General features: G+C 44.1%; 3 protein-coding genes and 4 long non-coding RNA genes across 56 annotated transcripts; 4 read left to right on the top strand and 3 right to left on the bottom strand.

Moving 5' to 3' along the window:
• Positions 1–12,553: 12,553 nt before the first annotated feature.
• LOC112652280 (uncharacterized) lies at positions 12,554–16,161 on the top strand. The gene is made up of 3 exons (XR_003131331.3): positions 12,554–13,580; positions 14,024–14,146; positions 15,599–16,161. It is a non-coding gene; the product is annotated as an uncharacterized LOC112652280 (long non-coding RNA).
• Positions 16,162–23,778: 7,617 nt separating this feature from the next.
• Positions 23,779–28,823, top strand: LOC125752351 (uncharacterized). The gene is made up of 3 exons (XR_007401652.1): positions 23,779–23,931; positions 24,015–24,056; positions 24,457–28,823. It is a non-coding gene; the product is annotated as an uncharacterized LOC125752351 (long non-coding RNA).
• Positions 28,824–37,827: 9,004 nt separating this feature from the next.
• Positions 37,828–80,961, bottom strand: LOC118355031 (ral guanine nucleotide dissociation stimulator-like). Of its 50 annotated transcripts, none has more exons than XM_049092887.1 (14): positions 80,771–80,961; positions 80,177–80,284; positions 76,549–76,733; positions 76,017–76,210; positions 75,582–75,868; positions 74,589–74,804; positions 74,129–74,232; positions 73,559–73,628; positions 72,728–72,799; positions 72,455–72,610; positions 72,232–72,306; positions 71,653–71,685; positions 54,711–54,832; positions 37,828–38,052 (listed from the first exon to the last, which is right to left on the bottom strand). In XM_049092887.1, the coding sequence occupies exons 1-14, from the start codon at positions 80,906–80,908 to the stop codon at positions 37,974–37,976; spliced, it is 1,839 nt and encodes a 612-aa protein (XP_048948844.1). In that variant the 5' UTR covers positions 80,909–80,961; the 3' UTR covers positions 37,828–37,973. The 50 variants fall into 50 exon arrangements, with proteins under 50 accessions (XP_048948844.1, XP_048948855.1, XP_048948843.1 ...); XM_049092898.1 differs by having other exon boundaries at positions 54,711–54,796; XM_049092886.1 differs by lacking the exon at positions 54,711–54,832 and adding an exon at positions 38,242–38,363.
• On the bottom strand, positions 40,208–48,011 carry LOC118354211 (ral guanine nucleotide dissociation stimulator-like). The gene is made up of 8 exons (XM_049092922.1): positions 47,827–48,011; positions 47,233–47,340; positions 43,613–43,797; positions 43,081–43,274; positions 42,646–42,932; positions 41,652–41,867; positions 41,192–41,295; positions 40,208–40,691 (listed from the first exon to the last, which is right to left on the bottom strand). Exons 1-8 carry the CDS (start codon positions 47,962–47,964, stop codon positions 40,598–40,600), a joined length of 1,326 nt encoding a protein of 441 aa, XP_048948879.1. The 5' UTR covers positions 47,965–48,011; the 3' UTR covers positions 40,208–40,597.
• Positions 43,619–54,297, top strand: LOC112640741 (uncharacterized). The gene is made up of 4 exons (XR_007401651.1): positions 43,619–44,164; positions 52,051–52,180; positions 52,729–52,826; positions 52,940–54,297. It is a non-coding gene; the product is annotated as an uncharacterized LOC112640741 (long non-coding RNA).
• Positions 56,677–64,483, bottom strand: LOC118355030 (ral guanine nucleotide dissociation stimulator-like). Its single transcript, XM_049092923.1, has 8 exons — positions 64,296–64,483; positions 63,702–63,809; positions 60,081–60,265; positions 59,549–59,742; positions 59,114–59,400; positions 58,121–58,336; positions 57,661–57,764; positions 56,677–57,160 (listed from the first exon to the last, which is right to left on the bottom strand). Exons 1-8 carry the CDS (start codon positions 64,431–64,433, stop codon positions 57,067–57,069), a joined length of 1,326 nt encoding a protein of 441 aa, XP_048948880.1. The 5' UTR covers positions 64,434–64,483; the 3' UTR covers positions 56,677–57,066.
• Positions 60,087–70,758, top strand: LOC118355155 (uncharacterized). The gene is made up of 4 exons (XR_004817030.2): positions 60,087–60,632; positions 68,521–68,650; positions 69,197–69,294; positions 69,407–70,758. It is a non-coding gene; the product is annotated as an uncharacterized LOC118355155 (long non-coding RNA).
• Positions 80,962–127,484: the final 46,523 nt, after the last annotated feature.

Genomic DNA, 127,484 nt, shown 5'->3' with positions numbered 1-127,484 from the left:
TAAAACAATAACCATCTATCAACTCACAATTCCGAGGATTGGCAATTTGGGCAAAGATCAAGTAAGCTGTTCTTCCTCTGATCTCATATGAGCTTACTCACCTAGACAATTTACTGGTAGTTGTCAATTGCTAAATAATCTGTACTGACTTCACTCCATATTTGGCCATTGACAAGCTTCAATCAGGATGCCTCAGTTCTCCACATATTCTAGCTCAGATTTATTCACATGGTGGCAGGGGTTCAAGAGTGTGAGGCCAGAGGCCAAGGGTGTGAGCCCTAGAGGCTGGGGTCAAAACTCATAAAATATCGCTTCCCCTGCATTCTCTTAATCCAAGCAAGTCTTCTCAAATTCAAAGAATATGAAAGTATACACTAGCACTTCATGAAAGGAAGCAACGAAGAGTTTATGACCATTTGTAATCCTCTGTGGATCCAATCTATCCTTTCCAGATTTACATCTGGAAGCAAACTCTGCACACCAGTTACTAGTGATTTGCTAAGACTAAAAATTGTCCCCTCCCCACACTCACACACACATACAAACTTCATTCACATTTGACGTCTTACCCATATCACATATTTCAATTCAAATGGCACCTACACTCCAAAACTTTCTTTAATTCCTCAGGGCAGAATTATTAGTCATTACATTTTCAGACATCTCAGACTTTTTAAAAAATATCTGGACTTGATGCACAAATTATGTTTTATAATATAAAAGGGTAGCTATATACATGTGTATTTCCCATAGGTTTGAAAGATTTTTCATGTTAAGATTTTACTTTTCTTTGAATGAGGGGAAACAATAAGTACAAAGTGTCTAGCACACAGCAGGTTTTACTAATTTTGGCAAATGCATAAACACTCTTTTCAATATAAGACTCTCTCCAGCAATCCTTGATACATTCTCTTCCTGCCTCACAACCTGCTGAAAGCTATTTTACAATGTTTTCAGGCCAAATCCCGCTCACTGGTCCTCACTGCTGCTCCTTTACAGGGAGATTATTCAAATGAGTATCTTAAAAAAATGTTTCAGTTCATTCCAATTTGGATGAATGTGGTTTTAGCATCTTCTGATGCTAAAGAGATTCAGTGGCTAGGCCTTAAAATCACTTCTTCCCCACAGGGTTTACCTTGTGTGTAGCATAGAGTACACATAACCTGTGACCATGTGTATTGGTGTTCTTAGTTTAGGTTAGTTAAGCAAATATTATGAAAGGATAGTTATGTTCATCTAAAAAGGATACAATTTGGAAAAGCTTCCCATAAAGCCGTTAAACATCAAATCTATTTTCTTCAAGAGTATCCTCCCTCTCCATTATGTAGTCCTAAAACATTCACTTTAGAGCATAACATACGTAGGTTAAAAGAATCCCACACCTGCAGGGTTGAAAGAATCTTAAAAGTCGTGTACATTTTCTATATAAATGCATCCAAAGTAATCTGTGCCTATTGCTAGAGTGCCTACTATGGGCAAGGCACTTTACCAGATGTATTGAAGATACAGCAGTAAATAAGCAATAGTAAAAATGCCTAAGAGCGTATAGATTTAATTTCAACCATACGATGTATACACAATCACTATGATAAAGTGTAGGCAGTGGTGTGAGCTATAATAAAAGCACAAATATTGCAACATAGATTTAGAGGAAAGAGACAGCTTTATGGTAGAGGTAGAATTTGAGCTGGGACATGAAAGAAGGTGGATTTGGGTTTGTACATATAAGGGTGTTGCAAAGGAGACTCTACAAGGAAAGAAATGAGTCTTTAATAGGTAAGAAGACAGTAGTAGGCGAAGATACTATAGAAACATTTTCACAGAAAAATATCATTGAATATATTCTTTTTTAAAAGATTACTTATTTATTTATTCATGAGAAACACAAAGAGGGAGAGAGAAAGAGAGAGAGAGAGAGGCAGAGACACAGGCAGAGGGAGAAGCAGGCTCCATGCAGGGAGCCCGACGTGGGACTCGATCCCGGGTCTCCAGGATCACACCCTGGGCCGAAGGTGGCACTAAACCTCTAAGCCACCTGAGCTGCCTGACTATATTCTTGAATATAACTTTTTAAAGGAATAAGCCCTTCTTATTTTGAAGGATAATTTAATGAAGACTATTCTAATAATGATTTTCATATTCAAGACTATATGCTCATAACTAAATTCTCCTCATACCCACCCAGTCTGCTTTTCCCTGTGGCCCGCAGTCTCTAATTGCAGCAGCAGGGAGTTAAGGTAGAAGCAAATTAGTTTTATGTGTGGTGTAGGAAAGTAGTCCAGTTTCATTCCTTTGCATGCCATTGTCCAGTTATCCCCACACCATTAGTTGAAGAGACAATTTTTTTCCCTTGGATAGTCTTTCCTGCTTTGTTGAAGATTGGTTGGCCATACAGCTTTGGGTCCATTTCTGGGAGTTCTCTTCATTCCACTGATCTATGTGTCTGCTTTTGTACCAGTACCCTACTGTCTTGATGATCACAGCTTTGTAATTTAGCTTGAAGTCTGGAATCCTGCTGCCTCAGCTTTGGTTTTCTTTTTCAGGATTGCTTTGGCTAGTTGGGATCTTTTGTGGGTCCCTACAAATTTTAGGATTATTTTTTCTAGTCCTGTGAAAAATGCTGGTGGTAGTTTGATGAGGATTGCAGAGAATGTGTAGATTATTTTGGGTAGCATAGACATTTTAACAATATTTGTTCTTCTAATCTGTGGGCATGGAAAGTTTTTCCATTTCTTTGTGTCCTCTTCAGTTTCTTTCATAAGTGTTCTATAGTTTTCAGAGTATAGATTTTTTACCTCTTTGATTAGATTTATGTCTAAGTGTCTTATTGTTTTTGGTGCAGTTGTAAATGGGATCTATTTCTTGATTTCTTTTTCTGCTGCCAAATTATTGGTGTATAGAAATACCACAGATTTCTGTATATTGATTTTATATCCTGTAACTTTGCTGGATTCCTATATTCTAGAAATTTTTGAGCGGAGTCTTTTGTATTTTCTACATAGAGTATTGTGTCATCTGCAAAGAGTGACTTCTTCCTGGATGATTTGGATAGGTTTTATTTATTTTGTTGTTGTTGTCTGAATGCTGTGGCTAGGACTTCCAGTACTGTAGTAAATAGTGATGGTGGGCATCCCTGTCTTGTTCCTGACTGTAGAGAAAAAATCTCAGTTTTTCCCTGCTAAAGATGATGTAAGCTGTGGGTCTTTCATTTGTGGTTTTTATGATGTTGAGATATGTTCCATCTATACCTACTGTTTTGAGGGTTTTTATCAAGAATGGATGTTGCATTTTTGTCAAATACCTTTTTTTTTTACAGCTATTGAGAGGATCATGTCACTTTGTTTAAATAGACAATTTCCCCTGTGGATAACTATGAAAGAATTCCATATGGTCATACACAAACTCTTACCTTCCTTCCTCTGTAAATACAGTGATCATCTAAAAGCTTCACATCCTCTCCAGTTTCCAAACTTCCATTAGCTTCCCATTCCCATAGACTGGAAATAGCCAGTCTTTTATTTTTTTAAGATTTTATTTATTCCCGAGAGATACAGAGAGAGAGGCAGAGACACAGGCAGAGGGAGAAGCAGGCTCCCTGCAGGGAGCCCGATGTGGGACTTGATCCTAGTACCCCGGGGTCACAACCTGGGCCGAAGGCAGACACTCAACCGCTGAGCGCCCAGGTGTCCCAAAACATACATCTTTGATGTGGCTCAAAAGGCTCAGGTCTCCACTGACTACTACAGCTTCATGAAAGTTACACAAACAAGGAACAGCTATAATGATGAAAAATAGGTATACTTCAGTTTTCTGAATGAGAAAGTTGATGAATAGTTAATGGGAGGCCATAACTCAGGAGTCTTAAGGTTGCAGCCTGAGTAAAAAATTAGCATCCGATAATAGAGCAAGTTGGGCATTTGAGATCATTTATTTGTCCTGAAGTTTCACTGTACGAATTCGTGCTCCTTTGTTTACTCTCTTATTCATTCATTCTGTGATTCATTAATGTATGTATTTGTTTACTTACACTATTTAATTTGGATGCTTGATATTTAATTAATCATAATCATTTATCAAGTACTCAATTGTGCAAAATACCATTTAAATATAATAAAGATAAAAATAGCAGAGATGATAACTCTTCTTTCGTGTAATTACAGAATGAATCTAAGGCAACATCTGAAAATTATTTGGAAGTATAACAATCACATATCTCTACTAAAAAAGGTCAAATCAGAAAATATCTTCATGGCAAGAAGGTCTTTTTATAGGTAGTTGAAAAGGGTTTTGATCAATGCCGAACATGTTTAAGGTGCCTTACATGTATTGAGTCCTCACAACAACCCTTAGGACAGGCTCAGTAATCATCACCATGTCCCGTACCTACAGCTACTATGTGGTAGAGATAGGGTTTGAACCCAGGCAAAGTTTGCTATGATGAGTTTATCTGGGCTTTGATCAGATTATTGAGTTGGTATGAAAAACCTTAGAGGGAAAAGGGAATTCCAGTTGGAGAATAGAAAGAGCAGAAACAAACGGGAAGGGGATATGCCTCACTGGACTGAGGCCGATAGAATTTAGGGACTGCGATGGTGAAATGAACCAAGTGTGGGCATTTGGGATATAATCTGGAGGCAGATGGAGCCACTGAGAGCTGTGCGTGAGGGAGTAGAACTATGAAAGCAGTGTTTGATGAAGGATAATCTTGCCTGGTATGGGTTATTTACTTGACAGGACATAGGAGGAGCTCTCAGGGATTGATTAATCAATCATGCAATGATGTCAGAGCTATGGAAGTCAAACCTGAGTAGCGAAGAAAGTTCGAATAAGCAGATCCAAGTGATCCTGGCACTTCTGGATTCTCTTTAAACCCTAAAGTATTGAAATCACCAATGAAAACCATCTCTTTCTGTGGCCGCACTCTCCATTCCTTCTGGTCTGCATGTGCAACTGGCCTTTCTGAGATCATGCTTCGATTTCATGAGATTTCCAGTCTGGTATTCACTCCATTACCCACCTCCACCCTCAGTCTATTGCTTTCTATTTTATTCACTTAATTTTTAAAAATCTTGAATTTGTAAGGTCCATCTTTTTGCTTGCATAGCTCCAGAGGCCTGTCGGTTTAGCCCTGATGTTTCTGGTGAGAGTACGTGATAGCTGGTGCTATAAACTTCCCGTTGCTTCTTATCAAGAGGCACTAATGCTTGAGGTCTCTCTTACACATGAGGCGAATATTAGGTGGTGGGATCACTTTCGAGCATCCTGATCCACCCATTCATTGCACAGTTTCCCATTATCTTTTCATATAATAATCTTAGCAGCCATGGATAGCTGCTGCTTAGGTCCATTATTTCATTAGGGTTTGAAAAATGGTGACGTTTTATTTTTATTACTCTGCCATGAAAACAAAACCTGAAGGAAAGTGGGAAAATATGGTAGGAGAGGACTGCGTACTGTGTTCTTGCATTCTCAGTCTCTGTCCTGCTTCACCCTGTAGGTAGGGTTGGGCTGGCAAGTCATCTTTAGCTTGGGAGAGGCCAAGGGAACATTCACACCAGTTAATGAATGTCGTCCCTGCCATAATAAATATCATACCGGCGAACACAAAGGAAGAAGTGGCAAATTTCACTTGCTGGTTTATAGTTAGAAGCAGCTGGAAAAAAGGGACGGGGTGGGAGTGTGCGTGTGTGCACACACGGTGATAAAACTAAAGAATGAGAGTAGGCAAAGAATGGAGTCTTCATTAATTGTATAATCTTGTGTGTAAGTTTTCTTTTTTCCTCATGGGCAGTGAGATGAAGGTATTAGGAAGAGAATATGAAAGCTTCGTGTTGCAGGAAGATCACATTGCTAGCAGCATGAAGGATGGAGCAGAGGAGAAGGTCTGAAGGCAGACCACTGTGGTCCTCATGACTGAAGCCAAAGTGCAACACGATGAAGGTGGGAACGTGTAGCTGCAATGGGAACTACTTGCATACGCCTCTGGTTTGGTACTTGTGAAACTGCACCATGATTCCTAGTTCATCTGCGTTGAGTTGCAATAGACACCAAGTCTAGGGGTGGGGACCCCATTTGCCCCAGGGGCAGGCAAGAAACGTAGATCATTTTAAAATGCCAATGAAACCAACTATTAATTCATCTGCTTTTTATTCTCCCCGGGTATCCGCAATCCTAAACAACGTTAGATTAAAATATTCCTCCCCAGGGGGAAAAAAATTCCGTGGGTCTGAGTTCTAATTCACTCGTTTCCTTTCATTCCTTTTAACTAATCAGTTTGCATTTAGTCTCTTTAAGGCATTTTAAGGAAAACTTAATTCAAAATGGATGAAAGATATAAATGTGAGACAGGAAACCATCAAAATCCTGGAGGAGAACACAGGCAACAACCTCTTTGACTTCAGATATTGCTACTTTTTACCAAACACATCTCTCAAGGCAAGGGAAACAAAGAAAAAATGAACTATTGTAACTTCATCAAGATAAAAGCTTCTTCACACCGAAGGAAGCAGTTAACAAAACTAAAAGGCATCCTACGGGATGGGAGAAGATATTTGCAAATGACAGAGCTGCAAAGGGTTAGTATCCAAGATCTACAAAGAACTTATCAAACTCAACACCCAAAAAACACATAATCCAGTTAAGAAATGGGCAGAAGACAGGAGTAGACATTTTTCCAAAGATGACATGCAGACGGTCAACGGACACATGATAGATGCTCCATGTCCCTCATCAGCAGAGAAATACAGGTCACAACCAGGATGAGATACCACCTCACACCTGTCAGAATGACAAAAGTGAGCAACACAGCAACCAACTCCTGAAATCAATATCACACTAAATATTAAGTAACTAGAATTTAAATAAAAATTTGAAGGAGAGAAAAATATAAGCAGAGCGGTAAGCACTGGTTATGGAGAGGAGTAAAATAATTGGAAAGCCTCAGGGCTATTAGGAATATATCCTTTTCTTAGGATATCTTAGCACCTTTGATACAAATGCCTCTATTGGCTTAACTGTTTTTATAAGCTTCTTATAACCGTCATACCTTCACTGTCAATGGGAATTAAAGTTAAGTTAAAAAAAAAAAAAAAGCAGATGCAAATGGAATTCCAGTTCAGTCATTCACTACCTACTGGTGTTTTATTCTGGAATTCATTTTCCCTTGGCTACAGAGGGGGGATCTGCATTACCTAGCAGATAATACATAGCAGTTTATAAAGCACAACTAGATATTTCTCTATTAGTAGCAGAAAATGAGTTCAAGTAGGTTGGCAGCAATAATTGTGTACCCGGAGGAAGATAGGAGTGTAGGGATGGAGAATCAAGTATTCTTAAAAAGACGTGAAGAATGGGAAGCTTCATACCCCATTACACGTTCTCAGGCACAGCCTGTTGAGGTGTCATCTATTTGTCACATCAAACTCCTGCAGAAACCCCATTAGCCTGTGTGAACCAGTTAGAGGCTGGCTCTGCAACTGGCATGACAATATCTCTTCTCATCACATGCTATGTGAGTATCCCAACCTTGCTTTCCCTTCCTGTGAAGACCACCAGCAAGTGGACCCAGCCCCGTCCAGCTGCTACATGTATCATTTATATCGTGTATCTCCAGGGCCAGAAAAATACATGCCCAGTGCCTCAAGGGTTCCAAGGTCCATGACCACACTGCTCAGATTTGTATTTACTGGCAACATTCCTGTGTCCTTGATAATAACAGAAATACAATCGCCTCTACATGAGTTAAGTGACCGTACAAGTCCCATGCTTTCTGAGCTCCCAATTAGGAAATAACCTAAATAATTACGGATTGGCTTTGAATCTTTTCATTTAAATCACTTTTTGTTGCAGAAGTGATCCTCAGTGGCCATATCAATTGTAAATATCAAATATCACAAATATCCTCCTCTTATTTGGGAAGAGGAGGCCCCCTGGAGTGTTTCGCTGGATTCAGATCAATTGTATCCCACCAGTACATCTATTTCAAAAGTGCTGCAGTGTTCAGATATAGGCTGGCAGGTTGTGCATAGAGGCCTTTGCTTCATTGTGTTAGAAGCTCTGTGTCTTCCTTGCTGGGGGCTTGTACATTTGCTTTGGCCAGCGAGATTCTTTTTATTATTATTATTTTATTATTTTATTTTATTTTATTTTATTTTATTATTTTATTTTATTTATTTTATTTACTTAATTTAATTTAATTTAATTTAATTTAATTTAATTTTTTTATTTTTTTGGCCAGCGATTCTTGACATCACAGGCTAAACGCAGGCATGCCTTTGATCCTAAAACAATGCACCTGCTAACGCCACTGGATTTGGTTGTGTAAAGGAGTTGTTCCACACGTCTGCTTTTCATCCTCTGGTTGACTTTGCTACATTATCTGCGGTCACCTTTAGGTCGTCGGACCACACTTTTTTCTTTATTCCTAGCTCTGCATAACATAAGAGCTCACCAGGCCTGAGTTTTCACCAACACCACCATCTAGTGCCAAAAGCAACCAGTGGAAGCTGTTGGGTAGAACCTCGCTCTCCTGCACCCTGACTCCCTGGGCTCCGTGACAAGCTGCTTGAACAGCAGTGCAGTTCCTGTGCTCTCCTGTGAGCTAACGTGGCTAGTTCCCAAATGTGACTTTGAGTGTTATTCCCAGACAACCATAGCAACTTAATTTTCATTAAATTTTTCTTCAGATTGTTAAAACTAAATATAAAGCTAAATCTTACTATTTAAAGGGTGATGTGTAGATACATAAGAATGCCGGCGTGTGTATTATTATTTTGCATCTCTGATGAATTCGAGGTGCTAATTAACTGAGCTAATTTAAGTGCCCCTTTCATTTTAGACTTCGTTCCTGTGTTTTTGTTTGTTTTTGAAAGAAGTCCTAGGAATCTGTTTCCCGTCTAGGCAAGTATGATAGACTATGACTGACACACCTTCTTGTGAGTGAGGATCTTGCTTTAGCTCCAACACTCTTACAATTTCAGCTACTTACATAGATATATGTAGATGGGCAAGGACGATCAGTTGTATCTATGGGCCTCCTGCGTATATTGAAAGGTATGCTTAATTTGCCATAATTTTCTTTTTTTAAAATCAAATACCATAAAAGTCTTTATATAGTTGTCACTTTGTTCCTTTACCATAAGCACACAATAAACCCTGAATCCTTCAGCTGTGAACTCAAGTACTTTGGTTTTCTTAGTTTCTATGGCATGGTTTGGAAGGCATATGAAGGACCACATTGCTCTAATAAATCCATAACCACTTATTTTGGTCCTGGAATTTTGACGCTGGAAATTTGTTCTTATTTCGTTTAACTTTATTGGTTATTCTTTTCTCTTTAAATGTATAAATAGTTCTTGAGTAAATAAAGGGAACTAAGTTGTTTACAATAAAGCATGAAGAAGCTGGGTCCATTTTCTTACTCAATGGAAGGAGGTATTTAGAATGTTGGACATGGGTTATAGTGGTTGATGGCTGACATGGAGAAATAGATCAAAAGGCCCTAAAGGACTCTCGATCTATTCTACAGTGTTTCCTAGGGCCAGTCTGATTTCAACTCCCCATCATTTTTCTATAAGCGAGTACCTATCACTTGCACCCTATGATAACACCTAGGTCTACATTCAGGGTAAAAAAATATATGTATATCCCAATTACAGAGTTTGCTCTCCGCTATTTTTAGCCTTCCCCATGTAATCTCCAGTTCACCCCGTGAAGATTTAATAGATTTTTCAGTAAATTTATCATCTTAAAGTTGGGCACAACCATGTCCTGCATTGCCCTCGTTTCATTTCAGAATATATTTATAGCTTGGATCATGGTGCCAGAGGGTCCTGAACAACACGGCCTGGGTCAGCCAAGAGCACTTCTTGGACATTTGTCGCCAATGTTCAACTGTGAACACAAGGAGTCAGCAAACTATTTTTATGACTCCAAGTGACTACACAGCCTAGGCTGTTCCATTTCCAAGAAACGATTTATATAATCTGTAGCAGGGTGAAAAGAACAAAATAAAGCATAATATTTTTTCCAGCGTTTCCATCTTTCATTGTCAGACAATTTTGCTTGCTTGCGATTCTATAATATCTCTGTTAGCAGAGAGAAGCATCCCCCCCCCCCTTTCATGTACCAAATAATAAAGAAAAAGTTGTAACTGGACTTTGACTTGGTTATTTTGGAAATCAAGGAAGCGGGAAAATCACTAAAAAGGAAAGAACAGTGACTGGGCCATGTCCTTTGTCCTTGCCCAGGCTTGTGTAATTGTTTAAAAGGTAACTCCTTGCCAGAAGTCTGAAAAAACAGATTAATATTTGGTCATTCTTAATGTTACTGCAAACAGAAAATAAAGGGACTTGGCTGAAAGGTTCTTCAAACTGATATCTGTTACTTGGATAAGTGACCTTTCCAGTCATCCTTTATTAAAAATTAATGTGAACCCTCATCAGGATAAGCAAGTCTGCTCTGATTTGGGGGAAAAAGATCCTAAAACAAGCAAATAAGTCAATATGTTAAGTAAGTATATTTATTGAGCATTTCTTTCAACACCTCTATTTTCTTTCAGTATTTTCACCCAAACAAATTGTACGCTACTCCATTTCAAAAATGTACATGGCTTCCTTATATTTCCAGAGCACGATCAGTTTCATTTCTTGGGATTTGATAATTAGTAATTTTTCTACAGAGTATTTTTGAGGATGTTTATGATCACTCATAAGACAAAATCACTTGCTTTTTTTTTTTTTTCCCTCAGGAAATCTGTGAAATTTTCTTCTTTCAGATTTGCACACGTTGGAGAAATTAAAGTCCAAATAGCCGCAGACATAGTATTAATCTCTACATTATTGGCTTTATATGTTAATTTTTCTCTAAGTGCGGATGGTAGCACTGTCAGCCAAGGAGAATCACAGAGCTGACATTTTCCAGGTTCTGAGATTGACAGTCTGGGTTGAATGATCACTTGGGCATCTCCGCATAGAGACCTCACGTATGCTTCTCTTTTAGTGTCTTCTCTGTTGCTTCGTGATTGAAGTCGTCCTCTGGCAAGACACAGCAGCTTATGTCCCAGTGTGTCCCCTTCTCCTTTCTCAGCTCCCACACTTGCCATTTTTATAGATCTTACGCTGTAGCCAAACGGGATTGATCATCATTTCACAATATAACCCCAGGTTTTCAAACTGTAGCACTGCTTACACTCTTTTACCATCTGGAGTTTCCTTCTGCCCTCACAAATGGGTAACTGTTCCTTGAAAATTGCCTCAAATTTTTCTCCCAGTTTCCTGATTGGCAAAGGCCTAACCTGCCCCTAATGCAAATGCCCCCAGAATCCGGTTTGTCGTCTATGATGATTACAGATTCATAATGCTTTATATTAATAGGCTTGTATGTGCTCATTCCCCTCCTGATTTGTGATATTTCTAAAATTCTAGAGTTTTGAATTCTAGAGTTGGGCTTCTTTATCAGCGCTGCATCCATGTAGCACCTACTATGTGTGTGTGTCTTTATGTGTGTGTGTATATACATGTTTATATATATATTTATATTTGATATATTAAAACAGTTACATTGAAATGAAAAATGGGAAAGATGGAACTCAGAAAATGAATATCACTAAGAGGAAATGAAAATAAAAGCAGAGACCACAACCTATACATCACTACCACGTAGTGGATCTGGTTCACAGCATCAGAAATTAAAGTCTGGAGGAAATCTAAGGTTTAAATTTAGACAAGTTCAGTACACATCTATTGAGTATCTACTATAACTTTCCACACTTTTTATATTCATAGAAATATCCGTAAATGTATACATATGATGCTTATGTCTTGTACTTTTGCTAAACTGGAATCACATATATGCATTGTTTGCCATTTGCTTTTCTATTTTGGCAATTTAAGGAATATCTCCTCACATCAGTAAATAAAGAGGTAATTGTTCTTCCTAATGACCCTATGATATTTCATAATTTGAGGTATATCATAAGTCATTGATGAACAGTTAGATCTCTTGTTAAATGTAAAGCTAATATGAATATCTTGGTGTGTATATAACAATATTCTCAAACTCTATCTCTTTGGAACAGCTTCTTAGATGTGGGATTTCTGGTCAATAGGTTTACCCAGTCACAATTTTAATTTACCAGGCTAAATTAATCTCTATGGAGACTGTAGTTGTGCTTAATTGTATCTGTTTCCTCGATATTTACCCATATTTGAGATTACTAATAGTTTGCATTTTATTTCTAATCTCCTGGCAAATATAGTAACAGATAATTTCATTTTGTCCATCTTGTCTTCAAAGATACAGCAGAGGTAAGAGAAGGTGCTTACTTTGTTGTTGTTGTTTTTTCATATATCACAGAATAAAAGCCTAAGTCTGTGTACATGATTTTTATGAAATTGGAGGCTTATTTACCTAATTTAGACAACAATCTTTTGAAATATCTTTGTTTCTGTCCCAACTATTCTGCTCTAACCAGCCAAGGGGTATAAGAAAATAAAATAAGTGATAAAATGTAATGTCCGAGATGTAATCTACGTCTGAAATACACACATATATGTATTTGCAATGCATGTATTTTGCATGACTGTATTTTGTAAAACTGCATGTTCATTTTCAGATGTTATAATTTTTAAATTATATATATAGACAGTGTCAGCAATATAAATATTCAGTGTTGTTTTAACAGCGGTATACATTTAGACAGCACTTTCATTTTATCTCCAGTATTTATGCACAAACACATTAAAAGTAGACAACTATGTTATATATCACTCATATTCTCCATTTAATTTTATTTTAATCTGTCTTCTGTGCTTTCCATCTCAGAGTCAATAACTCTTTCCTCCCGCCTCACATGCCCTGTCAACTTTCTTGTATCTGAGTAATTTTAAATGAAATCCTATTTATCACTGCGTGCTTGGTTTCTTGTACCCCTGTTGACACCAAGATTATTAGACTTTATTTCGTATGTATAAAATAAGAAAAAAAATCCTTGTACCACTACCCATTAAAATCAGCATCATACCTCTATTATCTTTTGTTCTTTAAGAAGTATCTAACAAAAACTCCTAAAACTGTTGGTCCTGTTCTTTCCTGCTACCGCTGATAGACCTTAGATTTTAGACTTATTTTTATATTACGTGAATATGGGCAGGATAAAGTCTATGAAAAGAATCAAGGTTGTATCTGGGGATGATAGCAAGCCATCATCATGGGCCCCCAGAGTTGCTGGTACTGGTGATGATCCAGGGCATAGAATCCCTGGTTGCATCGATGCAATTTTAAAATTACAGTTAGGGCTAACACATGACAAATCCAGGCAAACAATGAGTTTTTTTATAAACACGGTGTTGAGTAACCTCTTCAATAACATATTTTCCTTAAATTGTTTCTGTTTTCTCTCCTTTGGATCACATACATATTTTAAGCTACCAAACTTCATCGGCAATGAATCAAGTAGGATTTCATTTTCCTCTAATAACCAGGAACGTTTAGGACCACTGTCTTCCTTGCGTGTTCGGAATCCTCAGCGTCACGAGTACCTGAGTCCCTAAGGTTTGGTCAATGAAGACACAACACCAGAGGTGAGTTTTAACAGTATATAATACAAGTGCTTCAGGAGCTCACTACTTTCAACCCAGCACCTGAACTGAGAAGACTCAAGTGCCTGTTCACAGAGATGCCAGAAACAAAGGCTCAGCCTTCCTCTAGATTCCATTACTTTGGCTTCATCTAGTTCCCATTGACCACAATCTATCTAATGAGAACATTTAACAACCAGGCATATTCATAAAAAAAGAACTTATTTCCCTAAATCGGAAGCTTCCAGATGTAAACATTTCCAGGCTTAATTCTTCATAACCTCACAGACACCCCATTTTCTTCCTTCCTTCCCCTTTCCTTCCTCTCCTTTCTTCTTTTTTTCTTTCCTTCTTCCTTCCTCTCTTCCTCCCCCCTCCACTTCATTCTCTCTCTTTTTCTTCTTTTTTCTTCCCTCTTTTATAAAATTGGCTTCCTTGTTTTGCAGGAAAGCTAGTGCCTGAGTTGTTAGACGCCCTTCTGTGGTTTTTTGTTTTGTTATTACATGGTTCGTGGAGCAGAGAAAAGAGAAGTCTGAAAATAAAAGAATCTTAGAAGACCTTGTTTCAAGGTATGTAACTGCATATGGATTGTAAAATGAAGCCTAAAAAAATATTTCTGGTAAATTTGTCTTTTGCTCAGATTGGTAGTGGGGGTGGGGAGTTCCCTTGCTAAACTTCAAGATTTATTCTCCACTCATGACATTCTAAACATTACACAGACTTTACTAATGATGCTATCCCTACCTATCAGAATTTTATATTCCTAGGCAATGAATTGTAAAAGCCGGTACAAAAAAATAATCATTTCAGGGACAAGAGAGAGAGAAAGGGCAGTAATAATGCATTACAGGGAGGCCAGGGTAAATAAAACCTTGGTATTATTTTATATTATAGGATGATAGAAATGGGAGAGTGAGAGAGGAAGTCAGGGAAATGTAGAAAGCACTAGAAAAAAAATTGTTGAGAAAAGAGAGGAACTTCCACAACAGAGGAAGTGAGAATGGGAAAATGGAAAAAAAAAAAAAAAAAAAAAAGCAAAACACAATCGTTTAAGGAGAATAAGAAGAGTAGAAAAAAAAAAAAAAAGCAAAGGTCAAAAGTGAAGGAAAAATACCAGAAAAATAAATGGTAGGAAGAGTTAGAAAGGGAAAACAGGAAGGAGGAAAGAAGGAAGGAACAGATAAAATATTAAATTCAGCAAACCAAAGATGCTTTAATCAGATAGGAATGAAAAGAATGATACAACATCCAATCCTTTTTATTTGAATTTGTATCAGAAACGAATGACTAGTATACTTAAATTCATTTCACATGGGAAAAATAAACAAAGTGCAAATCATTCAAATACTTTTTATGAGGAATAAAATTTACTTTCAGCTTTTATGATTTTCCCAGTGTTTCAGTTGTGTGTGTGTGTGTGTGTGTGTGTGTGTGTGTGTATTTACAGATTCAAGGCTGCTTCCACCAGTAATTTTCAATTATATCTTTATATTTAACAAAATGATTATTTAATTGGACTTTTCTCAAGGATTTAACACAGAAGAAGGCATAGATTAATATTCATTTCAATTCTACAATTTGAGGTTTTGAAGAGAGGGACCTGCCTGATTTGAAACAATTAAACGATTAATTAAGTTTTCCCAATAGAGTGAAACCTCTGCTATTAAAATTAAAATTTGTTTTATCGGGGAATAGCTGTCTGTAACCTCTGTAATATTAATAGCCAAATGCAAAAGGAAATAATGAATGAAAATAGCCCACAGGAGAAATAGAAACCGTTTGTATCAGGAGAGGCTGAGATTTAGAACTTAAATTATTTCGCAAATACAATATAAGACAGCCGTATGACGACAGAAACAAAGCAAGTGTCAGTGGTCAGAGAAAGTGTTGCAGAGGTTTTTATGATTAGTGATAGGACGCATTGAAGTTTTTTGTTCTTATGTAATTAACACTTGCTAACGACTTAGGATCAATGTGATTAATGGACCGTTCTCTCTGCAAATTTGTTTTCTGTGCTGCAGGAAGAAATGCCAAGCCACAGTGGTGGAAAAAAAATAATAATAATTAAGGCAAGAACAATGACTCTACGAAGAAAAAAAGCAAAATCTGTCAAAATAGCTCTACAGCAAGTCCAAGAGGAGCCCAGCTCTCTTTCTGGATGTTGCCTCTGATGAGAAACAAGGGAGAAAAGCTTTACCAGTACTCACTGGAGATTTTCATTTATTTTAACAGCAGCACTTCCAAGATCAGTGATTTGTAAAATGTGCCCAGAGCTGAGCCCTTAGGAGCACTTCCAAAGAACAACCTATCTGTTCCCCTTTGCCAACTCTGTATTTATTATTGAATATACACAATACATTCATGCCTCTGGCCTCTGGACAGATTTTTGGGCTTTTTTTGGTTTGTTTCTTTTTCCATTACAAAGGATCCCCGTTATCCTGTCTTAGCATCGGAAAGCATGAGGCAGGTAAACATACACACACAAACACAGAAGCATACATAAACTCCAGGAATAAAGTAAAACCAGATGGACTCCCCCTGGTGCTAACCCAGGAGGTGATGCCCGTGGAACGGTGCTGGTCTGCCATCGGGGTTGATGAGCAAATGGATGGAAATCTGAATTTCCCAGACACCTGGGTCCTCTATGAATTAGTGAGTATGGGTTGAGATAAGGAGACATGGTTGCCCAAATCCTCTGCCAGCTACAAGGACCAGCTGCGGCAACCACAGCACACAGTTGCCTGTTCCCAGAGGGGAAAGGCTGTTGAGGCTCAAAATGAAGATTTCTGAAATCAGAGATGCAGTTTCTGTTTTCTTCTTCCCTTTTAGTCCCTCAGATACTTGTAGGAAATGAGTTGATGCTTACGGGTCCTGCACAGATCATGTCACCGAAGCCCGGGGGTAACTTGGCCCATTTTCTCTTTTCTCTACATGTACTGTGATCACCAGGCTTCTAGAATTCCATCACCTCCAAGGAAATTTGTAAAATGAGGCAAACTATTGATTTGAGTAAATCATATTTTCATAGATGTTCAAAAATAAATAAATAAATAAATAAATAAAAAAAAAAAAAAAAAAAAAAAACTCTGAGCCAAAGAAAGCCACTGGGAAGTGTAGCCTGGTAGGGTGGCCTGCTGTACTGCCCTCCCCCTGAGAGTGGGCCTTCATCCAAGACCAGAGGCCGTCAGGAGAAAAGAAAGAGGGGAAGCCCCGCACAGGCCTTTGGTACCAGTTCTGAAACCAGGGCCCGATGCAGTGCCTATGCCATGTATTAGGGGCTATGGTGTCTCCCCAAAATTCATGACTTGAGGTGTTGATACAGGAGAGCCTGGTTCTCATCTCAGGAGTTGAAGAATGAATGTCACCCACACACGGGACTGAGCAAAGGGTTAGAAGTTTATTAAGCAAAGATGCATAGAGAGCTCTCAGGAGTGAGGGGGTCCCTACATGTTGCCCCTGAGGGCCTGTAGGGTTGGGCTTCTATTGGAAGCCAACCAGGGAACCTCCATCCTTGCAACAGCACCTATTGTTTCACCATTGAGGGAGGACTGGTGATAGGGTCGGTGATGGGGTCTGGTTATGCTTCGTGGGTCACAGGCGACTGTCATAAAAAGGCGCCCTCCCCGCCCACACCCGGGGCAGGTGGCCTGGCTTGCTGCCTTATGTCTGGGCTCCTTACACCTCAGCATCTGGGGGATTTTTGTGAGCCTGCTTCCGTGGCCCCCTTCCTGGCCCAGCCTGCCCACCTGTCCCCAGCTCAGGGCTCAGCTCAGTGTCTCAGGATGTGGACAAGTCTTTAAGGAGGAAACTAAGTTAAAATGATGTCATCGGGGTTGGGTGTGGGGGGATTGTGGATGGAAAATCATCGACAGGAAATCTCTGAGCTAAGGAGATGCATGGCCCAACCACCCTGAAGGATTCCTGTGAGCTCGGGCCCGGCCACCGAAGCCACCTGTGGGTGATGGGGTTGAGGGACCCGTCGGGTCTTCAGGGCTGCCTGGTGGCCCCGCTGCAGCATTGAGGCTGCACCAGCTCCGCGGGACGCATTCCTGCTAAACCTGGACCAGGTGTCCCTTCTCTCCACAGCCTCCGCACCCTGGGTCCCCCGCAGGTGTCCAGGCCTGAGCCCCGGGGACAGGTGCCTCCTGGCCTGAGGCCCGGGGACAGGTGGCTCCTCCAGGCCTGAGCCCAGGGGACAGGTGCCTCCTCCACCCCTGAGCCCTGGGGACAGGTGCCTCCCCCCTCCCTCCCTCCCTGCTCCCTCCTTCCCTTCCTTCCTTCCTTCTTCCCTCCTTTCCTCCCTTCCCTTCTTTCCTTCCTTCTATCCTTCCTTCCTCCTCCTTCCTCCCTCCCCCTTTCTTCCTATCTTCCTCCTTTCTTCTTCCCTCCTTTCCTCCCTCCCTTCCTCCTATCCTTCCTTCCTTCCTTCCTCCTTCTTCCTCCCTCCCTCCCTTCCTTCCTCCCTCCCTTCCTTCCCTTCCTTCCTTCTCCTTCCTTCCTCCTTCCTTCCTTCACTATAAAACTCTGAATGTAGGGGCTTACCTTGGGCACATCTAGTGTGGCACTTACTCTGTGACATTGCCTGTGCCAGAAAGCTTAATGTGCATTCTAAAATCTAATCTCATAGCTTGGATCAATGGGCAGGCCTTGAATTCAGACTCACCTCAGTTCCGGTGTAGGTTTTGCTTCTCCCTGTCTATATGAGTCTGAGGCTATGATGTAACATTTCTGGGTCTCAGTTTCCTCATCAATAAAACATGCTCTACAGTATAGCTTTGAGAGTTATATGAGATGATGTATAGAAAATGCTTGGTAGAGTGTTTGGCACATAGTAAGACAAAATATATTAATTGTGATGATGAGCATGATGAAGATAAAAAAAAGGATGTGTTGATGCCTCTATTCAATAGTATAAATATTGAAGGTCAGAAGAGTGTGTAATTGGTCCACGGTCACACGGCTGGTAGGTTATGTTATTGGAATTTTAACCTAAGTGTGCAAGCTTAACCACTTTGTTATAGTGCCTCTTAACTCATGGCTATTGTACCTCCACTATGTACAGCAATGATGTTAGCTCTGGAATTACAAAATAAATAATGATATGAGTCTCCAAACTAAAGGAACTTCTATCTCGTGACTTATCCCCCTAAATACTTTTGCCACTGATGTCGAGATGCAGGTTACACTTTCCTTCTTACACTAAGTGGGCACAATTATTTTTTAAGAAAGCTGTACAATCATATTTTCATTTTACATCACTTATTTATTTCTGCTTTTATGGGAGGGTATGCCCTAGGGGTATCATGTGAATTGATTCTAGACTAAGCACCACGTTTAATAGTATTGGGTTTCCTTTTAGGCTTTCAGAGTTCCATAGCATATTTCTTTTGTTTTCACAGGATGGCTTATTTACTTGATATCCTCAGGATCCATTTGGTGGTATGAGCCAATAAATGCTTGATGATTATATACTCTACTTAGAAGAGCCAGACAGCTGTCTGAAGAGAATATGAAAGAAGAAGCTTTCCTATTATTAAATATTAAAACCATAAAAATTCCAGCAATATGGCAACAAATGAATTAAAGGAAGGCAACTGAGAATTAAAACTGCAAGCCTGCCATTAACCCACCCCGGGAGAGATTGCAGTATTCTCAGCACGCTGAACAAGGAGACTCAATGCAATTGCTTCATTCTCAAGGCACAGTGAGTTAAGAGGAGCTCTGACCCAAAGTTATAAAAATGACTGTTTTGTTTTATTTTTTCCTTCTTTAGCAAAGTATAAGAAAAAGCACAACTTTGTATGCTTCCATTCCATTACTTTTGTAAGCTGAAATATAAGAATTATTTTGAGTAGAATAATACTTTTGGTACCAATTTGATAGTGCTCTAAAAGGATCTTTAGTTTACTAGCAAATTTAGTCTCACATGCATAGTAAACTATCAAGTTCAGGACTGAATAGGTTTTTAGATAATTTAGTAAATAGAAAAGGAACAGACTGTTCTTCAGTTATTTTAATGACATTCGAAGAAACTGGGAAAATGTCGGGCCTAGATATTCTAGGCACTGTGTCTTTGGGAAGATTACTACATCATTTTCTTTATCATTTAAATGAGTGTAGTGAAATGAAAGTGTCATTTATAAATAAAAGTTCTCTTAAAGGTGTTAGAATTTAAATAAAGCAAAGGCAAATTCCAGTAACTTTATTATTAGTAATAATCAGTTTGCAGATCTCCACCATATATCATGCCTCACCAGTATATCAAGACCCAGAGGGAGAGAACCACTTGACATTAATACTTACACAGTTAACAATTAGGTGTCCTGACAGATGCCTCAATTGGGTGCAGTGCAGGCACCAAAGTGGTGCAGTCATTACAAAGATGCAAAGATACTCAGTGGAGGCCTTTTTTTTTTTTTAAAGATTTTATTTATTTATTCATGAGAGACACAGAGAGAGAGAGAGAGAGAGAGGCAGAGGGAGAAGCAAGCTCCATGCAGGGAGCCCGACATGGGACTCGATCCCGGGTCTCAAGGATCACACTCTAGGTTGAAGGCAGGCGCTAAACTGCTGAGCCACCCAGGCTGCCCTTTTAAAGCACAAAACTTTTAAAGTGAATTCATTTGCTTTGATTTATAACACCTGAGTCTTGATCAAAGCTATGAAGTGTTATTATTATTTTTTTTTAAGGAATAGATATTCCTTAAAAAGAGTCACTATACGGATGGACCCTGTAATGAGCCAGAAATTGAACATATGTCAGTGATGAAAGAGAAAAATGTAATCAATTAATTTTAGGTCCTGGAGAAGTTAAGATGTTTTTGGAGTTGGCTTGTTGTAAAAAAGAAGAAATTGTAAAGAATTGAGAAGAATTGTAAAAGAAGAAATTGTAAAGGAAATTGTAAAGGAAAATTGTAAAGTGGAGATCTGAAGTGATATACTTTAAACCAAGATTTTTAGGAGTTTTCCAGCGTCTGGTATTGAAAAAAGCCTGAGATAAGCTGTGGATATGACTAGCAGAGATGAGGTGGAAGACAAGTCATTGAAGAAGTCAAAGAATGGATTGCTTGGGTTTCTGGCCTGGCACGGAAGGAGCTTGGAAGTTGTCATCCCATTCCGTTCCATTGCATTCCACTCATTTCAGTTTGGTGACTAAAAACCAACAACCTTTCTTTGATTGGTCAAAGTTGAGGTCACAGGGCAAACTGCTGCCTGCAAAAATGGAGACACAGACAGGCAGACACAGAGAAATCGTAACTTATGGGACCACAGAGCCACTAGTGGAAGTCTTCGAGGGAACCAGTACTGGGGTATGAAAACTGGATCTGTACTTGATGAATTGGTGGAAGCTCAGTGTGGAAAAATCTGAGTTAAAATACAAAAATAAAAACAAACAAACAAATAAAAAACACCAGTTGGATCCAGTCTTAGGGCAAAATACCTATACTTTTGTGAGTTTTACCTCTGAGACTCTACCAGATTCTCACAGTGAAGACTGGAGAAAAATCCCCTCATACTTCCAACAGGGGAAAAAGAAAATAGCCACAGTATTCTATTCTTCAGCAGGACTTCCTTCAGGAGAATCTACTTCACTTGAGCCTGACCTGCTGGGGTTTTATCTGAGCCACACTGACCTGGGAGAAGGTCAATTCCCAACTCCATCCCCCTATAACCATCTTGTCCCCCTGTAGGGGGGCAGGGCACAGAAATCTAACAGGTGAAGTTTACAATCCAAAGACACAGATTCACTAAAAGACTGAGATTTATTCATAGGAATACTTCCCCTCCCCACAACACCTCAGCATCAGGTTACTAAAGGCTTATGGATTGCAATTCTTTTTACTCAGTATGTCATTTTTGGCTTTCAACAAGAAAATTACAAGGCACACTAAAATGGCAAAAACACAAACAAAACAAAACAAAACAAAAAAACCAACACGGTTTGAAGAGATAGAGCAAACATCAAAACCAGAGTCAGATAAGGCAGGAATGTTGGAATCATCAGACTAACAAGATAACTATGATTAATATGCCAAGGGCTCTAGTAGAAAAAGGAGACAACAACAAGCACAGATGGGATGGAAGCAGAGATGGAAATTCTGAGAAAGACTCAATAGGAAATGTTAGAGAGAAAATAAACTGTAACAGAAGTCAATAATATCTGGCCAAATACCTTTGAGGAAAGAATCTCAAAACTTGAGGATGTATCAATAGAAACTTCCAAAACTGAAAGGCAAGGGGAAAAAAAGAATGAAAAAAATATATCAATATCCAAGAACTGTAGAACCATTCTCAAAGATGCCGTTGCATACATGTAACAACAGAAATACCAGAAGGAGAAAAAAGAGAAGGAACAGAAGAAATATTTGAAGCAGTCATGTCTGAGAGTTTCCTCAGTGTCGGATGCCAAACCACAGACCCAGGAAGGCTAGAGAACATCCAAAAAACAGCTCTCTCCAGGTATATCATATTCAAACTGCAAAAGCTCAAAAACAAAGAAAAAATCTTGAAAGAAGTCAGAGGATGAAAACCATCCAGGAGCAAAGATAAGAATTGTATCAACTTCTCAGAAACCATGCAAATGAGAGGAGGGTGGGTGGAGCGAAAATTTTAATTTTAAGGGGAAATTTTTAAGTGTTGAGAGAAAAAAAAGAACAAAAACACCGATCTAGAATTCTATAGCCTGTGAGATTATCCTTTATAAGTGAAGGAGAAATAAAGACTTTATCAAACCAAAAAAAAAAAAGATCAGATCATGTATTGCCAGTTGATCTTTCTGGCAAGGAATCTTAAAAGAAGTTCTTTAGAGAACAGGAAAATGATAGAGGGCAGCAGCTCAGATCTACCTATGGAGTGGAAAAGCATTAGGGAAAGAATTAGTGAAGGTAAATTAAAAACTTATTTTTTCTTATTCTTAACTAAGTAAAAATAGGTCGTTCAAAATAATCATAGCATCAATGCATTTGATGATTACATTGATTTGAGAGGAAGCAATAATGTAAGGGACAGGAGGAAGGAAATTAGGAAAACTTGGTTATTATAAGGAATGTGCACTGTGACCGGGTATAGTATTTTTTGAAAGTGGATTTGGATTAGTTGTAAATGTGTATAAGAAACTCTAGGGCAACCACTAAAAAAAGCTGGTAAAAGAAGTATAATTGATACACTAGGAGCTGATGGGCCTGGATATTAGAAGTGTCATCCGCATGAATATTGAAATGGCCAAGAGCAAAGACAGAAGTTATGGCGGGAAAATAGGCTTGAGCCAGAAACTTAAATATTCAACAGATGAAAGGAAAGAATCCTGAAATCTGTAGAAGTTACAAAAAGGATGGTAAGTGGTATGATTTGATGAAAGAGACTCACATCTGGGATATTTTAGGAAGGAGGGGATGAACACAATCTGATGCAGCAAATAAAGAAGTGAGACCTTTGTGTTGTAGACCGTAGGGCACAACTGAGTATATGACTAAGTTCGTATTTTAGGAAGTAGAAGCTGAGGGATCCCTGGCTGGCGCAGCGGTTTGGCGCCTGTCTTTGGCCCAGGGCGCGATCCTGGAGACCCGGGATCGAATCCCACGTCGGGTTCCCGGTGCATGGAGCCTGCTTCTCCCTCTGCCTATGTCTCTGCCTCTCTCTCTCTCTCTCTCTCTCTGTGAATGAATTTAAAAAAAAATCTTAAAAAAAAAAAAGGAAGTAGAAGCTGGGAAAGGAGAAGCACTTGGGTTGGGTCTCTGGTTACACATGAAGCATTAAAATCCCAGCCAGGATCATTGTCAGTTTTTGACCAAGGTGACCGAGGAAATGGCAACTGAAGCAGGAAAAAGCAGGGCGTGGATTTTGAAAAGGATTTGGGGCAAGGATGAAGAATTCAATTTTGAGCAATTGAATGTTAGATTCCTGCGGGACAGAGAAGTGAATGTGAAGAAGAGGGAGGAATTCCGGGTGACTCCTCGCTTCTTGTACTGCGTAACCTGGTAAAGGGTAGTTTCCAAGACTGTGATCGGGAACACCTAGGAATGATCAAGTTTAGTGCTAAATGTAATAAGCTCATTTTAAGAAAGGTGAAGCCTAGGTGGGTACCTGTGAGCAAAATATTCTGTATCAGGTAGGTTTAGGTTCAGAAGAGTAGAGCAGAAATGCCCCCAGCATTGTGATGTCAGTAAGATAGAGCCCTCCCTCTCTCTGATGGTCAGGAGACCGGAAGGTAGGGCTCCAGTCTGAGGCCACACGTGGTCAACCTGGATACGCCTCAATTAGGAACTGCTGTCCAGCTTTCAATTGTTGGAATTTAATTTAATTTCAATCTTGGGAAGACAAAAAGCAAACTTGCAGACTTCTCCGTGACAGTTGGGTATGTTAGGCACAGATTAGTTAATTGGACATAAATCTTTTCTAGATTTCTAAGGTGAAGTTACTTTCATTTTCATTTTACAGACGAAGGGAAAGACTCAGAGAAGCTAAGTAGCCTGCTCCAAGGTCAGTCAGTTAGCAAATGGCAGAAATCAGTTTTCCAAACCATGATCTCTGCTCTTTCTTTGTCATCTTCTTCCATTCGTGGATTTCCAACATTGTGTGTGGGGTTTTGGGAGAAGGTTTTTTTTTTCTTGTTTTGTTTTCATTTTTGTTTTGTTTTGTTTTGTTTCTTAAATGTGAGAAAGTTGAATGAGTATGGCTAAGACATTGGGTATAGAAGAACGCAAATTATTGCAGGAGCCTATAGAATTCATGGGTGAAGAGTAGGGATGGCACTGATTAATTATATAACTTGGGCTAGATTATCTATTAGGGATGTTTCTTTATTGGAACTTCTGGTGCATCTTTTTGGTGTGTGTGTTCTTTTTTTTTTTTTTTTAAATTTTTTATTTATTTATGATAGGCACACAGTGAGAGAGAGAGGCAGAGACATAGGCAGAGGGAGAAGCGGGCTCCATGCACCGGGAACCCGACGTGGGATTCGATCCCGGGTCTCCAGGATCACGCCCTGGGCCAAAGGCAGGCGCCAAACCGCTGCGCCACCCAGGGATCCCTGGTGTGTGTGTTCTAATGGAATTAGAGAAAGACAAAGTTTACATTTCCGAGGCAAGTGTCTATGGATGTATGTGTATGTATCCATTGCTTAGATGATGTATCATTTCACCTAGGTCTTTTAAGTTTGAAAAGGTTGAAACATCCATAAACTCACAACTGTAATGTGAATTTAGAAAAATAGAAGCTCTTTTTCTTCCTTGGAACTGACAACGCCTAGACTCATTTTATTTATTTATTTATTTATTTATTTATTTATTTATTTATTTAATGACAGTCTACTGTGGTTTTATTTTATTTATTTTATTTTTTAAAAAAGATTTTATTTATCATGAGAGAGAGAGAGAGAGAGAAAGAGAGAGAGAGGCAGAGACACAGGCAGAGGGAGAAGCAGGCTCCATGCAGGGAGCCCAACATGGGACTCGATCGTGGGTCTCCAGGATCACCCCTGGGCTGAAGGCTGTGCTAAACCTCTGAGCCACCCAGGGATTCCCCCCACCCCCCGATTTATATTTATGGTGAGAGACTGGTAAAGTAATAACCTTCTACTGGCTTCTATTAAAAAGAAAACCACTGACCCAAAATGGCATCACTCAGGTTAAAGCGGCAAGTCAGTCCAAGACTAAATACTGAACTTAGATGGATTTCAACCCACCAGGAGCCTAACCTTTAGCCTTCAGTCAGGAATTTTCTGATCAATGCCAGTAAGGTAATCTGTCACATGGGTCCTCTTCATCAGTCAAAGGAAGTTGAGATAATCCCCAAATGAAGGTGACCTCACCTAAAATAATCCTTTTTTTCTGTTTATACTTCCTTGTCCTGCCTCTGAAATCCTTTCCCTTTCTGTAGCTCCCCTCTGTGAACTTTATGGGGTGCTGCCCCATTCAGGGGTTGATGAATAAGGCCAATTAGAGCTTTACCATTTACTTGGTCCAATATTTGTTATTCAACACTAGATAAGTACTATTTCCATACGTCTAAAAGTTACATTTTTTTCCCCCACATAGCCTAAAAGACTGAAACTCTAAAGTACTGATAAAAGCTTAATTTATCATGCATTGTCTCTATTCTGCTAAAACAACACACACTGATCTCAGGGATGAATCTGTTGGAATTTGTAATGCTTTTTCACACATCTACAAACAAGTGTCGGCATATGTCAGACTTCATGAAATGGCCATATTCTTACAATAGCTGCCTATTATGCAGTATCTTATAAGAAGGAAAACGATTTTTGGACATGAAAGTTGTGAATGTATGTAGGCTACGCTTTAAGGTTAATAGAAAAGCTAGAAAAAAGAATTATCTATGAAATTAAAATAATTTATTATCTGTATTAACATCATCAGCATCACTTAAGAAGTTGTCATCTAGGAAGTACCCAAGAGAAGAATTAGTTCAGAGTGACTGGAGATATCTGAGAAAACAACAACCAAGTTATTTTGCATTTGTTAGAAACCAAGAAAATTCTAACTTTTTTAAGGCAAAGGTATTCATTCGTCCATTCTTAATCCATTCATTTACCCATTCTTTAATTTATACAACACTTGATTAATTGCCTCCTTTATACCACATACTGGGGCTGTGTGATAATGGCTTTTAACCAAGGATAAATGCCCACCCACTTAGTGGGCATTCAGAAATCTGATTTATTTGGTTGGGGCCACGGATGCACACTTCACATAAAGAAAAACCATTCCACCAAAGAGGCTGTAATAGCACGGACACTGAGAAACATTATATTTCAGAAATGCTGTGTGTACGGTCTCTTAACTACAAGAGACTCGTAGATTGATGGAAGCGTCAGATAGACCGGAACATGTTATCCTAGATGGCAAGTGCTTGTAGGCAGCCGCTCATTGGCTGTTACAGAATGGCCCAGCCGAGAGGCAAGGGGGCATGGAAGCCATCTCAGGCTGCTAAACCATGAACTGGAAGGAGTCAGCCAGGAAGAGAAGAGAGGCGACAAGTGTTCCAGGAGGAAGAGCTGGGGTGGCCGTGGCAAGGAAGCGTGAGAGAGGACGATGGTGTGTCCTGTCAAGTAAAAGTGAATGGTTGACTTCTCATAGGTAAATGCAGAAATGGGATGAAAAGGCCTGGAGACAAAGTCTAGGTCACATTGGAGATGGGGAGGCGACCTAAGAGGCGGTAGCAGTAATCTGGTGAGTAACTAGCCAGGCCTCACCTCAAACAGTGGCGGAGAGGAAGGAGTGAGGGGGCAACTCGAGAAAACATGGTAGCTTTCTTTGCCTGATACCTACACAGGTTTGCCTCAATACCCACAAGTGGAGTGTTCCGTGAAACCTTTTGCAAACTGAAATGGCATAAAATGAAGAAGTAATTATCATTAATTTACATGGAAAAATTGTTGAGTGTTCCCAGACCCGAACAACCTCTCAGGCTCTTCTGATCCTCAGGACACATCTCACTAATGGATGCAGAATAGGTGGAGATGGAGCACAGATGCTCACAGTCACAGCTCAGAGCTCCTGCAGCTTGATGCTGACATGCTGAGTTGTAGCTCCTGAGAAGGAGCTTGGCTGGGCCCCTCTCGCTGCTCCAGACTGTGTGCTTCCCCTATGACAGCTCACTGCAAAACAGACGCCGGCTGCTCTTTAAATTTTCACCTTTTTTGGATTTCTTTTGGTTAGCGAAAACAGGTACTAATAACCCAAGTCTTCCAGAAAAGCAAAGTGGCTTAATAGAAACTTATGAAAAGCAGGGGTACCTGTGTGTCAACATACAACCAAATATCCCAAAGCAAATACCCCAAGTATCCTTTTTTGAGGCCACCAGGAAGGCCTATTCATCCTGAATGTATGTCTTACTATTTCTTGTTGTCTGAAACACCTTTAACACCAAAAGAGTAAATTCATTCCAGCAGGTCTGTTTGGAATGGAAATCTATTGATTTGGATAAAGACAATATATCAAGTTTAGCTATAAGAAATAGCAAGTATTAAGTCAGCGAATTTAGGGGAGCATGTACAGATCACCACAACCTTAGAGAAAATCAGGGTGGGATAAAAAGAAGACTGTAGAATGTTTGCATTTTTATGGTTCCAAGAGTGAGATAAGCCCAGATGAAAGTAGTAATTTGAACACATGAAAGAGTAGATCCTATTGAGCCTGAACTGCCCATGATTATGCTTATAGTGACTCCAAACCCAGGTGAAGAATATTATGGCGAAAAATATATATTTACATATGTATATAAGTTAATTCAACATAAAATATAGAAAATCTACATTGAAAGATTTGGGGTTTTTTTGTTTCTTTGTTTTTGTTTTAGTCATAAAAGAATAAGATCATTTTAGGATGGTCTACAGTTGGGTCAGTGAAACTGTATGGAATCTACATTTTGGGGAACTTCTTGGGACCTCAGACTTGCCTACTGAGGTGATAATCATTTGAGTGCTTTAAGAATCCATGTTGGGATATCTAATTGGCCCCATATTGTCAGGGAACAGAGGAAAAATCTAAAATATATGATGTACGTGATTCAACCATTTAAATGCAATTACCTTTGGAGGAGGCAAGAAATTGAATTTATACTCAAATGTAAATTATTAATATCAGAATCTTTTTTGAGGATGTATTTTGATAATGGAAGAGAAATGCCCAGGTTTTGTTGTTGATGTTATTTTTTCTTAAAATGAATTTAAAAAAAATAAGGAAAGACAGAATGGGATTCTGAATCTAATCTTCATCTGTAACATTATTATTATTCTTAGATTACTGAATGTGAGACAGAAATCTTAAATTGTTAGACAAAACATTGATAGTAAGTTTTATCTTAGAAGATTTGCTTGACTGCACTGATGGATATTTACCCCAAAGATACGGATGCAACGAAATGCTGGGACACCTGCACCCCGATGTTCACAGCAGCAATGTCCACAATAGCCAAACTGTGGAAGGAGCCTCGGTGTCCATAGAAAGATGAACGGATAAAGAAGCTGTGGTTTATGTATACAATGGAATATTCCTCAGCCATTAGAAAGGACGGATACCCACCATTTGCTTCGACGTGGATGGAACTGGCGGGTATTATGCTGAGTGAAATAAGTCAATCGGAGAAGGACAAACATTATATGGTCTCATTCATTTGGGGAATATAAATAATAGTGAAAGGGAATAAAGGGGAAGGGAGAAGAAATGGGTAGGAGATATCAGAAAGGGAGACAGACCATGAAAGACTCCTAACTCTGGGAAACGAACTAGGGGTGGTGGAAGGGGAGGCAGGTGGGGGGTGGGGGTGAATGGGTGATGGGCACTGAGGGGGGCACTTGACAGGATGAACACTGGGTGTTATTCTGTATGTTGGCAAATTGAACACCAATAAAAAATAAATTTATTATTAAAAACAAAAAGATTTGTTTGAGATGTAAAATGTAGCAGTGACATGAAGATAACAGTGAATATTTGGATATGATTTGTTTTCTTTTATATTATTTGTAACATCAGATGACTTTTAATAAGTAAAAATAGACATTTTATAATGTTTTATTAAAATTATTTTAATACCATTGAGAATTACAAAAATGATGATTGAATCTATGTCTTGCTAAATCATAGATTATGCAATATATATTATGTATTTCATATTCACATGAAAAGATTTTCAAAAGAGGCCCTTCCTTCCTTCCTCCCTTCCTCTCTTTTTTTTTAAGATTTATTTATGTATTCATGATAGACACAGAGAGAGAGAGAAAAGCAGAGACACAGGCAGAGGGAGAAGCAGGCTCCATGCAGGAGCCTGATGTGGGACTCGATCCCAGGACTCCAGGATCACGCCCTGGGCCAAAGGCAGGCGCTAAACCACTGACCCACCCAGGGATCCCCTTCCTGCCTCTGTTTGAGAGAAATAACACACGTGCAAGTTGGGGGAGGGGAAGAGGGAGAGAATCTTCCAGCACTCTCCCCACCGAGCATAGAGCCCAGAGTGGAGCTCTGTGTTAGGACTCATGAGATCATGACCTTACCCCAAACCACAAGTTGGTAGCTTGACCGACTAAGCCCCCCAGGTGCTCCCTACAGAAGTATTTCCTATGAGAATTCAGACAGTACCTCTAGCTCATCTTTTCCCTTTCAAAATAGACTTATATTTGGAACCATTGTAAATCCTAAATAAAAAATAAATAAATTAAAATTAAAATTAAAATTAAAATTAAAAAAATGTTGGTTCTTTTTATACGTGGGTCATCACGGCAGTCATTCCCACATATCAACTGAAATAAATGTCAAGGCTACAGATGAACCATTTGGTAAATTTGTGTTTGGCTAAAACAGTTTTATAGTTTTGCCTTTTGCACTCTTTAACTCAAAAACCTTTCAACCTATTCCTTGTTTTCCGTGGTTTCTCAACCATGTTGTTGGAATAACTTCTGTAACCTCCTCTGAAAGTATTCTGGGCCTTTCAGATATGCTGAACTGCTAAACTTTATGATCTCTTCTGGGGACCTGGGCCTGAATACATAAGTTTATTTTAAATGTCTGGGTACTCTTGTTATTATTTTTCTTATTGAGGCTGAATTACCTTTTATGATGTTTGGTTTAGCATTTTCCTTTTTTTTTTTAAATCAGTCTCTTGGGTTAAGAATTCCAAGGATGGTAATCCCTGGTTGGCTCAGCGGTTTGGTGCCTTCCTTTGGTCCAGGGCATGGTCCTGGAGTCCTGCGATTTAGTCCTCGTCAGGCTCCCAGCATGGACCCTGCTTCTCCCTCTGCCTGTGTCTCTGCCTCTCTCTCTCTCTCTCTCTCTCTCATGAATAAATAAATAAAATCTTAAAAAAAAAAGAATTCCAAGGATGGATGGGCCTGCCTTCTTTGTACCAAAATAGTACAATATTTACATTATTTAAAAGAAAAAAAAAAGTATCTTGAGCCTCTGCAATGGGCTCTATGCTCAGTGTGGTGTCTGCTTGAGATTCTCTTTCTCTCCCTCTCTTCCTCCTCTTGCTTGCACATGCACGCGTGTTCTCTCTCTTTCTCTCTCTAAGATAAATAAATAAATTAAAAAATATATATGTTGAATTTTCTTCTCATTATTATAAAATGATTCATAGCTGAAAATACTAGTGCCAAGTCAAGACTCTATTAATCCCTGGTACATTGTTGCTTTTTGCATCATGGACCACATGATCCTCCCACATCCCAGTAGCTGGAGGCTGCAGAGGTTCTCTCTGCCCTGTGCTCTTCAGAAAGCTCACTGAACAGCCACATTTATGTCAGCTAACCCCAGCTTTCTCTCTCTCATTTGTTTAACATATTTCTGGTGTCCTCTTCCTTCTTATCAGAAAGCACCGATCCCTGTTTGTAGCCCAGTCATTGTCTAGGAGCTGGAATAGTTGAGCCAGAGACCATCTCTTCCAAGACCTCCTGGGTTCAGCTCTGAATAGAGTGCCTTAAATACCCTCCAAGAGACCTTATCCTCCAGAAATGTCACCCTCAAGGACACCTGCATTAGAAACCACTTCTCTGTTCAGGCCTATGGGAGGGTGGAGACATTTGGCAAGGAGGAAGCCAGATTAAAGAGGCTCTTGGCTCATGACTAACCTGGGAGTTGACTTGGTCCCCAGGACTCCTCTCATCTGCCCCTGGGTCTGAACATCAAAGGTGTGTCAGGCTGCCAACAGCTGGCAGCTGATTTGTGCCCAGAACATGTTCCTCTCCTCGGTCCCTCTACACTTGCACAAATACACACACACTTCAGACACACTCACACACGCTTAAAAACACAGACACACACACAAGGAGGTGGCAGAGGTTCCCGCTCAGCTGAGATCACAGTGTGCCTGCTTCCAGTGGCCTCCCCAGGTTGCCTTGTTGTCCTCTGAGGTCTCCTGCCACATAAGCAGAAACCGGAGAAGAGGCCAGCTGACCCGACAGCTCGTGAAATCTCTCACTCTGGACTCTCCAGAGCCCAGAGCCTCAAAGTAGGACAACAGCAAGAGGACATCTTGTTCTCTCAACCGTCTCCAGTAAAGTGAGCGGTTGTGGAATGCAGGTGCCTGGTCACCAGAGTTCCAAATCAGTTGCAGGCCTGTCACCAAGGAAGTGACATCACTTTTTCAAGATACTGGGACCTGGGCCCCTTCCTCCAGTCAGCCCTATCCAGAGCCCCTTCTGGCAGATGAATGCTTACCCCATGCCATCCCCTTAGCTTTACATCATGTGCCAAGAAATGCCATAGACACAACCCACTGAACATGCAATGAGGTCTACCCGTGAGGACACGGAGCTGAATTCAGACCTTTATTTCTGAGTTTTCTCAGTGCTATGTCATACCTAACCCACTGGGTCTCTCAAATAGTTCACAGTTTCCCAACCTGCACTGTGGAGATCAGCCTGGAATCTCCTAGAATCTACTTCTAGGCACATCACCAGGGGTCTATGCATGATATTTATAAGGCGTGTGGGCTGGTACCCAGTGTATCTGAAGCACAGATATACGGATGGAAGATTGACCAGGGGTGGGATGAGCCATGGAGCACCGCTTGGCAGAGGCCTGGGCTCCAGCAATGGAATATCACAATAGCAGGTTCCTCTGGCCTCATTTCGATGGGCGCACCACGATGTGGTGGTAACGCTCCAGGAGCCAGACAGGGTCTGAGGCTAGGACTTCCAGTACTATGTTGACTAGCAGTGGTGAGAGTGGACATCCCTGTCTCATTCCTGGTCTTAGGGAAAGGCTCCCAGTGCTTCCCCATTGAGAATGATATTTGCTGTGGGCTTGGTAGATGGCTCTTAAGAGTTAAGGAGTGTCCCCACCGTCCCTACACTCTGAAGAGTTTTCATCAGGAATGGAGGCGGTATTTTGTCAAATGCTTTCTCTGCATCTATGGAGAAGATCCATGGTTCTTGTTTTTTCTCTTGCTGATATGACCAATCACATTGATTGCTTTAGAGTGTTGAACCAGCCTTGCATCCCGGGCATAAATCCCACTTGGTCATGGTGAACAATCCTCTTAATGTCGCATTGGATCCTATTGGCTAGTATCTTGTTGAGAATGTTTCCGTCCATGTTCATCAGGGATATGGGTCTATAATTCTCCTTTCTGCTGGGTTCGTTGTCTAGTTTTGGAATCAAGGCGATGCTGGCCTCAGAGAACGAGTTTGGAAGTACCCGTCTCTTTCTATCATTCCGAACGGCTTTAGTAGAATAGGTATGGTTTCTCCTTTCACGTTTGACAGAATTCCCAGGAAGCCCTCTGGCCTTGGACTTTGTGTCTTGGGAGGTTTTGATGACGGCTTCAATTTCCTCCTGGTTATTGGCCTGTCAGGTTTTCTATTTCTTTCTGTTCCAGTTTTGGTCGTTTGTGGTTTCCCAGAAATGCGTCTATTTCTTCTATATTGTCTAATTTATTGGTGTATTGCTGCTCATGATATGTTTTTAAAATGGTTTGTGTTTCCTTGGTGTTGGTGGTCATCTCTCCTTTGTCATTCATGATTTCATTAATTCGTTTTCTCTCTTCTTTTTAATAAGGCTGGCTCATGGTTTATCTATGTTCTTAATTTTTTCAAAGAACCAACTCCTTGTTTTGTTGATCTGTTCCACAGGTCTTCTGGTCTCTATTTCATTAAGTTCTGGTCGAATCTTTATTAACACTCTTCTTCTGCTGGGTGTAGTTTCTATTTGCTTTTTTGTCTCCAGCTCCTTTCCATGCAAGGTTAGCTTTTGTACTTGAGTGCTTTCCAGTTTTTGGATGGATGCTTGCATTGCGATGTATTTGCCCCTCAGGCTGCTTTTGCTGTATCCCAAAGATTGTGACCGGTTGTATCTTCATTCTCATTGGCTTCCGTGAATCTTTTTAGTTCTTCTCCAATTTCCTGCTTGAGCCTTCCATCTTTCAGCAGGATGGTCCTTAACCTCCCCGTGTTTGAAATCCTTCCAAACTTCTTCTTGTGATTTAGTTCTAATTTCAAAGCATTATGGTGCCAATAGGCAGGACGATCCCAATCTTTTGGTATCGGTTCAGGCCTGATTTGTGACCCAGTATGTGGTCTATTCTGGAGAAAGTTCCATGCGCAGTTGAGAAAAATGTGTATTCAGTTAGTCTGATGTAAATTTCTGCAAATATCTGTGAAATCCATCTCGTCCGGTCTATCATTTAAAGCTCTGGTTTCTTTGGAGATGTTGTGCTTACAAGATCTGTGGATCGTAGAAAGCGCTACATTCAAGTCAAGAGTAAGTGTATCGTTATCTCAGTATGTCTTAACTTTGTTACTAACTGGCTTGATATACTTGGCAGCACTCACTTCGCATAAATATTGATGATTGTTAGGTCTTCTTGTTGGGTCGATCTTTTAAGATGCTAGGAGTGTTCCCTCATCCCCTACAGTCTTGGGGTTAAACTTTAGTTTATTTGTCAAATGCTTTCTCTGCATCTATTGAGAGGATCCTATGGTTTTTGTTTTTTCTCTTGCTGATATTCTCCACCTTTCACTTTAGAGCTGTAGGTGTCCTTATGTCTAAAATGAGTCTTGGGATCCCTGGGTGGCTCAGTGGTTTAGCGCCTGCCTTTGGCACAGGGAGCGAACCTGGAGTCCTGGGATCCAGGCCCACGTCGGGCTCCTGGCCTGGAGCCTGCTTCCCTCTCCTCTTCCTCCCTCCCTCTCTATTATAAATAAATAAATAAGTAAATAAATAAATAAATAAATAAATAAATCTTAAAAAAATAAATAAAAATAAAATGAGCCTCTTGTAGACAGCAAATAGATGGGTCCTGCTTTTTTATCCAGTCTGAAACCCTGCGCCTTTTGATGGGGTCATTAAGTCCATTCATGTTCAGAGTTACTATTGAAAGATATGAATTTAGTGTCATCATGATACCTATGCAGTCCTTGTTTTTGTGAGTTATTCCTTGGACCTCCTCTTTCTATTACAGAGTCCCTCTTAGTATTTCTTCCAGAGCTGGCTTGGTGGTCATGTATTCTTTCAGTTTCTGCCTATCTTGGAAGCTCCTGATCTCTCCTTCTATTCTGAATGAGAGCCTTGCTGGATAAAGGGTTCTCAGCTGCATGTTCTTCTCATTTAGGACCCTGAATTCATCCTGCCAGCCCTTTCTGGCCTGTCAGGTCTCTATGGAGAGGTCTGCTGTCAATCTAATATTTCTCCCCATAAAAGTCAGAGATTTCTTGTCTCTTGCAGCTTTAAGGATCTTCTCTTTATCTTTGGTATTTACAAGTTTCACTATTAAATGTCAAGGTGTTGAGTGGTTTTTGTTGGTTTTAGGGGAGATCTCTCTATTTCCGGGATCTGAATGCTGGAAGTTAGGAAAATGCTCAGCTATGATTTGTTCAAATACAGTGTCTGGACCTCTGTCCCTTTCGGCACCCTCGGGAACACCAATTAAACATGGATTTTTCCTTTTGAGGCTGTCATTTATTTCCCTTAACCTATCCTCATGACCTTTTAATTGTTTTTCTCTTTCTTCCTTAGTTTTCCTCTTTGCCATCAACTTGTCTTCTATGTCACTCACTCGTTCTTCTACCTTGTTAACCCTTGTCAGGACCTCTAGTTTGGATTGCATCTAATTTAATTGATTTTTAATTTTGGCCTGATTAGATTTAAATTCTGCAGTCAGGAAGTCTCTTGAATCCTTTACGCTTTTTTCTAGAGCTGCCAGTAGCTTTATAATAGTGCTTCTGACGTGGCTTTCTGACCTTGAACTGTAATACAAATCCTGTAACTCTGGGAGAGAGGACTGTTTCTATGTCTCTCTTTTGAGGTGAGTTTTTCTTTGTAGTCATTTTGCTCAGTGCAGAGTGGCCAGAAAAAAGTTGTACTGGGAAAAGGAGAAAAAGAGAGAGAGAGAAAAAAAAAAAAAGAATTAGAAAAACACAGAAAAAAATGGAGGGAAGGAAACAGAAAACAAAAACAATGGGGAGTGTCCTCTGATTCTCTATACTGTAAATCTGTCTACTCCCCCTGGAGCTTTCCAGTGCTGCTTGGTCAATAACTGGCTTTTCTGCTGTCCCTCTAGGTGGTCTTCTGGGGGACGGGCCTGCTGTGCTGGTTCTCAGGTGTGAACACCTAGAGGAGCTGCCCAGCCTCCTGCCTGGTGCAGGCTCAGTGAGAGCTGTTCATCCTGTGAGGCCCTTGCTCCATCCCAGGCACATGGTGACACCTGGAGGAACCACAGTGGCGGCGACCAGCTCCCCAGCCCTGGAGTCAGCTCTTGCACTACCTACTGTAGCTCCCAGTCTGCAGGGGCCTGGATGCTCTGGGGAGGGGGCCGCTGACCTGCATGTCTCGGGCCCCTGGGGCAGGAGCATCCTCGCTGTCCTGGGCCCTCCGGCCTCCATCTGCCCTGGGGATGCCGGATCCTGGGCTGTGTCCCCTACGCCCTGGGCTCCGGGCCTACGCTGCTGGAATCTGCTCCCGGGGCCCTGGGGCGCATGCTGCAGCCCCTCAGGCATCTTGGCCGGGGTGTGTGGGCTCCCCCCGGGTGCTGGTGCTGTGTTAGTGCCCCTGGGAGCCTGAGGGCCTCCCCGCCCTCCTGGGATCATGCTCCAGCTCCATGCGGCTCCTGCTCCTTCGTGGGGGCTCTCCTATCCTGGAGGTCATCACCCTGGGGCTTAGCCTGGCTCTTTGGCGGACTCTCTCCCATTGATACTTTTTTATTTCTTTACTTTTTCCCCATCTTCCTACCTAGATAGAAAAATGAACTCTTCTCCCTGCAGCCTTCCAGCTGCTCTCTCTTAAATCTTAGGCCCAATTCGGAGGTTTTCAGGATGATGTGAAAGTTATCCAGGGAAGTTGGGGGGGACAGGTGACCTGGGGACCCTCCTCTTCTCCCCCCTTCCCCTCCCCCATTCGTAGTGATTATTGATAGGAATGTATTTATTGCCGTCTGAACTCTCAGGTCATCAGCTTGGTGGCATTCCCCTCACGGGAATCCCTGAAGGCTCCTCTCCTTCATCGTCTTCAAAGCTCCAGTTGGAAAGGTTCACGTGCCCCCATGACATAGCCGAAGTACAAGACCTAAGGGGTCAGGCTCAATTAGCGATTCCAGACAGACGGTATAAGTGTGTTCAGTGAGCCTGAGTGTGCAAGCTAGTGAACATCTGGGACCACGGACATCAGAACAACAAAGACCAAACAGTCACCTTGTCCAGCAAGAAGAGTATGGGGGTTTCTCCAACCAAACCATTATTCTGGCAAGCGGGAACCAATGTCTGACCCATCAGGTTCCAGGAGGGCAGAGCGGCCACTAGACCCCAAACCAAGAAGCCAGGGCCTTCAGGGAATGTCTGCCTTCGAGAGAACTGCCCAGGGAGGCAGGAGATCCTAGCTCAGGGGTCAGCACAGGAGTTCATGGAACCTGGCCCAGGTGTGGCCTTCATGTACACAAATATCTCTCCCCCTCATGCACACCAAGAAGGAAAAGGACGTCAGAGATCACTGTCAAGGACCCAGGAGGATTCCAGGCTTGGTCAGGGGTGAAGTTGGAACCCGAGAGCGAGACTGAGGATGGAAGCCGTGCCTGCCCTGAGGTCATCCACTAATGATCTTCCCCTGGCCTCATGCCGTCCATGTGCAGCACAGGGTCTCTTTACGTGTGTGCCCACTTTGGTGTTGATGCAATTGCAGAGGTTGACCTAGACGACTCCACGCTCCGAATAATGGGAATGGCAAACCCGAAACCCAAGCCAAAAGAATCCACATCAGAAGAAGTGGCAAGACAAAGTCCTCCTTCCTTGAAAGTGTACAAAGGGAGCCCCTGTCCTGGGCAGGAGAGGGTCCTGGCGGGCGGTCCCCTTCAGGACCCCCAGGTCAGGGGTGTTGCTGTTCCTGGGGAAGTCCCTGCACCCTCTGAATATCAGCAGCTCTGAGGGGTGTCTCTGCTGTCTGCCCAAGTTCCTGACACTGTCCTCTGGGGAAGGGGGCCTGGGGATGCACTTCAGGAGCTGGGAGGAGGCTGGATCCTCTACTTCTTCCCACATACAGGAGCTGGGGACTCTGTAAGATTTCTCCTATAAAATGAGCACAAGAGGGTCGCCTGGTGGCTCAGTGTCGGGGCCTCTGCCTCTGTCTCAGATCCTGACCCTGGAGCCCTGGGTTTCAGGCCCATGACCGACCCCCCACACGGAGCCCGCCTCTGTCTGTCCCTCGTCAATAAAGAAAACAATATCTGGATGGAAAAGATAGAAAATGACTATGAGACCTTTTGATTCTCTTAGATTCCAACAGGAAGCAAAAGACCCAAACGACTCCTGGACAGTAAAGCGGCTTTAATATCACAACATTGAAATCTTCCATTTATGAGTTAAGACCATGACATATCGTCCTCCCAATAGAAGAGGCGGGAGGAAGTGGTGTCGCACAGACGGGCCCCGTCCCCTTGAGGCCCCTGCACCTCGGCTCAGGCCTGAGGGTGACTGCGGCCGGCTCCTCCTGTCTGGTGGCCGGCTCGGGGCTCCAGCTGGCAGGACAGGGTGTAGCTGAGGACAGAGGGACACGTGTGAGTTGAGCAGGAGCTTCAGGTCCGGAGTCTCCCCTGGGATTTCCAAGGAGCTGGAGCCTGGAGCCCCAGCAGCAGGGCTGGAGGCCGCCCCGGGAGCCAAAGGAGAAGGATCCCTGAGGGGCCCCTGAGCAGGCCGCCCTCCCGCCCTCAGCCCTGGGGGCCTCACCTCTCCTCCTCGCTGAGCCACGTCCCAGACTGGAACCAGGCCCGGAACGGCTGCTCGGGCTCGATGCGGTACCGATCCGCGGCCACCTGGAGCAGCAGGATCTCGGTCAGGACTCGGTACTCCTGGGCCCGGAGAGAGGACGGGGGCATGAGGAGCCTGGGGGCGGCGAGGCCTTCGGGGGCTGCGCCCGGGGACAGGGGCCCGGGGCTGGTCTCTGACACGTGGCGACCCCCCATCCTGCACACTCCTCCCGTCCCAGCTGGTTCTCAGAGGGGAGCCCACCCGGCCCCGCCCTGGCCAGGTGTCCCTGATGGCCGCGCCTCTGGCCTGGCCAACTGCGGGGACTTTCCCTTTCTCAGGGAACCGTCCCCGACAATGTGACAATGAGGGGATGGAGGCCCGGCGTGGTGCTCCCGGGGACCCCTCTGACAGCCCCAGCCTCCCCCTCCGTGCGGGAGCTCAGAGAGAGCCTCACCTTGTTCTTCTTCCGGTGGTTGACCTCATTGCCCTGGAAAGCAGACAAGCACAGTCCATCGGGGAGAGGCCTCGGGTGCTACTGGGTGCCGCTACCCACCCCCACTCACGCCCTAGGGCCAGGCACACAGGGGCCAGGACCCCCCGGTGACAGGCCTGCGATCCAGGCCAGGCCCCGGGTCCAGGGAAAGGAGACCTGGCGGGGAGGGAGCGGATCTGGCGTCCCGGAGCACAGGAGGGGAGGCCAAAGCCTCAGGTGGGCAGGAGATGCGAGGCTCGCTAAGGGCCGCTCAGGCCGGGGACCCTGACGTCACTCGGCCCCCACAGGCTGAGGCCCACCCAGCCTGACCTCGGCCGCTTGGCATTCGGGCCGCAGACTCGATCTCGGGACCCGTGACCTAGGTGCAGCCTCCCTCACTCCTCCCAGCCCTGGGCCCTGGACCCGCGCTCCCAGGGCAGCGGGGAGCCTTTCAGGAGGGGAGACTTGCCAAGGACGGAGAGCTCGGGGCTCGGCTCAGGGGCCCTGTGCTCCCCCACATCAGGACTCCGGCCCCCCGTCCCAGCCCCGGGCCCACGCACCTCCAGGTACTCCTCCATGGCAGTATCCAGCATGAAGAGCTCGGTGAGGAAGGAGCCCAGGAAGGGGACGACACCCTGTGTCGGGGCGGGGAAGGAATGAGGCCCTGCTCTCGGGTCCCCGGGGTCCCTCCCTGGGACAGGTCAGCACCCCGGCCCGCCCGCCCCAGCTCCCACGTGGTGCACACCAGGACCCTTGGGGCCTCCCCTGGGCTCCCCCCCTCACCCTCCCACAACACCAGAGTCCTCCTAAGCACGTCAAGGGCGAGCTGTAGGACATCGGGGTGTAGGTGCTCCGGGCCCTGCCACCACTGACACATTGTTTCCAGCTGTATAGACCCTCCTCCGGGTCACCTCGAAAGAAGGGTTGTCGAAGCTGTGGCTACGGGAGGCAGAGCTGGAGTTGGACGGCCCCACCTGCCTTGATTTGGGGCCTTCCAGCTCTCCGGGGAGAACCCTCTCCTCTGGGCTCGAGGCCACGGATCCGGGGCTCGCTCACCTGCTGCTGCTGCCGCCTCTTCCATGCTGTCTGCATGTTGATCCCCAGGGCTCCAAGCTTAGCCGGCCGGTCCTGTAGGGCCAAGGACAAGTTCCTCAAGACCGTGATCACCTCGGGCCACTACTCCCACCAAACTTTCTTTTTTCTTTTCTTTTTATGTATATATTTATTTCTAATGCTGTTCATTTTGCCAACATATAGAATAACACCCAGTGCTCATGCCATCAGGTGCCCCTCCCAGTGCCCGTCACCCAGGCGCCCCCACACCCCGCCCACCTCCCCTTCCACCACCCATCTTTGACCTCACACCCTGGACATCGACCAGAAGCAGAGGGTAGCCGCGACGTCCTCCTTCAGCCTCCCGTGAGGGATTCCAGAACAACCTCAGCTCCAGCATTCACTCCCTGTGTGACCTGGAGCTTGCAGCCTGGCCTCCCTGAGCCTGGTTCCTCACTGGGAAAGGGGCGAATTCCAGCTCCCTCCCTCGGTCTCCCGAGGACCCAGGGTCCTATTCCTACCATCCCCGTTGGGGCCCTCATCCCATTCAAACCCCTCGCTGGGCGCAGGCCTGTCCTCTGGGCTCTCCAGTTCGGGAGAGGCCCCCATCGGGACCGGCTGGCGACAGGGAGCGCGAGGGTCCAGCTCAGGGATCCTGGTTGAGCAGCAGCTGCTTTTCCACCCCTGGTGGATTTTCACCCCAGGCTGCGTCCACGTTCATGCCAAAGGCTTCACTCGCCGAAGGAATGCTCCGGGCCAGTCCCTAATTCAGTCACGTAGGACACCGTTGCTCCCACGCCGCCTCTCTTTCTATCCCAACACCTCCCATACTACCTTGAGAAGCAGGTTCCTGCTCTGGGGATTGTCCTGGGAGCACAGTTTTTCAAATGCTTGAATCTTCTTCCTGAGGAGAGAGAAAGAAGGCAGGACGGATGTTGGAACACTAGGGTCGGGTTGAGGGCAGACCCTGTGATCTGAGACCTCGAAGGAGTTCAACTGCTGGATCAGGGTTTCCTTGGGTTCCTCTGAGCACTCAGGTCGTTGAAGGACACGGGAGGGAGCTCTTTGGAGGGTCATCCGGTGCATCCGATGCCCTATTAATTGACCAGCTCTGCTTTGGTCAGTTTTGGTTTCAATTGCGAAGAGACTCTAGTTGCTGTCATGTTCGCATCCAAAACCTTGTACCTCAGCTCAGCCCAGACTCCCCAAATGGGGACCTTTGGAGGCATGGTGGCCTCTTGGCCAGGAAGCCTGAGAAAATCCCCTGCCCGCCTGCCCACCCACATCCTGTTGTCATGGATTCCTGCCTCCTAGGAAGTCCAGGGTGACCGAGGAAGCCAGAAAGGACAGGCCTATGGGACATCTCTCATCGTTCATGGTCCTTCTGGAGCAAGGACCCCTCACCTGGAAACTTTGGCCCATGTGTTCTTCAGGCGGTGAATTGAGACACTCTGCAGAGCCGAGAGGATGGCGTGCAGGGAGGAGTAGTTCCGTAAGGTTCGGCAGGCCTGGGGAGGAAGAGCATGAGCTGTCAGGTGGCCAGCAGGAGCCCTGTGTGCTGGAGAGCTGCACTCTGCTCAGTGTCAGTCTCCTCTCCTGCATGAGACGGATGTGCAGGGGCCTACAGAAGGGCGCATGGAGGACCCCCCGAGGAGCCCTGCTGGGGAGAGGCGGCATTTCCCTTCCCTCCAAGGAAAGAGTCATGTGGGAACTGAGCATCCCAACATCAGGCCATGCAAGGGATGGGCAGCATGTTCCCGGGAAGAAGAACTCAGAGCAGAGACTTCAGCCTTGAGGAATGATCAAGGGAAGAGCAGTTGCCAGGCTCAGAAGAGCAGGTCAGCCGGGCCTCCCGTAGGCTGACCTTGGCCACCTTGATCCAGTGCTCCACCACCTCCGCCCTGTCCCGGGCCGTCATGCGTGCGTTGCCAAGGCAGGTGGTGATGACGCAGTTGGCCACGTTGTTGAACTGGGTGACGGTGGCACTGACTGTGCATGTCCGGTGCTCATATCCAGGCTCATTTCTCTTGGACCAGATGGAGCCCAGGCACTGTTGGGGCTGCACCTTCTTGAAAAGATCCTAGAGAATAGGGGGACGCTCGCTCACACAGCCATTGCACATGCAGGATTCATGTCCTACATAGGGGTCCCCTGTCAGAGCCGGGGCTCAGCCAGCACAGAAAGTGGCCTGACCCAGTTAGAGTCCCTGGACTGCCCTCCATTGCTCTTCCCTGAGGGAGCCCAGTGCAGGATGAACGAGGAGCAGGTACTGCCAGGGGGTGGTAGGGGGGCAGGAGGGCCTCTGTACCCTGATCATCCCCACTAACTTCAAGTTACAGGTGGCAGTTTAAGGGGGATCCTCAGGGGGCATCTTCCCCTCCCAGTGTTCATGCCCTGGCCCTCCTCCCCTCTCAGCAGCACATTCTCACAGAGTAGGGGACAGCCACACATTTGTCTGCCTCCCTGAACTTCGGTTTCCATTAGATGCCTAATAAGTGTGGGGTGCTCGGCCTCCAAGGCAGGTGCGTGGTGAGTCGTGGGCTCGGCCGCACACAGTGAGTTGCCCCCGCTGCCCGCCCAGGACCAGGGCCTGCCCCTTTACGTATCAGTTCTGGCTCATGTAATCGACACAGGGACTCTGGGTCAGTCCATCCCATGGTCTAGCTCCACAGTCTGCAGCTGGACAGTGAGAGCAAGGGTTTGAGGAACTGGACAGGGTGAGGTGGTTGGTAAGGGATGGAGCTGAGATCTGGACCCCGACCACACAAGTGCGCATCAGGGAAAGGCAGGACTGGGGCAGATGACAGCAGGAAGCAAGCCTGCCCCTGCCCCCCCGGCCTGGGCGCCCCGCTGCTCACCGCGTCTATGGAGGTCAACTGCTCTGCCACCAGCTTGGGAGGGAAGGCCATGAGCCCAGGCTGCTCCTCATGCCGCTGGTGCGCGGGGGTTCCCCAGTGGCAGGTGGCCTCTGGGGCTGGAGGTGGCTCCGTCTTTGTGCTTAGGGAAGGAGTGTCAGGCCCCACGAAGGCTGGTGGTGGAACTGACTGCAGTTCAGGACCCGGTACACGTGAGGAAGGCACCAGCTCTTGTTTCAGGTCTGGAGGAGCCGACGGAGGAGACGCCGGAAGGAGCCGTGGAGCTGGCACTGGGACAGGATAAGGAGAAATGTTTGTCCACAGGGCTGACTTGCCCCATGTCCTTCCAGAAACAGGGCAGAGTCCATGGCCGATAGAGAAACACGCAGCCCCTGAACCCCATCCCAGATAGTCTGCCCAGCTTGCAATCCCCCTTACCCTCTGACTCTGCGTCTGCCTCCGTGAGCTGCAGAAGTTGCCGTGGCATCACGATAATGGGGGCATGGCAATACAGGGCATACAGGTTTGCCTGCACCCAGGACTCCTGTACATCGAAGCAGGCCCGGTGCAGGGACGGCCAGGTGTCCTGCAGATTGCGGTCAGGCCAGGTCCCCGAGATGGGAGAGAGGGTGCTGGGGAGAGTCAGGTGCGGAGCCGCATCAGAGCATGGCCTTTCATGCCATGTGGTACTCGCATAGCACCATTCTTTGTGTAGGGGTCCCCGAGAATGTCCTCAGCATGACTTCCAACCCCCCTGTCGCTGGCCTTGCAGTAGATGACCTGGTCATCCAGAAAACCTGTCTGAGTCTGGTGTTTCTACTTCTTCTCTCTTCTCAATGGCCAAGGGCCTCCTCTACTGCATCCTCCACGCACACCGGATTTGGGGCTTAGGTTTGTGGCAGATTGGTGAGTGGTCTGCTCGCCAAAGCTTCTGTTCTTGGCCCCAGTGGTGTATGGGGTGGTCACTCACCTAGAGAATTGCTGGCCCAGGACTCGTTGGGCTGTGGTGAACACTTGGTAGAGACAAGAAAGGACTGGGTTGATGATGAGGCTTCTGTCCTGGAAGGATGGCACCAAGGACTGTAGAAAATCATCCATTCTCCCTTCTCTGAGCGTCAGCATGGTCCTGGCCTCACTCACGGATAGGGTTGATTGCTTTTCACACCAGAGACACAAGGAGGGGCACTGTAGTCAGCCTCCAAACCGGGAACCACTGGGAAGATCAAGGTCTGGCGCCCCGCCCACAGACTCCCAACCCCTCAGAAAGTTGCACAGGACAAGGGACTCGAGTGCCCACACAGAAAAAGGTTCGAGGCTTCAAAGTACCACTGGTTTTAGAGAAGACATGGTAAAGCATTGGCCACTTCAACACGTTCTGTTAGCCGAGCAACAACAGCATTCCTCTCAACTACTAGCTCTTACGAAGACCAGGATGCCACAGAGTCTTCAGTTACATCCCAACTGCCACGAGAACACAGAGGCCTAGACCCTCAAATGCTGTTCAAGTTCATATACATTGCGGGTGAGAAGAGACCAGAGCGTGGGCTGCATGGGGTTTCCCTTAAGCGGATGTGGCTTCGGCTGTCCCTGACCTAGGAGGAAGGCTCAAGGGAAAATTCCCTTCTCCTGCAGGGCCCAAGGGTGTCAGTTTTTTCTAGAGTAGGCTCTGGGCATGCCCTGATCCTCTCTGCGTGTGGATTGACCATGAATGGGGGCCTGCTCTCACTGCAGGCCTTTAATGGATGTGGTTGGTGGCCTGATCCCCTTCTGCTTGTCAGGGGAGATGGAGGAGTTGAACTCTTGGATGAGCACCTCATCCAAGCGTTCCTGGGTGGATCATTCCAAAAAGAGCCAGCTACTGGTGCCAGGAGGCATCAGAGGCCTTCCCCCTCATCTGGGGTTCCAGGTTATGGCAGGTCTAGCAACCCAAACAGTCTGTGGGGACACATAAGGTGCTCCTTGCAGGACCGCAGAGATGGCAAGAGAATGGCATTAGGTCAAAGGCCAGGGCCTTGAGAGTCTGAATGCCTGTGGCAGACGGCCCCATTGATGGAGGCCTACGAAGATCTATCAGGATACAGCTCATGAGCTGTTGGGCCTACAATGATCTGATGTGTTCTGAGAGACGACATGTTATTGAGAAACATATAGGGAGAAACTATGTAAACATTCGATATGAAAACATATAGGATGACTTCATCCCGCCCTTGCTTTTGTGTTAAATCACCCTCCTTAGTGTGATGATTTGGAAGGGCTCAGAGAAGGTCGGCAGGGACGGTGGAGCTGGCTTCTCCAAAGCATATCTGGGACTAGTAGGTGAAATAATAAAAACAGAAGACAGAAGATACTCTACATAGAAAACCCAAAAGCCTCCACCTCAAGATTGCTAGAACTCATACAGCAATTTGGTAGCGTGGCAGGGTACAAAATCAATGCCCAGAAATCAGTGGCATTTCTCTACACTACCAATGAGACTGAAGAAAGTGAACTTAAGGAGTCAATCCCATTTGCAATTGCACCCAAAAGCATAAGATACCTAGGAATAAACCTAACTAAAGAGGTAAAGGATCTATACCCTAAAAACTACAGAACGCATCTGAAGGAAATAGAGGACGACACAAAGAGATGGAAAAATATTCCATGCTCATGGATTGGCAGAATTGATATTGTGAAAATGTCCATGTTACCCAGGGCAATGTACACGTTTAATGCAATCCCTATCAAAATACCGTGGCCTTTCTTCAGAGAGTTAGAACAAATTATTTTAAGGTTTGTGTGCAATCCGAAAAGACAGGGGAATCGCCAGGGGAATTTTAAAAAAGAAAACCATATCTGGGGGCATCACAATGCCAGATTTCAGGGTGTACTACAAAGCTGTGGTCATCAAGACAGTGTGGTCCTGGCACAAAAACAGACACATAGATCAATGGAACAGAATAGAGAACCCAGAAGTGGACCCTGAACTTTATGGTCAACTAATATTCGATAAGGGGGAAAGACGATCCACTGGAAGAAAGACAGTCTCTTCAATAAATGGTGCTGGGAAAATTGGACATCCACATGCAGAAGAATGAAACTAGACCACTCTCTTGCAGCAGACACAAAATTGAACTCAAAATGGATGAAAGATCTAAATGTGAGACAAGATTCCATCAAAATCCTAGAGGAGAACACAGGCAACACCCTTTTTGAACTCGGCCACAGTAACTTCTTGCAAGATACATCCACGAAGGCCAAAGAAACAAAAGCAAACGTGAACTATTGGGACTTCATCAAGATAAGAAGCTTTTGCACAGCAAAGGATACAGTCAACAATACTCAAAGACAACCTACAGAGTGGGAGAAGAGATTTGCAAATGACGTATCAGATCAAGGGCTAGTTTCCTAGATCTATAAAGAACTTATTCAACTCAACAGCAAAGAAACAAACAATCCAATCATGAAATGGGCAAAAGACATGAAGAGAAATCTCACAGAGGAAGACACAGACGTGGCCAACACGCACATGAGAAAATGCTCTGCATCACTTGCCATCAGGGAAATACAAATCAAAGCCACAATGAGATACCACCTCGCCCCAGTGAGAATGGGGAAAATTCACAAAGCAGGAAACCACAAATGTTGGAGAGGATGTGGAGAAAAGGGAACCCTCTTACACTGTTGGTGGGAATGTGACCTGGTGCCGCCACTCTGGAAAAGTGTGTGGAGGTTCCTCAAAGAGTTAAAAACAGACCTGCCCTACGACCCTGCAATTGCAGTGTTGGGGATTTACCCCAAAGATACAGATGCAGTGAGACGCCTGGACACTTGCACCCTAATGTTCACAGCAACAATGTCCACAATAGCCAAACTGTGGAAGGAGCCTCAGTGTCCATCGAAAGATGAACGGATAAAGAAGCTGTGGTTTATGTATACAATGGAATATTCCTCAGCCATTAGAAATGACAAATACCCATCATTTGCTTCGACGTGGATGGAACTGGAGGGTATTATGCTGAGTGAAGTAAGTCAGTCGGAGAAGGACAAAGAGTGTATGTTCTCATCCATTTGGGGAATATAAATAATAGTGAAAGGGAATATAAGGGAAGGGAGAAGAAATGTGTGGGAAATATCAGAAAGGGAGACAGAACACGAAGACTCCTAACTCTGGGAAAAGAGCTAGGGGTGGTGGAAGGGGAGGAGGGCAGGCAGGGGGTGTGGGTGAGTGGGTGACGGTCACTGAGGGGGGCACTCGACGGATGAGCACTGGGTGTTATTCTGTATGTTGGCAAACTGAACACCAATAAAAACAACTTTATTATAAAAAAAAAACAGAAGTAGAATGCAAAGATACTCATGGCTTTGGGAAAACAAAACAAAACAAAGCCCTCCAATTCCTCAAAACATGAACTATATCCTGCACCACTCCAACACAGGTGAAGAGTGTCCTCCCACATCCCACGTAGCTGGAGGCTAGGCGTAGAGGTTCAGATCTCTCTGCGGTTGGGCCTGTGGGACACTCATGTGGACACACTAGGGGAGGGCCCCAGCTTTCTCTCCTCATTTGTGTGGGGGCCATATTTCTGGGGTGAGCCCTCTTCCGTTTCTTACCTCAGAGCAGCACCGATCCCTGTTTGTCGGGAGCACCAGATCATTGTCTAGGGAGCTGGAATAGTTGAAGCCAGAGACCATCTCTTCCAAGACCTCCTGGGTGCAGCTCTGCAAATAGAGTGCCCCGTAAATACAGGGCCAAGAGACCTTAGGGTCCTCCCGCGACATCACCCCCAGGGGACACCTGCATTAGAAACCACGTTCTCCTGTTCAGGCCAGAGGGGCAGCTGTGGAGACATCTGGCAAGGAGGAAGCCAGATGAAAGAGGCTCTTGGGCTCATGACTCCCATACTGGGAGTTGAGCTTGGTCCCCAGGACTCCCCTTCTCATCTGCCTGCTATGGCCTGGGGTCTGAACATCAAAGGTGTGTCAGGCTGCCAACAGCTGGCAGCTGGTTTGTGCCCAGAAGGGCATGTTCCTCTCCTCGGTCCCCTCTACACTCGCACACACACATACACACACACACCCAGACACACTCACACACGCATAAACACACAGACACACACACAAGGAGGTGGCAGAGGTGGGAGCCCGCTCAGCTGAGATCACAGTGTGCCTGCTCTCCAGTGGCCTCCCCAGGTTGCCTTGTTGTACCTGTTGAGGTCTCCTGCCACATAAGCAGAAACGTCGGAGAAGAGGGCCGAGCTGACGTCGACAGCTACGTGAACATCTCTCACTCTGGACTCTCCAGAGCCCAGAGCAACTCAAAGTAGGACAACAGCAAGAGGACATCTTGTTCTCTCAACCGTCTCCAGTAAAGTGAGCGGTTGTGGAATGCAGGTGCCTGGTCACCAGAGTTCCAAATCAGTTGCAGGCCTGTCACCAAGGAAGTGACATCACTTTTTCAAGATACTGGGACCTGGGCCCCTTCCTCCAGTCAGCCCTATCCAGAGCCCCTTCTTGGCAGATGAATGCTTACCCCATGCCATCCCCTTAGCTTTACATCATGTGCCAAGAAATGCCATAGACACAACCCACTGAACATGCAATGAGGTCTACCCGTGAGGACACGGAGCTGAATTCAGACCTTTATTTCTGAGTTTTCTCAGTGCTATGTCATACCTAACCCACTGGGTCTCTCAAATAGTTCACAGTTTCCCAACCTGCACTGTGGAGATCAGCCTGGAATCTCCTAGAATCTACTTCCTAGGCACATCACCAGGGGTCTATGCATGATATTTATAAGGCGTGTGGGCTGGTACCCAGTGTATCTGAAGCACAGATATACGGATGGAAGATTGACCAGAAGGGGTGGGATGAGCCATGGAGCACCGCTTGGCAGAGGCCTGGGCTCCAGCAATGGAATATCACAATAGCAGGTTCCTCTGGCCTCATTTGGATGGGCGCACCACGATGTGGTGGTAACGCTCCAGGAGCCAGACAGGGTCTGAGGCTAGGACTTCCAGTACTATGTTGACTAGCAGTGGTGAGAGTGGACATCCCTGTCTCATTCCTGGTCTTAGGGGAAAGGCTCCCAGTGCTTCCCCATTGAGAATGATATTTGCTGTGGGCTCTTGGTAGATGGCTCTTAAGAGTTAAGGAGTGTCCCCACCGTCCCTACACTCTGAAGAGTTTTCATCAGGAATGGAGGCGGTATTTTGTCAAATGCTTTCTCTGCATCTATGGAGAAGATCCCATGGTTCTTGTTTTTTCTCTTGCTGATATGACCAATCACATTGATTGCTTTAGAGTGTTGAACCAGCCTTGCATCCCGGGCATAAATCCCACTTGGTCATGGTGAACAATCCTCTTAATGTCGCATTGGATCCTATTGGCTAGTATCTTGTTGAGAATGTTTCCGTCCATGTTCATCGGGGATATGGGTCTATAATTCTCCTTTCTGCTGGGTTCGTTGTCTAGTTTTGGAATCAAGGCGATGCTGGCCTCAGAGAACGAGTTTGGAAGTACCCCGTCTCTTTCTATCATTCCGAACGGCTTTAGTAGAATAGGTATGGTTTCTCCTTTCACGTTTGACAGAATTCCCCAGGGAAGCCCTCTGGCCTTGGACTTTTGCGTCTTGGGAGGTTTTTGATGACGGCTTCAATTTCCTCCCTGGTTATTGGCCTGTCAGGTTTTCTATTTCTTTCTGTTCCAGTTTTGGTCGTTTGTGGTTTCCCAGAAATGCGTCTATTTCTTCTATATTGTCTAATTTATTGGTGTATTGCTGCTCATGATATGTTTTTTAAAATGGTTTGTGTTTCCTTGGTGTTGGTGGTCATCTCTCCTTTGTCATTCATGATTTCATTAATTCGTGGCTTTTCTCTCTTCTTTTTAATAAGGCTGGCTCATGGTTTATCTATGTTCTTAATTTTTTCAAAGAACCAACTCCTTGTTTTGTTGATCTGTTCCACAGGTCTTCTGGTCTCTATTTCATTAAGTTCTGCTCGAATCTTTATTAACACTCTTCTTCTGCTGGGTGTAGTTTCTATTTGCTTTTTTGTCTCCAGCTCCTTTCCATGCAAGGTTAGCTTTTGTACTTGAGTGCTTTCCAGTTTTTGGATGGATGCTTGCATTGCGATGTATTTGCCCCTCAGGCTGCTTTTGCTGTATCCCAAAGATTGTGACCGGTTGTATCTTCATTCTCATTGGCTTCCGTGAATCTTTTTAGTTCTTCTCCAATTTCCTGCTTGAGCCTTCCATCTTTCAGCAGGATGGTCCTTAACCTCCCCGTGTTTGAAATCCTTCCAAACTTCTTCTTGTGATTTAGTTCTAATTTCAAAGCATTATGGTGCCAAAATAGGCAGGGGACGATCCCAATCTTTTGGTATCGGTTCAGGCCTGATTTGTGACCCAGTATGTGGTCTATTCTGGAGAAAGTTCCATGCGCAGTTGAGAAAAATGTGTATTCAGTTAGTCTGATGTAAATTTCTGCAAATATCTGTGAAATCCATCTCGTCCGGTCTATCATTTAAAGCTCTGGTTTCTTTGGAGATGTTGTGCTTACAAGATCTGTGGATCGTAGAAAGCGCTACATTCAAGTCACCAAGAGTAAGTGTATCGTTATCTCAGTATGTCTTAACTTTGGTTACTAACTGGCTGATATACTTGGCAGCACCCACATTCGGGGCATAAATATTGATGATTGTTAGGTCTTCTTGTTGGGTCGATCCTTTAAGTATGATATAGTGTCCCTCTTCATCTCTTCCTACAGTCTTGGGGTTAAACTTTAGTTTATCTGATATAAGGATGGCTACCCCTGCTTACTTTTGAGGACCATTTGAATGGTACATGGTTCTTCACCCATTCATTTTCAGGCTGTAGGTGTTTGCCCCAAATGAGTCTCATGGATCCCTGGGTGGCTCAGCAGTTTGGCACCTGCCTTTGGCCTAGGGCGCGATCCTGGATTCCCGGGATCGAGTCCCACGTCCGGCTCCTGGCCTGGAGCCTGCTTCTCTCTCCTCCTGTGTCTCTGCCTCTCTCTCTCTCTCTATGTCCATCATCAATCAATCAATCTTAAAAAAATAAAAATGAAATGAGTCTCTTGTAGACAGCAAATAGGTAGGTCTTGCTTTTTCATCCAGTCTGAAACCCTGCACCTTTTGATGGGCTCATTAAGTCCATTCCCGTTCAGAGTTAGTATTGAAAGATAGGAATTTAGTGTCATCATGATACCTATGCAGTCCCTGTTTTTGTGGATTGTTTCCTTGGACCTCCTCTTTCTATTACAGAGTCCCCCTTTGTATTTCTTGCAGAGCCGGCTTGGTGGTCACATATTCTTTCAGTTCCTGCCTATCTTGGAAGCTCTTGATCTCTCCTTCTATTCTGGATGAGAGCCGTGCTGGATTTAGTAATCTCGGCTGCAGGTTCATCTCATTTAGGATCCTGAATGCATCCTGCCGGCCCTTTCTGGCCTGTCAGGTCTCTCTGGAGAGGTCTGCTGTTAATCTCATATTTCTACCCATAAAAGTCAGAGATCTCTTGTCTCTTGCTGCTTTAAGTATCTTCTCTTTCTCTTTGGAATTTGCAAGTTTCAGTATTCAATGTCGAGGTGTTGACTGGTTTTTATTCCTTTTGGGGTGGAATCTCTTCATTTCCTGGATCTGAATGCCTGTTTCCCTTCCCAAGTGAGGAAAGTTCTGAGCTATGATTTGTTCAAATGCATGTCTGGACCTCTGTCCCTTGCGGTGCCCTCGGGAACCCCAAGGAAATGGAGATTTTTCCTTCTGAGGCTGTCATTTTTTTCCCTTCACCGATCCTCATGATCTTTTAAATGTTTTTATCTTTTTTTCTCAGTTTCCCTCTTTGCCTTCAACTTGTCTTCTATGTCTCTCACTCGTTCTTCTACCTCATGAACCCTCGTCTTTAGGACCTCTAGTTTGGATTGCATCTCATTTAACTGATTTCTAATTTCTGCCTGGTGACCTCTAAAATCTGCAGTCATGAAGTCTCTTGAATCCTTTACGCTTTTTTCTAGAGACACCAGTAGCTTTATAATTGTGCTTCTGAATTGGCTTTCTGACGTTGAATTGTAATCCAAATTCTGTAACTCAGTGAGAAAGAGGAATGTTCCTGAGTCTCACTTTTGAGGTTAGTTTTTCCTTCAGTCATTTTGCTCAGTGCAGAGTGGCCAGAAACAAGTTGTATTGGGAAAAGGAGAAAAGAGCAGAAAAAAAGGAAAGAAGAAGAAGAGGGAGGAGGAGGAGGGGGAGGAAGAGGAGGAGGACGAGGAGGAGAAGAGAAAAAACGGAGGGGAAGCAAACAGAAAACCAAAAGCCAGGGGGCGTATCCTCTGAATCTATGTACTGTAACCCCCTCGACTTCCCCTGGACCTTTGCAGTGCTGTTTGGGCAATAACTGGCTTTTCTGCTGTCCTTCTAGGTGGTCTTCTGGTGGCAGGTCCTGCTGTGCTGTTTCTAAGGAATGAGAACCTGGGGGAGCTGCGCAGGCCCCTGCCAGGTGCACGGCAAAGTGGGAGCTGTTCATCCTGTGAGGTCCCTGCTCATCCCAGGTACAAGGTGACCCCAGGAGGAACCACTGTGGCGGCAGCCGGCTCCCCAGCCCTGGAGTCAGCTCCCGCAGTAGCTACCTCAGCTCCCAGTCTCCAGGGGCCTGGATGCTCCGGGGGCAGGGCCGTGGACCTGCACAACTTGGATCCCCCTGGGCAGGAACATCCTCCTCTCCTGGGCCTTTGGGCTTCGCCTGTCCCGGGTGGAAGCCGGGTCCTGGGCTGTGCCCCTAGTATCCTGGGCGCTGGGACCTGCGCTGCTGGAATCCGCACTCGGGGCCCTGGGGCCCCCTGCAGCCCTTTAGGCATCTTGGCCGCGGGGTGGGGGCTCCCCCTGGGCGCAGGTGCTCTGTTAGTGCCCCCGGGAGCCTGAGGGCCTCCCCACCCTCCTGGGATCCTGCCAAACTCACTGGATCTCATGCTCCTCTGCAGGGTGGGGGGGCTCTCCTGCCCTGGGGGCCTCGCCCTGGAGCCTCAGCCTGGTTCTTCGGGGGGCCTCCCCTTGTTGGCTTTTTTATTTCTTTACTTTTTCCCCATCTTCCGACCTTCAGAGAAGCGCCAACTCTTCTCACTGCGGCCTTCCAGCTACTCTCTATTTAAATCTCAGGCCGAATTCATAGGTTTTCAGGATGATGCTAAAGTTATCTAGGTAAGTTGGGAGGGGGCAGGTGACCTGCGGACCCTCTTCTTCCACCCCCTTGCCCCCTGCCCCATTCGTATGGTAATTGATAGGAATATATTTATTGCCATTTGATCCTTCAGGTCATCAGCTTGGTGGCATTGCCCTCACGGAAGTCCCTGAATGCTCCTCTCTCATTCATCATCTATCAACGATCCAGACAGCAAAGGCTCATGAGCCCCCATGACATAACCGAAGTATAAGACCTAAGGGGTCAGGCTCAGTTAGCGATTCCAGACAAGACAGTCTAAGTGTGTACACTGAGCCTGAGTGTGCAAGCTGCTGAATGTCTGGGACCACGGACATCAGAACAACAAAGACCTGTCTCGCAGGGAGATTGTGTGGGTTTCTGCGGCCGAACCATTATTCTGGCAAGGGGGAGCCGATGTCTGACCCATCAGGTCCAAGCAGGGAAGAGCGGCCACTAGGCCCTCGACCAAGAAACTGGGGCCATCAGGGAATTGCTGCTTTCAAGAGAGCTGCCCAGGGAGGTACAGGGAGGCAGGAGATCTTAGCTCAGGAGTCAGCACAGGAGTTCATGGAACCTGGCCCAGGTGTGGCCTTCATGTACACAAATATCTCTCCCCCTCATGCACACCAAGAGGGAAAAGGACGTCAGAGATCACTGTCAAGGACCCAGGAGGATTCCAGGCTTGGTCAGGGGTGAAGTTGGAACCCGAGAGCGAGACTGAGGATGGAAGCCGTGCCTGCCCTGAGGTCATCCACTAATGATCTTCCCCTGGCCTCATGCCGTCCATGTGCAGCACAGGGTCTCTTTACGTGTGTGCCCACTTTGGTGTTGATGCAATTGCAGAGGTTGACCTAGACGACTCCACGCTCCGAATAATGGGAATGGCAAACCCGAAACCCAAGCCAAAAGAATCCACATCAGAAGAAGTGGCAAGACAAAGTCCTCCTTCCTTGAAAGTGTACAAAGGGAGCCCCTGTCCTGGGCAGGAGAGGGTCCTGGCGGGCGGTCCCCTTCAGGACCCCCAGGTCAGGGGTGTTGCTGTTCCTGGGGAAGTCCCTGCACCCTCTGAATATCAGCAGCTCTGAGGGGTGTCTCTGCTGTCTGCCCAAGTTCCTGACACTGTCCTCTGGGGAAGGGGGCCTGGGGATGCGCTTCAGGAGCTGGGAGGAGGCTGGATCCTCTACTTCTTCCCACATACAGGAGCTGGGGACTCTGTAAGATTTCTCCTATAAAATGAGCACAAGAGGGTCGCCTGGTGGCTCAGTGTCGGGGCCTCTGCCTCTGTCTCAGATCCTGACCCTGGAGCCCTGGGTTTCAGGCCCATGACCGACCCCCCACACGGAGCCCGCCTCTGTCTGTCCCTCGTCGATAAAGAAAACAATATCTGGATGGAAAAGATAGAAAATGACTATGAGACCTTTTGATTCTCTTAGATTCCAACAGGAAGCAAAAGACCCAAACGACTCCTGGACAGTAAAGCGGCTTTAATATCACAACATTGAAATCTTCCATTTATGAGTTAAGACCATGACATATCGTCCTCCCAATAGAAGAGGCGGGAGGAAGTGGTGTCGCACAGACGGGCCCCGTCCCCTTGAGGCCCCTGCACCTCGGCTCAGGCCTGAGGGTGACTGCGGCCGGCTCCTCCTGTCTGGTGGCCGGCTCGGGGCTCCAGCTGGCAGGACAGGGTGTAGCTGAGGACAGAGGGACACGTGTGAGTTGAGCAGGAGCTTCAGGTCCGGAGTCTCCCCTGGGATTTCCAAGGAGCTGGAGCCTGGAGCCCCAGCAGCAGGGCTGGAGGCCGCCCCGGGAGCCAAAGGAGAAGGATCCCTGAGGGGCCCCTGAGCAGGCCGCCCTCCCGCCCTCAGCCCTGGGGGCCTCACCTCTCCTCCTCGCTGAGCCACGTCCCAGACTGGAACCAGGCCCGGAACGGCTGCTCGGGCTCGATGCGGTACCGATCCGCGGCCACCTGGAGCAGCAGGATCTCGGTCAGGACTCGGTACTCCTGGGCCCGGAGAGAGGACGGGGGCATGAGGAGCCTGGGGGCGGCGAGGCCTTCGGGGGCTGCGCCCGGGGACAGGGGCCCGGGGCTGGTCTCTGACACGTGGCGACCCCCCATCCTGCACACTCCTCCCGTCCCAGCTGGTTCTCAGAGGGGAGCCCACCCGGCCCCGCCCTGGCCAGGTGTCCCTGATGGCCGCGCCTCTGGCCTGGCCAACTGCGGGGACTTTCCCTTTCTCAGGGAACCGTCCCCGACAATGTGACAATGAGGGGATGGAGGCCCGGCGTGGTGCTCCCGGGGACCCCTCTGACAGCCCCAGCCTCCCCCTCCGTGCGGGAGCTCAGAGAGAGCCTCACCTTGTTCTTCTTCCGGTGGTTGACCTCATTGCCCTGGAAAGCAGACAAGCACAGTCCATCGGGGAGAGGCCTCGGGTGCTACTGGGTGCCGCTACCCACCCCCACTCACGCCCTAGGGCCAGGCACACAGGGGCCAGGACCCCCCGGTGACAGGCCTGCGATCCAGGCCAGGCCCCGGGTCCAGGGAAAGGAGACCTGGCGGGGAGGGAGCGGATCTGGCGTCCCGGAGCACAGGAGGGGAGGCCAAAGCCTCAGGTGGGCAGGAGATGCGAGGCTCGCTAAGGGCCGCTCAGGCCGGGGACCCTGACGTCACTCGGCCCCCACAGGCTGAGGCCCACCCAGCCTGACCTCGGCCGCTTGGCATTCGGGCCGCAGACTCGATCTCGGGACCCGTGACCTAGGTGCAGCCTCCCTCACTCCTCCCAGCCCTGGGCCCTGGACCCGCGCTCCCAGGGCAGCGGGGAGCCTTTCAGGAGGGGAGACTTGCCAAGGACGGAGAGCTCGGGGCTCGGCTCAGGGGCCCTGTGCTCCCCCACATCAGGACTCTGGCCCCCCGTCCCAGCCCCGGGCCCACGCACCTCCAGGTACTCCTCCATGGCAGTATCCAGCATGAAGAGCTCGGTGAGGAAGGAGCCCAGGAAGGGGACGACACCCTGTGTCGGGGCGGGGAAGGAATGAGGCCCTGCTCTCGGGTCCCCGGGGTCCCTCCCTGGGACAGGTCAGCACCCCGGCCCGCCCGCCCCAGCTCCCACGTGGTGCACACCAGGACCCTTGGGGCCTCCCCTGGGCTCCCCCCCTCACCCTCCCACAACACCAGAGTCCTCCTAAGCACGTCAAGGGCGAGCTGTAGGACATCGGGGTGTAGGTGCTCCGGGCCCTGCCACCACTGACACATTGTTTCCAGCTGTATAGACCCTCCTCCGGGTCACCTCGAAAGAAGGGTTGTCGAAGCTGTGGCTACGGGAGGCAGAGCTGGAGTTGGACGGCCCCACCTGCCTTGATTTGGGGCCTTCCAGCTCTCCGGGGAGAACCCTCTCCTCTGGGCTCGAGGCCACGGATCCGGGGCTCGCTCACCTGCTGCTGCTGCCGCCTCTTCCATGCTGTCTGCATGTTGATCCCCAGGGCTCCAAGCTTAGCCGGCCGGTCCTGTAGGGCCAAGGACAAGTTCCTCAAGACCGTGATCACCTCGGGCCACTACTCCCACCAAACTTTCTTTTTTCTTTTCTTTTTATGTATATATTTATTTCTAATGCTGTTCATTTTGCCAACATATAGAATAACACCCAGTGCTCATGCCATCAGGTGCCCCTCCCAGTGCCCGTCACCCAGGCGCCCCCACACCCCGCCCACCTCCCCTTCCACCACCCATCTTTGACCTCACACCCTGGACATCGACCAGAAGCAGAGGGTAGCCGCGACGTCCTCCTTCAGCCTCCCGTGAGGGATTCCAGAACAACCTCAGCTCCAGCATTCACTCCCCGTGTGACCTGGAGCTTGCAGCCTGGCCTCCCTGAGCCTGGTTCCTCACTGGGAAAGGGGCGAATTCCAGCTCCCTCCCTCGGTCTCCCGAGGACCCAGGGTCCTATTCCTACCATCCCCGTTGGGGCCCTCATCCCATTCAAACCCCTCGCTGGGCGCAGGCCTGTCCTCTGGGCTCTCCAGTTCGGGAGAGGCCCCCATCGGGACCGGCTGGCGACAGGGAGCGCGAGGGTCCAGCTCAGGGATCCTGGTTGAGCAGCAGCTGCTTTTCCACCCCTGGTGGATTTTCACCCCAGGCTGCGTCCACGTTCATGCCAAAGGCTTCACTCGCCGAAGGAATGCTCCGGGCCAGTCCCTAATTCAGTCACGTAGGACACCGTTGCTCCCACGCCGCCTCTCTTTCTATCCCAACACCTCCCATACTACCTTGAGAAGCAGGTTCCTGCTCTGGGGATTGTCCTGGGAGCACAGTTTTTCAAATGCTTGAATCTTCTTCCTGAGGAGAGAGAAAGAAGGCAGGACGGATGTTGGAACACTAGGGTCGGGTTGAGGGCAGACCCTGTGATCTGAGACCTCGAAGGAGTTCAACTGCTGGATCAGGGTTTCCTTGGGTTCCTCTGAGCACTCAGGTCGTTGAAGGACACGGGAGGGAGCTCTTTGGAGGGTCATCCGGTGCATCCGATGCCCTATTAATTGAACAGCTCTGCTTTGGTCAGTTTTGGTTTCAATTGCGAAGAGACTCTAGTTGCTGTCATGTTCGCATCCAAAACCTTGTACCTCAGCTCAGCCCAGACTCCCCAAATGGGGACCTTTGGAGGCATGGTGGCCTCTTGGCCAGGAAGCCTGAGAAAATCCCCTGCCCGCCTGCCCACCCACATCCTGTTGTCATGGATTCCTGCCTCCTAGGAAGTCCAGGGTGACCGAGGAAGCCAGAAAGGACAGGCCTATGGGACATCTCTCATCGTTCATGGTCCTTCTGGAGCAAGGACCCCTCACCTGGAAACTTTGGCCCATGTGTTCTTCAGGCGGTGAATTGAGACACTCTGCAGAGCCGAGAGGATGGCGTGCAGGGAGGAGTAGTTCCGTAAGGTTCGGCAGGCCTGGGGAGGAAGAGCATGAGCTGTCAGGTGGCCAGCAGGAGCCCTGTGTGCTGGAGAGCTGCACTCTGCTCAGTGTCAGTCTCCTCTCCTGCATGAGACGGATGTGCAGGGGCCTACAGAAGGGCGCATGGAGGACCCCCCGAGGAGCCCTGCTGGGGAGAGGCGGCATTTCCCTTCCCTCCAAGGAAAGAGTCATGTGGGAACTGAGCATCCCAACATCAGGCCATGCAAGGGATGGGCAGCATGTTCCCGGGAAGAAGAACTCAGAGCAGAGACTTCAGCCTTGAGGAATGATCAAGGGAAGAGCAGTTGCCAGGCTCAGAAGAGCAGGTCAGCCGGGCCTCCCGTAGGCTGACCTTGGCCACCTTGATCCAGTGCTCCACCACCTCCGCCCTGTCCCGGGCCGTCATGCGTGCGTTGCCAAGGCAGGTGGTGATGACGCAGTTGGCCACGTTGTTGAACTGGGTGACGGTGGCACTGACTGTGCATGTCCGGTGCTCATATCCAGGCTCATTTCTCTTGGACCAGATGGAGCCCAGGCACTGTTGGGGCTGCACCTTCTTGAAAAGATCCTAGAGAATAGGGGGACGCTCGCTCACACAGCCATTGCACATGCAGGATTCATGTCCTACATAGGGGTCCCCTGTCAGAGCCGGGGCTCAGCCAGCACAGAAAGTGGCCTGACCCAGTTAGAGTCCCTGGACTGCCCTCCATTGCTCTTCCCTGAGGGAGCCCAGTGCAGGATGAACGAGGAGCAGGTACTGCCAGGGGGTGGTAGGGGGGCAGGAGGGCCTCTGTACCCTGATCATCCCCACTAACTTCAAGTTACAGGTGGCAGTTTAAGGGGGATCCTCAGGGGGCATCTTCCCCTCCCAGTGTTCATGCCCTGGCCCTCCTCCCCTCTCAGCAGCACATTCTCACAGAGTAGGGGACAGCCACACATTTGTCTGCCTCCCTGAACTTCGGTTTCCATTAGATGCCTAATAAGTGTGGGGTGCTCGGCCTCCAAGGCAGGTGCGTGGTGAGTCGTGGGCTCGGCCGCACACAGTGAGTTGCCCCCGCTGCCCGCCCAGGACCAGGGCCTGCCCCTTTACGTATCAGTTCTGGCTCATGTAATCGACACAGGGACTCTGGGTCAGTCCATCCCATGGTCTAGCTCCACAGTCTGCAGCTGGACAGTGAGAGCAAGGGTTTGAGGAACTGGACAGGGTGAGGTGGTTGGTAAGGGATGGAGCTGAGATCTGGACCCCGACCACACAAGTGCGCATCAGGGAAAGGCAGGACTGGGGCAGATGACAGCAGGAAGCAAGCCTGCCCCGGCCCCCCGGCCTGGGCGCCCCGCTGCTCACCGCGTCTATGGAGGTCAACTGCTCTGCCACCAGCTTGGGAGGGAAGGCCATGAGCCCAGGCTGCTCCTCATGCCGCTGGTGCGCGGGGGTTCCCCAGTGGCAGGTGGCCTCTGGGGCTGGAGGTGGCTCCGTCTTTGTGCTTAGGGAAGGAGTGTCAGGCCCCACGAAGGCTGGTGGTGGAACTGACTGCAGTTCAGGACCCGGTACACGTGAGGAAGGCACCAGCTCTTGTTTCAGGTCTGGAGGAGCCGACGGAGGAGACGCCGGAAGGAGCCGTGGAGCTGGCACTGGGACAGGATAAGGAGAAATGTTTGTCCACAGGGCTGACTTGCCCCATGTCCTTCCAGAAACAGGGCAGAGTCCATGGCCGATAGAGAAACACGCAGCCCCTGAACCCCATCCCAGATAGTCTGCCCAGCTTGCAATCCCCCTTACCCTCTGACTCTGCGTCTGCCTCCGTGAGCTGCAGAAGTTGCCGTGGCATCACGATAATGGGGGCATGGCAATACAGGGCATACAGGTTTGCCTGCACCCAGGACTCCTGTACATCGAAGCAGGCCCGGTGCAGGGACGGCCAGGTGTCCTGCAGATTGCGGTCAGGCCAGGTCCCCGAGATGGGAGAGAGGGTGCTGGGGAGAGTCAGGTGCGGAGCCGCATCAGAGCATGGCCTTTCATGCCATGTGGTACTCGCATAGCACCATTCTTTGTGTAGGGGTCCCCGAGAATGTCCTCAGCATGACTTCCAACCCCCCTGTCGCTGGCCTTGCAGTAGATGACCTGGTCATCCAGAAAACCTGTCTGAGTCTGGTGTTTCTACTTCTTCTCTCTTCTCAATGGCCAAGGGCCTCCTCTACTGCATCCTCCACGCACACCGGATTTGGGGCTTAGGTTTGTGGCAGATTGGTGAGTGGTCTGCTCGCCAAAGCTTCTGTTCTTGGCCCCAGTGGTGTATGGGGTGGTCACTCACCTAGAGAATTGCTGGCCCAGGACTCGTTGGGCTGTGGTGAACACTTGGTAGAGACAAGAAAGGACTGGGTTGATGATGAGGCTTCTGTCCTGGAAGGATGGCACCAAGGACTGTAGAAAATCATCCATTCTCCCTTCTCTGAGCGTCAGCATGGTCCTGGCCTCACTCACGGATAGGGTTGATTGCTTTTCACACCAGAGACACAAGGAGGGGCACTGTAGTCAGCCTCCAAACCGGGAACCACTGGGAAGATCAAGGTCTGGCGCCCCGCCCACAGACTCCCAACCCCTCAGAAAGTTGCACAGGACAAGGGACTCGAGTGCCCACACAGAAAAAGGTTCGAGGCTTCAAAGTACCACTGGTTTTAGAGAAGACATGGTAAAGCATTGGCCACTTCAACACGTTCTGTTAGCCGAGCAACAACAGCATTCCTCTCAACTACTAGCTCTTACGAAGACCAGGATGCCACAGAGTCTTCAGTTACATCCCAACTGCCACGAGAACACAGAGGCCTAGACCCTCAAATGCTGTTCAAGTTCATATACATTGCGGGTGAGAAGAGACCAGAGCGTGGGCTGCATGGGGTTTCCCTTAAGCGGATGTGGCTTCGGCTGTCCCTGACCTAGGAGGAAGGCTCAAGGGAAAATTCCCTTCTCCTGCAGGGCCCAAGGGTGTCAGTTTTTTCTAGAGTAGGCTCTGGGCATGCCCTGATCCTCTCTGCGTGTGGATTGACCATGAATGGGGGCCTGCTCTCACTGCAGGCCTTTAATGGATGTGGTTGGTGGCCTGATCCCCTTCTGCTTGTCAGGGGAGATGGAGGAGTTGAACTCTTGGATGAGCACCTCATCCAAGCGTTCCTGGGTGGATCATTCCAAAAAGAGCCAGCTACTGGTGCCAGGAGGCATCAGAGGCCTTCCCCCTCATCTGGGGTTCCAGGTTATGGCAGGTCTAGCAACCCAAACAGTCTGTGGGGACACATAAGGTGCTCCTTGCAGGACCGCAGAGATGGCAAGAGAATGGCATTAGGTCAAAGGCCAGGGCCTTGAGAGTCTGAATGCCTGTGGCAGACGGCCCCATTGATGGAGGCCTACGAAGATCTATCAGGATACAGCTCATGAGCTGTTGGGCCTACAATGATCTGATGTGTTCTGAGAGACGACATGTTATTGAGAAACATATAGGGAGAAACTATGTAAACATTCGATATGAAAACATATAGGATGACTTCATCCCGCCCTTGCTTTTGTGTTAAATCACCCTCCTTAGTGTGATGATTTGGAAGGGCTCAGAGAAGGTCGGCAGGGACGGTGGAGCTGGCTTCTCCAAAGCATATCTGGGACTAGTAGGTGAAATAATAAAAACAGAAGACAGAAGATACTCTACATAGAAAACCCAAAAGCCTCCACCTCAAGATTGCTAGAACTCATACAGCAATTTGGTAGCGTGGCAGGGTACAAAATCAATGCCCAGAAATCAGTGGCATTTCTCTACACTACCAATGAGACTGAAGAAAGTGAACTTAAGGAGTCAATCCCATTTGCAATTGCACCCAAAAGCATAAGATACCTAGGAATAAACCTAACTAAAGAGGTAAAGGATCTATACCCTAAAAACTACAGAACGCATCTGAAGGAAATAGAGGACGACACAAAGAGATGGAAAAATATTCCATGCTCATGGATTGGCAGAATTGATATTGTGAAAATGTCCATGTTACCCAGGGCAATGTACACGTTTAATGCAATCCCTATCAAAATACCGTGGCCTTTCTTCAGAGAGTTAGAACAAATTAGTTTAAGGTTTGTGTGCAATCCGAAAAGACAGGGGAATCGCCAGGGGAATTTTAAAAAAGAAAACCATATCTGGGGGCATCACAATGCCAGATTTCAGGGTGTACTACAAAGCTGTGGTCATCAAGACAGTGTGGTCCTGGCACAAAAACAGACACATAGATCAATGGAACAGAATAGAGAACCCAGAAGTGGACCCTGAACTTTATGGTCAACTAATATTCGATAAGGGGGAAAGACGATCCACTGGAAGAAAGACAGTCTCTTCAATAAATGGTGCTGGGAAAATTGGACATCCACATGCAGAAGAATGAAACTAGACCACTCTCTTGCAGCAGACACAAAATTGAACTCAAAATGGATGAAAGATCTAAATGTGAGACAAGATTCCATCAAAATCCTAGAGGAGAACACAGGCAACACCCTTTTTGAACTCGGCCACAGTAACTTCTTGCAAGATACATCCACGAAGGCCAAAGAAACAAAAGCAAACGTGAACTATTGGGACTTCATCAAGATAAGAAGCTTTTGCACAGCAAAGGATACAGTCAACAATACTCAAAGACAACCTACAGAGTGGGAGAAGAGATTTGCAAATGACGTATCAGATCAAGGGCTAGTTTCCTAGATCTATAAAGAACTTATTCAACTCAACAGCAAAGAAACAAACAATCCAATCATGAAATGGGCAAAAGACATGAAGAGAAATCTCACAGAGGAAGACACAGACGTGGCCAACACGCACATGAGAAAATGCTCTGCATCACTTGCCATCAGGGAAATACAAATCAAAGCCACAATGAGATACCACCTCGCCCCAGTGAGAATGGGGAAAATTCACAAAGCAGGAAACCACAAATGTTGGAGAGGATGTGGAGAAAAGGGAACCCTCTTACACTGTTGGTGGGAATGTGACCTGGTGCCGCCACTCTGGAAAAGTGTGTGGAGGTTCCTCAAAGAGTTAAAAACAGACCTGCCCTACGACCCTGCAATTGCAGTGTTGGGGATTTACCCCAAAGATACAGATGCAGTGAGACGCCTGGACACTTGCACCCTAATGTTCACAGCAACAATGTCCACAATAGCCAAACTGTGGAAGGAGCCTCAGTGTCCATCGAAAGATGAACGGATAAAGAAGCTGTGGTTTATGTATACAATGGAATATTCCTCAGCCATTAGAAATGACAAATACCCATCATTTGCTTCGACGTGGATGGAACTGGAGGGTATTATGCTGAGTGAAGTAAGTCAGTCGGAGAAGGACAAAGAGTGTATGTTCTCATCCATTTGGGGAATATAAATAATAGTGAAAGGGAATATAAGGGAAGGGAGAAGAAATGTGTGGGAAATATCAGAAAGGGAGACAGAACACGAAGACTCCTAACTCTGGGAAAAGAGCTAGGGGTGGTGGAAGGGGAGGAGGGCAGGCAGGGGGTGTGGGTGAGTGGGTGACGGTCACTGAGGGGGGCACTCGACGGATGAGCACTGGGTGTTATTCTGTATGTTGGCAAACTGAACACCAATAAAAACAACTTTATTATAAAAAAAAAAACAGAAGTAGAATGCAAAGATACTCATGGCTTTGGGAAAACAAAACAAAACAAAGCCCTCCAATTCCTCAAAACATGAACTATATCCTGCACCACTCCAACACAGGTGAAGAGTGTCCTCCCACATCCCACGTAGCTGGAGGCTAGGCGTAGAGGTTCAGATCTCTCTGCGGTTGGGCCTGTGGGACACTCATGTGGACACACTAGGGGAGGGCCCCAGCTTTCTCTCCTCATTTGTGTGGGGGCCATATTTCTGGGGTGAGCCCTCTTCCGTTTCTTACCTCAGAGCAGCACCGATCCCTGTTTGTCGGGAGCACCAGATCATTGTCTAGGGAGCTGGAATAGTTGAAGCCAGAGACCATCTCTTCCAAGACCTCCTGGGTGCAGCTCTGCAAATAGAGTGCCCCGTAAATACAGGGCCAAGAGACCTTAGGGTCCTCCCGCGACATCACCCCCAGGGGACACCTGCATTAGAAACCACGTTCTCCTGTTCAGGCCAGAGGGGCAGCTGTGGAGACATCTGGCAAGGAGGAAGCCAGATGAAAGAGGCTCTTGGGCTCATGACTCCCATACTGGGAGTTGAGCTTGGTCCCCAGGACTCCCCTTCTCATCTGCCTGCTATGGCCTGGGGTCTGAACATCAAAGGTGTGTCAGGCTGCCAACAGCTGGCAGCTGGTTTGTGCCCAGAAGGGCATGTTCCTCTCCTCGGTCCCCTCTACACTCGCACACACACATACACACACACACCCAGACACACTCACACACGCATAAACACACAGACACACACACAAGGAGGTGGCAGAGGTGGGAGCCCGCTCAGCTGAGATCACAGTGTGCCTGCTCTCCAGTGGCCTCCCCAGGTTGCCTTGTTGTACCTGTTGAGGTCTCCTGCCACATAAGCAGAAACGTCGGAGAAGAGGGCCGAGCTGACGTCGACAGCTACGTGAACATCTCTCACTCTGGACTCTCCAGAGCCCAGAGCAACTCAAAGTAGGACAACAGCAAGAGGACATCTTGTTCTCTCAACCGTCTCCAGTAAAGTGAGCGGTTGTGGAATGCAGGTGCCTGGTCACCAGAGTTCCAAATCAGTTGCAGGCCTGTCACCAAGGAAGTGACATCACTTTTTCAAGATACTGGGACCTGGGCCCCTTCCTCCAGTCAGCCCTATCCAGAGCCCCTTCTTGGCAGATGAATGCTTACCCCATGCCATCCCCTTAGCTTTACATCATGTGCCAAGAAATGCCATAGACACAACCCACTGAACATGCAATGAGGTCTACCCGTGAGGACACGGAGCTGAATTCAGACCTTTATTTCTGAGTTTTCTCAGTGCTATGTCATACCTAACCCACTGGGTCTCTCAAATAGTTCACAGTTTCCCAACCTGCACTGTGGAGATCAGCCTGGAATCTCCTAGAATCTACTTCCTAGGCACATCACCAGGGGTCTATGCATGATATTTATAAGGCGTGTGGGCTGGTACCCAGTGTATCTGAAGCACAGATATACGGATGGAAGATTGACCAGAAGGGGTGGGATGAGCCATGGAGCACCGCTTGGCAGAGGCCTGGGCTCCAGCAATGGAATATCACAATAGCAGGTTCCTCTGGCCTCATTTCGATGGGCGCACCACGATGTGGTGGTAACGCTCCAGGAGCCAGACAGGGTCTGAGGCTAGGACTTCCAGTACTATGTTGACTAGCAGTGGTGAGAGTGGACATCCCTGTCTCATTCCTGGTCTTAGGGGAAAGGCTCCCAGTGCTTCCCCATTGAGAATGATATTTGCTGTGGGCTCTTGGTAGATGGCTCTTAAGAGTTAAGGAGTGTCCCCACCGTCCCTACACTCTGAAGAGTTTTCATCAGGAATGGAGGCGGTATTTTGTCAAATGCTTTCTCTGCATCTATGGAGAAGATCCCATGGTTCTTGTTTTTTCTCTTGCTGATATGACCAATCACATTGATTGCTTTAGAGTGTTGAACCAGCCTTGCATCCCGGGCATAAATCCCACTTGGTCATGGTGAACAATCCTCTTAATGTCGCATTGGATCCTATTGGCTAGTATCTTGTTGAGAATGTTTCCGTCCATGTTCATCGGGGATATGGGTCTATAATTCTCCTTTCTGCTGGGTTCGTTGTCTAGTTTTGGAATCAAGGCGATGCTGGCCTCAGAGAACGAGTTTGGAAGTACCCCGTCTCTTTCTATCATTCCGAACGGCTTTAGTAGAATAGGTATGGTTTCTCCTTTCACGTTTGACAGAATTCCCCAGGGAAGCCCTCTGGCCTTGGACTTTTGTGTCTTGGGAGGTTTTTGATGACGGCTTCAATTTCCTCCCTGGTTATTGGCCTGTCAGGTTTTCTATTTCTTTCTGTTCCAGTTTTGGTCGTTTGTGGTTTCCCAGAAATGCGTCTATTTCTTCTATATTGTCTAATTTATTGGTGTATTGCTGCTCATGATATGTTTTTTAAAATCGTTTGTGTTTCCTTGGTGTTGGTGGTCATCTCTCCTTTGTCATTCATGATTTCATTAATTCGTGGCTTTTCTCTCTTCTTTTTAATAAGGCTGGCTCATGGTTTATCTATGTTCTTAATTTTTTCAAAGAACCAACTCCTTGTTTTGTTGATCTGTTCCACAGGTCTTCTGGTCTCTATTTCATTAAGTTCTGGTCGAATCTTTATTAACACTCTTCTTCTGCTGGGTGTAGTTTCTATTTGCTTTTTTGTCTCCAGCTCCTTTCCATGCAAGGTTAGCTTTTGTACTTGAGTGCTTTCCAGTTTTTGGATGGATGCTTGCATTGCGATGTATTTGCCCCTCAGGCTGCTTTTGCTGTATCCCAAAGATTGTGACCGGTTGTATCTTCATTCTCATTGGCTTCCGTGAATCTTTTTAGTTCTTCTCCAATTTCCTGCTTGAGCCTTCCATCTTTCAGCAGGATGGTCCTTAACCTCCCCGTGTTTGAAATCCTTCCAAACTTCTTCTTGTGATTTAGTTCTAATTTCAAAGCATTATGGTGCCAAAATAGGCAGGGGACGATCCCAATCTTTTGGTATCGGTTCAGGCCTGATTTGTGACCCAGTATGTGGTCTATTCTGGAGAAAGTTCCATGCGCAGTTGAGAAAAATGTGTATTCAGTTAGTCTGATGTAAATTTCTGCAAATATCTGTGAAATCCATCTCGTCCGGTCTATCATTTAAAGCTCTGGTTTCTTTGGAGATGTTGTGCTTACAAGATCTGTGGATCGTAGAAAGCGCTACATTCAAGTCACCAAGAGTAAGTGTATCGTTATCTCAGTATGTCTTAACTTTGGTTACTAACTGGCTGATATACTTGGCAGCACCCACATTCGGGGCATAAATATTGATGATTGTTAGGTCTTCTTGTTGGGTCGATCCTTTAAGTATGATATAGTGTCCCTCTTCATCTCTTCCTACAGTCTTGGGGTTAAACTTTAGTTTATCTGATATAAGGATGGCTACCCCTGCTTACTTTTGAGGACCATTTGAATGGTACATGGTTCTTCACCCATTCATTTTCAGGCTGTAGGTGTTTGCCCCAAATGAGTCTCATGGATCCCTGGGTGGCTCAGCAGTTTGGCACCTGCCTTTGGCCTAGGGCGCGATCCTGGATTCCCGGGATCGAGTCCCACGTCCGGCTCCTGGCCTGGAGCCTGCTTCTCTCTCCTCCTGTGTCTCTGCCTCTCTCTCTCTCTCTATGTCCATCATCAATCAATCAATCTTAAAAAAATAAAAATGAAATGAGTCTCTTGTAGACAGCAAATAGGTAGGTCTTGCTTTTTCATCCAGTCTGAAACCCTGCACCTTTTGATGGGCTCATTAAGTCCATTCCCGTTCAGAGTTAGTATTGAAAGATAGGAATTTAGTGTCATCATGATACCTATGCAGTCCCTGTTTTTGTGGATTGTTTCCTTGGACCTCCTCTTTCTATTACAGAGTCCCCCTTTGTATTTCTTGCAGAGCCGGCTTGGTGGTCACATATTCTTTCAGTTCCTGCCTATCTTGGAAGCTCTTGATCTCTCCTTCTATTCTGCATGAGAGCCGTGCTGGATAGAGTAATCTCGGCTGCAGGTTCATCTCATTTAGGATCCTGAATGCATCCTGCCGGCCCTTTCTGGCCTGTCAGGTCTCTCTGGAGAGGTCTGCTGTTAATCTCATATTTCTACCCATAAAAGTCAGAGATTTCTTGTCTCTTGCTGCTTTAAGTATCTTCTCTTTCTCTTTGGAATTTGCAAGTTTCAGTATTCAATGTCGAGGTGTTGACTGGTTTTTATTCCTTTTGGGGTGGAATCTCTTCATTTCCTGGATCTGAATGCCTGTTTCCCTTCCCAAGTGAGGAAAGTTCTGAGCTATGATTTGTTCAAATGCATGTCTGGACCTCTGTCCCTTGCGGTGCCCTCGGGAACCCCAAGGAAATGGAGATTTTTCCTTCTGAGGCTGTCATTTTTTTCCCTTCACCGATCCTCATGATCTTTTAAATGTTTTTATCTTTTTTTCCTCAGTTTCCCTCTTTGCCTTCAACTTGTCTTCTATGTCTCTCACTCGTTCTTCTACCTCATGAACCCTCGTCTTTAGGACCTCTAGTTTGGATTGCATCTCATTTAACTGATTTCTAATTTCTGCCTGGTGACCTCTAAAATCTGCAGTCATGAAGTCTCTTGAATCCTTTACGCTTTTTTCTAGAGACACCAGTAGCTTTATAATTGTGCTTCTGAATTGGCTTTCTGACGTTGAATTGTAATCCAAATTCTGTAACTCAGTGAGAAAGAGGAATGTTCCTGAGTCTCACTTTTGAGGTTAGTTTTTCCTTCAGTCATTTTGCTCAGTGCAGAGTGGCCAGAAACAAGTTGTATTGGGAAAAGGAGAAAAGAGCAGAAAAAAAGGAAAGAAGAAGAAGAGGGAGGAGGAGGAGGGGGAGGAAGAGGAGGAGGACGTGGAGGAGAAGAGAAAAAACGGAGGGGAAGCAAACAGAAAACCAAAAGCCAGGGGGCGTATCCTCTGAATCTATGTACTGTAACCCCCTCGACTTCCCCTGGACCTTTGCAGTGCTGTTTGGGCAATAACAGGCTTTTCTGCTGTCCTTCTAGGTGGTCTTCTGGTGGCAGGTCCTGCTGTGCTGTTTCTAAGGAATGAGAACCTGGGGGAGCTGCGCAGGCCCCTGCCAGGTGCACGGCAAAGTGGGAGCTGTTCATCCTGTGAGGTCCCTGCTCATCCCAGGTACAAGGTGACCCCAGGAGGAACCACTGTGGCAGCAGCCGGCTCCCCAGCCCTGGAGTCAGCTCCCACAGTAGCTACCTCAGCTCCCAGTCTCCAGGGGCCTGGATGCTCCGGGGGCAGGGCCGTGGACCTGCACAACTTGGATCCCCCTGGGCAGGAACATCCTCCTCTCCTGGGCCTTTGGGCTTTGCCTGTCCCGGGTGGAAGCCAGGTCCTGGGCTGTGCCCCTAGTACCCTGGGCGCTGGGACCTGCGTTGCTGGAATCCGCACTCGGGGCCCTGGGGCCCCCTGCAGCCCTTTAGGCATCTTGGCCGCGGGGTGGGGGCTCCCCCTGGGCGCAGGTGCTCTGTTAGTGCCCCCGGGAGCCTGAGGGCCTCCCCACCCTCCTGGGATCCTGCCAAACTCATTGGAACTCATGCTCCTCGGGGGCGGGGGGGCTCTCCTGCCCTGGGGGCCTCGCCCTGGAGCCTCAGCCTGGTTCTTCGGGGGGCCTCCCCTTGTTGGCTTTTTTATTTGTTTACTTTTTCCCCATCTTCCGACCTTCAGAGAAGCGCCAAATCTTCTCACTGCGGCCTTCCAGCTACTCTCTATTTAAATCTCAGGCCGAATTCATAGGTTTTCAGGATGATGCTAAAGTTATCTAGGTAAGTTGGGGGGGGCAGGTGACCTGCAGACCCTCTTCTTCCACCCCCTTGCCCCCTGCCCCATTCGTATGGTAATTGATAGGAATATATTTATTGCCATTTGATCCTTCAGGTCATCAGCTTGGTGGCATTGCCCTCACGGAAGTCCCTGAATGCTCCTCTCTCATTCATCATCTATCAACGATCCAGACAGCAAAGGCTCATGAGCCCCCATGACATAACCGAAGTATAAGACCTAAGGGGTCAGGCTCAGTTAGCGATTCCAGACAAGACAGTCTAAGTGTGTACACTGAGCCTGAGTGTGCAAGCTGCTGAATGTCTGGGACCACGGACATCAGAACAACAAAGACCTGTCTCGCAGGGAGATTGTGTGGGTTTCTGCGGCCGAACCATTATTCTGGCAAGGGGGAGCCGATGTCTGACCCATCAGGTCCAAGCAGGGAAGAGCGGCCACTAGGCCCTCGACCAAGAAACTGGGGCCATCAGGGAATTGCTGCTTTCAAGAGAGCTGCCCAGGGAGGTACAGGGAGGCAGGAGATCTTAGCTCAGGAGTCAGCACAGGAGTTCATGGAACCTGGCCCAGGTGTGGCCTTCATGTACACAAATATCTCTCCCCCTCATGCACACCAAGAGGGAAAAGGACGTCAGAGATCACTGTCAAGGACCCAGGAGGATTCCAGGCTTGGTCAGGGGTGAAGTTGGAACCCGAGAGCGAGACTGAGGATGGAAGCCGTGCCTGCCCTGAGGTCATCCACTAATGATCTTCCCCTGGCCTCATGCCGTCCATGTGCAGCACAGGGTCTCTTTACGTGTGTGCCCACTTTGGTGTTGATGCAATTGCAGAGGTTGACCTAGACGACTCCACGCTCCGAATAATGGGAATGGCAAACCCGAAACCCAAGCCAAAAGAATCCACATCAGAAGAAGTGGCAAGACAAAGTCCTCCTTCCTTGAAAGTGTACAAAGGGAGCCCCTGTCCTGGGCAGGAGAGGGTCCTGGCGGGCGGTCCCCTTCAGGACCCCCAGGTCAGGGGTGTTGCTGTTCCTGGGGAAGTCCCTGCACCCTCTGAATATCAGCAGCTCTGAGGGGTGTCTCTGCTGTCTGCCCAAGTTCCTGACACTGTCCTCTGGGGAAGGGGGCCTGGGGATGCACTTCAGGAGCTGGGAGGAGGCTGGATCCTCTACTTCTTCCCACATACAGGAGCTGGGGACTCTGTAAGATTTCTCCTATAAAATGAGCACAAGAGGGTCGCCTGGTGGCTCAGTGTCGGGGCCTCTGCCTCTGTCTCAGATCCTGACCCTGGAGCCCTGGGTTTCAGGCCCATGACCGACCCCCCACACGGAGCCCGCCTCTGTCTGTCCCTCGTCAATAAAGAAAACAATATCTGGATGGAAAAGATAGAAAATGACTATGAGACCTTTTGAGTCTCTTAGATTCCAACAGGAAGCAAAAGACCCAAACGACTCCTGGACAGTAAAGCGGCTTTAATATCACAACATTGAAATCTTCCATTTATGAGTTAAGACCATGACATATCATCCTCCCAATAGAAGAGGCGGGAGGAAGTGGTGTCGCACAGACGGGCCCCGTCCCCTTGAGGCCCCTGCACCTCGGCTCAGGCCTGAGGGTGACTGCGGCCGGCTCCTCCTGTCTGGTGGCCGGCTCGGGGCTCCAGCTGGCAGGACAGGGTGTAGCTGAGGACAGAGGGACACGTGTGAGTTGAGCAGGAGCTTCAGGTCCGGAGTCTCCCCTGGGATTTCCAAGGAGCTGGAGCCTGGAGCCCCAGCAGCAGGGCTGGAGGCCGCCCCGGGAGCCAAAGGAGAAGGATCCCTGAGGGGCCCCTGAGCAGGCCGCCCTCCCGCCCTCAGCCCTGGGGGCCTCACCTCTCCTCCTCGCTGAGCCACGTCCCAGACTGGAACCAGGCCCGGAACGGCTGCTCGGGCTCGATGCGGTACCGATCCGCGGCCACCTGGAGCAGCAGGATCTCGGTCAGGACTCGGTACTCCTGGGCCCGGAGAGAGGACGGGGGCATGAGGAGCCTGGGGGCGGCGAGGCCTTCGGGGGCTGCGCCCGGGGACAGGGGCCCGGGGCTGGTCTCTGACACGTGGCGACCCCCCATCCTGCACACTCCTCCCGTCCCAGCTGGTTCTCAGAGGGGAGCCCACCCGGCCCCGCCCTGGCCAGGTGTCCCTGATGGCCGCGCCTCTGGCCTGGCCAACTGCGGGGACTTTCCCTTTCTCAGGGAACCGTCCCCGACAATGTGACAATGAGGGGATGGAGGCCCGGCGTGGTGCTCCCGGGGACCCCTCTGACAGCCCCAGCCTCCCCCTCCGTGCGGGAGCTCAGAGAGAGCCTCACCTTGTTCTTCTTCCGGTGGTTGACCTCATTGCCCTGGAAAGCAGACAAGCACAGTCCATCGGGGAGAGGCCTCGGGTGCTACTGGGTGCCGCTACCCACCCCCACTCACGCCCTAGGGCCAGGCACACAGGGGCCAGGACACCCCGGTGACAGGCCTGCGATCCAGGCCAGGCCCCGGGTCCAGGGAAAGGAGACCTGGCGGGGAGGGAGCGGATCTGGCGTCCCGGAGCACAGGAGGGGAGGCCAAAGCCTCAGGTGGGCAGGAGATGCGAGGCTCGCTAAGGGCCCGCTCAGGCCGGGGAACCTGACGTCACTCGGCCCCCACAGGCTGAGGCCCACCCAGCCTGACCTCGGCCGCTTGGCATTCGGGCCGCAGACTCGATCTCGGGACCCGTGACCTAGGTGCAGCCTCCCTCACTCCTCCCAGCCCTGGGCCCTGGACCCGCGCTCCCAGGGCAGCGGGGAGCCTTTCAGGAGGGGAGACTTGCCAAGGACGGAGAGCTCGGGGCTCGGCTCAGGGGCCCTGTGCTCCCCCACATCAGGACTCCGGCCCCCCGTCCCAGCCCCGGGCCCACGCACCTCCAGGTACTCCTCCATGGCAGTATCCAGCATGAAGAGCTCGGTGAGGAAGGAGCCCAGGAAGGGGACGACACCCTGTGTCGGGGCGGGGAAGGAATGAGGCCCTGCTCTCGGGTCCCCGGGGTCCCTCCCTGGGACAGGTCAGCACCCCGGCCCGCCCGCCCCAGCTCCCACGTGGTGCACACCAGGACCCTTGGGGCCTCCCCTGGGCTCCCCCCCTCACCCTCCCACAACACCAGAGTCCTCCTAAGCGCGTCAAGGGCGAGCTGTAGGACATCGGGGTGTAGGTGCTCCGGGCCCTGCCACCACTGACACATTGTTTCCAGCTGTATAGACCCTCCTCCGGGTCACCTCGAAAGAAGGGTTGTCGAAGCTGTGGCTACGGGAGGCAGAGCTGGAGTTGGACGGCCCCACCTGCCTTGATTTGGGGCCTTCCAGCTCTCCGGGGAGAACCCTCTCCTCTGGGCTCGAGGCCACGGATCCGGGGCTCGCTCACCTGCTGCTGCTGCCGCCTCTTCCATGCTGTCTGCATGTTGATCCCCAGGGCTCCAAGCTTAGCCGGCCGGTCCTGTAGGGCCAAGGACAAGTTCCTCAAGACCGTGATCACCTCGGGCCACTACTCCCACCAAACTTTCTTTTTTCTTTTCTTTTTATGTATATATTTATTTCTAATGCTGTTCATTTTGCCAACATATAGAATAACACCCAGTGCTCATGCCATCAGGTGCCCCTCCCAGTGCCCGTCACCCAGGCGCCCCCACACCCCGCCCACCTCCCCTTCCACCACCCATCTTTGACCTCACACCCTGGACATCGACCAGAAGCAGAGGGTAGCCGCGACGTCCTCCTTCAGCCTCCCGTGAGGGATTCCAGAACAACCTCAGCTCCAGCATTCACTCCCCGTGTGACCTGGAGCTTGCAGCCTGGCCTCCCTGAGCCTGGTTCCTCACTGGGAAAGGGGCGAATTCCAGCTCCCTCCCTCGGTCTCCCGAGGACCCAGGGTCCTATTCCTACCATCCCCGTTGGGGCCCTCATCCCATTCAAACCCCTCGCTGGGCGCAGGCCTGTCCTCTGGGCTCTCCAGTTCGGGAGAGGCCCCCATCGGGACCGGCTGGCGACAGGGAGCGCGAGGGTCCAGCTCAGGGATCCTGGTTGAGCAGCAGCTGCTTTTCCACCCCTGGTGGATTTTCACCCCAGGCTGCGTCCACGTTCATGCCAAAGGCTTCACTCGCCGAAGGAATGCTCCGGGCCAGTCCCTAATTCAGTCACGTAGGACACCGTTGCTCCCACGCCGCCTCTCTTTCTATCCCAACACCTCCCATACTACCTTGAGAAGCAGGTTCCTGCTCTGGGGATTGTCCTGGGAGCACAGTTTTTCAAATGCTTGAATCTTCTTCCTGAGGAGAGAGAAAGAAGGCAGGACGGATGTTGGAACACTAGGGTCGGGTTGAGGGCAGACCCTGTGATCTGAGACCTCGAAGGAGTTCAACTGCTGGATCAGGGTTTCCTTGGGTTCCTCTGAGCACTCAGGTCGTTGAAGGACACGGGAGGGAGCTCTTTGGAGGGTCATCCGGTGCATCCGATGCCCTATTAATTGACCAGCTCTGCTTTGGTCAGTTTTGGTTTCAATTGCGAAGAGACTCTAGTTGCTGTCATGTTCGCATCCAAAACCTTGTACCTCAGCTCAGCCCAGACTCCCCAAATGGGGACCTTTGGAGGCATGGTGGCCTCTTGGCCAGGAAGCCTGAGAAAATCCCCTGCCCGCCTGCCCACCCACATCCTGTTGTCATGGATTCCTGCCTCCTAGGAAGTCCAGGGTGACCGAGGAAGCCAGAAAGGACAGGCCTATGGGACATCTCTCATCGTTCATGGTCCTTCTGGAGCAAGGACCCCTCACCTGGAAACTTTGGCCCATGTGTTCTTCAGGCGGTGAATTGAGACACTCTGCAGAGCCGAGAGGATGGCGTGCAGGGAGGAGTAGTTCCGTAAGGTTCGGCAGGCCTGGGGAGGAAGAGCATGAGCTGTCAGGTGGCCAGCAGGAGCCCTGTGTGCTGGAGAGCTGCACTCTGCTCAGTGTCAGTCTCCTCTCCTGCATGAGACGGATGTGCAGGGGCCTACAGAAGGGCGCATGGAGGACCCCCCGAGGAGCCCTGCTGGGGAGAGGCGGCATTTCCCTTCCCTCCAAGGAAAGAGTCATGTGGGAACTGAGCATCCCAACATCAGGCCATGCAAGGGATGGGCAGCATGTTCCCGGGAAGAAGAACTCAGAGCAGAGACTTCAGCCTTGAGGAATGATCAAGGGAAGAGCAGTTGCCAGGCTCAGAAGAGCAGGTCAGCCGGGCCTCCCGTAGGCTGACCTTGGCCACCTTGATCCAGTGCTCCACCACCTCCGCCCTGTCCCGGGCCGTCATGCGTGCGTTGCCAAGGCAGGTGGTGATGACGCAGTTGGCCACGTTGTTGAACTGGGTGACGGTGGCACTGACTGTGCATGTCCGGTGCTCATATCCAGGCTCATTTCTCTTGGACCAGATGGAGCCCAGGCACTGTTGGGGCTGCACCTTCTTGAAAAGATCCTAGAGAATAGGGGGACGCTCGCTCACACAGCCATTGCACATGCAGGATTCATGTCCTACATAGGGGTCCCCTGTCAGAGCCGGGGCTCAGCCGGCACAGAAAGTGGCCTGACCCAGTTAGAGTCCCTGGACTGCCCTCCATTGCTCTTCCCTGAGGGAGCCCAGTGCAGGATGAACGAGGAGCAGGTACTGCAAGGGGGTGGTAGGGGGGCAGGAGGGCCTCTGTACCCTGATCATCCCCACTAACTTCAAGTTACAGGTGGCAGTTTAAGGGGGATCCTCAGGGGGCATCTTCCCCTCCCAGTGTTCATGCCCTGGCCCTCCTCCCCTCTCAGCAGCACATTCTCACAGAGTGGGGGACAGCCACACATTTGTCTGCCTCCCTGAACTTCGGTTTCCATTAGGTGCCTAATAAGTGTGGGGTGCTCGGCCTCCAAGGCAGGTGCGTGGTGAGTCGTGGGCTCGGCCGCACACAGTGAGTTGCCCCCGCTGCCCGCCCAGGACCAGGGCCTGCCCCTTTACGTATCAGTTCTGGCTCATGTAATCGACACAGGGACTCTGGGTCAGTCCATCCCATGGTCTAGCTCCACAGTCTGCAGCTGGACAGTGAGAGCAAGGGTTTGAGGAACTGGACAGGGTGAGGTGGTTGGTAAGGGATAGAGCTGAGATCTGGACCCCGACCACACAAGTGCGCATCAGGGAAAGGCAGGACTGGGGCAGATGACAGCAGGAAGCAAGCCTGCCCCGGCCCCCCGGCCTGGGCGCCCCGCTGCTCACCGCGTCTATGGAGGTCAACTGCTCTGCCACCAGCTTGGGAGGGAAGGCCATGAGCCCAGGCTGCTCCTCATGCCGCTGGTGCGCGGGGGTTCCCCAGTGGCAGGTGGCCTCTGGGGCTGGAGGTGGCTCCGTCTTTGTGCTTAGGGAAGGAGTGTCAGGCCCCACGAAGGCTGGTGGTGGAACTGACTGCAGTTCAGGACCCGGTACGCGTGAGGAAGGCACCAGCTCTTGTTTCAGGTCTGGAGGAGCCGACGGAGGAGACGCCGGAAGGAGCCGTGGAGCTGGCACTGGGACAGGATAAGGAGAAATGTTTGTCCACAGGGCTGACTTGCCCCATGTCCTTCCAGAAACAGGGCAGAGTCCATGGCCGATAGAGAAACACGCAGCCCCTGAACCCCATCCCAGATAGTCTGCCCAGCTTGCAATCCCCCTTACCCTCTGACTCTGCGTCTGCCTCCGTGAGCTGCAGAAGTTGCCGTGGCATCACGATAATGGGGGCATGGCAATACAGGGCATACAGGTTTGCCTGCACCCAGGACTCCTGTACATCGAAGCAGGCCCGGTGCAGGGACGGCCAGGTGTCCTGCAGATTGCGGTCAGGCCAGGTCCCCGAGATGGGAGAGAGGGTGCTGGGGAGAGTCAGGTGCGGAGCCGCATCAGAGCATGGCCTTTCATGCCATGTGGTACTCGCATAGCACCATTCTTTGTGTAGGGGTCCCCGAGAATGTCCTCAGCATGACTTCCAACCCCCCTGTCGCTGGCCTTGCAGTAGATGACCTGGTCATCCAGAAAACCTGTCTGAGTCTGGTGTTTCTACTTCTTCTCTCTTCTCAATGGCCAAGGGCCTCCTCTACTGCATCCTCCACGCACACCGGATTTGGGGCTTAGGTTTGTGGCAGATTGGTGAGTGGTCTGCTCGCCAAAGCTTCTGTTCTTGGCCCCAGTGGTGTATGGGGTGGTCACTCACCTAGAGAATTGCTGGCCCAGGACTCGTTGGGCTGTGGTGAACACTTGGTAGAGACAAGAAAGGACTGGGTTGATGATGAGGCTTCTGTCCTGGAAGGATGGCACCAAGGACTGTAGAAAATCATCCATTCTCCCTTCTCTGAGCGTCAGCATGGTCCTGGCCTCACTCACGGATAGGGTTGATTGCTTTTCACACCAGAGACACAAGGAGGGGCACTGTAGTCAGCCTCCAAACCGGGAACCACTGGGAAGATCAAGGTCTGGCGCCCCGCCCACAGACTCCCAACCCCTCAGAAAGTTGCACAGGACAAGGGACTCGAGTGCCCACACAGAAAAAGGTTCGAGGCTTCAAAGTACCACTGGTTTTAGAGAAGACATGGTAAAGCATTGGCCACTTCAACACGTTCTGTTAGCCGAGCAACAACAGCATTCCTCTCAACTACTAGCTCTTACGAAGACCAGGATGCCACAGAGTCTTCAGTTACATCCCAACTGCCACGAGAACACAGAGGCCTAGACCCTCAAATGCTGTTCAAGTTCATATACATTGCGGGTGAGAAGAGACCAGAGCGTGGGCTGCATGGGGTTTCCCTTAAGCGGATGTGGCTTCGGCTGTCCCTGACCTAGGAGGAAGGCTCAAGGGAAAATTCCCTTCTCCTGCAGGGCCCAAGGGTGTCAGTTTTTTCTAGAGTAGGCTCTGGGCATGCCCTGATCCTCTCTGCGTGTGGATTGACCATGAATGGGGGCCTGCTCTCACTGCAGGCCTTTAATGGATGTGGTTGGTGGCCTGATCCCCTTCTGCTTGTCAGGGGAGATGGAGGAGTTGAACTCTTGGATGAGCACCTCATCCAAGCGTTCCTGGGTGGATCATTCCAAAAAGAGCCAGCTACTGGTGCCAGGAGGCATCAGAGGCCTTCCCCCTCATCTGGGGTTCCAGGTTATGGCAGGTCTAGCAACCCAAACAGTCTGTGGGGACACATAAGGTGCTCCTTGCAGGACCGCAGAGATGGCAAGAGAATGGCATTAGGTCAAAGGCCAGGGCCTTGAGAGTCTGAATGCCTGTGGCAGACGGCCCCATTGATGGAGGCCTACGAAGATCTATCAGGATACAGCTCATGAGCTGTTGGGCCTACAATGATCTGATGTGTTCTGAGAGACGACATGTTATTGAGAAACATATAGGGAGAAACTATGTAAACATTCGATATGAAAACATATAGGATGACTTCATCCCGCCCTTGCTTTTGTGTTAAATCACCCTCCTTAGTGTGATGATTTGGAAGGGCTCAGAGAAGGTCGGCAGGGACGGTGGAGCTGGCTTCTCCAAAGCATATCTGGGACTAGTAGGTGAAATAATAAAAACAGAAGACAGAAGATACTCTACATAGAAAACCCAAAAGCCTCCACCTCAAGATTGCTAGAACTCATACAATTTGAGCAATTTGGTAGCGTGGCAGGGTACAAAATCAATGCCCAGAAATCAGTGGCATTTCTCTCCACTACCAGTGAGACTGAAGAAAGTGAACTTAAGGAGTCAATCCCATTTACAATTGCACCCAAAAGCATAAGATACCTAGGAATAAACCTAACTAAAGAGGTAAAGGATCTATACCCTAAAAACTACAGAACACATCTGAAGGAAATAGAGGAAGACACAAAGAGATGGAAAAATATTCCATGCTCATGGATTGGCAGAATTGATATTGTGAAAATGTCCATGTTACCCAGGGCAATGTACACGTTTAATGCAATCCCTATCAAAATACCGTGGCCTTTCTTCAGAGAGTTAGAACAAATTAGTTTAAGGTTTGTGTGCAATCCGAAAAGACAGGGGAATCGCCAGGGGAATTTTAAAAAAGAAAACCATATCTGGGGGCATCACAATGCCAGATTTCAGGGTGTACTACAAAGCTGTGGTCATCAAGACAGTGTGGTCCTGGCACAAAAACAGACACATAGATCAATGGAACAGAATAGAGAACCCAGAAGTGGACCCTGAACTTTACGGTCAACTAATATTCGATTAGGAGGAAAGACGATCCACTGGAAGAAAGACAGTCTCTTCAGTAAATGGTGCTGGGAAAATTGGACATCCCCACGCAGAAGAATGAAACTAGATCACTCTCTTGCAGCAGACACAAAATTGAACTCAAAATGGATGAAAGATCTAAATGTGAGACAAGATTCCATCAAAATCCTAGAGGAGAACACAGGCAACACCCTTTTTGAACTCGGCCACAGTAACTTCTTGCAAGATACATCCACGAAGGCCAAAGAAATAAAAGCAAACATGAACTATTGGGACTTCATCAAGATAAGAAGCTTTTGCACAGCAAAGGATACAGTCAACAATACTCAAAGACAACCTACAGAGTGGGAGAAGAGATTTGCAAATGACGTATCAGATCAAGGGCTAGTTTCCTAGATCTATAAAGAACTTATTCAACTCAACAGCAAAGAAATAAACAATCCAATCATGAAATGGGCAAAAGACATGAAGAGAAATCTCACAGAGGAAGACACAGACGTGGCCAACACGCCCATGAGAAAATGCTCTGCATCACTTGCCATCAGGGAAATACAAATCAAAGCCACAATGAGATACCACCTCGCCCCAGTGAGAATGGGGAAAATTCACAAAGCAGGAAACCACAAATGTTGGAGAGGATGTGGAGAAAAGGGAACCCTCTTACACTGTTGGTGGGAATGTGACCTGGTGCCGCCACTCTGGAAAAGTGTGTGGAGGTTCCTCAAAGAGTTAAAAACAGACCTGCCCTACGACCCTGCAATTGCAGTGTTGTGGATTTACCCCAAAGATACAGATGCAGTGAGACGCCAGGACACCTGCACCCTAATGTTCACAACAGCAATGTCCACAATAGCCAAACTGTGGAAGGAGCCTCAGTGTCCATCGAAAGCGAACGGATAAAGAAGCTGTGGTTTATGTATACAATGGAATATTCCTCAGCCATTAGAAATGACAAATACCCATCATTTGCTTCGACGTGGATGGAACTGGAGGGTATTATGCTGAGTGAAGTAAGTCAGTCGGAGAAGGACAAAGAGTGTATGTTCTCATCCATTTGGGGAATATAAATAATAGTGAAAGGGAATATAAGGGAAGGGAGAAGAAATGTGTGGGAAATATCAGAAAGGGAGACAGAACATAAAGACTCCTAACTCTGGGAAAAGAACTAGGGGTGGTGGAAGGGGAGGAGGGCAGGCAGGGGGTGTGGGTGAGTGGGTGACGGTCACTGAGGGGGGCACTCGACGGGATGAGCACTGGGTGTTATTCTGTATGTTGGCAAACTGAACACCAATAAAAACAACTTTATTATAAAAAAAAAAAACAGAAGTAGAATGCAAAGATACTCATGGCTTTGGGAAAACAAAACAAAACAAAGCCCTCCAATTCCTCAAAACATGAACTATATCCTGCACCACTCCAACACAGGTGAAGAGTGTCCTCCCACATCCCACGTAGCTGGAGGCTAGGCGTAGAGGTTCAGATCTCTCTGCGGTTGGGCCTGTGGGACACTCATATGGACACACTAGGGGAGGGCCCCAGCTTTCTCTCCTCATTCGTGTGGGGGCCATATTTCTGGGGTGAGCCCTCTTCCGTTTCTCACCTCAGAGCAGCACCGATCCCTGTTTGTCGGGAGCACCAGATCATTGTCTAGGGAGCTGGAATAGTTGAAGCCAGAGACCATCTCTTCCAAGACCTCCTGGGTGCAGCTCTGCAAATAGAGTGCCCCGTAAATACAGGGCCAAGAGACCTTAGGGTCCTCCCGCGACATCACCCCCAGGGGACACCTGCATTAGAAACCACGTTCTCCTGTTCAGGCCAGAGGGGCAGCTGTGGAGACATCTGGCAAGGAGGAAGCCAGATGAAAGAGGCTCTTGGGCTCATGACTCCCATACTGGGAGTTGAGCTTGGTCCCCAGGACTCCCCTTCTCATCTGCCTGCTATGGCCTGGGGTCTGAACATCAAAGGTGTGTCAGGCTGCCAACAGCTGGCAGCTGGTTTGTGCCCAGAAGGGCATGTTCCTCTCCTTGGTCCCCTCTACACTCGCACACACACATACACACACACACCCAGACACACTCACACACGCATAAACACACAGACACACACACAAGGAGGTGGCAGAGGTGGGAGCCCGCTCAGCTGAGATCACAGTGTGCCTGCTCTCCAGTGGCCTCCCCAGGTTGCCTTGTTGTACCTGTTGAGGTCTCCTGCCACATAAGCAGAAACGTCGGAGAAGAGGGCCGAGCTGACGTCGACAGCTACGTGAACATCTCTCACTCTGGACTCTCCAGAGCCCAGAGCAACTCAAAGTAGGACAACAGCAAGAGGACATCTTGTTCTCTCAACCGTCTCCAGTAAAGTGAGCGGTTGTGGAATGCAGGTGCCTGGTCACCAGAGTTCCAAATCAGTTGCAGGCCTGTCACCAAGGAAGTGACATCACTTTTTCAAGATACTGGGACCTGGGCCCCTTCCTCCAGTCAGCCCTATCCAGAGCCCCTTCTTGGCAGATGAATGCTTACCCCATGCCATCCCCTTAGCTTTACATCATGTGCCAAGAAATGCCATAGACACAACCCACTGAACATGCAATGAGGTCTACCCGTGAGGACACGGAGCTGAATTCAGACCTTTATTTCTGAGTTTTCTCAGTGCTATGTCATACCTAACCCACTGGGTCTCTCAAATAGTTCACAGTTTCCCAACCTGCACTGTGGAGATCAGCCTGGAATCTCCTAGAATCTACTTCCTAGGCACATCACCAGGGGTCTATGCATGATATTTATAAGGCGTGTGGGCTGGTACCCAGTGTATCTGAAGCACAGATATACGGATGGAAGATTGACCAGAAGGGGTGGGATGAGCCATGGAGCACCGCTTGGCAGAGGCCTGGGCTCCAGCAATGGAATATCACAATAGCAGGTTCCTCTGGCCTCATTTCGATGGGCGCACCACGATGTGGTGGTAACGCTCCAGGAGCCAGACAGGGTCTGAGGCTAGGACTTCCAGTACTATGTTGACTAGCAGTGGTGAGAGTGGACATCCCTGTCTCATTCCTGGTCTTAGGGGAAAGGCTCCCAGTGCTTCCCCATTGAGAATGATATTTGCTGTGGGCTCTTGGTAGATGGCTCTTAAGAGTTAAGGAGTGTCCCCACCGTCCCTACACTCTGAAGAGTTTTCATCAGGAATGGAGGCGGTATTTTGTCAAATGCTTTCTCTGCATCTATGGAGAAGATCCCATGGTTCTTGTTTTTTCTCTTGCTGATATGACCAATCACATTGATTGCTTTAGAGTGTTGAACCAGCCTTGCATCCCGGGCATAAATCCCACTTGGTCATGGTGAACAATCCTCTTAATGTCGCATTGGATCCTATTGGCTAGTATCTTGTTGAGAATGTTTCCGTCCATGTTCATCAGGGATATGGGTCTATAATTCTCCTTTCTGCTGGGTTCGTTGTCTAGTTTTGGAATCAAGGCGATGCTGGCCTCAGAGAACGAGTTTGGAAGTACCCCGTCTCTTTCTATCATTCCGAACGGCTTTAGTAGAATAGGTATGGTTTCTCCTTTCACGTTTGACAGAATTCCCCAGGGAAGCCCTCTGGCCTTGGACTTTTGTGTCTTGGGAGGTTTTTGATGACGGCTTCAATTTCCTCCCTGGTTATTGGCCTGTCAGGTTTTCTATTTCTTTCTGTTCCAGTTTTGGTCGTTTGTGGTTTCCCAGAAATGCGTCTATTTCTTCTATATTGTCTAATTTATTGGTGTATTGCTGCTCATGATATGTTTTTTAAAATGGTTTGTGTTTCCTTGGTGTTGGTGGTCATCTCTCCTTTGTCATTCATGATTTCATTAATTCGTGGCTTTTCTCTCTTCTTTTTAATAAGGCTGGCTCATGGTTTATCTATGTTCTTAATTTTTTCAAAGAACCAACTCCTTGTTTTGTTGATCTGTTCCACAGGTCTTCTGGTCTCTATTTCACTTTTGTACTTGAGTGCTTTCCAGTTTTTGGATGGATGCTTGCATTGCGATGTATTTGCCCCTCAGGCTGCTTTTGCTGTATCCCAAAGATTGTGACCGGTTGTATCTTCATTCTCATTGGCTTCCGTGAATCTTTTTAGTTCTTCTCCAATTTCCTGCTTGAGCCTTCCATCTTTCAGCAGGATGGTCCTTAACCTCCCCGTGTTTGAAATCCTTCCAAACTTCTTCTTGTGATTTAGTTCTAATTTCAAAGCATTATGGTGCCAAAATAGGCAGGGGACGATCCCAATCTTTTGGTATCGGTTCAGGCCTGATTTGTGACCCAGTATGTGGTCTATTCTGGAGAAAGTTCCATGCGCAGTTGAGAAAAATGTGTATTCAGTTAGTCTGATGTAAATTTCTGCAAATATCTGTGAAATCCATCTCGTCCGGTCTATCATTTAAAGCTCTGGTTTCTTTGGAGATGTTGTGCTTACAAGATCTGTGGATCGTAGAAAGCGCTACATTCAAGTCACCAAGAGTAAGTGTATCGTTATCTCAGTATGTCTTAACTTTGGTTACTAACTGGCTGATATACTTGGCAGCACCCACATTCGGGGCATAAATATTGATGATTGTTAGGTCTTCTTGTTGGGTCGATCCTTTAAGTATGATATAGTGTCCCTCTTCATCTCTTCCTACAGTCTTGGGGTTAAACTTTAGTTTATCTGATATAAGGATGGCTACCCCTGCTTACTTTTGAGGACCATTTGAATGGTACATGGTTCTTCACCCATTCATTTTCAGGCTGTAGGTGTTTGCCCCAAATGAGTCTCATGGATCCCTGGGTGGCTCAGCAGTTTGGCACCTGCCTTTGGCCTAGGGCGCGATCCTGGATTCCCGGGATCGAGTCCCACGTCCGGCTCCTGGCCTGGAGCCTGCTTCTCTCTCCTCCTGTGTCTCTGCCTCTCTCTCTCTCTCTATGTCCATCATCAATCAATCAATCTTAAAAAAATAAAAATGAAATGAGTCTCTTGTAGACAGCAAATAGGTAGGTCTTGCTTTTTCATCCAGTCTGAAACCCTGCACCTTTTGATGGGCTCATTAAGTCCATTCCCGTTCAGAGTTAGTATTGAAAGATAGGAATTTAGTGTCATCATGATACCTATGCAGTCCCTGTTTTTGTGGATTGTTTCCTTGGACCTCCTCTTTCTATTACAGAGTCCCCCTTTGTATTTCTTGCAGAGCCGGCTTGGTGGTCACATATTCTTTCAGTTCCTGCCTATCTTGGAAGCTCTTGATCTCTCCTTCTATTCTGCATGAGAGCCGTGCTGGATAGAGTAATCTCGGCTGCAGGTTCATCTCATTTAGGATCCTGAATGCATCCTGCCGGCCCTTTCTGGCCTGTCAGGTCTCTCTGGAGAGGTCTGCTGTTAATCTCATATTTCTACCCATAAAAGTCAGAGATCTCTTGTCTCTTGCTGCTTTAAGTATCTTCTCTTTCTCTTTGGAATTTGCAAGTTTCAGTATTCAATGTCGAGGTGTTGACTGGTTTTTATTCCTTTTGGGGTGGAAATGCTCCAAGAGGCAGACATGGTCATCTTCTGTAGTCCAACTGTCCAATCATTTCCTGTTCTATTTAGAAGACCTGGTTCCCTCGTTTCGACCTCTGAAGGCTGCAGCCTTTTCATGGCTCCCAGGAACCTGACCTGTGGCATAAGTGTCCCTCTGTCACCCCGAGGTGCTTCGTGACTGGCTTCTGACTCATACGGTACAGCCAACAAGTTGGCATGTCACATCTAAGCTCCAATTGGAAATATCCTCTACCTTCAATAGCCTCCCTTTCTTGTCCTATCCTGCTAACTCATGTTCCACTTCTTACCCTTTCCCTTTCCCATTTTCTTCTCTATCCCTGAATCATAAATCAACCAGAGATGTTGTGAGCTGCCACATACATAGGCTCACGTGGCAGAGAACTGAATCCACTTGGCAGAAAATCCTCTGCCAGGCTAGCCTCCCATGAGGCCACAGCCACAGCCTCTGATGGACCTGGAGGTGGAGGAACCAAGCTAATTTGGGCCTGGCTTCCTTAGCCACAGAACCGGTGAGAAATTATACAATGTGCAAGATGCAAGGTCCTGGGGCAATAGTGTAGCAGGGGAACAGCACGTTACCACCAGTCCACCGGGCCTCAGCGGCTCTCCCTGCCCTTTTCCCTCTCTCCAGATCCCTCAGCATTTCCCCTCAGCCATGCTGGCTGCCTTTTCCACCTCCTCTGGCCAAACCAGCTTCTGTTAGTCAGTATCTGCAGCAGGGGTCCTTTCTTCCCAACATGCCGCACCCAGATGTGTGCAGATCTATTAAATCAAATAGCTACTATATGTGCTATTGAAGAAGTAAAATATATATATATATAATAAGATATATAAGATATATATTATCTTTTAAGATATAAGATATATGATATAAAAATATATATTATCTTATAAGATATATGTATATATATATCTTTAGATATATATCTTTAGATATATATATTTATATATATATATCTTTAGATATATATATTTATATATATATATCTTTAGATATATATATTTAGATATATATATTTAGATATATATTTCTCTTTCTTTCTCTCTCTCTCTCTCTATATATATAATTATATTATATATATATAATTATATTATATATATATAATTTCTTATATATATATATATATATATATAATTTCTTATATATCTTTTTATGGGAATGTAATGAAGAACTCATAACTTTGCTCCGTAGAGGTCAAATCTGATTTTACAGAGTGATTGCCAGCTAGATAGCCTCCTTTTTCTGCCATATATTTATACCAAAAACCTGTTGTCCCTGAGTCTATGACCTATCATTCTATCTATGTTCCTTTTACAAGCCTCTCTGCTCCTTGCACGAGCTGTCACATTTTAAGGTGATTGTCACCTGAAGTCCCTAGATACTGAACTAAAACATGAAGGAGACATCAAGAAGAGAGATTCATTTCTCTCTGGGTATCACTGTTTTATTGTCATCACTCCTGAGGGCTATGAGGGCTTTTCTTCATCAGATTCTGCAGTGTGTGAAATCTGCGATGAAAAAATATAAATAAGAAATATAAATGACCTCATTTGCCAAAAAAAATAATAATTGAGTGATAAATTAAGCAAAGATTAAATGATATGCCCAATTACATTTATTTATGAAACTCACTACATGCAAAATATTTTAATGTGTCCACCTAGAAGTAAAACTTGGCCCTTGTCATCTTAGGCAATGTGTGTAAAAGAGAGACTATGTTTTGGACTCTACCGTCTTCCTACCCGTGTAATTGTGGGCACGATGTTTAACCTCTAGGAGTCTTTGTCTCCGACCTATCTCCTGGATTTGACCTGCTTACCTTAGAAATGCAAGATTCAAACAAAATAACACACAAGGGAGTGTCACTAGAGGCTGAGGGCTTTAATGAGGACAAGAAAGCTTCATACATGTTTGTTTAACTGGAGACTAAAATGGAATAAGAATTCAAGGAGGTCTGATTAGTGTGATGGTTAAGACCACAGATTCTGCATTTAAAACTTGGGTTTGCATTGGCTGTGTAATCTAAACAATTTATTTAGCCTGCTTCAGCTTCTTCGTTTGTAAAATTGGAGTAATATTGTATGCAGTTCATAGTAATACTATGCAGCGTGTATCAGGTAGCCCTTGCCGCAAAACAAGTGAAACCTAGTGGCTGGATGGAATCCGCTGGGTGACTCCCCTGCTGCTTTTGCTTGAGTCATTCATGCAGGTACAGGCATCTGGTGATTTCTTTGAGGATATCTGATGAAAGAACTTGGCCCGGGTATGTGGTAGGTGGGTATAGTCATTGGCTGTTCTGTCGTTTCATTGAGTGGGTCACTGACCCTCCAGGAGGCTGGCGTGGATCCCTCTAGCTGGCCACCAAGGGCAGCAGAAAGACAAGAGCAGAAGCTGAAAGCCACCTTTCAGCCCAAACTCTCGACTCACAAAATGTCACTTGTGCTCATTTTACTGTCAGAACAAATCACAAGGGCAACACATTTCAGAGGAGGCCTGGGACATGTGGCAAGGTCACATAACAAAAGGGTGTGTGCACACAGACGGGGCAATCGTCGCTATCGTGTGCAATCTCCCACAGGATTAAATGATGTCCTATTTGCAAGGTGCTTAGAGCAGAGCTTGGAACATCGTTCGCGCTACAGACACGGTCACTAAATGAATCATTAATACATTTTACCGGAGAATAGACAACATTTACACTTTCATGTGAAACAAGAGGCCATACAGAGCACCGTGTGCATGCTAACACAGGGAGGAGCCTAGACGAGCTAGGGAACTCTTCTATTTTTGATGAACAGAAAAACCTAACAGAGGAAAAGGCATTTGAGTGTGGCCTTGAAGGAAAGGTAAAAAAATAAATTGGCAAGCTAGGATACATACAGAATCCTCCTTCCCCTGAGCTAGAGTTATTTTACCATCTTTAGCAATATGCCCACATAATTCCTCCTCTATCCTTTCTAAAGGTAAAATATCATATTTTAGAGGAGAAGCAATCATGCAAGTTAATAAGGTTGCTTTGACTGAGGAGTTTTAGATGTCCCTGCTTACCCTTTCCTAATGTGGAATAAATTGCTCCAATCCCCTTGGGCACTTTTTCATTTGACTCTTTTTTTTTTCTACTTAAGCGAGTGAGGAAAATAATAATAACTAATATTTGTTGAACATGTGCCAGACGCCATTCTAAGTGCTCTACATCTATCCATTAATTTAATCACCCCTCCAGCCCTATAAGTTCAGCTCTTATCCCTAGATGAGAAAATCAAAGCACAGAGAGGTTAAGTAACTTGTTCCCAGCCTCACAGTTAATATATGTCAGTGACATGATTCAACCACAGGCAGTCTGGCCCCATTCCTATGACCTTGACCTTGTCAGTGCCATGATGGACTGTGTCTCTGCTGGCATCCCAGCTCATTCATAATATAATGGGCTCTCAGGCTGCATGTTTTTAGTTTAGTCTAGTTTTTCTTTTTTCTTTTTTTTTTTTTTTAACAAAATGAAATTTCTAAATACCACCGGAGTCTGAAAATCTATAAGAACTCAATACCAATGAGTCACAGAGTATAGAACTATAGAGTATTACAGCTGGAAAGTATAAAGCTCATCATCTGATGTGACTACCACTTTTTATAGTTAAGGAAGTGAGTAATGTTTTATTTATGATTCATTGTGAACTATAGACATGGGCTAAATGCCAAAGAATGTTCCTGTCTTTGCACATGTCCCTGTGTGAACTTAGAATCAGGGCATCTGGAAGCTGGAAGGGTTTCAATGATTGCATTTTGTTCACTTTTTATAGACCACCTAGATCATTTCAAATTCTAATGCTTTGCTACGGAGCTTAATTTCCCTAGCTTGATTTTTTTTTTCTGATTCTAAAAATAATAAAATTCATTTAAATTTGCATGCTAATGAACAATATAAATACATAAAAGTACACACATGCAAAAGAAAAAGGCCATTTAAAATAAGATTGTGCTGGGGTGCCTGGGTGGCTCAGCAGTTCAGCATTTTGCCTTCCACTGGCCTCATGATCTCAGGGTCCTGGGATGGAGACTGACATCAGGCTCCCTGCTCAGTGGGGAGTCTACTTCTCCCTCTCCTCCTACTCATGCTCTCTGTCTCTCTCTCAAGTAAATAAAATCTTTAAAAAATACAAAATACAATAAGATGACACATAATTCCACTGTCTAGAGCTAAGAGCTGCTAACACAAGGGTCTATTTTTTTATGTCTTATGTCTGATTTTTTTTTTTAACAAAACAGCCCTCAGAGTAAGATCTTTTTTTGTTTTTGTTTTTTTTCCATTTTAACCACTGCTAATGCTTCCAAGTCATTAAATATTAAGTATTTTGATGACAAACTTTGTAATAGCTTCATAGTATTTCACTTTATGGATATAGTACCATCATGTACTGTCTTAATTCAATGACTCAGCTCACTGTATATTTTCCATGATTCTGGCTTGGGTGTGATATCCCAGTTCCCTTTGCCATTCACTGCCAATCCAGATGTCACAATCTGTATTAAATCTCAAGTTTTGATGCTACTCAAGACACCCTGATTGAGCCTCCAGAAATCAGAAAAGGAAAGATGATAAAGCTTCAGAAACAAATATGACACAAGCAAGAGGTGGTAGTTAGCATTTCAGCCTAGAGGTGAAATAATATTTTAAGATGTAAATTCTTGGTCAAAATGAGGTTGTTTTTTTGTTTTTGTTTTTTAAATGAAAGACTTATCAACATCTCTGTACATTTGTCATATCAAATAAAGTAGATCTAACAAAATGCTAAACATCCCTAAACTTGGATTTCAAACCAGCTTCTTCACAGATTCCCTCACTCTGTAGTCTCCTCACACTTTCTAGGAGAAAAATCACATTCTTATACGTGCTCACCACTACTTTCTGGCTACATAATTAAATTTATTTTTTCTTTCTTTTGTTAATGCTGTTTAGAAATCATAGTGCTTAGGCATTATGTAAGGTGTCACTGGTTAAGTAGTGTTCTCCAAAGGCCATTTATAAATTGCTTTCAATCGACTGTGTTTCAAAGCACGATGCAATGTGGATTTCTGAATTCTACATCTAGGAAATCTTCCACAATGATTAGAAACACATCAATATGTTTCATTTACTTGATGGGCTCTAGGCCAGGGACCCTGACAGGGGCTGCAGACAGTCTTTAGGTCCATGCCCCAGGGCCTGTTCCATAATCCCTCCTATGACCTGACAGTTTACTTCGTCAAAGCCAGCAGGAGTGTTCCTCTGTGTCTAAGGAAGCCTTGCATTTCCTACTGAAGAGCTCACCTTCAAAACCCAGGAAAGTCTCCTTTTGATTAACTTGAAGTCACTGATTAGAGTCCTTAATTACATTTTAAAAGCCCCTTCACTTTCACCTTGTGAATTGAGATAGGCTATCATATTCACAGGTCCCACTCCCACAAAGAGAATGGATCATCTAATGGTAGGAGGTCACTGGGAGCCATGTCAGAATTTTAGCTGTCACAGCATCCTTCTACACACTTTCCAGCCCCCCTACTCCCCAACTCATCCTTGACCTTGACTAAGCATCAGACATAAATTTGTTCTGTGATTGCTGTTGACATATTTCTGTGGCCTATGGGAAAAACATAACGCACACAATTTTGAGTAAAGCCTAGGTTTAAACCTTGCCTTTGCCCTTTTTTGGGCTACTAGGATAAGTTGTTTAACTTCTTTAAGCCTCAAACTTCTCTAAAAACTCCTTTCGTGGGTTCTGGAGGCCTAAATACGATTAAGCATGTAAGACACCAAGTTAGTATCTGCTATGCAGCAAACACTCCAAAAATTATAGCGATACTTAACAATTAAATCATATTATCATTATGCTTTTTCACCACTTTTAGTTCGTGATAATAGTACTTCCTTTACAATGTAAATCTTAAAAGACAAGGATTGGGTGCCTATCTGTTAGTTTGTTTTGCTTAAATATACTTTTGACTGTAAGAATCAATACTTCTTTGAATCAGACTTAAAATACTAACCAACTAACTCAGTGGTTTTCAAACTGTTTCATTTCTAGAAACACATAACTCATGATACTCACAAATGAGACTTATTTTCCTGGGGGTACCTATGATCATACACAATTCTGGATACAGTAGTTGTAACTTCAATATTTTTTCTACTATCTGACTTAGCATAAAGCAAATCTGTGAGTGTGTTATTATTGTAGGGCTAATTAATGCAAGAAATAGTAAAATAATAAAACTCACCAGTGACATTTCTCACAAGTGATCTGAAGATATCCTTGTGGTGGGGGTCTGCTGAGCTAAAATATCAATTTTGATGAAAAAAATGTTTTACTATGTGATCTTTTGCTTCAAATTAATGAGGATTTACTTTATGTATGGTTTAGAACTAAAGGCTACCTAAGGCTAAATGCCCCAGCAGGAAGGAATAGTTTGTAAATTCATTCATTATCTGTTTACATTTTAATAAGGAGTTAGGCTCTCTGCTTTTATCACAAGTGCGAATTAAAGGGAGAATTGTTCATTTAGGCTGAGTTTGGCTTCCTACGGTGAAAGGCAAGATTTGTGAAATTCCAAGAGTTTTCTGTATTATTAAACCAATGAGCCAAGGAGAGTCTATTCCCTAAACAATTAGCTTTCTTAAATGAAGTATAGAAAGGCAATCCATGAATTCATTACTTGTTCTTCCTGGGTGCAGACGTTAGCTGGCATTAAGGCTCCTTGAGTTGTGACATATGAGATGTGATTCTAAAGGAAGAGAGCAACTGCTACTAGTCACCCAGGAAATCCATCACAGCCTTTTATAATGACACCCACATGTTCACTTCTCATGATGGGGGAACACATTTTACCTTAGAAGTAGAAAACTGTGAACTCAGTAGTAGTACCCTCCCCCAACCATTCTTGACAATTTATACCTTCCATTTGGAGCTCTCAATTATCAATAACTTTTATCAGCTTTCATTTGAGATATTTTACAGGAATATCCAGATGCCACACAAATGAAAACTGGCAAAACTCTAATAATGTGATTCTATTTCACTGACTATAAATTATAACCCACAGCTATGATCATTTCGTTTTTCATGAATTGCATCAGGTGTTACGTACCTAGTGGACCTGCCTTTGGGTTCCATTTATGGCCTTGGCCAGATGAATTAATTTGAGTAAAGCAAATGGAATACTTTCATTAATTTAAATTTAATTAGATAGTGATAAGTAAAATAATAATAATAATAATAATAATAATAATAATAAATGCTCAATGTAATATTGAGAAGTACTGCATGAAGCACAGGATTTAAAGTCCTAAGGGAAAATACTGTATCTGTCACTTCCTTGGAGCTCGGCTTTTAAGTCATTTAATATCTATGAGACTTATCATACAAAATTGGAGTAGGAATCCTATCTGAGCATTAACATTATAAGATAAATCAAAGAACTTATCTACGTTTCCAGTATGTGGAAATGAATAAGGGAAAAGTGGTGAAGTTGCCAAACATATAGACTCTGGAATCAGACTAACTGGATTCAAGACCCAGCTCTTGCACTTACTAGGGATATGATCTTGGTCAGTAAGCCTTGACCTTTGCTCCTCAGTTTTCTTATCTAAGGAATGGGAACAATAATAATAACTAACCATAGTTAAAACTAAATAGGTTACTATAGAGCAATCACTCACAACGATGTCTAAAACACTGTAATAACTACATGCATGCTTGCTATTAATATTATTAATATTGTTATTTTTATCATCATCGTCATTATTAGATAAAGCTTTTCAAAATATTTATTTCATAAGTCAATCAAATACTAAGTCATAGTAATGGAATTCTGATTTTTATTTTTATTTCTTGTGTGCCTGGCTCTTCTTGACCAATTTATCACTGGGAAATGTATTCAAGTCTGGGAAAATCATTCAAAGGAGAAAACAATCCATTTCTTCACATCATTTAAAATTGTCTATTCTCTCATATTCTTAGTCACCCCAGTTATTCTTTATGAGATAATAAACTCCAAATGCATTTGGAGCATTTAAAAAACTTCTAATGTGATGTGAGAAACAAAGGCAAAAGTAAAGTTTAATTTCCTTACCACCTACAGCCCACTGATGAGTCCTTGAGACAGGCGGAGTAACATTCTTCTAGGAACTCAGCCCCCTGGATGTTAATACTTGCTAAGGGCAAAAGGCAATCTTAGCCTGACCCCAGGATTCCGGTAAGTCAACTTTAACATATAAAAATTCTTTAGGAAACCTGCTTTATTTCTATCTACCAAGGGATATGTTAGCGATCATCCCCCAAGCACATGACCTACTAATATACATTTGAAGGGTCTCATAACTAAAGTTTTACTAGACAGTAATAAGTGACCTCTTCCTAACAATAGCTAGCTCCTCAAGGCCCTGGAAACCTGGCTTCCAAAATTCCTTAGAGACTTAGGCCATCCCTAACTCCCTCACAACTTGAAAATATGTCATGAGCCACTCCTTACGACCACAGTGAAGCTCTCTCTGCCCACAGGTCCTGTCCCTGTGCTTCAATAAAACCACCCTTTTGGGGACACCTGGGTGGTTCAGCAGTTGAGTATTTGCCTTGGCTCAGGTTGTAAACCCAGAGTCCAGGGATTGAGTCCCGCATCGAGCTCCCTGCAGGGAGCCTGCTTCTCCCTCTGCCTGTGTCTCTCCCTTCCCCCCCCATTCTGTCTCTCATAAATAAATAAAATTTAAAAGAAAAAAAAACACCCTTTGCATCACAGATGTCTCAAGAATTCTTTGTTCCAAATGCTAACATCTTTCCTACATCAAAATGTACATATTTGCAAACACATATGTGCACTCTACACATGTGTGTGGAGACATTGACAAATATTATCTTGTTTAATTATCTATTTGTATTTTAATCCCATAGCAATCCCATGACATAGTATTCTTTTTAGGATATAGAACACAGAACACAAAACAAAACAGTAGTGCAAAGAGTTTAAGGACTTTTTTAATATCACACAACAGGATGAATATTTGAAGCCATATGTGTCAGAATCCTAAGACCCTAATAGCATGAGGAAGATTTTCTCATTTGTTTATGACTAGAGTCCATTGTGAGTGGTTGCTAGGTGCCCAGGCCTGATTGGCTATTATCCATGCTGTACCCATTGTCAGCTGTTTGTACAGCCACTCTGCTGATAGTGAACAACACTGCTAAACTTGATTGATTGATTGATTGATTGATTGATTTTTAAGTGCCTGCTGTTTTCTCCAGAGGGGAGTTTCAATAATCATCTATTTATAATCTTTAAGTTATAAAAGATTTGTTGTGGGATTTTGAAGGAATGAGTCATTCTTATCCTATTTTTTGGGAGTCAGATTGAAGACATCCCCAAAATGCTATATCTAAATTCTTTTAACTGGTGGCCGAAGTATGTAGAGAGATGTTGGAGGCAAAAGAGTGGGGTAAATTAGCTCCAGGATCATTCACCATCTACTTGACATTATAAACATGACCTGAATTCCATAATAGATATTCCCCAGAAGGCAGGCTTGGAAATGATTATAGTTTACTTAGAGAGTATGTGTCTAATTTCCAGATATGTCCAATGAACCAATTTTTGGCAAATATGAATATCTTAAAATTCCAGTTTCTTACCTTGAATTTTTATTAAAACTCCTTTCCAAGAAAAATATGTAGTTGACAATCAAGGATTCAAAACAATATAAAACCCAACAATAATCTATTTGAAGTCTCCTAAGTGGCCTTTAAAAAAAAAAAATCAGTTCATAAACAAATACAATAGCAATTTTTCTGCAGCTTTCAGGGGCCTGGCAAAATCATAAAGTCCAAGGCCCAAGAGATGAATAATCAGGATAACATTTTCAATTCAGCATTTTTACAGCTAATTTCTTTTACAAAACAGCAAAAATAAGAGCATAAATACAAGAGGTACAATTTGGATGGCTTAAACCTTCAGTGTGTAACAATCTAAGCTTGTTCCAGGCTCAAGTCACAAGTCAGTCATGACTTTGGAAAACCATCTAACAGATTCTGTTTTAACACTATTCCCTATGGTGGAACAAGCTAGTGGTGAATGTGAAAATGTCCTGGGACCTGAATGGTGAGTGAATGTCCAAAACTTGTGCATTTTATTTATCAATCTACCCTTTCCTGCTTTCTCCCCTCTCTCCCACCAGTAGACACTCATTTATAATATCTATAGTTTAATTCAGAATCAGTTGTATTTTAGATTTATGATATTGAATATGAATTAGTGACTGTTACAGGTTAAATTGTGTCCTTCTTTCCAATTCAAATGTGCATGTTGAAGTCCTAACTCCTAGTATCTCAGAATGTGGCCAGATTTGGAGACGAGATCTTAATTGAGGTCATCAAGTTAAAATGAGGCAGGTAATTTAGGTCCTAGCTCAGTATGACTGTTGTTTTTATAAGAAGACACAATTTTAGTTGGGCTAGTATCGAAGATCTGTAAACAACTTATCAAGCTCAACTGCCCCCCCCCCAAATAATCCAGTTAAGAAATGGGCAGAAGACCTGAACAGATATTTCTCCAAAGAAGACATACAAAAGACACATGAAAAAAATGCCCCTTGTCACATGGCATCAGGGAAATACAAATCAAAACTACAATAAGATACCACCTCATACCAGTCAGAACAGCTAAAATTAACAGGACAGGAAACAACAGGTGTTGACAAGGATGCAGAGAAAGGGGAACCCTCCTGCACTGTTGGTGGGAATGCAAACTGGTGCAGCCACTCTGGACAACAGTATGAGGTTCCTCAAAAAGTTAAAAATAGAGATATCCTACAACTTAGCAATTGCACTACTGCATATTTACCCCAAAGATACAAGTGTAGTGATCCGAAGGGGCACTTGCACCCCGGTGTTCATAGCAGCAATGTCCACAATAGCCAAACTGTGGAAAGAGCTCAGATGTCCATTGACAGATGAAGGATACAGAAGATGTGGTCTATATACACAATGGAATATTACTCAGCCATCAGAAAGGATGAAATCTTACCATCTACATTGACATGGATGGACCTGGAGGGTGTTATGTTGAACAAAATAAGTCAATCAGAGAAAGACAAATATCATATGGTTTCACTCATACGTGAAATTTAAGAAACTGCACAAGGGATCATAGGGGAAGGGAGGGAAAACTGAATGGGAAGTCATCAGAGAGGGAGGCAAACTATGAGAGATTCTTAACTATAGAAAACAAACTGAGGGTTGCTAGTGGGGAGGTGGGTGGAGAGGATGGGGTAACTGGGTGATGGGCATTAAGAGGGGATATGTGATGTGATGAGCACTGGGTGTTATGTGCAAGTGATAACTTCTTGAACACTACGTCTGAAACTAATGATGTTCTATGTGTGTTGGCTAATTTAAATTTAAATTAAATTATATTAAAAAATGAACAAAAGAAGAGGCAATTTGGATAGGCATGAACAGAAAGAAGATGATATAAAGACACAAGGAAAAGATGGCATCTAAAAGCCAGAGAGCAACCTGAAACAGACCCTTCTGGAACAGTCTCCAGAAGAAGCCAATTCTGCCGACCCCTTAATCTTGGACTTCTAGCCTACAGAACTATCAGAAAATAAATGTCTGTTGGTTAGGTCACATGTTCTGTGGTGCGTTGTTATGGAAGGCCCTAGGAAACTAAGTCGGTAGCCTACTCTTATAAAATTCTTAACGTTTAAAGATGTTGGAAAAGAGAGATTTGGAACGGATATTTAATCTCATCGAAATTAAAATTCATCTCCGATGTGCAGCACATATGAAATCTAAAGTTTTAAAATTAGATTTAAAACAAATGCTGTCAATTTCTGAGTCCAACTGCACAGTGTATTGGGTAATGATGACTGCTACATAGAGAAGTAGAACAGGAAAGTGAAATAGGAAATGCTTGGGGGGTGGTTGTAATTTTAAATCCAGAGTATGAAAGGCTTCCCTGACAAGGGAACTTGAAGAAGGTGAAGATCCAAGCCATACAGAAATCTGAGGAGGAGTGTTTTAAGAGGAATGAGCCCCGAGAGCATGGTGGAGGGTATGTAGCTTAGTAAAGTGTCCAGTGCGGGTCTGAGGAAGAATTGTATATATATAATAGGAGTGAAGCAAGGGGAAGGGCATAACGAGGTAAAGAATCTTTTGACAGCCTATAGTTTATTGCAAAAATTATGAATTTAACTCTGTAATATGACATCCGGCTAAAGAATTATAAACTGAAGGGAATCCCAATCACATCATATGTTAATGGAATCAACCACTCACTGCATATTTGAAAAAAGCCTTAAGTGACAGGAGTGGCAGTAGAGATGTGGGGAGGAATAAATGAAGCTAGGACTAGGGAGTTAGCAAAAAAAAAATATGTGATGCTAAATAGTTACATTCTGAGTATCTTGTGAAGGACTCAACATTATTTTATGGTGTGTAGGAAAGACAGGAGTCAAAAGTGACTATTGGTTTTGACCTAAGAGAGTAAAGTGATGGAGTTGCCATCGCAGACCGTGGGTAATACTGGGGTTGGGGACGGTTCAGAAGGATATTTTCAAGAGCTCAATTATGATGAGGAAGATATAAGAAGGAAATATTAATGTAAATGTAGAGTTCAAATGACAGAATGGATTCGAGGAGAAATCCGCATGTCTGCAATACTGAAAGTCTTGAAACTGATGAAGTTATCTAAAGAGTCGATGAAGGTAGAAAATGGAGGGGGTTCCAAGGATGAGCTATGGGATACAACAAAATTTCCAAGTCACATTGAAGATTTGGAATGAGCGAAGACTGGGGAGGATAATAAGTGAAGAGGAAAAGAGAGAAAAGGAATGGCTCAGTTGGAAAATGAGGCAAGCATGTCAAAGGACGTTTGATGCTCAAATGTATAAAATGCTCTTTCCCAATGAATTCTGTTACAAGGTGTTTTTAATCTCTGTAACACTTCCAGATACACAGAATCTGGATTGTGGGCATCTGTTTGTTTAGCCATCCTTTCTTTCTTTCTTTCTTTCTTTCTTTCTTTCTTCTTTCTTTCTTTCTTTCTTTCTTATTTATTTATTTATTTTCCTTTATTTATTTAGTTTTATTTTTTTTTTTAATTTATTTATGATAGTCACAGAGAGAGAGAGAGGCAGAGACACAGGCAGAGGGAGAAGGAGGCTCCATGCACCGGGAGCCAGACGTGGAATTCGATCCCGGGTCTCCAGGATCGCGCCCTGGGCCAAAGGCAGGCGCTAAACCACTGCGCAAACCAGGGATCCCCCTTTATTTATTTAGAATTGCAATGTTTACGCATTCATTTAGAATGGCAGTGTAAGCTACATCATCTAAATTTTCTCTGCTATTATCCACCCCAAACCAGAAAACCCGGTAGTGGAGTGAGGCACTCTGAAGAAGGATTTGGGTTGGCTATTGCCACATAAGCACCACAAAATCTCAACGGCATTCTCATTAAGGTCATTTGTGCATCGCATGTGGGTTGGCTGGTCCTAACATTCCACTGGAGATGATCGTGAACGACTATATGATTGATATGTTTTTCACCCTCCTTGAACTTGTGGGTCCAACCAGAGCATGTTCTCTGGGAAATAGCAGAGACACGAGAGAGTCGATCCAATCATCACACGATTTTTTAAACCTCCACCTGTGTTACATAGAATCACATGCACTGGCTAACACAAGCCACATGGCCATGACTAAGGTCAGAACCAACATGTGGAAAAAGAGGAGAAAAGAGAATACATACTTTTGAACAATAATTGAATCAATGATAAGCACACAATTGTTGCCAAGGGAAAAGTCTTCTGGATCAACTAAAATGTAAAATTCTCCTGGGAAGCCATCTGGCCCTGGACTCTTGTGTCTTGGGAGGTTTTTGATGACTGCTTCAATTTCCTCCCTGGTTATTGGCCAAACGTTTAAAGAAGAAATCATACCTATTCTCCTAAAGCTGTTTGGAAAGATAGAAAGAGATGGAGTACTTCCAAATTCGTTCTATGAAGCCAGCATCACCTTAATTCCAAAGCCAGACAAAGACCCCGCCAAAAAGGAGAATTACAGACCAATATCCCTGATGAACATGGATGCAAAAATTCTCAACAAGATACTGGCCAATAGGATCCAACAGTACATTAAGAAAATTATTCACCATGACCAAGTAGGATTTATCCCTGGGACACAAGGCTGGTTCAACACCCGTAAAACAATCAATGTGATTCATCATATCAGCAAGAGAAAAACCAAGAACCATATGATCCTCTCATTGGATGCAGAGAAAGCATTTGACAAAATACAGCATCCATTCCTGATTAAAACTCTTCAGAGTGTAGGGATAGAGGGAACATTCCTCGACATCTTAAAAGCCATCTATGAAAAGCCCACAGCAAATATCATTCTCAATGGGGAAGCACTGGGAGCCTTTCCCCTAAGATCAGGAACAAGACAGGGATGTCCACTCTCACCACTGCTGTTCAACATAGTACTGGAAGTCCTAGCCTCAGCAATCAGACAACAAAAAGACATTAAAGGCATTCAAATTGGCAAAGAAGAAGTCAAACTCTCTCTCTTCGCCGATGACATGATACTCTACATAGAAAACCCAAAAGACTCCACCCCAAGATTGCTAGAACTCATACAGCAATTCGGTAGCGTGGCAGGATACAAAATCAATGCCCAGAAGTCAGTGGCATTTCTATACACTACCAATGAGACTGAAGAAAGAGAAATTAAGGAGTCAATCCCATTTACAATTGCACCCAAAAGCATAAGATACCTAGGAATAAACCTCACCAAAGATGTAAAGGATCTATACCCTCAAAACTATAGAACACTTCTGAAAGAAATTGAGGAAGACACAAAGAGATGGAAAAATATTCCATGTTCATGGATTGGCAGAATTAATATTGTGAAAATGTCAATGTTACCCAGGGCAATATACACGTTTAATGCAATCCCTATCAAAATACCATGGACTTTCTTCAGAGAGTTAGAACAAATTATTTTAAGATTTGTGTGGAATCAGAAAAGACCCCGAATAGCCAGGGGAATTTTAAAAAAGAAAACCATATCTGGGGGCATCACAATGCCAGATTTCAGGTTGTACTACAAAGCTGTGGTCATCAAGACAGTGTGGTACTGGCACAAAAACAGACACATAGATCAGTGGAACAAAATAGAGAATCCAGAAGTGGACCCTGAACTTTATGGGCAACTAATATTCGATAAAGGAGGAAAGACTATCCATTGGAAGAAAGACAGTCTCTTCAATAAATGGTGCTGGGAAAATTGGACATCCACATGCAGAAGAATGAAACTAGACCACTCTCTTGCACCATACACAAAGATAAACTCAAAATGGATGAAAGATCTAAATGTGAGACAAGATTCCATCAAAATCCTAGAGAAGAACACAGGCAACACCCTTTTTGAACTCGGCCATAGTAACTTCTTGCAAGATACATCCACGAAGGCAAAAGAAACAAAAGCAAAAATGAACTATTGGGACTTCATCAAGATAAGAAGCTTTTGCACAGCAAAGGATACAGTCAACAAAACTCAAAGACAACCTACAGAATGGGAGAAGATATTTGCAAATGACATATCAGATAAAGGGCTAGTTTCCAAGATCTATAAAGAACTTATTCAACTCAACAGCAAAGAAACAAACAATCCAATCATGAAATGGGCAAAAGACATGAACAGAAATCTCACAGAGGAAGACATAGACATGGCCAACATGCATATGAGAAAATGCTCTGCATCACTTGCCATCAGGGAAATACAAATCAAAACTACAATGAGATACCACCTCACACCAGTGAGAATGGGGAAAATTAACAAGGCAGGAAACAACAAATGTTGGAGAGGATGCGGAGAAAAGGGAACCCTCTTACACTGTTGGTGGGAATGTGAACTGGTGCAGCCACTCTGGAAAACTGTGTGGAGGTTCCTCAAACAGTTAAAAATATACCTGCCCTACGACCCAGCAATTGCACTGCTGGGGATTTACCCCAAAGATACAAATGCAATGAAACGCCGGGACACCTGCACCCCGATGTTTCTAGCAGCAATGGCCACTATAGCCAAACTGTGGAAGGAGCCTCGGTGTCCAACGAAAGATGAATGGATAAAGAAGATGTGGTTTATGTATACAATGGAATATTACTCAGCTATTAGAAATGACAAATACCCACCATTTGCTTCAACGTGGATGGAACTGGAGGGTATTATGCTGAGTGAAGTAAGTCAGTTGGAGAAGGACAAACATTATATGTTCTCATTCATTTGGGGAATATAAATAATAGTGAAAGGGAAAATAAGGGAAGGGAGAAGAAATGTGTGGGAAATATCAGAAAGGGAGACAGAACGTAAAGACTGCTAACTCTGGGAAACGAACTAGGGGTGGTAGAAGGGGAGGAGGGCGGGGGGTGGGAGTGAATGGGTGACGGGCACTGGGTGTTATTCTGTATGTTAGTAAATTGAACACCAATAAAAAAAAAATAAATAAAGTAAAAAAAAAAAATAAAATAAAATGTAAAATTCTGTTGAAGACAATATTTACAATCCTAAGGAGAGTAAGATGTAACAAGAAAAGAGAAAAACAGAATTAGAATAATCTTAGAAATGGATAAGCTCATAGAATTAAAAAAAATGTGGGTGATAGATATTTTATTATACATAAGTCGCTTTACTCTGGCCTCGCAGAAGATGGGAGGAGCTCACCTCTGCTTTAGGGGAAGAGGAATGGCAAAGAATTTTTACCACATAGTAAAAAAACCCCACCACAGTCAATAATAATCACAATAAAAGAATTACACCATTCAGCTGTAAAATTATCATATTTTAAACATTGCTTTTCTTGATGTTAGGAACCATGTCTCTTTCTTGGCCATATTTGCCAATAGCCAAGTTTCCTGGGGAAGTGACTACTGTAATATGTATATTAATTTCCTTTTCTGAAACTCAATTAAAGACAATAATCCTACAGATAGCTGCGGGTGGTCTTGGCTATTCACTTTAGTGATTAATTAGAAATTGTCTCAAATTAATACGTTTAGGAAGGAAGCACTTTTTAATTTGTTTTCAAGTGGTAGAGTGTTTAATCCAGACAAACAAAACAAGCGTGATTTCCTTTTTTTTTTACTCTAGCTCACGTTAATTGTTTACCTGACTGAGAGGTGCCTGGAGGGTCTGGAAGTCTTAAAAACTTCTCTTTTTATTCCTCCTGTTAGGCCTCCTGAATTTCCTTCTTTTGGCCATCCTCATCTTGTCTCAGGTCCTCTTTGGTTGTGTGAGGTCCTCAATCCCACTCAGTTTCCCTTTTCATTTCATTCCTGGGCCATTTTCCAGGGCTAGTTTGGCTGCAACCGGACTGATCCATTCAGGAAAAGGAAAAAGGAAATATGAACGAAAAAGCCAAAACATAACTTATACTTACATTTTTAAATCTTAAAATTAATTAGGAAATTCAGAGTTGTAATCAATAGCCACTTAATTTTCTCTGTCATTAATTATTTGGTAATGTAATCAGGACAGACACAATTACTTTGGGCAATTAAGAAGCAACTTTTCCCAAGTTACTAAGTAGATGGCAATAAAAATAGAAAATAAAATCCATATACCCTGTTAGCAGTTTATTTTTATGCATTTCAGCGGAATTTATGCAATTTAAAGTGATGTTAAAATAAGAGCATTGATTTTATGCAGAAAGAGAACCAATTAAGTGTAATACTTAATTTTTCCTGGTATAATTTATGGGTGTAGTTAATCCATGATTAAAAAAGAAAATGTTAAAAAAATCAATTTTTCTTTTTTTTTAATTGAGTCTCCAAGTTATTTGGGGAATCACAGCTCCTATGTTCCTTCCACAGTGGTTTTTGTATCTTTGCTTTTGTGTGACAGGCCATTATATTCCTTCAGAGTTGTTCTCAAACACTGATTCGATCTCTTCACGTTGTGTGAACTGGGCTGTGCAGCACCTGTTTCTCTCAGAGGTCTGCTCTAATCAACGTGCACCTTCTACAACCAGGAAAGGGAATCAGCATTCACCTTATTACCTGCTGCTCGCTTGCCGTCTTCCAATAGACAGCCCCTCCCACCGTCCCCCTAACCCACTCCCCTCTGGTTTATGCCATTATTTGTCCTTCCTCCATGAAGGACATAAGTAAAATAATTCATCATCTTCTTAAAACTGTCACTCCTTCAACTTCCTAAACTCAATAGTCTCTCTCTCTCTCTCTCTACCCTATTTCTGTGCCCCAATTCTTAAATAAATTATTCTCAAACTACCACATATATCAAGAACTTGATAAAAATAATTCAGAAGGTATAGATTGGGACCCAGATATCTCTCTCTCTCTCTCTTTTTTTTAAAGCATCCAAGGTGGTGTTCCATGTATATATTACTTCGGTAAGGCATCCACATCCGAGATCTCATGCTTTGAATCCTGTGTCTCTACCAACAAACTCCCACTCGCCTGCTATTCTTATTTCTTCCTTCCACATCTCCTCTTTTCAACTTCATCATGACTTCAAGCCTTCTACCGATCACCAGTTTCCTCTAATTCTTACCCTGTGTTCATGAACTCTGATGGACTTGCTAGCTGCTCACCTAAACACACCTGGGTCATCGAATGATGACTATAGTGGTATCTTAGAAACTTTAACTTACCAGAACTTTTCTCTCTCTCTCTTTTTTTTTTCTTGCCATGCTATACCTGTGAGTTCTTATCTAGTCTTTTAAGGAAAAAAATAACATTTTTCTCATTATAATATTGTAAATTTTCATCATAAAATGTAAAAACCATATAGCATAACAATATTTTTAAAAACTTGTTTATCTCAGTAATAATTTTTTAAAATAATTATTTATTTATTTTAGAGATAAAGTGAGGGAGATCGTGGGATGGGTAGAGGGGGGGAGAGAGAGAATCCTCAAGCCAAATCCCCACTGAGTGCAGAGCTCCACATGGTGTTCCATTCCAGGACTCCAAGATCATGATCTGAGCTTAAATCAAAAGTCAGACACTTAAAGGACTGAGCCATTCAGGTGCCCCATCTTAGTAATAATTTTATTACTAATTTTATAGTAACAAATTGGTAATAATTTTTACTCTCCTTGAACCTGTAGTCCCAATCACATTTCTTCATTCTCTTTTCTAACTTTACCATGAAAAGCAAGTTAATCCAATGTACACTGTGCCACACTCTCTAAAATCTCCTAAACTTCTGCCTCTATCCCTGGAAATTTGCTGTTTCTATCCCCTCTGACCATTCTGAGAACTTGAACTATTAATTTTTTATAAATTTGTGTTTTTATCTTTTCTTTTCTCCCCAAAATTCCTAGAAGAAAACATAGAAGAAGAGCTTCCTGGTGCTTGGCCTTTGGCAATGATTTCTTGAATATGACACCAAAAGCACAGACCACAATAGCAAAAATAGGCAAATAGAAATGAAAAAGATCCTCATTTCAATTTTGTGGCTATTAAAAATAGTATACTGTATAATAAATACATAATAGAGTTACCAAATTTTACAACTTACCAAGAATGGACAAAAAATGAAAAGAGGGATCCCTGGGTGGCACAGCGGTTTGGCGCCTGCCTTTGGCCCAGGGTGCGATCCTGGAGACCCCGGGATCGAATCCCACGTCAGGCTCCCGGTGCATGGAGCCTGCTTCTCCCTCTGCCTATGTCTCTGCCTCTCTCTCCCGCTCTCTCTGTGACTATCATAAATAAATTAAAAAAAATGAAAAGAAAATGAGGTATTTAAACTATTAAAGAATGTAAAATTGCATTAAGAATTTCTCACAATGAAAACTTTAGTTTTACATCGCTTTAACAGCCCAGTCAGCTAAGAAATAATGTGTCTTATACAAATGCTTTCAGAGAATAAAAAACACTGAAAGATTTCCCAACTCACTTTATGAATCTGGCATAAACTTGATACCAAATGCCATACAGTATATTACCAATAAAAGGGAGAATTATGCAACATATGTAGCAAAAATCATAAATGTGGAAATATATAAAAAGTATAATGTATTTTGTTAAAAATTGTATATTACTGAAATACAAAGTTTGTTTAATATTATAAATTAATATTTATAAATTACCCATTAAATAAAATTAAACTATAATTATATAATTTATAAATTTAAATTTTAATAATTATAAATTACCTATTAATAAATTACCTATTAATTAAATAAATTACCTATTTGAACATAAAAGAAAAAATTATAAAATTACTTTAATACATACAGAAAAACAGTTAATAGAATTCAATATCCACTTAAGATATTAGTAAATGTCAATTTTCAGATTAGTAGATTCAATCCAATTAAAACAAAATCTTTACTATTTTTGTAAGACTGACTTAAGAATAACAACAACAAAAAATTCATGAAATTTTCATGGGAATGCCAGGGGCCAAGAACAGCCTAGATACTCTTGAAGATCAAGGTCGGAAGATTTGCTATTTTAGAAAGCAATATGCATTACGAAGCTACAGCAACTAGTCAAGTTTAGAATTGGGATAAGGACAAACAAATTAAGCAACAGAACAAAATAAAAGGCCCAGAAACAATTCCGTACCTATGTGGACAATTGGTTTAAAACAAAACCAGCACTTCAAAGCAGCAGGAAAAGAATTGATTTCTTTTTATTTTTTATTTTAATTCAATTTTCTTTCATGTTTTTATTTGAATTCTGGTCAGTTGACACACAGTGTAATATTAGTTTCACATGTAGGATTTAGTGATTCATCACTTACATACAACACCCAGTGCTCATCATAGCAAGTACGCCCCTTAATCCCCACCACCTATTTAGCCCATCCATCTGCCCACCTCCCCTCCAGCAACCCTCAGTTTATTCTCTATAGGTAAGAGTCTGTTTTATGGTTTGCCTCTCTCTCTCTCTCTCTCTCTCTTTTTTACCCCTATGTTCATCTGTTTTGTTTCTTAAATTCCTCATATAAGTGAAATCATGTGGTATTTGTCTTTCTCTGACTGACTTATTTAGCTCAGTGTAATACTCTCTAGCTCCATCCACATCATTGCAAATGTCAAGATTTCATTCTTTTTTTATGGCTCAGTGATATTCTGGTGTGTGTGTGCGTGTGTGTATCACATCTTTACCCATTAATCTATTGAGGGACATTTTGGCTGTTTCCATAATTTGACCATTGTTGATGATGCTGCTATAAACAGCAGGGTACACGTACCCCCTTGAATCTATATTTTTGTATCCTTTGGGTCAATACCTAGTAGTGCAATTGCTGGATCATCAGGTGGTTCTATTTTTAAATCTTTGAGGAACCTCCATACTCTCCTCCAGAGTGGCTGCACCAGTTTGCATTCCTGCCAACAGTGTAAGAGGTTCCCCTTTCTCTGCATCCTCACCAGCATCTATTGTTTCCTGAGTTGTTAATTTTAATCATTCTGACAGGTGTGAGGTGGTATCTCATTGTGGTTTTGCTTTGCATTTCCCTGATGATGAGGGATGTTGAGCATCTTTTCAGATGTCTGCTAGCCATCTGGATGTCTTCTTTGGAAAAATATCTATTTTTTTCTGCCCATTTCTGGACCGGATTATTTGCATTTTCGGTGTTGAGTTTGATAGGTCTTTATAGATTTTGGACATGATGCTAACCCTTATCAGATAGGTCATTTGCAAATATCTTCCCCCATTCAGTAGGCTGCCTTTTAGTTTTGTTGATTTTTCCTCTGCTGTGTAGAAATTTTTTATCTTGATGAAGTCCCAAAAGTTCATTTTTGCTTTTGTTTCTCTTATCTCCAGAGACGTGTCTAGTAAGAAGTTGCTGTGGCTGAGGTCAAAGAGGTTGCTACCTATGTTCTCCTCTAGGATTTTGATGGTTTCCTGTCTCACATGTAGGTCTTTCATCCATTTTGAATTTAGCTTTGTTGATGGTGTAAGAAAGTGCTCCCACATGTGGCCATACAGTTTTTCCAACACCATTTGTTGCAGAGACTGTCTTTTTTTCCATTGGAAATTCTTTCCTGCTTTGTCAAAGATTAGTTGACCAAATAGTTGTGGGTCCATTTCTGTTCCATTGATCTACATATCTGTTTTGTGCCAGTACCATACTTTCTTGATTATAATGCCTTTAAGTCCATAATTTTGAGATCTCCAGCTTTGCTTTTCTTTTTTCAAGATTGCTTTGGCTATTTGGGGCTTTTTATGGTTCCACATGAATTTTAGGATTCTTTGTTCTAGCTCTGTAAGAAATGCTGGTTAATATTTTGTTGTAAAGATTTACTTATTTATTTTTACTTATTTGTTTTAGAGAGAGAAAGATCTTGAGAGTGAGGGGAGGGACAGAGGGAAAATGTCAAGCAGACTCCTAACTGAGTAGGAAGCTTGAGGTGGGGCTCCTTCTCACGACCCTGAGATCATGACCTGGGCCGAAACCGAGTCAGACACTCAACCAACAGAGCCACCCAGGTGCCCCATGCTGGTGGTATTTTTTTTTTCTTTTAATTCATGAAAGGCACATGGAGAGAAGCAGAGACATAGGCAGAGGGAGAAGCAGACTTTCTGTGGGGAGCCCGACGTGGGATTCAATCCCAGGACCCTGGGATTACAGCCTGAGCCAAAGGCAGATGCTCAACCACTGAGCCACCCACGGCTCCCCTTGTGGTATTTTTGTAGAGAGTGCATTAAATGTGTAAATAGCTTAGTATAGACATTTTAACAATATTTGTTCTTCCAATTCATGAGCTTGGGATGTTTTTCCATTTCTTTGTATCATCTTCAATTTCTTCCATAAATATTTTATAGTTTTTGGATTGCAGTTCTTTTACAGATTGCTTTTAAAATAACTGTTGCTAGATCAATTAGGGATCCACATGGGGAAAAATGAAATTTGATCTTTACCTCATAAGATACATAGATCATGTATCTGCTTTGCAGAAGTTTGCATTGTGCCACTTTGTTTTTATTAAAGACCTACATTAATACTTGTCTTTCTAACAGAAGTACAAAGAGGATTTTCACTTTTATGAAAAAAAGGTGAAAAGCAGAAATAAGGTTCAGCATGTGTCTTGCAGTGCGCTGCTCTAGAGACAGTGTGAAGGGCTCCAGCAAGCTCCTTCCTTGGGAACTACACCAGCCTCTCAACACTAAGCCACAATAGCTTTGACCTGTGTGGTGAACAGCTGCGCTGTATCTTTATTTATTTTGTTTATCCATCAGCACAATGTGTCCTAAAGTATCAGAAAAGCCTAAGAGAGGTTATTTTTGAGGGGTCAGAGAAAGCTTAAAAAATTTTCCATGTAAATTAATAGTAACTGCTGCTTTGCATTAAATGTGCAAATAGCTTAGTATAGGCATTTTAACCTGCAAAAAGTTTCATAGGATTGCTCTACTTTTGGATAGAAGGGGAAACCTGAAGATCCATTCTAGGTGCAAGGATTCCTAAGTGTGAGTTGTAAGACGAGGAAACTAAAACTTCATTTTTATAACATATATTTTAAGACTGACAAGATGTTTTGAACATGGCTAGTAGTAGAATGCATGATCAAGTAAATGCATGACAGGTGTATTGTCTCAAAACATTTGTCCATTTTGCAAAAAAGGAGATGGTATTTGCCAACTGAACTGAAAGTGCCTTTTTGTTTGGGTCTGGAGTGATCATTAGTCATCCCCTTAGCAAGCATTTCCTCTTCCTTTTAGAAAAGAGGTCATTGGAAAATCCACATCTCTTAAAATATTCCTCTTTTCTGGTTTGACAGTCATAGAATATGGATGGGTGTTTGCCCACCTCCAGCTCCATGGATACACATGGAGTAATTTGTGCAAATTGGCATAAGCACAAGTCCTGTTGCTAAATCATGGGTTCAAGGATGAAAAACGACCTCAGTATAAGCCAACTGCCATGTAATATTTGCTCTAGCCACAGTTATTGGTTTACATTAGTCCAAGCAGAGTGAAGCTCAGAACTTATTTGATCATAGTGGAAAGCTACATAAGCGTAAATGAGGAAATCTCAACTGTAGTCTATAATGTCTGTTGGAAAACATTTTGCAATGAAGGAAGCCAAACTCAGAAAGAAGCCAACACACAAAAAAGATAGTTTAGCCAGGAGAATTACTGAGAATTTGGTTACTTTTCTTGTTAAGAAAAATTAACATCCCGAGTTTTCCAGCTTAGCTCTGTAGATGCCTGCATTTTCCCTCAGCTCTCACGTCTCCCCCACCTCATATCCTCCGCCAAACCTCACCAAAGTGTGTTTCCTTCCCTTTAGTTCAATATTTCTTTCCTGGGAAACTCAAACAACAGCTTTCTCTTTTCACAATGAGGACGTCTTTTCCCTTCAGGCCTCGGCTTGGCTAAGGTAAAGTTACTGCAGCATCCTTGCTACTCCGGTGGAAGAAAGCCAGAGGAAGCTGGCTATTTGCAGAGCTGGTCTAGAATTTCAAAACACAGCTCAAGAGGACTGGGAAGGTCACTTATAGAGGTATTTGGGGTTCCTGAGATCTCGAATGAGATTACACAGTTAGTGAAGAAAAAGGAAGGAAACGTCCTAGAAATTAGTGATTTAGGCTTAATAAAAACTCTCAAGCACTTTGGGGATAGTCAAAAGTTATAGTCTCTATCGTACCTTCCAGAATTCAAATAATTCAAGTAAATCTTTTCATTTGTAATTAGAATAGCAACCAGAATAATTCTCTGCTATATAGATATTTCCATCTTCTATTTATTTTCTCTTAGATTCCAAGAATAAGCCATGCCTTTGGAACTGATACTACTCACTCTAGACAGGATTTAAAAGAAAACATCTTTCAAAAATAGACTTGTTCATTCTCAGATGTGAAGTGGACTTCAGAAAGTTGATCGCCAGAAAATGTTGAGAAAAATTAGACCGTTGTAGGCCCCTCCAGAATCGCGTCTCTACAGCATCCTGCTGATGACTCTCGTGTATAGCGGACTTTTCCTTCTATGTATAAGTTGATAAGCTTAAGTATTCCAGGTCTCTGGTTTAGTATTCATTCACTTACTTGATTTTTAAAAGAAACTTATGAGGTTGGAAGTAGGCTTTTATTGCTATTTGTTTATTTTTATGGGTGGAGACACTGAATTTCCAAAATCACCCATCTGACAAGTGAGGGAACCTAGGCTTTGGATCCAGATATAGTTACTTCAGGATCAGAATACTTTCACCTGGGACACCTGGATGCCTCAGCGGTTGAGCATCTGCCTTTGGCTCAGGTCATGATGCCGGGGTCCTGGGATCAAGTCTCACACCAGGCTCCCTGCAGGGAGCCTGCTTCTCCCTCTGCTTGTGTCTCTGCCTCTCTGTGTGTGTCTCAGATGAATAAATAAATAAAATCTTAAAAAAAAATTATTTCACCTATACTGAATTTCCTCCAAATTTAGACAGACCCAGAATTAAATAAAGATACAGAATAGATAAAAGATATCCTCAAGACAAGTGACATATGTGTTATCTCTAGTGATGAAGAATGCATGAATCAATTCCCCTATTCTGTTCTATTATGGTGAGGTCTAATCTACTAAAATTACCATTTGTTTAGACAATAAAAATTTGAAATTATTTTGTTTTGTAAGAACTTTTCTGGGATCAGTGCAGAAAGAAAAGTTGAACTTCATTTCACAATGGAGAATAAGCATAAGCTAATTTCTCTTCCTCATATTCAGTGGGACTCTTACAGTAAGCTGCTTCTCTGGAGAAGGTTTAGTTGGTTTTCCAGACTATAAAAGAATAAGCAGAACTTTTTCCTTTTTTTTTTTTTAAAGATTTTTTTTAAATTTTTATTTATTTATGATAGTCACAGAGAGAGAGAGAGGCAGAGACATAGGCAGAGGAAGAAGCAGGCTCCATGCACCGGGAGCCTGATGTGGGATTTGATCCGGGGTCTCCAGGATCGTGCCCTGGGCCAAAGGCAGGCGCCAAACCACTGCGCCACCCAGGGATCCCAACTTTTTCCAAATCTGCTATTGCCTGGATGGTTTTATTTTTTTCAGAGACCTTTGAGAAAGAAATGGTATGAAGGAACTATCACTGAATTGGATTTTTGTAGTGTATATAAGTGAAAGCATTCAATATGCTCTAATATTTCTTCCTTCAGAATGGACTACCCAAAGTGATTCAATCAACATTTATTGATTATCTTTTATGTTTAATGGTTTGTGTTTGTTCCTGGAAGGCTTTAGGTTGCAAATGTATGAAAGCATATCACATAGATTTCCCATACTCAAAATATTTATAAATTTGTTGGAAACTTTCTTTCTTTCTTGAGTTTCCCAAAGTGTAGCAGAGAGACTATTTCCATTATTTCTAAATAGAATAGACATTCAGCAAAAATATTTCTGTTGAGTATCTCCTACATGCCAGACACTATTCAGGATTATGGAATATAGCAGCAAATGACACTTTAAACATTCCACATTCTTGACATTCTTGAAACTTATATTCTTATAAAAAGAGAAACTTATTTGCCTAAAAAATAAGGAGAATAATGACCAGAAATAAATTTACACCAAACAGGTGACAAAGGATGAATAATTAATATCCATTCAGAAAATTAACACCCATTCAGAAAACCAACATTAACTGAGCATTAGACTTGAAATCAAATGAGCCATATTCGTTTTGGTTTGCCCTACTTCTCCATATTAAATATTATCTTCTCTAGAAGAATGGTTGTGAAAGCCTTTGCATAGAGCTCATTTGCATAATGGCTTCTCTATTTTTTACCTAGTAAATGGATTTATAATATTTCTATTAGAATAATCAGTCTCTCTGACTTGGAAAGCATAGAATTGTTTAAATCTTACAATATTTTGGTTTATACAATCTTTGTAAGTCTAGGCTTCTGGATCCAGATTGGACCATGGCAATGATTGATTCAAGCAAAAAACCACAAAGTCACTGACAATAATAAACAAAATAATGACAAGAAGCAGAACAAGTCTCTCAGATTCCTCAAATACATAGTGTATTCCTTTAATCCATCCAGGATTCTAACATACCTGGACAACTAAAAAATTAGAAGATGACTTTTGGTAGTTTTACCAGTGATGATTTGAATGACTGAAAACATTTGTTGTTGCAAAAGGATTCACACTTAGTTTGCTATAATCAGCTTTCCTTTAGCATTTGAAACTGGCTGATATGTAAATGTTACCTTTATATATTAAGTTCTATATCTTCCTGTGGCAAACAGAATATTTTAGCAGAAGTTTTATTAGAGAAATGGTAGTTTTTTTGGGACTCTAGTATCTCCTTTTCACTAGGGCTTATTTTTGAAAAAGCTTAAAACCTGATCTGGAAATTAAAGTATTTGGTAAGTCAATTGATAACCACCTTCTGAGAAGCAAATAGCATTTCTGATAAAATGTGTAAATAATTTATGAAGGAAAATAATGGAACAGACTTCTTTTCTTGGAAAGTAGTAACCTAGCTATCCAGAGTCTAGTGGCCTTAAATCAGACGTTCTTTTCTTTTCCTATAAATTCTCATAATAATTTTTCTAATTATATACTATTTTTCTAATTATCAACTATATCAATAATTTTTAAAATTATTGTCCCACAAATGCCTCAACTAAGAGATAAATGTTCTTGCACTAAGAGTCTTGGGGTAACTGGATACTCACATGCAAAAGAAAGAAGTTCCTTACCTCACACCATATGCAAAAATTAATTCAAACTTGATTATAGACCTAAATGTAAAGCTAAATTATAAAACTCTTAGGAGAAACAGGCATAAATCTTTGTGACCTTGGTTTGGGCAATGGTTTCTTAGAAATAACATCAAATGTACAAGAAAGTACAAGTACAAGAAACCAAAGAAAAAATACACAAAAAATGTTTGTGCTTCAAAGGACATCATCAAGAAAGCCCACAAAATGGGAGGAAATATTTTCCAAACACATCTCTGATAAAGAACATGTATCAAAAATATATTAAGGATTCATACAACATAACAATGAAAAAGCAAATAAGCTAGTTAATAAGTAGACAAAAGAACTGAGTATTTCTCAAAAGAAGATGCGAAGGGCAAACAAGCACACAAAAAGTTGCTCAACACAGTTAACCATCAGGAAATGTAAATCAAAACCACAATAAGACCCACTTCAGACTCACTAGGATTATAGTATAAAGATGTGCAATAACAGCATGAATGAGGATATGGAGAAATTGTAATCCTCATATATCTCTGGTGGGAATGCAAAATGGTGCAGCTGCTTAAGAAAGTAACATGGAAAGAAAAAAAAGGAAAAGAAAGGAACATGGCAATTCCTCAAAAAGTTATAGTGGGGTTATCACATGACCTTGTGATTCTATTCCTAGGTATATATCCAAGAGAATCAAAAATTTATATGCATACAAAACCTTGTGTGCAAAAATTTTCATATCCATATTATTGACAATAGCCCAAATGTACAGACACTCAAAACTTCACCTACTGATAAATCTATAAAGACCACATATTGTATGATTCTATTTATATGAAATGCTCGGAATGCCTACAGAGTTATAAAATACTTAGTGGGGACCTAGAACTGGGCCTGAAGATGAGAGGATGAAAGGAGGGAAACCAGTGCTAATGGTCCCTGCGTTTCTTTTGAAGGTGATAAAAATATTCTGAAAACAGACAGTGGTGATGGTTACATAACTTTGTGAAAATACTAAAAACCACCAAATTGTGCACTTAAAAGGATGAATTTTGTGATATGTTACTTATATCTCAATAAAGCTGTTAAAAAATAAGAACTATTTTAATTGACTTGTTAAAAGCCACTTAATTTGAAGAAAAACTATATTAAAACTTTGAAATATAATTATAAGCAAATTATACAAATACAAATGACAAGAAGCAGAACAAGTCTCTCAGATTCCTCAAATACATAATGTATTCCTTTAATCCATCCATATAAATACAAATATTAATTATATTTGTATTTTTAAAGATTAGTCCTAATATAAAAAAAATAAGAATAGTATTGATATCTGAGTCTAAAAATGCATTTGTTATTTGAAGGCAGCTCATTATCTTTCAGAAAAGTCAATCCACAACATCTTTATAAACAAATAATGGAAAAATTGTCTTATAATTAATAAAAAATCAGACTTAATTTCACCTTTTGCTGATTATTACTCATGATTTTTTTAATGCATCCTCTGAAATTTCTACAGCTAATTAGAAATTAGGCTTTGCTGAAGTGACACCTATTCATTACCAGTAAGTTTTGCTGCACTAAAAAAAAAAAAAAAAAAAAAAAAAAAATAAGGACAGAGGCATTTTAAGTAAATAGAAAGCACTTCTCAAGCCTTGTTCTTTTACCACCCTCAATTCATATATCTCTAAGATCTCATATCTTAAGGAAAGTAAAATCTGACAAGGTGGGTAATCTATTCTTTTATCTGTAAACTCAGATGTCCAGCCCCAACATGTGTTTTTCAATCCTGACTAGAATTTGTCCCCATAGTAAAGATCTCTCTCGTCCACAATACTGTTCTTTTTTTTTATAATAAATTTATTTTCTATTGGTGTTCAATTTACCAACATACAGAATAACACCCAGTGTTCATCCCGTCAAGTGTCCCCCTCAGTGCCCATCACTCATTCACCCCCACCGCCTGCCCTCCTCCCCTTCCACCACCCCTAGTTCGTTTTCCAGAGTTAGGAGTCTTCATGTTCTGTCTCCCTTTCTGATATTTCCCACACATTTCTTCTCCATTCCCTTATATTCCCACAATACTGTTCTAACAATCCTTCTCCCACCCAGGCAGCCACGTGTATATAGTACAACTCCTTCCTCGTGACAAGGGTGATTGTCATGGGGTAGACACGTGACATAAGCTGAGCCAATTGCACTTTCCCAATGGGTTCCTTGGAGAATTCTAATAAAGTGTCTTATGTGATATTTCGTGATTAATGCAGGTTCTATGGAAACACAAAGTATGCATTCTTAACTCAGGTGCTCAGGGAATGCATAACCAGGCCCGAAGAACACTGCAGAAAGAAAGAAAAGAAATCTGCAGTATTGGACTCTTCCAGGGTCTCCTTTGCTCCAAAATATCTGATATTCACCAGAATCCCTTTACTCTTCTGGAAGTTCCTGTCCTCCAATACAGTCATGCCTAGAGACTGCTAAATAGGGGGATGCTCTGGAGTTAGGTGTTCTTTCACTTTCTCAAAATCTCTTAATCTTCTGATAACTTTCCCTTATTTGGCAGGATTTACCTTCATACCTCTAGGTTAGGCCAGAGTAAGACGAAAGGAAGATACATGGAGAGCTTTGTGAAAGATTTTCATTTTTGATATACAAAAAAACCTTAAAGAAAAGTGTAGAATATTTATTTTAGACACATGACAGGGAAAGCTGCATTAAAGCTGCAACAAACATTATTCAGGATTTACAGTGCATTGATGCCAGCTAAGGGATATAAAAATTAAATTTTCTTTTTGAAATTATAATCACAATTAGTGTAAGAGTGCAAGAAGGAATATGACTATTGGGAGAAATAACCTTTTGAGAATTGGAACACATTGGAAAATTCAAGTCACTCGAAATACTCTGATTCCAGTAATAAAATATGCTTGTTTTAATTACATACCTACTCAGCTATTTTACAAAGTATACTTCTTTGACAACTGAGAAAACCAAAATTGGACATCATTAACCTTGAATGCCAGAGGGCATATGTTATTTATGCTTAGTATAAAATAATTGAATCCAAGTCTAGACACTCGGGAACAATTAGCGAGCAAGCTGTTTATTTTCCATAGCCTCTGATACCTTTTGGGAAAGCTATGACTTCTCAACTGAAAAACAAACAAAATCCTCTTTAGATTTTTTTGTCACCTAGTTTCACCTTTTGTCTCATCTTTTCTTTATTATGTCTATGTTTACCTCTGTTCATTAGCTGAAACTAGTAATACTCTTCCAGACATAATTAGTTTCTCTGAAGTATTTGACACAGCCATTCCTTTACCTGGCTTCCTTAACACCAGTGTCTCATAGTTTTCAGGTTTTTTTTTTTTTTTTTTTCCCCAACCTTGGAGCACTGCATATTATTTCATTTCAATTTAGTTCAATTCAATTAATTTTCTGGAGAACTACTATATTATGTGTTAAGCAAAGCGCTAGGTGTAAGGAATATTAAGATCAGTAAATGGGTCTTTCTCATCAAGAAACTCACTATAACTGAAAAGATAATACGTCAACAGGGAATTGGCTATGAGAGCTCATAATAGAGCTGCTTCACTATAATTGATATGGAGTCAAGAAAGGTCTTTCAGTGCGGATGGCATATGATCTGAGTTCTTAGGGACAGATAAGAGTTAATAATATGTAGCAAATCTGTCCACCAAAATCTAGGTTTGTCTTTTATGGCAATGTTGTTGTATCTCAGGCATAGATACCCAGCAGGAACTATAAACCTTAGCCCTTTGGAGACAGATAACATCATGTGATTAAGCTCCTGCCCATGGAGGAGAAGCAGAAATCATGCATGGCTTCTTCTAGGAACGATCCATAAAATTTGGAAGTACACTCTTTCACCACTTTCTGTCTCCCGTGAACTAGTATGATGACGGAGACAGCAACCTTAGAGGCCACATGCCACTGCAGAGCAAACATCAGTCATGGACTTTGAATGACTGTGTAGGAAGAGCTCTATCCCTTGATCTCACTGTATGGAAACATCCACCTTGGCCTATTGTGTAAAAAAGAAAAGCTTTTTGCTGGAAAATTGAATTTAAATTAAAAAAAGAGATTTTTTTAAAGCTTTCATTGTGTTTGAGTCACTACATTATATTTTTGGACCTATTTGCTCTAGTAGTTTAGTCTACTCCAACTAATACACCCGGGTATAGGATTAGGAAAGACACTGCTGTCAAAAGGTACCTAAAATAGTTCATCATCACTTGAGCAGAGATTATGAAGGAAAATATGCCAAAAAGGAGGAGGCATTGAGAAGTGAGAAGCATGACAGGACCTCATTGACCCTAAAAAAGTAATAAATTCAACACATGAAGAAATGTGAAGGCATTGTAGGATTTTAGAAAGCAGAGTGACATGATTAGATTTGACTGCAGTGTGTTATAAAGGTTTGGAGGGCATCAGTGCAGGAGGAAGAAGGCATCTAAAGGGCTACAGCAAAAATTGAGATGGGAGTTGATGAAAACCCGAAGTCTTGAAAATATAGATTCTGGTGTTGGATGCTTGGAGTTAGAATCCTGGCTGTACTGTGTACTAAACAAATGACATTCTATAAGGTGGAAGATATTTTGGAACTTATTTGACAAGATTTGCCTGTGGATAATCTGTGTAAAGTGATTAAACACCACACTAGAGAGATCCTAATCACTGCTACTGCTACTGGTCTGATACGACTACCATTTTAAGTAGTAAAATGCCTTAAAGGCAGCAAAGATAAAGAGAAGTCTTTTTTTTTTTTTTTTTTAATTTTGAGAGAAAGTCATTTTAAAGAAAGATTTCCCTGGTAGGATTCACAGGGCTTGGGAACCAATTGGATTCACAGAGTGAGAGAGAAGGAATCAACCCGTCTTCCCAGAATTTAAAGGTCGAAGTGAATGTTGGTGCCATTCTAAAACATTTGGAAAACTTGTTATTTCATGATACAGCAATTGGCAAAGTCACACTGCAGAAGAGCATACGAGATGACAGATATCATTGGTGACATCCTTGGAAAATAGAACCTTCCATATCTGCCTTTCCACACTTTTAAGGTCACAGACTTTAGACCTTATTTTCTTCTATTTGTACCTTTTTAAAAATTTATTTATTCATTAAAGACACACAGAGAGAGAGAGAGAGACAGAGACAGAGACACAGACAGAGGGAGAAGCAGGCTCCCTGCAGGGAGCCCAATGCGGGACTCTATCCCGGGACCCCGGGGTCAAGCCCTGAACCCAAGGCAGGTGCTCACCCACTGAGCCACCCAGGGATTCCCTATTTTTTAAAATAAAGAAATAAAATATTTTAAAAAAGAATAAAAGACCTGTGATAAACTGGGAGAATTTAGTTGCAACAAATTTGTTAATTGTGTTCATAATTTATTAAAATTTTTTATATACCAACAAAAAAATATGAGAACCTCAAAAGATAATTGGGAAGTACATAGAACTGGGAAAATGTAAGAAAAGAAACCCAAAATATCCCATCTTTCTCCCAAAAAGAGAAATGATATTGTTTTCAATGTGCCTTCCACACATATCTAAATGGGAAAACAAAGCCTGAGAGTAGCAAATGCTTGGGAGAATCTGGGATAAATAGAAAATCTTGAAGTCTACTGGTAGATTTGTAAATATGACCACACTGGGGAACAATTTAATAATCCTTATATGGAAATACATAATCACTAGGTCCAGAAATGCTGTTATTAGATATATGTAAAGAAAATTTCTTGTAAACATTTACAAAGATACACTTGGTTTGACAAAACAAAACAAAAAAACAAAAAAGGAATTAATCCTAAAAAATAAAATGTTGAGTGGACAAAACAAGTGTTAAAACATAGAAAATAATATGAAAAGCATAATTAAAGGATACATATACCCACATCTATGGTGAATGGCAGGATTTATAGTCTGGTTCCAGAATTTGTAATTTGTGTGGACCTCTGTAATTTGTTTAAACCCTATGTGCCTTAGTTTCTTTATGTATAAAATCAGTTATTTCGGTGATCAAAGCAGTTAATACATAAAAACACTCAGAAGAGTCGAAGAGTCCTTACGTTCTAGTGACAAAAAACATTATTACTTTTTAATCCTACCTCTCCTCCTCCTCCTTATTATTATTAAAACATGGACTAAAGAATATCCATCAATTTATAAAAGTGCTTGTCTCTTTTATAGGGATGGAGAGAAGTGAGGTCAATAATAAAGTATGAATGGACTTCAACTCCATCAGTTATATTTTATTTCATTTATTTGAAGATATAAACCAAAAAAAAGCTAGTATTTACATATTTCATCTTATGGGCACAAGGATACTTATTTACATATTATTCTCTGAACTTACCCTCAGGAAAAAAAAAAGCCCTCACAATATGATGAGGTATCTGAAAATTTTAAAAATTTGCTTCATCACTGGCCCTATTTTATGATAGTAGATCGTTTAGAAAAGGAATTTAAGCAGCTGACTGGCTAGAGAGTTGGGGATCAGTGTCCATACTCCCTGTCATCCAAGCAAACAGGGCTAATCACGTTTGTCAATACAGCATTGCATGCGTTCTCTTGAAGCAGGTATGGGGGTGTCCAGCCAATCGGGAAAATGGAAAGGGACTCCAGTTTGCATTTTTTAGGGGAAAGAAATGTGACATTTGTTCCCCCTTGTCCTTTAAAGAATTAAAATAGCACGGAGAGAAAGGTACGTGTGCTCACGTCAGCAAGAAAGGCAGAGCCAAGCCAGCTGGGCCTGTCAGTCCTGCCAGAGACATTTAGTCCCTCTGCTTAGTGAGCTTGCCCTCTGGGGAGGGGCCTTTCTATTTTGGAATTTAAAACATACCCTGACTTTCATGCAATTGCCTTCATCTTTCTGTAAATACAATTATGTTTGTCAGACTTACTATTCCAAATTTTAGTTTCAAAACAGTCATCGACCATGTGTCTATTAAAAGTAAAATCTGCAATAATGAAACGCTTTGTTAAGATTATGTAGTAAGTTGATTAGTTTCTCTCCTGCTGTGTTATCTCACATAATATACTAGGGTGATCCGGAGCCCTTCTAAGTCCCTTCACGGTTTTCCAGAATGGAAAGCGAGTGTGTGGTGTGAATGTTTCCAGGATTTATCGAAAGGGGGTGGGAGGGTGGTGGTGGTTGAGTTCATTTTCATTAAGAATTTCTTACAACGTTTTTTATTATAAAACATTTGATCAACTATAATTATATGGTGCAATCAGTCCCTCAGCCAGAAAGAACTCTAGCTTGCTAAATAGAAGAAGAAATTAATAACATCATCTGGTACTCTTAAACTACATCTAAATGAGATAGGTAGGAATACGTGTGCTCGGGAAAGGCAAGGTAAAAGGAAAAAAATATATATGGTTAAAGCGGGCTTCCAAGCCAACCAACTCGGTGTTTACAAAGAAAACCAGGAGTAGAGACCACATCATCTTTTATGAGTTAAAGCTTTCAAGGAAAAAAAAAATGGTTTTGAAAAAATAAAACTAAAAAGAGCAATTGTAGTCATGGGAATTATATTGAGTAAGTAGGGCCTTTACAATGATATTGAGCAAAAGGAAATACTAGAGAGAAAATAAATGAGGGACATGAAAATAATACTGGATTTAAAATGTCTAAGAGCTCCCAACTATTTAATTTTCTTTTATACTTGTCTTTAAAGGATGCATAAGGAGAAATCTTGGTAAAGGTAACCATGTTAAAATAATAAAGATATATGAAAAAATAGGAATATGCTTTAAAGGAAAATGCACATAAATCCTGAAGTTTATCTAAATAAGATAAAAGCTTCGTAGTGACAGGATCAAAGCACTTTTAAAAAATTGAATGTCTTTTGATAGCTTAGAGTTATGAGTTATGAATTGAAGTCGGTAAGAAGAATCATGCTAGTGTAGGAAAAAAATAAAAACTCCCAAAATATAGTGAAATGAATATCGTGTGATGGGGAAAAACTTCCAACTTCTGGTATGCTCATGTAGCACCTCCAGTATTAAAAAAAAAATCCTCCAAAAATCCAAATTTTTAAGCATCATATAATTAATAATATTTGGATTTTTAAAATTGTTTTGATGTGAGAAGCCGCAACATCTTTTTTTTTTTTTTTAATTTTAAGTCTAATGAAGATTACAACCCAGGCTATAAACTTAAGGATGTAAGTTCAAAATAAAGTGAGTAATGAAAGAAGAGTCTAATTATGTGTTAAGATCCCAAATTGCTTAGAATCAACTAATCTGCATGAGACTAAAAAGTCTTATTTGGCAAAGTGACGAATGAAGAGTTGATTCACAATTCTTGAATAAACATTGGTAATGCAGAAATAAGGGGTAAAGCTCTTCTACCCTAGATAATGAGGAAGCACAGAAGATTTACACCCAAGCTTCCTTATGGTAACATTTCTCTCCTTTCTCATTTAAGATTAATCCTGCTGTGGCTCAGTGACGGAGAGCTACTGGCTTCATCAGGGTTCAGCTACCATCATCACTAGGAGAGGTGAGCGTAGGGGTGTAGGGACAAGAGAGAGATGCCATTCGATGTTGAGAGTGGGGAACGAAGGAAGAACGAATAAAAAGACACTAAGTATTTTTTGTAATGGAAGTTGACATGGAAATCAATGTCAGTTATTTGATGGGACTTCAAATCGTTTTTAGAAAAATTACTTATTTGAGAGAGAGAGAGAGTGCATGAGACAGCCCGCAAGACAGTGGGGAGAGGGAAGGGCAGAGGCAGAGGGAGAGAGTCTTAAGCAGACTCCGCACTGAGCAGGGAGCCCCATGCCAGCTTGGATCTCACGACCCTGAGACCACAACCGGAGCTGGAACCAGGAGTCGGTTACTTCCCCGGCTGTGCCACCCAGACCCCATCAGGAGACTTCAATTCTACATGATGTGTTCCAGTCCAAATAATTTTTATTGTGGCTTTGGCCCTGTGCGAGGCACTGGGTCTTCCTTAAAGAGTTTGAAGTCTAAATTAAGGGGCACAAATTAAATGACCACGGAGACTAGAGTAGGTCAAAAAATAAATAAATAAATAAAAGGTAAACTGTGCCAGACACACACACAAAAAAAAGTAGAGAAAAGAGAAGATTATAGCAAGCTTAGGGTGGAGACATCTTCTTCAAGATGTCTTCTCCAAGTCATGAATACTTGCTATTCAGAGAAGCCAGTTGTCACCAAGAGACAACATTGGCCTGGAGTTATTAGTTTCCTTCTCCCTCTCCCTCTTCCCCTCTCTGTTCTTTTGTTCTCCTTTCCTCTTCTTTCCCCTCTCATTCACTCCCCACTTCTCTCACCCTCTGCTACTTTTTCCTCTTATTTTTTTAAATTCGTTTTTTTTTTTTTCAATACAAGTCAGAAAGCCTGATTTTAGGCAAAGCCTGTCTCAATCTTCGATGCTGCCAATTAACAATGAGAAAAAAAAAAAAAAACACTGGAAAGCCATATGTATATGGGATAGATAGAGTTCATGGACTGTCATTTTCAAACCCTGGTCTAACAGTTTAAATTATGTAATTAGTTCTGGATGGAGGACAATCCAAAACACCACTAGTGAGTTTCTTGTTCCATGAAGGCAAGCAAGTCTTTATTAAATGGAATAGAGAGAATTTATGGTCGTGGATTTCTCTCTTCATTCTCTGGTGACAGATGTAGGGAATGGTGCTTATGGTGTGTGCACCTGTTAATAATGTTTTAGTCCACTGCCTATTAACAAAAGATCATGGTCTTTTTTTTATTACCATTATTTAATTTATTCTGTGGCTCTACATTGGGAAATTGTCATAGATACATGATTAAGAGAATGAGGGAATTATTCAGAATATCTTCAAAGATTTCCTGACAGTGAGATCAATTGATCCAAGATTGCCTTTTGCAAAGGACATTGCCTTTTGCAGAGGAAACCCCACTGCTAGAAGCATATGGAGATAGACTGCACAAAATCAAAGACGTTAAATTGTAAAGAATAATCTGGCTGGTACCCCAGGGTATGGCCTATATCAAGCAATGGTTAGTTTTCATCTTTAATTTAGGTGTTTCCAGGATAGGGTGAAATTCATTACTAAAATCTTCATTGTAACTCAGTCTATTTTAAACTGTGCATTTAACCAAGCTGGTTACTCGAAGAGTGAACATGTAATTCTGTCCATTGTCGTGAATGCCCTTGGAAATCTTTATCCTTTGATTCACCTCCTGTTACGGAAAATAATTAATCGTATTCTCAGTCATGACATCCCTGCTTCATGTCTACAAGTGCAAAAAGTTTTATATTTTAAACTTGGTAAGTTTGTTCTTCACAGGCCGAGTTTTCAAAATCTTTTTTGGGTTCCTCAGTCTAGCACAGAACAGAAGAATCTAGGGAACTAACAAATCTTTTCCATATTGAATTCATTAAAACTTAGCTTGGGAGACAGGCTCCTTGTGAGTCTAAGGATAGATCAGAGAAGAGATAGAAATAAAGATGCTTCTCTTTATATGGAGATAAGTCGTGTTTACAGAAATTAAATACTGTCAAGCATATTTAATTTCCCTTTAGCAGTTGAAATTTCATAGCTTCTATTTTTAACTAATGCATTTCACTATAATAAAAATTAAAATATGTTTAATTTTATAGTTCTGGGAAAAGGGACACATCCATGATGATAAAATACTACATTTTTGTTTACTTTGTATGACTCTTCCATTGCAAACTCAACTTCTTCAAGAGGCATGGGCTATCGTAAAAAGTATTTAGAAAAAACTAGTTGAAAAATAGGGATTCTTATCTTTGTTTTGTCATACTTGAATGATGCAACCTGGCTATGTCAGTCATTGTTCTGGGAATTAATTTCTCAGCAGCCTAGAAAAAGAGCACTTACTATTTCTGAAATGGTTGTTTGAAATAGTTGGGATGTGGATCAAATGAAGAATCCTTATAATAGCAGCATCACCATGCAAATATAGAATTGTACTTTTTTTCCCAGAGCCTTATCTTTGATATAATTGTGTAATTTTTATGACTATCTGCTAACTGTAGGGGTGCCTGGGTGGGAGAGTTGGTAAGCCTCTGACTCTTGGTTCGGCTGAGTTCATGATCTCAGGGTCATGAGATCGAGTCCCACGTTGGGCTCTGAGCTCAGTACAGAGCCTGCTTGAGATTTTCTTTCCCTCCTGCTACTCTCTTTCTCTTTCTCTAGTAAATAAATAAATCTTTCAAAGAATTTGCCAACTTTTATAGTCTCTGAGCACAGACGTGTAGCAGTCATCACAGACTAAGTGATGCTGTACACAAACACCCTCCAAATCCCTATGGCTTGAACAAAAAGCATTTATTTTTGCTCATACTGTGCAAGGCCTTGGATCATATTCTGCATCCCATGTTCCGGAGCTGATGAAGCAGGTACCGTCTGGACTAGTCCCCGTATTCTTAGCAAACTGGAATGCTCCCACTATGGCAAAGGAGAAGCACTCTGGACAGACAGGCCAGCAATTTGAGGCTCCCAGTTCACAAGGCCTGAACTAGATGGTTAGGATGGTCATCAAAAAAGTGCCACAGACTTGAACAACAGAAATCTATTTTCTCACAGTAAGACTGAGATTGTAGGGTTGGCTTCTTACAAGGCCTTCTCGGTGGCTTATGAACAGCCATCTTCTCTCTGTCTTTTCTGTGCATGCCTTTGTCCTAATCTCTTCTTTTAGGGACATCGGTCATATTGGATAAGGGTCTGCCCTAATGACCCTATTTTAACTTAATTACCCTTTTAAAGTCCTATTTCCAAATACAGTCAGATTCCAAGTTCCTGGGGGTTAGATAGGACTTCAACATATGGATTTTGAAGGGATGCAATTCAGCCCATAACAGGAACTCACTGAATGAGAGGGCTGGACAGGACCGCGTTAATGACTCTCTTTTCACTGATTTATTAAAGTGTATGCCACATAATTGGTACTTAATACAAAAAAATGTTGTTAATGAAGTGTTATTAATATACGAGGCATCTTTTTTCCCTGAAAATATATGTACAATTCCACATGTAATATATAATTTATATATAACGTACTCTGTGTCATCTACTTTCATCAAAATATATTCCATAAAGCTTTAAACAAGGGTATGCAATGATTTTTCCCTCTTTGGAGTAAAAGTGCTGAAATTTATCCTGTTCTTTTTTTTTTTTTTCCCCCTCCAGTGGTCTGTTTCTGTCTTCCTATTATAACTGAACTTCTATCTACTTCTTTTCAAGCACAGAACTTATGGTCTCCATGAATATGATTTCAGTAAATCACATGCCATTGATGGCAAGAAATCTATTTATTTCTGAGAGAGCCTCAAACACAGAGACATCAGTAAATCAGCCTTACAAGGCTCATATATCTCCTGGCTCATTAGGACCCATGCTTGCTCAACTTAGAAACGAAATGGGACTCCCTCAGTGGGGTTGGTTCCAGACAGAGGGACAAGGAGTAGTCCTGCAGGGCAATTTATTGTCTCAGCTTCTGTCTCAAATATTAATACGAAGTTACATGGGACAGAGGAGAGTAAGCACATTTTCTCACCTGCGTGTATAACTTAGTTGATCATTTGTACCATCCTTTAAGGAAATCAGAAGCTTCAGGGAATTCTTTTGAATATTTCAGTGCAAAAGGATCATTATCCGTCTGTGGCTCATTTGCAACAATATCATCTTGGTTCCAACCATCAGAGGATGGAAATGGATATCGATCAGTTGTTTTAGCAGCAGAATAAGGACTTCAATTTAATGGTCGTGTAATAACATCATAATGGCAATGGCTACAAACAAGATGCTCATTATTTCACACATAGGACAAATAGCTTGGCGTCTTTACGGTCCTAATGTCCGTGTAATTTGATTATTATACCCTCTTCAATATAGATGAGCTGCAGTGTGCAGATAACTCAGTTCTTTAAAAATAGAAAAGAATGACCAATTAAAAGAGCCCTAGAGTCAAGACCTCTATTAGGGTATTTAAAAAATATATATTCGTCTTTTAATTTTATTATGTATTGATAGGCATTTTCAAAGGTGCAAACAAATGTACCCCAAGAAAGGAAACTCTGCTTTTGTGAAAGGGAATGTAATTTCTACCTCAAGATCACATTCTGTATGATGGCAGAAAAAGTAATCTAGTAAATGTCAAATTTTATAAGTCAGTTTGGGGTTTTGTAAATCACTTAGGGATTGAATGAAGTCAAATCTGGAGTCCCTAGAAGGCACAAGAAAGTGTCGCCTGCTCCGTGCCACTCACCTGGGGCCTTCAGGGGGCCTGTAGCTTTCATTAGACCTTCTTCCCCTCCCTATACCTCCCCTAGAGGTCTCTTCTCTAGTTCAAAAAATAGATGTCAGCCTTGGGGTTAGCGCGAGACCAGCTACCAACTGGATTTCCAGCAGTCTATGCTGCAGCCAGGACTTGTCCACACAGCTTGGTATCTCCTTGACCTCAGCACTGGAAGCGAGGCATAGGTTCTCCATTCTCTCAGAAGCATCTGTTGTCTTAAAGGGTTTCCCTTCCCAAACGTTGATTTGGGTGGAGGGTCAGCGGGTATGACCCTCAGCGACATTTGCCCTTCTGTGACTGACTCTATGACTCTTCTCTCCTTCTCCTCAGGAGATACTTAGTCTGGAGGGGATTGGGTAGATAGGTCTGGTGAAACTAGCACATCTCTCATTTTGCTGTCTGTTAATATAATTCAAGGCTTTTGAAGAAAGTGTAAACATGTGATGCCAATGTTTTCCGGTCCTGCTGTATGGTGCCTTTCTTGGGACGGTAGCTCTCTCCCAACGAATGGCAGGGCAGAGGAGCATCTCTGGCAACAAAGAGATTATCAGGACGGAAAAGCAAAAGCAATCCTGGAGTCGTGGTGCTGGGTTCAGTCACAGGTGAGGAACGAGGGAGGGGGATTCCACCTGGAAGCAAGAAGAGTGATAGGAGGATGAAGGGCCTCCGAGGCAGATGTTTGCATCTGAGTTTGCCACCTTTAAAATCCTCAGTCATGTTTTTTTAATATTTGAACCTACTGAAAGATTACCAAAATATTTAGCCTTAAGATGATAAATAAATGGTTAATGCAGTGTTTAACATGTAATATTCGGCTAAAGTATGGTTGCTATTAGCATCGGAACAATTTATTATACAGAGTCACTTCCAATATTTTATCTTCTTGAATCTACTTTGGCTTCTTTATCTATAAGTTTAAAATGTCATTTCTAATGTCCTCATTTTGCTTTTTTAAATCTGTATTTTCTATTATCATGGATCAGATGGAGTTAAGTAGATTTCCCTGAACTCAATTTCTTTTGCATTAACTTTTTTCTCTTATTCTCATTTCACTTTCTGAAAGCTATGCTCTCATGGTCTAGGACAGTTAAGTAGATTTCAAAAGCCCAATTTTCTTCTTATCAACATGGTAGTATATTTGAATTCTGTAGTAATGGTCTTTCATCACACTATTTTGTTTTAATTCTTTCCTTTTCTGCTGGATGTAAAATACTTTACACAAATGCTTTTGCATGGAATTTGAAAATAGTTTCCTCTGGTTGAAATGGTACAAAGTAGTGGCTGAAGGCTTAGCTGACAGAGGTAGTACAGGATCTGGTGTCTGCTCTGGGTCCATTCACGGTGTAACTTTGAGCAAATCATTTCACCTGTGTGGGGTTCAGTGCTATCATCTGCTGAATGATTGAGTTCAATTAACTTATCTCCAGGAGTTTCCTTGCAGATCCAAATTGTGTTCCACTTGAATCTGTACCCATGCTAACTGTATTAACCAGACCCGTTTTAGGCATTGTGCTGGGCATTTCATAGGTGAAACTGCATTTAATTCTCACTCTAAAATATATATGGTATAATCTGCATTTTACAGATTAGGAAACTAGAGGTCAGAAATGTTAAGTGACTTGCACGAGGTCATACAACTGGTAAGTTGGAGGGGTTTTGAGCTGAAAGCAGATCTTTCTGACTCCAAATGTGTTTATCTACCGTCACTATAATGCTCCTAAAGGGAGAGAAATTGATGTCAGAAGATCAAGCAAAGTGTCTAATTCAGTCATAAAAGTGGGGAACTATTATTTTCTGAAAATAGTTGCATTTGACATTAGCTAAACAAATTATTTTTTTTTAATTTATTTTTTATTGGTGTTCAATTTACTAACATACAGAATAACCCCCAGTGCCCGTCACCCATTCACTCCCACCCCCCGCCCTCCTCCCCTTCTACCACCCCTAGTTCGTTTCCCAGAGTTAGCAGTCTTTACTTCTGTCTCCCTTTCTGATATTTCCCACACATTTCTTCTCTCTTCCCTTATATTCCCTTTCACTATTATTCATATTCCCCAAATGAATGAGAACATACAATGTTTGTCCTTCTCCGACTGACTTACTTCACTCAGCATAATACCCTCCAGTTCCATCCACGTTGAAGCAAATGGTGGGTATTTGTCATTTCTAATAGCTGAGTAATATTCCATTGTATACATAAACCACATCTTCTTTATCCATTCATCTTTCGTTGGACACCGAGGCTCCTTCCACAGTTTGGCTATCGTGGCCATTGCTGCTATAAACATCGGGGTGCAGGTGTCCCGGCGTTTCATTGCATCTGTATCTTTGGGGTAAATCCCCAACAGTGCAATTGCCGGGTCGTA

The sequence above is a fragment of the Canis lupus genome, chromosome 13, assembly GCF_003254725.2.
Source record: "Canis lupus dingo isolate Sandy chromosome 13, ASM325472v2, whole genome shotgun sequence".
Classification (NCBI taxonomy): Eukaryota; Metazoa; Chordata; class Mammalia; order Carnivora; family Canidae; genus Canis; species Canis lupus.
Note: the sequence above shows the minus strand (reverse complement) of the source record. Positions and strands in the feature narration are given on the sequence as shown.

Bases quoted from the DNA above. Each gene is read 5' to 3' on its own strand.
- LOC118354211 (XM_049092922.1), bottom strand. From the start codon at position 47,964: ATGTCCTCTTGCTGTTGTCCTACTTTGAGTTGCTCTGGGCTCTGGAGA. The intron at 43,798-47,232 runs GTAAGAAACGGA...TGGTGTGAAAAG, and splicing joins GGGATCGGTGCTGCTCTGAG to CAATCAACCCTATCCGTGAG. The intron at 41,296-41,651 runs GTCAGCCTACGG...CTTCCTCCCCAG, and splicing joins ACTGGATCAAGGTGGCCAAG to GCCTGCCGAACCTTACGGAA.
- LOC118355030 (XM_049092923.1), bottom strand. From the start codon at position 64,433: ATGTCCTCTTGCTGTTGTCCTACTTTGAGTTGCTCTGGGCTCTGGAGA. The intron at 58,337-59,113 runs GTGAGCAGCGGG...CCTATTCTCTAG, and splicing joins AGTTGACCTCCATAGACGCG to GATCTTTTCAAGAAGGTGCA. The intron at 57,765-58,120 runs GTCAGCCTACGG...CTTCCTCCCCAG, and splicing joins ACTGGATCAAGGTGGCCAAG to GCCTGCCGAACCTTACGGAA.
- LOC118355031 (XM_049092887.1), bottom strand. From the start codon at position 80,908: ATGTCCTCTTGCTGTTGTCCTACTTTGAGTTGCTCTGGGCTCTGGAGA. The intron at 75,869-76,016 runs GTAAGGGGGATT...ATCCTGTCCCAG, and splicing joins GGCAGACGCAGAGTCAGAGG to TGCCAGCTCCACGGCTCCTT. The intron at 71,686-72,231 runs GTGCGTGGGCCC...TCTGCTTTCCAG, and splicing joins CCATGGAGGAGTACCTGGAG to GGCAATGAGGTCAACCACCG.